The following is a 109760-nucleotide window of genomic DNA, read 5'->3' as shown; positions in this document are numbered from 1 at the left end:
TTAGGCCTTATTCACAATAGAAGACTGAATGAAACTGTCTGTTCAATGATTCTGGATACGACGGGAGTAAGAAAGTTGTACATTGTGCCAAAGCTTGTCAAAAGTTAAAAAGCATAACCTTAACCAATTTGGAAAAGGCTTGTCCGTGTATCTGGTTGATTTATTGGAGGAGGAATCCTGCTACTTTTGGTCATGACACACAGCTTTGTACAGTTATTTGTGTTTTACTATTAACTCACTATAAAATTTGCTTTAGATATTGTCCATTCTATAGTTTAAGGAGAAAGGCCTTTAACTGTCATGACATTGCCATCACTATCTGTAGTATTTTGTAGCATGAAGTATTTATCTTGTTGTTTTTATGCCTAATATGACTTCAAATAGTGTCTAGCTCGGGGGCTGACTATGCAATTCATGGGTTTGCTCTACAGTTACATCCATAAGAATCGGGATATTGACACAATTCTCAACTTTTTGGCTCCATACACAACCACAATGGATTTCAAATGAAATAAGGATGTGCTTTAACTGCAGCTCTAATTTGAGTCAGGTGCTGGAATTACAACACTTTGTATATGCGCTGTATATGTGGACCAAAAGTAATGGGACAAATTAAACAATCACAGATCAAACTTTCACTTTTTGGCACTTGGTTGCAAATCGGTTGCAGTCAATTACAGCCTGAAGTCTGGAACGCATAGACGTCACCAGTGTCAATCCTGGTGATGCTCTGCCAGGCCTTGGCATTCACGCAGCAATGAACACATTCCCGTTTGTACGCGGCAAAAACATCACCATGAGCGATGGTTGGTTGCTCGCTGTGATGACTTGTTCTTGGTAAACATTTGAAACTTTCAAAGCATCTCGTCAATTCTGCTTGCCAAGTAAAAAGTGAAAGGAGGGAATGGCACGAGCGACTTATGACACCAAAAGAATTCTACTAAATCCATAAAAAAAAGAAAGTCACAGACCATCACAAATGAAACATTTGTGTAAAATAATGAACGTGAGAGACAGTCTGTCTTTCATTGGCAGTGTTCAGTTCATTTTGTTATTGTCTGTTGTTAATGCCCAGTCAGCAGCAAATGAGAGGTAAAATGCCAGCGTTGCATTATCATCAGCTTCATTCTTTGATTACTCTTCATCAAGGAGAGACTTTTGAAGGCAGATATTTAAACTACAACCACAGAAATATTTATGTCTTGGTTATAAATGAAAAGAACTTGCAGTCCTTGCTAAGGCATTCTTTCATGGTTATCTGTAACAGCAGGCCTGGAGAGATCCTAGATAAGGATTGAGCTGGATCAGCGCTAAATCATCTACAGTCTCCTGCAGCATGCTGAGCAAATTGTTGTTGGTACTGTTACAACATCTAGGGATCAGACGGTGTGTGGTTCAGCTAATCTGCAGTGAAATCAACCCACCTCCAGGGCCAGCCCCGACTCGCCTCCTGTCCTACAAACGGGCCTATCATCTTAAGATCTGTGACTGGATAAAGCCACCGTAATTACACAGAACTGATGCAACATGTAATTTCTCAACGGTCGTGTTCACGTTTTTGTCTGGAATATTAAATTGTAACCAATACATCTTGTTCTTAGTGTGCTGTTGAAGTTGTTTCACCTGAAATTACACCACTGTGATGTTCCGTTTTTTTGCCCTATAAACAACAGAGCTTTACTTTGTAACTGTAAACCAGTGTTCAGACACAAGGATGCCAACCACACAGGGCCCTGCAGTGGGAGGTTTTTCAAGGCTAATATCAACACACCGTAGATGCAGTCAGCAAAGAACCGGCCGTTGCCATTTTAGCCAGACATTACAGAGGACAAAACCACTGTCTTGATAACAGAAACTTAAGTTTCTTTTGGGTTCTGCTTGCCAAGTAAAAATGGGAAGGACAAGCAACATAATTCTATTAAACCCATAATATTTTCTTAATCCGCTCTCATGTTCTATAACCACTTGTCCTCTAGATTGTCACAAGGCGTCTGGAGCTTATCCCCTGAGATTGGGGAAGAGGCAGAATACACACTCAGTGCGTTTACATGCAGAGCTTAATTGAGCTATGCTCAAAATTCGACTTTCTCACTACAGTCCTTGTCCCAGTTTACATGCAGCGCAAGAAAATCGAATAACTGTTCTCCTCCTCCACACTAGGTGGCGATACGTGTCTTTTCAGCGGGAAAATACCACGTTAATACGGCCCGATTTCCGGGTTGACCTATTACGTGATATAATAAACAAGAGTCGTTCATGTAGCAGACCGCTATTACAAACAACAACCAGACGGACAATACTACATTTTTTAATCTTGTACGTAATGTTCGCGCTACTTCTGGTGCAGGTAAGATCTGCGCCAAACCTCAGACGGCTCCGTTTCTCTTCTTCTTCTGCGATCAGCTTTCTTGGACGTTTTTGTTCCAGGGTCACACGCCAGCACAGTGGTTGTGGAGCATGCGCACACGCATTATCCGATGAAAACTCCGATTCCAATCGCATTATCTGGGTGTCTCAATTGGATAATGAGAACTCGATTTTAATCGGAGTAACGTGTTTACATGCACTTAAGGCAATAATTTGTTTTTTTCACGTGCATGTAAATGCAGCGACTGAACCTCCATGGACCTCCCCTGTTGAAGACCTATGCTTTAGAGGGAGGGAGCCGGAGCACCAGAGAGAAAGGCCCCAGCATTAGCATCAGCCATTTGATGGCTCTGGGGCTGGTGGCGGCTGCAGAGATAAGAATGTTGAACATGTGAATTGATAACATCCTCCTTTTTTAAACCGGCAATATGCTAAATGCAAATTAACTTCAGCAGACAGGCAACTTCAAGCCACTGCAGACTAATTGTCGCGAGTAGCTCTGTGCAAAGTTTCAGATCTGTTTTTGCCCTCTGTGCCACGCCAGACCGATTTAACGCTGCTTTACTCTGTTTTCCTTCCCTGAACATTTCTGACCTCAAACCTGGGCCACACACACACACATCTGGCATCATTCTAAGTATAGTTTGGTTTATCCTGGTAGATGGACTGAAATAGACCTGACTGACCAGTTTAACCATCCTCTCGGTTTTCCTCCTCATCAGTCCACATCAGAGCTGACGGCTGACATATATGAGCGCTGAGGGTCGCTGTGTTTTACAACCATGTTTTTCTTGAGTGCACGTTTCTAATGAGAGGGGCAAAAAAGAGGGCACGAAAGGATGGAAAATAACCTGAATGCAGAGCGTGGCTAGAGGTCAGCCAGATTTGATTTCACCTTTGCTGCAGAGCCGAGTGTGGGTGAGAAAAGGATCACGGTTGAAGATGTCCTCCGGGCGTGTTCAAACAGATGTAAAAAATTGCTCTAATGTAAAATAATTATTTGCCTTTAACATGTTTTTTTACTCCCTTTATTATGTGACTTAAATTACCTGTTTAGAAATTCTGAAAAGGACTCCTCCCTCATCAAACAATTCAGGATCAGAGTTTAACTAATGGGTACAAGACTCTTCTGAAGTCTATTTTGAGTGTTTGTGTAATGCAGGCTTTAGGTTTTTCACATCAGACCTGTGTGAGCTGCCTAAACCAACAAAGAGCAATTGTGATGTTCCAAAACATTCCTGCAACGTTCCACATTGTGGTGTCCAACTCTTCATGTGCATCATTGTGGAGTCCAAAAATATTTTGGTGACCATAAGGCATGTTAACCATTTATTAAGCAACTGAGGGCATGTTATCACATAATTAGTCATTTATATGCTTACACACAAGGGCTGATCCTCATTTAAATATCGCAGCCCTATGTTAAAAGAAAATACTTTTTAATCTCTCCTCTTGTAGCTTTTGACACACAAAAAAATATTAAAACAAAAACAGGAAAGAAACTATTCTCTGCAAACGGGGTCACTTTTGGATTCACTTCTACAGCTTAGAATCAGGAGAAGCCAGTATCGAAATATGAAGTAAATGTGTCAAAATGTGATGGCAAACAATAGCAGCAGTCGCTCCAACCTTGCTCCTTTTATCCTTTAGGATGCAAAAAAGACAGAGAAGTGGATTAGCAGCCACATGAAAATGGATTTCAACTTAAAACCTTTCAAGAAAGCTCACTTTCCTCTCGTATTTACTCATGCACACTGAGCAGTGCATCAAATATGAACTCAGATTTGACACCAAAGAAAGGAAAGAAAAGACGTTCACACAGTTGACTTATCTCAAAACCATTATCACTCATATGCTGACAAAAACGATCTATTAACAACTTAAGACAACAACTCAAATCATTATTATATAGAGTATTTATTTAAAAGCATTTAAATGTTGATCTTAATTTGTGACCCGGTGGTTATTTCATAGAGTATGAGGATTATTGCTACCTCAGAAGGTTTTTCATTGATAGGAGCTACTTCCTGTTTCATTAAAGTTAAAGTTTCTATCTCGCAAAACGCCCTCAGTGGCGGTGAGTCCAAACAAATGAGCTGAATATATTTACATCCTCGTAAAAATGGACAAAGTCACTTCTTCACTGCTTTTATTGGAGCTCTGCTTTCAACCTTGTTCAACAGCGCCACCTGCAGATCAGGTCACGCGAGTACAGGTGCTGGGAAAAGCCATCTCCGTGGCAACCCCAGTGGCCAGATTCTCAGCTCTTCCTTCAAAATGCCAGCGTTGCATTATCATCAGCTTCATTCTTTGATTACTCTTCATCAAGGAGAGAAATCGTTTAGGTTTTAACCATTGATTCAAGTAAAATTTAAATCAGTGTTTCACAGAAACCCACATTCACCGAATAAAACAAAGCAAAAAACTCAAACATCTAAGACAAAATGATGCAGGAAGAGGAGAGAGTCCGTCTTCACTGGTGCTTGGTAAGTTCATCTCAGACTACCGAGGCTGCTCAGTATGGTTTCTTCTGCTCAGGACACACACACATAAAAAACACAAAGAGATTCAGATACAAATAATATTAGTTTACACTGACAGTGAAGGTTAAAACAAAGTAAATTAGTCTTTCATGCCACCTTACCTGCACTGACTTATTCCTTGCTGTAAAGAAAATAAAACAGAATCAGTCCGTTTAGTATTAACACCTCATGAAAACCCATGTCATCATATTTGTCTCCTTGGGCGGTTGAATTTTTTTTTGACCTTATATTGAATTTGGAGACAGATTTAACATGCTGGTTTGGATGATGGACTCTAGACTCACCTGAGTGCAGCTGGCGTAGCATCACACACAGGACGGCCAACAGTGTGACTATAATTAGGCCAACACTGAGGGTGAACACCCAGCTGACTGGCTCTGAACAGACAACACAGAGATTAGATGTGTACCTCTGCTGCCACTGTGTGGTAGCTCACAGTACTACTGTGCAGTCCTCTCCCTCACCTTCAACACTCAGGATGAAGCTCTTTTTGATGGGCACTCTCAGGGACTGATGGGAAACGATGCATGTAAACTGTCTCCCAGAGTCCCTGAGTGCGGCCTGGAGGTAGAAGAAAGCCGCCACAGAGTAGGTCCTGTCCTGGTTGTGCTTGTGACTGGACAGCAGAACATTCTGGAGCACTTTGGGAAGCGGAGCGCCGACCCTCTGGCCTGATGCCGCAGGGTCCTGCTCGTGCCAAACTATCTCCACATCCAGAGGGAAGTAGTTCTCTGCCTCACAAACAACTTTCTGCTCCTCTCCTTCCAGCAGTGAGAGAGTGGGTCCCACGTTCAGGGAGACACGGGGGGGCTCTAGAGAGAGGAGGGGGAAGAAATCCGTTTTTTGGTAAAAGTCGGGAAACGTACCGTTTTTGATATGTCCACAAGATCCCACGCCACTGTTATTATGATAATTATGATGTGAATTGTACTTTAAACTGGTTAAATTTATTTCTTACTTGTATTTAAATTAATATTCTGTTCAACTTTCATTTCACAAAATGCCTGGGCACTGTTTTTGGACATGTTTTCCATCCTTAAAGCACCAGCACCTTTTCAATGTACTGGTTTCGCACCGTTATCAGATAAAACCTTAATGTTACCCATCCCTATTAATGAACAGGAGAGAAAAGCACATGTGTTAATGTAAAAAGAGGGCCTCCAAAGATTATACACTGCACATATCGCAACATAATCAGCCTGTAGTTCAAAAAAAACATGGGAATCACAGTCAGAAGTTCTCAGCAGCTCGGTCCAACATGCATTAGCTTCCGTTAAATTAACAATCCACAGCTTCTCATGGTCACAAACACTGATTGTTTATATTCATTCTGAGCTTTCAGAACTTTCTTTAAGCTTTAAGAGGGGGAGTTCAGTTCTCGTTCAAATCATGGTTATAGCACTTATTTCAATATATTTAGTCAACGCAGCCCATTTAAGAATCTCACTTTAAAACCATTTCTTATGTCCTCACTGATTTTCTACATTCCTGCCCTGATGTTGTGTGCACTCTCAGCTAGCTTCATCAGGGACTGTTACTTATTAGTTTAACAGCTGGAAAACTAACAGTAGAACAAACAGGTAAGAGAAAATGTGCAGAAGTGCTGAAACAACATGATTTGATTTGATAAACATTTCAACTACCAATAATTGTACACAGTAACAGCCAAGAGGTGTAGTTTTTAAGTAAGAACTGAGAGAAATGAAAGATAAAGTATGAAGCCACATCAAGGTATAAATGTAATGGACATTTAACAGTCAAATAGAGTGGGAGTTCCCCTCAGGGGTAATTTATTTCTTAGCTGTAACTGAACAACAGCCACTGACTGCTAATAAAAGTAGTATTTTTTAAAGACAATGTACATGTGCGTACTGCTCACAACTACAAATTCAATCATTTGAAACATCTGAAACAGTAGTTTCCTAGTAGCTGTTTCATAAAGTATGAGGATTATTGCTTATTTCATTGTTTAATTATACCTCTGTGGGTTTTGCATTGATAGAAGATACTTCCTCTTTCATTAAAGTTTCTTCTTTCTTCTTCTTAAAGTTCCTTTCTGGAGTTTCTTCGTAAATAAGTGTTCTGGTTAAAGTTTCCATCGCAAAAGCCATCGGTGGCGGTGCGTCCAAACAAATGAGCTGAATGTATTTACATCCTCATAAATATAAAAATGGACAAGGTCACTTCTTCACTGCTTTTATTGGAGCATCTGAAACAGTGAAAAAGATGAGACTAAAGAGAAGACGAAAAGAAGAAGAAGGCCTGAAATAAGTTCATGTATGAGGCAGAAATTTGAGATTTTGTCCAAGTTTAAGCACCGAAAGACGGTGAAAAATCAGCTAAAAGGAAACTGGTGTCAGTTAACAGGCATAAAATGAAAGTCGAGTGTTGGCTGAGCTAAAAGCACTGAAAGGAGATGACCTGTCAGTTGTAGTGTTTTCACGCATAGTTTGACTAAATGATGAACAAAAAAACTTGACTCAAGTTCCACTTTATTTAAGGAAGCTTTTTTAACTCCATTCACTTGTGCAAACCTTGAGACGTAGTTAGCTTCTGAAAAGGTCCTAAGTGGATCTTGAATTATGTGAGATTTTTTGGTCTAAATAAAATTAACTAAAACTCATAATATCAGGCATCAGGATCTATTGATACAAGTGTCCTTGCCACGACCCACATCCGCTTACAGTGTTTGCTCACCTTCGATGTGCAGATTTATGTCCAGACTCGCGAACAGCGGATTCACCGCCAAGGAGCAGATGTAGGTCCCTTCGCTGTTCATCTTGGTGAAGGAGAGGGTATAGGAGGCGTCCCCGCTAGCCAGGGCCTTCATTCCAACACCTGCCCCCTGGGTCTGCCCTGAGCGGCTGTTATGGCCGAAGAGTTTCACCCTCTCTCCGCGGTGCTGCCAGTGCCACTCCAGCGTCATGTTTGGCCCCTTGTGGTCAAGGGCAAACTGACAGTAGAGCCTTTTTTGGGACCCCAAGGTGGCTTTCACTAATGGAGTCTGTGTTTTCATCACCATGGCAACTACGGAGACAGATGTGAGAAAGGCAGGTTTCACGCAGAGTAACATTTGGTTCAAACTTTTATAATACAAGAGAAGAAGTACATCAGCTATACATATAATGTAGATTTGAGTTTACCTGTAGTGACAAGGACCTCTCTGTCAGCAATAGCTGTCCAGCTGCGGTAGTCCTGCTGTCCGGGTGGAGGTTGGTCCGATGGCTGTCTTAGGAAACTGGTGATGGTGAAAAGGCCTTTGCTGTGTTTGAGGGAGCAACTGTACCAGCGGTTGTACTCCTGGGCGGCCGCCTGGACGGGCCAGCGGACATGGATGCCCTCTGTACTGAACCTACGCAGCTCACACTCCAACTGATCCGCCTCCTCCTCGTCCACATACCGGCGCAGGTCCAACTTAGAGCCTACACCGGGATCAAACACAACAGAGGTACACAATCGTGTTCAGCCTTCTACTCGTGGAGGCTGCAGTGCAGCTACTCACCAGTGATAAGGAAAGTGATGGCCTGTGGATTCACAGGAGCGTCTCCTTTTTGCCCAAACTGCAGCATAGCCTCTCTGTGGATGAGTTGAGTCTCGGTGTGTCCATCGTTATTCACAAACACATGTTCATCAATGAACTGACAGGGCAGCCAAGGAATCTGCTGGACACACCATACACCTGAATGACAAACACACACGAATCAGTTATGTAGCACAGCATAGCATGACATGGTACAGTATAGTATAGTATACAATAGTATAATACAGTATAGTATAGTACCACAGACCAGTACAGTATAGCATATTATAGTATAGTTTAGTTTAGTTAGTATAGTATAACAACCATAGTATAGTATGGTGGAGGCGTCATTACATTCATGCAGTTGTCTTGTAAGTTGACTCAAAACATCTTAAAACCGCTCCAAAGACGACTCAGTGTGGTACCGAGCTCGAGATTAAAACTTACCAGCAAAAAGATACAAGTAAATGAGTATCTTCAAGTTCAAACCCATCGTTATTCATTGGAAATCTCCAGTTGATTATCGTTGCTCGACCAGCACACCAAGTTCGTTGCACACTTTCGCTTTCATTTTCTAGAAAAAAATAGCTGGGTTTACGTGTTGCTCGCATCACGTGACGAGCGACGTCACAACAATCTGACAAAATAATTCAGCAATGTTTAAAATGGGTGGTCATAATAATCGGTCTTAATATTTTAGCATTGATGGGATACGATGTCTGTGTCAAATAAATACAATCCATACCATCATGAATATATGTGTAAGTGTACGGAGGTTAGTGTCCTGTTGACACACACATTCAACGCATTAAATTCGTGAATAATTTTCTTTACTTCAGTTCGAAAAATATATGTACAAACCCGGGGACTGTGTCTGTGACAGACTCTTTCGATTTCTGTCGGCTGTCCCGCAGCATTTATCCTGCAGCATGTGTCCTGAGGTGGCGCTGTGGGGACACGTGGACACATGACATCAGCCGCTCTTTATCTTTATCCGGCGACACGTTAACGCGGAAGCGCTATTTACGAACCTGTGTTGACATGCGACTGAAAACTTGAGATACTTGAAAGGCTTTCAGATATTGACGGACCGGTATTAGGAGTGCAGTGGACTAAATAAATGCAACCATACCCTGTGGTACATGTTACTACCCAACTAACCCGTATTTAGCTGCATTCAGCAGCTATGACGCTCAAGATGAACAAAGGTAATGCCAACATGTTTCACACTCTTTACTGCAGCATTTCGTTATATGAACGTGTGTTTAATTTAAAGTCGTTTTTGTTTAAATTGTCGTATTTATCAGTTGTCTTCAGTGGTTTGCTCCTGTGAATTTGGGTCAAAAAAATGTTTTCCCCCCAGATGATTATGGAAAGATTAATGTGGTAAAAGTGCTGCTCTTGTAGCAGATGTGTTACTAATATTTACTTGGATTCAGTCTTTTTTCGCTAGTGTACCGAGTATCTTTGGGTTTGTCTAATAAAACGTGGATATGTAAATACCACCATTTTCTCAAAGAAAACATAAGTGTTCTTCCTATTATTATTTCTATTTCTACACACATACAAGCTATTAATACTGATTGTAAAATATAATAACGTGTAAACTAATTGTTACAGAAAATAAGTGTTGACTCCTTTATCTTTACTGTCTCATATGTAGTAGCTCAAACATTTTAGATTTAGACACCACTTTCCTAATTTGTTAAGAAAAATAATTGAAAATAAATGGTAAAAGCCTTCATCATCAAAAAGGTCCTTTAAAAAAAGAACAAATATGAACATAAAATATTCCACTATCACAAATGGTCTCATATACTGAGTGTGTTTATCAAGGGACTGTGCAGTGGTCTTATGGAGTTTCTGTTCCTCCTCCCAGAGGGCAGGAGGCCAAAGAGGTGGTGGCTGTGGTGGAAAAGAGTCTTTCACTGTGTTTTTTTGTCTTGAGAGGATGGAGTGAGGGCACATGTGCCGATGTGAATATATTAAATGTTCTTTCCTTGTTTGATGTCATGTGTTAACAGATTCAGCCGTTCTTCAGGGTGCTTTCCTGCATGCTGATAAGCTGTGCTCCCCTTCGTCCCTGAGCTCGATTGAGAAAGCCGACTGGAGCCGAGTGGAACGCGTGCTCCTGGAAGCTATCAGAGAAATCTGCGGACAGGGGGATGTCGACGGTCGTCCCAACCGAACAGCTTTGAGCTGGAAAAAGAAGATAGTTTGTGTCATGTGGCTGAAGCTGTTGTGCAAAGAGGCTGAAGAGGATGTTGAGGTAGCATGGAGGGAGAACCCTTTCTTCTCCCTCCAGAACAGCCTCCCTGAGATGAACCGAGTCGTCCTGCTGGAGCTGGTTAAGTCAACAGCAGCCGCAGACGTATATACCAGTTTTCTCCTGTCTCTTCCTCGGCCTCAAATCTGCACAGAGCTGGAAAGTCTGACGGAGCACGTGAGGAGCAATCCCACGAAGGAAGACGATATTCGACTTTTTCTGGAGGTGTGGTGGGAACTGTGGAAGGGCAGAGATCAACAGGATGTGGGAGGAGAGGAAAGCATGGAGATGATGTTTGCCACGCAGTTTGCTCGTCTCACCTCTGACTCTTCCAGTTTGTCTCCTCAAGCTGCCAAGAGGTTAAAACTAGATGCAGCAGCTGTTCCAGGAGCAGTGCCAAACACTGATGTTCTGCACATTCTCCTTCATGCGCTTAAGGACATTAAAGACCATGTATCCTCAACAGACCTGTGCTTCCAGGCCCTGTCCATTTCTCTCGATGCTCTTTACACGTCCTTCCTAATAGACCAAGAGATTGTACTTCCACCCGAAGAGAAGGTGCACATTTTGTCTAAAGTTGTCAGCACCAAAGTAAAGAACAATGAAATGCTGGGCCCTGAACTCGTTCGTCAGGCTCTGAGAGACTTGCATGCTTCACACACACCATCTAAATTTGAGCCCAGCAGGATGACGCTGTGTGAAGTCTTGGAGATTATAACAGAAGTCACTCAGTTCTGGCAAAACAAAGGCCTCCTGAAAGTGCATGACGGCTCTAATCCTAGCTACTCTGCGTTCAGACTAGAGCAGAGTGTCCGGAGAGTCCTGACAGCCTTGGACGACAGAGAACCGCCCGAAGCTGTGACTGCAATGGAGGACGGAGATACTGAGAAGAATACACTCAGAGGTTTGCTGAAGTCGCTGGTGTTCACAGCCGTGGAGAGCAGCCCTGAGGTGAATGCAAAAATCACCACCACCATCATCAGCCACCGCCTGGAAGACTTTGAGAACTTTGCAGTGTTGTTTGCCAGCGAGACGTTCCTGGCAGCTTGTGACGAGCAGTGGTTGGACTGCCTGGAAAAGAACCAAGTGGCCTTCCGGCAGAACGATGCTCTCATCAGCCTCTCCTCCACCCTCATGAGCAAACTCCACAGTGGGAGCTTAAATGTGAACCAGTGCAGGAAACTGATGAAAGTGACTGCAGACATTTTCTCTGCGCTTTCATTAGAAGACAAGAACAAAGCGTTGGCCACCATGCTGACATTATCCAGCAGGGGGTTCTTTGGATGCTCCGTTCCCTCAGCCACGTCTGATGGGTTTGAACAGGAGCTCAACATGGCCTTCAACTGCATCATCCAAGGGGGAGCGTCAGCAGTGGCGTCGCAGGGCAATCTGAAAACGGCCGTGTCTTTAGTAGCCAGAGTGGCCTTTCAGAACCCAGAGGCCGCTTTGAGGTCCTGCTGCCATTCGGCTATTTTCAACAAAGGAGCTTTCTCTCTTATGGCTAAGATCCTGCAGCAGCTGCCTGGACTCAAAGGTCAGAGAGGACAAAAAGATGAAGCTCAATGCAGTGAAGAGGAAGACGAGGGAAGGGACGTTGTGAGTGGTAGCAGTCTGCTCTGTAGCTGTCTACAGGAATTGACCAAGACTAAATCGCTGTCAGCCAATGAAAAAGAGCAGTTAGTCAAGTTTCTGGGTCTGCTGATGACGCCGGTCGCAACAGCTGAGGAAGAAGAAAAGCAGCCAAGCTTCCTTCCCCCCCAGGAGGTTGTGACAACCTTCGTCCTGCCTCACCTCTCTGCTCCAGGTAACACGTCAACGCTTTAACACAGCATCAGTTTACTCAGTTAAATACAGTAATCTGACAGTTTATAAGGAAGCATGCTTAAGGTGAGATAGGAAAACTCCCGGTATCATACACTAGGATATTACACATTATTTAGACTGATATGAAGCTGAGTAAATAAGATATAATCATCTTGTGTCATGCATCTGATGTTTCATAAGGTGGCACAGCTTTAAAACTAGACGTGAACATTTTACCTCTTCATGAAGATGGTCAGTAAAGGGGCTGCACTGTGCGTCTGCTCTGATAAATCCTGATTTTATATGCAGCAGCGCTGACAAGCAAAAGCCAACTACTTGTAGCTTATTTCAGTTATCTACATTCAAGATAGAGCAGCTGTGATCTTTCTGTCTTTCTTCTGTCTCACCGTCTGTCCCTGTGTTTTCCCCCAGGTCACTGCTCTGTTGATGCAGAACTGAGTCTGCAGCTTCTGCATAATGCTTTGTCTGTGGACGTCCAGGAAGCCGCCCGTTCTCCTCACTGGGTGTTGGACTGCTCCCCCTTTCCCCTCCTCTACGTCCTGGCCCAGCTACACGACCAGGCTCTCAGGTTTGTTTAAGGAGTGTTCTTGTAGCGTTTAGTTTATTGTCTAATAATGTCATAATACCGGTGAACTGTGGCACAGAATTTGATTGCAGCATAAATTCCTCTGATTTGTTCTAGATGTTGGGAGCAGCCACCAGAGAGCGCTGTCCACCGCTGGTCCATGGACACCAAGGAGCTGCTGGTGTCGGTGCTGACCACACTGGGGCAAGTGGTGGGGGCAGAGGTCGCGGCGGCCCCCAGCAGCTGGTCCAGAGCTCTGTTCTGGCTGTACAACAAGGTGGAAGAGCTGGACTGGACAGTTCGGTTCCACCTGAAGCCTGTGTGGGGGCAGCACTTCAAAAACGAGGTGCCATCATCTCTGCTGGCTGTGTGTGATTTGCCTGAACAGGTAGGAGCTCCTGTGGAGTCCACTTCATGTTTTAAATCAACCAGGTGATCTCTAGCAAAAAGACTTTCTTCATCTGACACAAAATAAAAATAAAAATGTGCTCACTTCCTTCTAATGGGTATGTTTAGATTTAACCTGTGGCTTTTCGATATAAATACACTGAATGGAATGAAGTTCGTTGCTGATTCACAACAACACGTCTTTCTGCACTTCATGAGTGGCCAAACCTCAGTGGATCAACCAGTCGGTTTCCTATGAGGAACTACTCACAGCTATAGGCGTGATTTATATGTGGTGACACAAAAGAAAAGCCTGTTCCTTCACAAATAAAAACGCTGTGTGCCTCTTTACGCAGAGCTACCTGTGTTTAGACCCTGACAGACAGACAGTTCATCCAGTCACCTGTTATCTATTAATACCCTTTTCCAAACAGTTTCCTAGAGCGGCCTCTCAGATGGTCGTGTGTAACAAACCACCTGGTGTGTCAGGTTGGGAAAGTTGTGGCGTGGTGTTAAAAAAATAAAACAAAAAATAAAAAAAAACTCGTTCAACAACTAATTAAAATTTAAACATATTATCTGTGAATTACACTGAAATTGTTTATTGCTTGTAACAATTTCATGTCATAAAATTCACTATTTGACCATAAAGTAAAGCCATAAAGGGGGCGTCATGTTGTTCTTCACTCCTTATCTTTTGCTTTTTTGCCACTTTACTATGTAATAAAAACCTTATAGGATATATTAGAGTTTTGAAAAATCTCAATACTTTGCATATGAGCCTTGGTCATTTGTTTACACCACATAAACTATAAATTCACTTACAGCTACTGGTATGACGTTCTCAGCTGTAGAGCTGTAAATGCTTGGCTAGTTGACAGAATAATAATTGGTAACCATTAGTAACCATTTTGATTAGTGATGAATCATTGTAGTTGTTTTCACAAGCAAAGCTATCTCCTGGTTTTGGATTCTTAAATAAGAAGCAGCATCTTCTTCTCTTATTTCTAAAAGTGAATTTCATTTAATCAAGACAATGTATTTGGCAGATTGTGTTTGTGATACTCAGTCATTCAGGTCCTAGTATATCTAAAATAAAGATGAAACGAAGACAGCTGGACTTATTGAGTGTCACCGCTCATCCAAGTAGCTTTATCAGATCTAAACTGTTGGTGGGTTGAGGTCTTTATTGGAGAGCATCTGTGTGTGGTAGCCACCTGAAGCTCACATGGTTAATAGGACAGATTGATTCATATCAAACCAGTGATCCATGTCTCTCTGTGTGTCTCCTCTGTAGGAGTGGTCCGGATTGGACCTGGCTCCGTATGGCCAGGGCACGGGTCTTTTAGCCTGGATGGAGTGCTGCTCTATATCCGACTCCCTGCAGTCCACCATGCTGTCTTGTCTCTCCCTGGACCAGAAGAAGCCCGACCACGTCAACATGTTCAGCAAAGGTCTGCTGGTGGCTCTGACTCAGACTCTGCCCTGGTGCTCTGTCTCCCAGTGGACCAGGCTGCTGAGAGCTCTCAGGGAGCTGATCGTCTCCGGCCGCCTCCACGTCCCCTTCTCTTTGGAGTACGTGGACTATCTCCCTCTCCTGGACCTCAGGAGGTTTTCATGTGAGCTCCGTCTGTCTGTCCTGCTGCTTCGTGTCCTTCAGCTGCTCTGCGGGTCCAGCTGCTCTCACTGGCTGTCAGTAGACGGCTGGGCCCACGTCGGCAGGTTATACGCCCACGCCGTGAGGGACGTGATGAACTCTGTGAGAGCCAAGCTGCCTCTTCCTTCATCTGCTGCTTCAACTGTCTCTGCTTTGACGTCAACTAAAACACCAGCGTCCAGAGACCCTCTGAATGAAGCAGGAGACTCTCAGAAATCAAAGGAGTCACCAGTGGAGGAGGCGGAGGAGGTGGGGGTGGCGGCTCCCAGCCAGGAGGTTCTGTTTGTTCTCAGCCAGCTCTTCTGCCACGTTCAACACGTCCAGGTAGGAATTATGGTTGACAAGAAGGTGTCAGTTTACACTTTACATACTGGCAACAGGGCTTACTATTCTAAACGAATGCACTTATTATGTTATTCTTTATAACCAACGCCACCACCAAGTAGATAAAAACTGAAGAATGACTGATTGACATGTTTCATGCCAGTAATTTCTTTTTTCTTCGTCCCAGGTGATGATGCCAGGAGGCCAGTGCGAGGCTCTGTTCCTGGCCAGTCTGGAGATCCTCAGCCACTACGAGGCCATCATGGCCGCCTTCCCGGACAGCTGCAGCCCGCTGGAGAGCGACAACACCCGCCACTTCTTCTCCACCATCACGGACAACCTAGACAGCGAGGAGATGAAGTCGGTGCTGCAGCAGAAGATCGCACAGCTCGTGTCGTCAGCAGCTTGACAAACAACGCGCTTGGATCGTTTTTCACCGGAGATGCAGAAAAGTACATTTGATCAAATGTGGCCAAATTACACTAACAGCGTCTGTACGACGTCGTTCCAGAGTGGTGGGTTATGGATCTGAGTGAATAAACATCCAGTATTTCACTGCAAATGTCTTGTGCTGACTCTGTAATATTCGTTTCCAGTAACTGGTTGCAGAGGCTGAGAGTTGTGTTTGGGGCAATGCACACAATGCCACTTAACCCTTCAGAATTTTTTAGATTTTCCATAAAAATGTTTTCAGTCCCTTGTTTTCAGTATCAGTTGTGCCCGCCCTTGTGCAGCAACAACAGCAACTGAATGTTTCCAGTAACTGCTGATGTGTTGTCTACAACGGCTTGGAGAAACACATCCTGACTGTGGATCCCAAACACTTTAGTAATGGTTTTGTAAACTATTCTTCCAGCCTGATGAGCAACAACTCTGTTTTATTAGTGTGATTGTCTCATCTTTGTCTCCTCTCAGGGCTGATGTTTTATTTATTAGCTGCGAATCCATTACTTTTTTGCAAAATAAAAGCGACATTTTTAAAAATTCAATAAAGTACAATTTCATTTGTTTCCACTGAAAATGTTTTGCAAAATGAGCTGTAACTTGTAAAGTCTTGCATCGCGAAACTTCACTTTGAGGAAGATGAACTTCTAATTAACTGGTCACATGAGCCCCTGCATCACCTCTGGTGGAGAAATGTGTGGAGAAGTGTTTCCATTGCACTTTTGCGACAAACTTTTATATAAATACGTCTCAAAGACCACCTCACGAGAGCGCAAAAATGTTTTTGTGATGAGAGAGAGTTTTGTGAGTTATTTTTTTCAAAATGTAGGTGTTTACATTACCAGTTTTTTTATTGGGATATTTAGGTTTTGCGTATTTTTAGGGGTAATGGAAATATAGTGTAAGTGTAATACGGAAATGTAGAAAAATCTGAAAACTTAGAAGCAGAACTGACCATTAGAAATCACTAATTATACATGGTTTATAAATTTTATTCATCAAAAACAGTGTAACAAGAACATTCACAGCAAATCGTGTACCATAGTTAAAGCTGACACTTTAAAATATTCACACTAAAACTCAAACAGTCATTTCCTAATTTATGGCTTAAAGACAAATGTAATAAAGTGTTCATTTGTGGCTTTTAAGTATTTTACGAAAGCCAATAGTGTTTAAAAAAAAAAAAAAAAGAATGACTGATATTTGGGGAAACATTGGAAAGACCGCAATTTAAAAAAAATAAAATAAAAAATACCACTTTTTCCTCAAAGACCTTTTTCCTATATTGTTAAAATATTAAAGCTGTATTCTTAAAATCTAATCAAAATCATCTTGTTAGAGTTTTGCCTTCCTTGACTTCTGTCTCGTGTAGAGTCTGATGGCTTTCTTCAGCAGCAGGACGAACCAGTAGATCTGTGGGGCCATGATGGCCATGTTGCCCACATTGCAGTGCAGTGGCAGATGAAAGGGCACTTTGTGCAGAGGAATCCCGAACTGCTGGCCGTACTTCCAGTACATGAAGGGGAAGACCAGGATCCGGCAGACGAAGAAGCTCAGGAGCACAATGATGCCGTTGATGCTGTGCAGCCTGGAGTTTTCAAGGCCCAGCTGGACATTGGGGGCGAGTGATGGGTAGAAACACAGGAGACAGAATATAAACAAGATGCAACTGGAACAATCTGGCTAAATGTGTGTTCTGAATAAGCTGGGGAGTATTACAGTGGTCATAGAGTTTGCGTAAAACATCATTAGTTCAACAGAATCTCTTTGTTTTGCTGTATTTACCAAAGGAAACTACATTTAGGTCACTGATTAAAAATCTGTGTGAATTTTTGTCCCAGACACAAAGCCACGCAAAGCTGGACTAATCTCTATTATTTCCTCTGACCTTCAAACAGTAGTTCTGTACAAACTTCAGTCATCCTCTGATGACAGATTACACCACTTTCTACATCAGGTCCCAGCTTTTTAATTACTACAGTTTATGTTGTATTCTGGCTCAAACCTGACACATGGATGTTTTAGTATGGAGTACGTATGTAGTGTGTCTGTTTTGATGTAATAATAGCTCTTCAGTTCTCTAAATTGACTTATTCCACTTATATTAATGAAATGTGGTGCAAGACAAACAGTAGTTTTGGTGATCTAAACCGATGAAATAGTTTTTGTGAATTACCTGGATGAGAATCTTTCCTATGGATACAAAAGGAGTGCTGAACTCCGTGTTGAGCATGCAGCCAACGAAGAAATCCCCCAGTCCTCTTCTTAAGAACTGGAAATCAGGCAAATCAGTCAGCTCATTAGTAGCAGTCCGACTTTACCACCTGTGTCAACGCACTGTGATGGTGGCAGCGACTCGTCTTTGGTCTCACCAGAATGACGGGCATGAAAACGAGAAGCAGGGCCGTATGATGGAGCACCAGCAGCCAGTCCTTGACGAGGAACGCCCTCATAGTGTGAAGAGAGTGGCCGCCGAGGGCCGTGGAACAACCTTTGACCCTCTGATTGTGGTAGTGGCTCAGGTACATGGCAAAGAGGTCGTAGGCCATGTAGGAAGCTCCAAAGCAGATGAACCTGTCGACCAGCCAGTGACTGTGTACGGGCACACGAGGCATACTCAGTGATTAACAAGCCGACACACTGACCTATATTGTCTCTGGCTGTGCCACAAAAGCTCCAGAAACACACGGTGTTAGGTCATTCACTTATCTTTATGGTGTTATTGTAAGTTCACAGCAAAAACTGATGCTAGACAATGATAAAAGAATAAAATCCCACCGGTCTGTCATGACATTCTCGCAGGATGTCACCACTGTGACTCCGGTCGCAGTAGCCAAAGATGCATGGATGCTGGAGACGAGCCTGGACAAACAAGGAAGTCAGGAAAGTGGACAATAAGACCAGTGAGTAGTGCGTAATTCCACCAAGCTCCGTTGAAATATGTGTTCATATGTGCTCGCCTTGCTTATCCAGACAATTAACAAAAGGGAAACACTAATTTTACTATTATTCTATCTATCTATTGCGAGTAATTTGATGTTTTCGGCCCACACAGTATACACGAATGACGAACAGATTTAGTATAAACCATGCATATAAATAAATATATAAGATATAGCTCCATATTTTGACTTATAGAAGATTTAAAATAAATATTAGCTCATTGCAATGGTGCCGAAATTTCCAGGCAGTTCCATAAATGAATAAAACGTCATATTCACGTCTCGAGAGCGCGTTCAAACAGGAAGACAAACAAGAACGCGTTAAACTGCCTCGTGCGTGAATGGGGCTCGGTGCAGTGGGCGAGGAGCTGACCTCTCACTGACAGAAACCACGTCGGCCTCAGTCCACTGCTTGAAGGCCATTCTCAGCATTTTCCTGAAGCTGCAGAAGAGCCCAGGAAACACCACGGCCCCACAAACCAGTCCGGTAAGCATCGTGTCCGCGGAGCTGTTCCTCCTCCTGTAGCTTCTACACCGCCTCCAGCACCGAGTAAAACATGCATAAAATCAATACCGCCGCATTACAAACACACCCGGCGACAAAGAACGACGTGGGTATTAATAACTCGTTAGCATGACCTGCCGTACTCGGACGTACGCGTTGAACTTCCCTGATAAGTTTTCGTTAGAAGGTTGTGATTGGCTCCAAGAGAACCAATAGAAATCCTTGACCTGAAAGGACCTTTCATTATTTCATGGAAGCAGTCAACACAGGCCTTTCTAAATAAAGTCCACATTGGGCTTAGAGCGCCTTTATGGTCATGTATAGAATTACTGAGCAGCATTAAGTGTACGCACATGTTTCATAGACTGTAACTTGCACTTTAAAGCTGCACTTTATGCACATTATTACAATGTTCTATTTTTTTTTTTATTATTATTATTCATGAGTGTTATTTAAATATATGTGTATTTATGTGTAAGACGGAAGTCTGCAAAATCTGGTTATGTTCTCATAATGGCAATAAAGATCTTTAAACAAACAAATGAATAATACATGACCCAACCCTGTTTTTGTTTCATAACCCGAGTTTAATCTTTAATAGCTTTTATACTTTGCGTAACGTGTCATCCATTGTTTACCTGTATTCATACAATAAAACCATTAAACCTGAATCTTTATTGTCATTATACACACGCAAAACTGTGTGTAATCCCATTCACTGCAAAGGAGGCAAATGAACTCACTTAACATCTCCCTATGTAAAAATACTTTTTATTTGTTACATAATAATTTGTATTAAGTACGTACAATTATACTGCAGGTTCTATAAATACTTTATATTTATAATTTAGTTTGAAGCAATAATATTGAACAATAATATGGAATAATGACAACAGTTGTAAAATGGTATCCACAAACCAAAATATTTAAGAAAGAAGCGAATGGTCTTAATTTAAACATGCAGAGATGTGAGGATAGATCGGTTCAGTGTAAGACAAAAATCTCTTGAAAATATGGACTGCCATATAAGAGAATTTAGGAATAATTTTCTATACAAATACTATATAAGACTTCAGTGTACAGATTTTATAACAAGAACACAGGATCACCAGGTCACGCGTTTTTACTGCCCCCTAGTGGCACAACTCTGGACTGAAACGCTAATTATGGCTAAGAAGAAGAAGAAGAAGGGTTAGGGCAACATTCTCTGCTTCATGGCTGATTCAGAGCAGTCATGGTCAAGTTGATTCATGTAAAACTTACAATTGCTCCACCAACTCCAGCAGCTCATTCACTTGAGTCCTGTCTTCTTTATATGAATCAAACACATGATATTGGTTGTTGCATCTGTTGAGCACCCACTGCAGGGGCTCTCCCTTTTCCAAGATGTGCTCCTCAACTGTCTGTCCTCTCAAAACATCTCCATAGGTAAACAGCACCACAGTGCTTCTCCAGACCTCCTCCCCTAAAAGGCTGAGGTACTTCTCCACAGCTTTCCTGTCCTTCTCCCCGAATGAGTCCACGGGTAGAACCAGCAGGAACGTCACTTTGCTTTTTGCAGGGCAGAGAGAAGGGCTCAGACTCATCTCCTCCTTGACCTGCTTGGGGTCGGCCAGACTGTACATGCTCCAACCCGGGGTGTCCACCACCGTCACAGACCACCGTGATACCTGCCCGTGTCCTGCAGAGCACCTAGTGGTCTTAAGGTCAGTCGCAAACTCTTCTCTGTCCAGGATCATGTTGCCAGCTGAGCTCTTCCCTGACTTTCTCCTTCCCAGGAGGACGAGGCTAAGAGGCCTTTTCAAACCAGCTGAGCTCACAACGAAACCTGCCATTACACATATTTTGTAACATTTTACACGGCTTATACTTATTTTATCTTTGTTATTGATTTGCTGATTGTTAGCACAAGTGAAACCAAGACCTACCTGCGGGCGCGTACTGACGTCTTGAGCTCATCTGCTTTCTTGGTCCTGGTCTCCCGTCATGCATCTCTGTCATTTCTATCTTCTCTTGCTGTATCGGCCTGCCCCCCTGAATTCTCGCGCTCACATCTCGTCTGAGCTGGGTGTGTGAACTGCACTGGAGTGAATTGGGATGCTTTGTAATCCCCATGATCATCAGGATCTTCAAAAGGAGCTCTGTTTCCTGAGCACCGGGCTGGTTGTTGACGACATAGTACCTGTTCCTGCATCGCTCCAGCAGCCATTGGACAATCAGACCCTGTCGCCTTATATACTCCTGGATGTTCAGGCCTCCTACAGCACAAGCAAACTTAACTGAATGAGTTGAACAGCAGAGGATGAACAGTTTTAGCAACAGATACGTTGTTTACGTCAAACAAACACTCAGAAGACGTGGATATCCAGATGGGGCTTGGACTCGGGAGAATTTTCATAAAATGCTGTATTCTTGTATACGTCTAACTTAGTAGAGAAGACAGATGGTTTGAAAGAGGAGTAAAGGAAGCCATCTACCATATGTCAAACTGGAAAATACTAATCTGAACAGAGGAGGCGGAAAATTTACAAGAGAGTCTTAACATCAGTTCCCAGGAAGTTTCACCTCCATTCACACATTGAGATCATCTGGCAATTAATGTGTTGTCAGAGTACTACTGACTGGAGAAAGAGGTCACGTTTCTACACATACAGGTAAGTATTTGGTCAGTAACAAACCCTAGTCATGTGCGTTTCTCATGAGCAACACCGACAGATGTTCCTATTTAACCCCCTCCAACTCCCTACCAGTCTTTTAGATGAAGAACCTGCTTGGATGAAACAGCTTCAATTGCTCCTGTTACAGCTTTCGATAGACCATGACCTTAAGGCCTAAACATAAATTACAGCTGGGCCTGGAGGGTATTTGGCTTGTTGTGCACTGAGAAATTAAAATATGTTTTTGATCTGGTGAAGTTCATTCTGTCAAGTCATTAAAAAATAACTTGCAGGACAGTTGGAAGGATGTACAGGCAGGACCACTAGATCTGATTAAAACGTAATCACAGAATGACATACATTTGTGTTTTTTGGTGAACGATCTGAGCAAGCATCATCGCTAACCACAGAGGTTATGCCCACTCACTATCATGAGAGAATGATGTGTTTTTTCAACATATATTTACGCAAAACATTTACAGCATGTGAACACACTACCAATCACAAATTAACAGGCCGATGCTGACTTTGTATAATTGTCCTAGGTTGATGTAAGGAATGTGTCAGTTCACAGTTTTTTGTGTATAAGGATGAATAACATGTGAGCATTTATCCTTATTTTGTCCAGTTGCCCTTATTCAATGCCTCACCATGACCTGGATGGCTGAGAACCTTCACAGACATCCTTATTTGAGCTTATCCAACCACACCTAACAAAAACTCTTTAGCTGCTAATTGCTCCGCCACAGTTGTCATCTAGTTGTTAGCAGAGCCTGACTGTGGTTTGAGGCAAGGCGTGTGATATACTTTGGGTCCATCGAATCATTTTTGCTGAAAATAAAAAGCAGGAGGAACCACTACTGATGAGTCAGTATGTGAACCAAAGCAGTAAGCTGCAGGCTGTCACGTTCTGTGGTGACTTCTTTGTGGCTTGAGCCTGTCAGAGTCCTAGTGGCTTGGCGGCCACTAGGGGGCCGCCAAGAGCAATTAGCAAAGATTTGTTTGAATGTCTTGGTAATGGAATGTTTATCAAAGAGATTTCTGTAGCCATTAATAGCAAATTAGCTAGCCAGATAAAAACTAGAGAAATATATTTATTAAATGGTGAAGTAATACAGCGGTGGATTCACCGCTGTATTACATGTAATTACCCAGTACATTCAGTCTCTGTACCACTTCACTCTTTACTTAGCACTTGTTTGTTTGTCAACTTTTTGGTTAGCTACTTAAACCTGATGGAATATGTAAATATGTTTTGTATCTTAACATATTTACTTTTATATAGTTTGTCTTGTCTATTGTATATATTTTTTATTTTTTTGTATTTTTCACTGTTCCTTGCTGCTGTAACACCTTAATTTCCTGACAAGGATCAGTGATATTTTATCATCTGATCTTTACCTAAGTGGTCTCCGCGGGTGAACAGGACCATGGCTTGATGCCAGATGGGGGTTTGAAACAGCTGTAGCTGGGCCTCCATAGCCCTCCACTCCTCCTCTCCGAAGGGGTTAGGGATGGGCAGCACCAGTAGGATGACAGGAGGCACCTGGTGGCAGAGAGTCAGCCCTCTGAGGAACTCCTTGGACACGTCTGGTGTGGGGAAGTTGGACGACCACCCTGGGGTGTCCACCACGGCCACCTGTTGGATAGAATTCAGCCGCAGTGACCAAAGACGAACTTTAGTTCAAGCGAATAAATCTTCTGTAATCTTAGAAATGTAATTCATATTTGCCTGTATTCCCAGGTTTTTGCTGCTCTTCTTGCTGCTTCGAGAAGTGTTTTGGTTAAATGCCCTTCTGCCGAGGATGATGTTTCCCACTGAGCTCTTCCCACTTTTTTTCTCACCAACTAGCAGCACAACCACTTCAGACAACAACGGGCCTGGACGTGACAATCATTCATTATCTGTCACACTCAAACACAACCGTCCACAGTATTTGTCATTTGTTTCAAATAACTCACCATATGAAGTGGCCATTTTAATTAGCAGCCAGTATGAGGGTTAAATCTTTCAGCAAGCTCCTCGTTGCCGTTGCTTCGTCTGTGTTTTGTTCCTTCTGTTGCTGGTGTTGTGTTGATGTACGTTCACCAGGGCTGTGCCAGCAGGCAGCATTAGATACAAAGTTCACAGCAGAGAATTTCCAGAGAAGCGGCTAGGGTCAATAAAGTGTGTCCCAACCCACAACAGAGGAAAATAAAGTTAGAATGAGGAAACATAACTCAGCTTTAGCTCCATGTGGTTTGTTGATTGTGTTTGAATAGTTTTTTAATTAATCAATCAATCGATTTATTTATAAAGCACATTTAAAAACAACCCTCACTCAGCAGGGTAGGTAAAGCGTTTTTTTCCACAAACCGGTTCGATCCCCGGAATGTGTGATATGTCGAAGTGTTCTTGAGCAAGTTGCTCCCAGTGCAACTGGCACTGGTGTGTGAATGTGTGTGTGCTTGTGTGAGCGAATGGGTTGCGTCTCTGACTGTAAATCAGAATCAGAATTCAGAATCAGAATTACTTTATCAATCCCAGGGGATAATTACTTTTTGTTACAGCAGCTCCAACCAAAAGTGTAACAGTATTCAGAACAAAGAGCAGTTAGAATAAGTAAGAGACAATAATACTGACAACTAATAAGTAGGAGAATGTAAAAAAAAATATAGGAAATATATATATATATCACAATATGTACACGTATAATTGAAGTGAAACCAGTGTTCCTCAGAGATGAGGTGAACATGAATTATTGCACATTAATGAATTATTGCACATAAAATAAATAATATGGGTTCTACACCCTCAGAGTGAGGAGTTATACAGGCTAATGGCCACCGGCAGGAAGGATTTCCTGTGACGCTCTGTGGTGCATCGTGGTGTGATCAGTCTGGTGCTGAAAGAACTCCTGTGTCTGGGCAGCACGTCATGGACTGGGTTCAACTCATTGTCCAGGATGGCTTTCACCTTGTGAAGCGTTCTCCTGTCTGACACCACTGTCAGAGGATCCAGCTTCACTCCCACAACGTCACTGGCCTTGCGACTGGCCACCACAGACTCATAGAACATCCTGAGCATAGTCCTGCAGATGTTAAAGGACCTCAACTGCCTCAGAAAATAGAGGCGACTCTGGCCCTTCCTGTACAGGGCATCTGTGTTCTTTCGCCAGTCCAGTCTGTTATCAATGTGAACCCCCAGATACTTATAATCCTCCACAATGTCCACATTGACATTGTGAACAGGTCTCCGTGCAGTGGTTGAAGCCTGTGGTGTAAAAAGTGGTGTGTGGTGTAAAGCACATCCTTAGAAAAACGTTATATAAAAGCAAGACCATTTACCTTTTACCATATCCTGTAGGTCCCTCTTTTTCTCTAGAACATATAAAACTGCATTTAATCTGTTTTTATTAATGTATGTTTTATATACTTTTTTAAATAATGCACTGTTGTGACTTGTAAGCACAAAAACATATATATTTTTGCTGTGATAGTGTCATTCTTAATTGTGATATGGGACATGATAATGAAAATTATGTAATGCATATCATGTTAATATAAGTACATGAAATCATATATGACATACAAATTAAATTACAATAAGTTTAATAAGTGCATACAAAATAAGTCCCTCCCTGACCCCCATGGACCCCAAGGTGTAATATTTGGCCCCTCTGGCACCGCTGTCAGCATCCCCGAAATTGTTACATACTCAGGCATTCTTGGGCTTTACAGCAGGGATATGCCTGAATACTCCTGTTAACGCCCGAATATCTGAGAAGTGTGTGGGCTGTATCCAGGCCTGAATACAGGCCTTTTCATGCAGTGCCCAGCATCCATAAGGACCCAACGTCCAAGCCTACTTCCTTTGCTCCAGTTCTCATGCTCATGTGGCCAATGAATGTGCCTTCAGTAGTGGACAGGACTCAACATGACTGACCTTCAGCTGTGCACGGTCAGATGAAACAAACCTAGATGTAGTGTTCTGGTGTCTTTCTATCAGAACTAACTTTTTCAGCCATTTCCTTTACAGTAGCTTGTCTCTTGGATCACACCACACAGACGAGCCAATGCTCCCCACCTCCATCACTGAGCCTTAGTCCTTCATGACCATGTCACCGGTTTACCACCACTTTTGATAGAGACTGACCACTGCAGACCAGGAACACCCCTCCAGAGCAGCAGTGTTGGATGCAGTCACCGAGTAGGCGAAAGTCGCTCAAATCTGCCACCAATTCATTGAATATCAAAATCCTTTTCATTTAGTATTTATTTATTGGGTATTTCTTTCATATTTCCCCTCGAACTAGCCCTATATTTGTAGTGTAGTCCTGGAAGATTTCTGAGAAGATTTTTTACAAAGGTTCAAAATACAGAAGAATTACTGGTGGTGCTGCATAACTGACATATCATAAGTGTGTGCTGTTTCCTGATGTGTTGCATTGACACTAAGTCTTATCAATTACCTTAGCAGTTTCATCCCTGCTAAGATGAAGTTCATAGTCCTCCACTTCCCTTTCATATCTACACATCATGTGCTACCTCATGCAGTGGCACCAATACATCAGGATAGACGGTCGTCCCTGAACATCGCTTTAATTCATGGTGAGTTCACGTTTCACTGCATGGATGATTGATCCGGGTCCCACATGTAATATTTTTATCTGACCGGATAAGTCCTGGGGCATGTTAAATGAGGGACTCCCCCTGCTTGTCAGCCCGCACACAGCTTTTCATGGACCATTTTATGGCCTAAGATCACACTATGAGGCCGTAATGGTCCGACCGGAGAAATAGGCCAGGCACGGATAATAGAGCGGCAGGAAGTAGGCCACACAAGAGACCACACTTTGTAACTGTGTGTGTGTCTGCACCATTAATCTGGTGACAGAGCTGGCTGAGATGAATTATAACTGATTTTACTGAGAGCTTCATAACAAAACACTTGGCAGGTGGATGGTACTCACAAATAGAATTGGACTTCCTACTAGTAGTTACTGTGCAGTCACTGGCTTTGAAAAGCACTGACAATATTTCCTATAATTATCATTTTAGTCTGAAATTATATCGTTTGTAATTTAAAAAAACACCCTTCATATTTTTACCTGTGTTCTGTGCAAGTTTCCCGTTAAGATGCAAATACATTGTGAGAAAATGTCCTTATAAATCTATACGTACTTAAGAACATCTTTGTAGATTTGGGGAACGGCAGAATTACTCAATGGCATATAAATAAGATTATTTACAGCGGTGTGAGATGTTACATTTATCAGTAGGTGATAAAATATAATATATAATATGCAACTTGCAATAATGTGACTGCAGGACATTTTCTTATAATGGAGTATTTACTGTATGTGGTGTTTCTAAAGCTCTAATTAGACAAGTCTACTGACAAAGTATTCCCTACCTGTCCACTAGTCACCGCTCTAGTTACACCCACCACACCTGTTAGTCAGAGAATCTTACACCACAGAGCAAACTCTCCTTCATAAAGACGACAACAAAAAAAGACAAAGATGCAAAGTAAAACCATTGTTTGTTGACTTTTATTCATATATATATATTTATATATATATATATTTATATACTCATGTGTTTGACTGCCACTGTTAAAAAGTGTGACTCATCACATTATCACCTGTAAGCATAAATAATAACTTTTTTTTCTCTCTTGAAACCTGGTAAATAAACCAACTGAAAACAGTTATGGGTCATTTTCAGCACCATTGAATAGTACATTCTCTATATTGCATCAGGATATAAAAATAGACAGATATAATGTTTTTTTTTTCTTCTTTAAAACATTCTTTCTGTGTTGTTCAATGGCATGAAACAAGAGAGGAAGAAAAGACCCCATCCTGACGATGAGGATTGTTACTGTTATTTTTGTCTATATTATTAATCCTTAGCAGATCCGCACTGGACTGTCCATTCATCCATTCACAGCACTTTTAAAACATCAGTAGCAGCCACACGTGGGAGAAACAAATTAAATAAAACACAAGTTAGAGGGTCGTCCTCTGAAACATGTAACGCTCACAGTGCCACCGGCCCTCCCAACCACTTTTAGAGAGAGTTAGAGAGAGAGTGAGGAGGATGCTAGCAGAGACGTAGGTAGGAGTGTGTAGTGCAGTGGAAGGGGAAGCCTTGAAAACCAAGCGGGCCGGTGGCTGCAAGCTCCTCGTAACCGTGACCAATCCTGTTACAGTCGCACTCTAAGCACAGTTTGTCCACAGTCAAGTCGAAGTGGTGACAATGCTCACGGTGCTTCGCTAATAACCCCCTGTCCCGAGAAGAAAAACAAAAAGAAATCTCAACATGACTTCAAAGCAGAAGAAAAAAAAAAAAAAAAAAAAAAATAGAATTGCAACAAGTCAGTTTTAATGGTTTTGAGGCAAACGAGAAAAAGCGAAGGCGCAGTCAGGGTGAGAGTTCGGTTTGCAGTGCATAGAGAGGGACTTCTGAGATGGAGACGGATTCACCTGGTTGGTCGGTCAGATCGGATTTATTGCCCTGTGTCAGCCTCACGCACTCACACACACACACACACACACACACACACACACATACAGACAGACACACACAGAGCACACAAACACACTAAACACACACCACCACCCAGAATGAGAAAGACACGGGAGCACAGATAGAGAGAGAAAGCAGGGCTGGTTGATCAGGTTCCCATGGTTTCCAGAGTGTTCCTCTTCTTCAGCTGGGGTGTGTGTGTGTGTGTGTGTCTTCACGTGTGTGTGTGTGTGTGTGTTTTCAGTGTGATAATGTCCAAACAGAAGTCCAAAATAGGCCAACAGCAGCCTCATTTTCCATCCGTCCGTCCGTCCTCTGCCTGTCCGTCAGTCAGAGAGGTGCTGTGGCCGTCTGTCCTCCAGGAGGCTTCACATCCGTGAGGAGGAAGCCAGCTCGTAGAACAAGACGTAGGCGTCACTGCTGCGCACTTGGCTGGAGGACATTGGCGTTACTCTGAAAAAGAAAGTGAAAGGGGCGAGTTAGACTTTAACCCTCATGTCCAGTGTGTCACCGTTCCTTTAAAATTCTGGATGTCTGAGCTTTGGACCCATAAACAGGTTGGTACGGTTTAATTTTCACCAGCTGAACTTCATGATATCTTCACTAATACATCTGCAGCATCTGCACCAGTCGTTTTGCTACTTTTGACAGAGTCACGTACGACATGCTGGACAGATAGTACGTATTGAGAGGAATTTATGGATGACAGACACTAGAGATACTCATGTTGTGTTTCTGGTTATGAAGATTAGATACATCAGGCAGAATACAATCTAAATACATTCAGACAATTTTAATTATCACGATCAATTCCAATGTCTCAACAGCGTCTCAGACTACGTGAGACATGAATTAATCATAAAATTATGAATATTTGCATTCCTACATAAGTTTATATGGCTGTGTGCTTCTAATGAATGGGTTGATGTGTCACGCAAAAAAAAAAGCATTATATACGTTCATATTTTAATGTGAGGCACATTGAAACTCCACACTGACGACTGATTGCTATTATTAGAACTCAATGAATCTCTCCAGTGAATACGCATTCATGGCAAATAACACAGAACAACGCGCGACATGTGTGCAGTCATGTGGAAGGAGCTGCGCTCCGTATGGTAATGGCCTGTATTCCTGCTGCAGCGGCATTCAACAATAGAGAGTGATTGAGGAAAAGCACGAGGCCGGTGACGCTCAGTGTGAGAACCAGAGGCAGCGTGGTGCGTTATGAATGACTTAGAAGTAAAAGCCTAGGAGAGTGACTCTTTTTTTCTTATCTATGCATGTGGAAAGAGCTGCAACTACTGATGTGGACAGGTGACTGATGACAGGACTGTATCTCCTATATGTGACTAATATGAACGTAATAAAGGGCTGTAAAAATGAAGGGTCTATGAGATATTGTAACTGTACTGAACTGCAGTGGTTTAATGGGTACATATGGGTTTGTGTACATATGCAATATGTGCTCCAATTTTTGTCATGATGTCCACTACACTGTTCAAACCTACCTGGAGTCATTAAATGTGTACCATTCTCCCGAGTTGGGATTGCGACAGTAGGCTGTGTAGTGACCACCCATGGTGGTGCCTGAGTGGTTGGACACTGCATACAGGTTGTACACTGCATTTACTGCAACGACACAGAAACAAAACATAAGGGTCATGCTACAGTATAATATTTTGGGAGATGGATTCATTCACTGGACTGCAGAAAAAAAAACTAAATCACTGGTCAAGAATTTGAATTGAGAAAAAATAAATGTTTTCAGGAGCCAAACCGTTTGAAAAATCCCAATTCATCAAACATGTTAGACTTTCCTTCATTACAAAGTTAGCCTGTGTCTTAGGATCAGTGCTTACTGCTGTTTTCAGAGGCAAACTCCCGCAGGTCAAGGTCCTTCATGGGGAAGTTAACAAAGGTGGACAGCTTGCTGGTTCTTCGTGCCTCAGAGAAGCGCTTTAGGTCTGGGGAGGAACGTGAGTCAAGGAACAATTGCTCTTTATACAGTTTCTGTCTATCTGTCTATCTGTCTTTCTTTCTGTGACTCCCTTGTGCACCAATAACACCAGCTTAACGTCTCTGATAACATTTTCTTTTTGACGTTCACTGGTATAATTCAGACTTCAGTGGTCCATCAGTGATGGTGAGCCATCCTGGCCCAGCTGCAGCAAAACAGGCCCAAACAAGGACAGTAGCACCTCCATGATTTATGGACCAGATGAGGGTCTGATGCTGGAATGCAGTGTTGTTTAGTCTCCACGCACGATGACGCCTCTTATTTAAACCAAGTAATTCGACTTTGGTCTCAACGGCCCACAAAACATTTTCCTAATAGTCTTCTGGCATGTCTGCTGATAGTTTAACTGCAGAAAGAAATACATTTTCTTTTTGAAGAGCAATGGCTTTGTCACATTAGCCCCAGTGCTCTCAGACTTTTATGAGTCTTTATTTAGGAGAAATCTTGACCACTGCCCTGGAGGGAAGCAGTCGTCTTAAATCTCCTTTGAACACAATCTGTCTGACTGTGGATTGGTGGATTCCAAACTCTTACGAGATGGTTTTGTAATCTTTTCCAGGATGATGAGCAGCAACAACTCCTTTTCTGATGTCTGCAGAAATCTTCTTCTTCGTCTGTGCCATCATACACTTTCAACATGTGTTGTGAATTTTTTTTTTTTGTCACAAAACGGGGCACAGAACAACACCTGAGCCTCCGTACACTGATTGGAAACACTTCTGAACAGATGGACTCTAATTTAGTCTTGAAATTGTAATCCTCAAGGTCCACTCACATCACACAAATACATCATACTGACTAATTTTCCTGGCTAATTAAATACCAGAACATATTTCGGTTTCATTAGTTTGATTTGGGTTCTCTTAGTCTAGTGTCAGGACCTGTGTGAAAATCTGCTGATGTTTTGAGTCATTTTTATGCAGAAATGTTGAAAATACTCTTAAGCATCGCTCTATATGAGACAGCTGTGCCCAATTATTTCTCAAAATGTCTTCACTCACAGTCTTTAACCACTGAGGACTCGAAACACTTCACAGATTTGGCAAATAATTACAGTTGGCCAGTTCTCACAAATGTCTGAACATTTGTAGTTGGCGGAGCTCATTATAACTGATTATACTCTAGTTTCTAATACATGACAGGTTCCTGAAGGTCTGTCAGAGAATTGCGAATAACCTGCATGAAATAGAACTTTTACCATACGGTGTAAAATAATGCAAATGCTGTAATTCAACTACCCCACCACTGCACATGTCTAACTCGGTACGTCAGTATCAGAGCCTGATGTCCTGAGGAAAGGATACGCAGCACTAGGATCTTGGGGAACTTCTGTATTGTGAACTTCTTGGTGCATCTCCTCCTGGCTTTACACCTGTAGCACGTCTGTGGAGAAGAAATACAGAGTTAGCTCACTGACTGTTTGCAAGCAGCTTCTTTAATCGCAGCAAGGTGACCTACATCTACGGAAATTATTGCATATAACCGTACTGCGCAACTGTATTTGCTCAAAATTGAGTTCCAACTTGATACCTGACTTGTACCTGTTGTAATCTGTGAGCTGTAGCTCCTTTATCGCACATTCTTGAGTCAGACAATCTAGGCCAAGTCTTAGCTAGCTCCCAAGACAGATTGTGTCAGCCATAGGTAAAAGCAGCTGAATAATCCTAATAAACTAACCATTTGGTTTTCCAGTGTGTCCGTCCATGTAATGAAATAATTTCTGTACTTCATTACATTCAGCTGTAAATTATTGCAGTATGTTTATGAGTTCAAGATACTATAAATGACAACAGACGAGAACACAGAAACACTTGATTTCTATATGTGTGGATTTGTAAATACAACTAAATAATGAGTGATTTTCTATAACAGTGCAGTTAAATTGGACCAGACAGCAGAGAGAACAGTTGTCGGGACACACTGCAGAGGCCGAGAGCAGAATCTGCACTTAAGATAATGTGTGTAAAGATTGTATTACAACCTTTCTGTTACAATTTGCTTCATGGTTTTTAAGCAGAGCAGCGAGCTCCTCCATAATTTAACTAGTTTTAAAACATACAAGCTAGGGCGTAAGTTTTCAACAGAGGGTCTGTGGGGGGTCTGCAGAGTTACTGCAGGAGTGTTGCTAAACCTTTGACTCATTAGACATTTTTTGTATATATTTTTTAATTTTCCCCCACAAACTTAAATGTCTTTAAACACATATGAACATGAATCCACCATATTTTAGTAAAGGATAAATGGAGGCAGAAGATGTTACCACCACCCCACTGTTTCACATGTTGTAAATAACAAAATGAATATTTGAACCCTGTGTATTACTTGAATAGCTTAATAGTGAATGCAAAATGATAATAATAATATATTTATAAATAGCACTGAGCACGGCTATGGCCGTGTCACAACTGGAAAAACAAATCATCTGAAAACTGCTCAACAATATTAAACTGAATTTCTAAAGAAAATAATACTGTATGTACAACATACTAATCGTGTTTGCTATTACTTGATGTCAAGATGATTTTACCAAACAACAGGAGAGTAACTGACTCCATGACTTTCCTACTCTACAGTCAGACCTTGTGGTGGACACCTACCGGCTTCTCATCCCCGTCAAGTACGTCTTCTTTGGTGAAGAGCCTCATGCAGTCCATCAGACTCACCTCACCATAGCCCTTCTGAGCACAAACATAGATGCATTCACATTAGCACACACCCAAGCAACCACACAACACACATACACAAATAGCAAAGCACAAATAGAGACAGGAAAGAGAACAAAGAGCTCAGATTAGGAGCTGAGGACAGAGGAAGGTAGCGGCAGAGATTCCAACTCCGCTCATCAAGAGACTGTAAAAGACCAGCGTAAACAAAGTCACCTCTGCACCGCTGATTGTACTGAGCTTTTGTCTGGATGTGTGTGGGTGTGTTCTCTAACCTTGGCGATAGGTAGGGAGAGATCCCAGAACGGGTCGAAGACAGTGGAGCAGAAACCACAGTGGCTGCAGGTGAGAGAACTCTTCAGCTGCCCCACAAACAGGTCTGGAAGAGCAGATGACGTCAAACAAACGTGAACAATGTTAACGAAAGGTTTGTAATCTATTTTTGTTGTATTCAAAAACTTTTCAACACCTAAGAGCACATTTTGGCATCTTCTACTCACCGACTATCTTACTGTCTTCTCTCTCCAGGTATTTACTCCACATCTTCTTCCCTTTCTCCTCGTCTCTGAACATGGATTACAGGCGAGAAATTAGAGGCTTTATTTATTAACCCTTCCATCATAAAATCATTAAAAAAAAAACAGTATAACTTTGAAATGTAAGAGTTGCCTCTTGTTATGAAGTAGCTATGCAGTAGCTTTGATAAAGAGGTTGAAAATAACAGTTGTGGTACAGTAAACAGGGTGAAAATGTAACAAATAATAGACCTGGCCTATTTTATTCTGAACATCTAGGTGACATAATACGGTGCCGGGGGATTAAAACGAGACTTTAAAAACATGTCCACCTTTTAAAGTTGAAAACAGATGTGTGTTTGCTCTATTTTTTTTTTTTTAATATTTAGGCAAGATGCACCTGTTATGAGGGTGACACTGAAATGTGCAGAGATTAACTGTGACCCCTTAAACACGCCGTGGTTAGATAACTGATAATTATACCAAAGAAGAACTGGAGCATTAAGCTCGTCTGGGCCCCAGAGAGGCAACAACTCAACATGGGACGGGAAACTATTGCACGCATCCTTAAATTAAAGACTAAAGATGAAGCCTTAGAGATGCATGTTATCTTCTTCTGGTTCTTGTTTACATAACATAAAGTTTATTATCTTTACAAAGATTCTACAATGCACCCAGTGTTCTTCACTGCTAGACTACTGTGTGTCTAATTGTGCTGTCTAATTACTCACGGGAGGTGGTCGAAGTCTTCTACAGTGCCTCTCGGCCTGACAGTGACCCTGTTGACCTCATTGTGCAGGCCGTCCAAGAGGAAACGCAAGAACTCCTGAGCATCCTGTTGGCTGCGAGACACAAAAACAGTCACAAATCGAGATCTCCAGGCTTGTGTTCGTGGGTTTTGCAGATGAAAACAAAGCTGAAACATGCAAAATAGTGTAACTTACTTGTATCCCACAAATCTGGGAGCATATCTCTGGATCTGAGTTTTGAACTCAGAGGGACTGACCGCCTCGCTGCTGGACGATGTCCACATGGTCTGTATCAGCTTGGCAAATTCTGACCACAAACAAACACGCAAGTCACTCACAAGTTGGGCCACAGAGTGCACTTGTTACAAAGGTAACAATATCTGCAGGTTGATGGTGAAATAAAGGTGAATCTCGTTTCCTATCTTGAGTAAATTTATGGACATTTTCATGCAAACTTAAACACTTTTAAAAACACTCTGCATCCTGAGGGCCCCTCCTCACATTCATAAATAGTACATGTTCCTATTCACACATGTTCTAGGAGATGCAAACTGAATCCACAGGTAAAGAGGGAATGAGGCCATTACGTATGGATATCTGTGTGAGGACTGTCTGTTTTGGACTCTAGGGGGCCTGTGCGGCGCGCTCCTCACCTTCCATGAGGGCTGTGTTGGTGCGGCTGTTGTTGTTAAGGTCTCTGCGGTGCGAGTTGTGCAGGCAGTAGTCTCGCAGGCTGTGTGTGTTGCTGAGACACTGCAGGATACTGTTCATGAAACACTGCAAGGAGAAACAGCACAAAACAGCTTGATTCCCTTACAGATTAAACAAATATTCTTTGTTAACTGATTAATAAAGGCTCCACTGATAAAAATCCAGTTTAGACAGTAACATATTATGAAATAATTCAACATCTTGAGTTACACAATTATTTGCTGACTTGCCACGACTAAAGGGTGAGAAGATTAATAACCATGAGATCTGTACGCTAAATGTAAATCTACAGCCAGGAACCTGTTAGCTTAGCTTAGCATTTAAAGATAATCAGCTGGGAGCTATCTACTCTCTACAGCTCCCCTGATTGACAGGCTGTACCCTGACTGTGTAGGAATAACAGGTTGTGGTTTTTACAGGAGGTTATTTCTTGGCTGAGCGCAGCAACTTTCACAAATCTCTGCTGGTTGCCTGGCAACCTCGCAGCGAGGACAAGACTCCAAGAAATGACTGCAAGCTAAGATAACCGGCAATTTCACGTTTAGTGCACAGATGTGAGCGTGATTTACATTCACACCGTTCTCAATGAGAAAGCAAATACATGTGACAGGGCAACAGACGACACCACAGTCAATGGAGGAGCATCGCACACGTGGGGGAATGACAGCGCTGTCTGTGTATAAACCGCTCACATCACATGTCCACATGAGACACGTGCAGTTTGGTAAGATCAAACCAGTCAGAGAGGGAGAGCGAGTGAGTCTTCCATGGTCCATAGTTCAGGGCTCTGTGATTAGGTTACTGTGTGTACACACACACACACACACACTTGTTGTTTATTTCGGAAGCCTGTTGCCTGGCAGACACCGAGCTGGACCACTACTCTTGTATGGTCAGATACCAACAAACTGCTCTCAGGGTAACACTAACTGAGACCACTGCAGGACTTTTGGCTCCAGACGGATGTAATGAAACACATGGCTGTTGCACTTACAGTGTTTCCTAAGTTCTTCAGTCCCACCAGGCCCTGGGCACTCTTTGAATTCTGAAAGACAAAAGAAAACACACAACATTTAGATATCTTACAATTTTCTCACCAGGCTGACGACGGATGGTTTACGTATTTAAAGCCACACAAGAATGTAGAAGTGCTCATCTTGCCATTACACACTCTACAACCCATCGCTAATAGTGAACAGGCTTAAAATACCAAGAAGTCATGAACTCGGTGACCATCTGTTTGCTTTCATCTGTTTATCTTGTCCCTGCGTTTGATTTTTCAGATGAAATGCTCAGCTACTGTTTGCAGTGTTTTGCTGTTAAGTGATTAGAAAATGTTTGACCTTATAAACTAGTGTTGTGCTAAAGTGAAATACACAAAAGCCCATATAGAAACTCTGGTGAATACTTCTTCATTTTTAAGCATTGTTTCTTTCGTTTACTTCACTTCTACTCAAGTTATGGATTTCCTACATTTCCTAAAAAGCCACCAGAGAACCAGTGGGAGATACTTGAGGTGTTCACACCTTTAACATACATAACATAATATAACATTTCATATAAGTAATTGTATTTATGATGAACTACACAAACAATAATCTCCTTTTCACTGAAACCACTGGGTAGAAAACTGTTTTACCGCTAAACACATTTCCATCAGTGTGTATTCAGCTTCCTCTAAATATCTCAGAGCTGTAATGTTTGTGTTGATTCGTTTCAGACTGATTTTAGTGATATCCTCAGGAAGCAAAACAATCAGACATGTGACAAAAGTGTGACCTCTCTACAATGTGTGGCTCAGTGATAGATATGAGGTTTTTCCTGGTGAGCATTATCTTTAGAGAGGAGAATGTTTTTGTAATTTTGTAGTCACTTTTGTAATCACTCCCTGAGGGCAGAGACCTGATCAACAACAGCAGCTAACAAGGAACCACTGTAACGCAAGGATTTCAAGTTACACTCGAGCATTTGTGTCACAAATCCTCAAAGGGAGAAACATTTCGACTCAGAGGAAGCCAACAGGTGTCAAATACATACTGTCCAATTATGATTTCAGCATATTAAAATGCTGTGAAATGCCGTGGAGAATATATGCCATCACAGCAGTGGTTGAATTCTGTTACATAAGTTGAGTGGTTATATAATTGAGTGGCTAGAGGAAGAACTAACAAAGAATACGGGGGTGGCTAAGGAATGCACTAGTGCCCTTGACTAAGAAGCAGAAGCAACAGACAGCTATGGTTTAGAAAACACCAGCTATGCCAGATTGAATTCATTTTTCACAACATTTCATCAGCCAGTGTCACGTCACCAGTTATATCATGTTGGCCACATTTACCATGCGTTAGCTGTTTATTGTGCTATTACATCTCTGGAATTAGACGGAGCCTTCTTTCAGTCCTTTCAGCACAAAATACAATAGCTGTTTTGTAAATCAGCAAGTACAGTGTAACTTCAACGATCATTAACTAACTTGAGGTGCACACACTAGTCAACTAGTGACCGATCAGAAACGCTATTATATATTAGCTTGGTTTTTCTCGGTAGCCAGGAGCTCTTCACGGCTGGCAGCCTAACACCGGTCACCTGATCTCAGTGGCAGCTGAAATCCATCCTACCCACGTGCTTCCTGTTCCCGTCACCTGTGGAGAAGCCGGAGCACACTCACTGCGAGCGCTAAGTATTAGGGTGACTGTGAAAATGGGCCAAATCCCCGGTGAGGCCACGCAAAAAAGCATTTAACCGCTTACTGACACAAGCAGAACAACTGAGTTATTACGGTGTGGCTGGGAATACAACAGAACTATGAAGTAAGATGATGCAGATCTCATCTATGATATGTGCTTAGTGAGTCAGGTGGTGATCAGTCCCCAGGCCCTGGATGAGAAATAACCAGCGTAGATGAAGCAGTGATGAGTGACCACAGTCTACACACTTAATGAAATTGCTAACTCAAGGATTTTTCCAGGTGATGAGCAGGTATCAGGTTTGTCATCATTTCTACCGGAGCAGAGTGTTTTTTTAACGGTGGGACCAACACAGTTTGTCACTGATACAACACGTGCTCTGCAACAGCAGCCGTCTCACTCCTGCTGTAATGATTGTTACATTACCCACTGATGTGTTGATTATTGTCTGAGTAACTGACTGAGATGGAAATCAAAAATGTCTTTACAGTTTCCCAGAGCAGATGGTTTGAAATTGCTTGTCTGGCCAATACCCAAAGCCATTCAATTTACAGTGGTATACAATACAGGACAGTTGCCAGATCCACAATCTGCAAATGTAGAGCATTTTTGCTCCACTTTAATCTGCATTATTTATTTATTGTTATTTAAAGCTGTATTTATGATTTTGCGATGGTGATTCATGGCCGCATTAATGCATTTGTAATTGGCCCTTTAAAACATTAGCTTTTGCATTAGCTGGCTTTTTTGTGCGACTATTGCAGAAAACAAGCAGTAACCAAGAGTGAGAAAAGGTCTCTCATTAAGTGGTGAATTGTGTTAGCTTCCAGATGGCTGTTTACACAACCAGCAGACACATTAGAGCAACATTATTAAGTCCAGTATTCACTCTCCACTGCTTTTAACGCCGTCTCCATCAGCTCCCGAGGAACCTCTGGGTCGGTAACTATTCAATGTTCCCTAGTTAGTAGCTAACTACGGCGTGAAAACATGCTTAGTGGAAGCACTGATGCAAAACAAACCTTCATATTTGAAGCCCAGAAAACAAAAGCAACAAGTGAAATATGTTAAAAGCTTCGTGGAACAAAAGTCACCTTCTATGTACCTGACATCAAAAGCATTTGTTCATTTATTAATAAAGGAATCATTGCAGTGCAGCTGAGGACACTGAACGTGAACAGAAATCTATATGAGCCTTCCTGTTGTGAGCTCTGATCTTCTGGAGGTTCACATGACGCCTGCAGCTTATCTCGTTATGAGTACTGGTACAGGAAGAGCTTTTTACTATTATATAAATAACCTCTGCCATCTGTCTTTTATTCAGCAGTAATACGGAGTCGGTGCAGCATGCGGAGGGCAAATATCTCCAGTTTAATTAACTATGGCTTATCTAAATCCTCCTTTCTGTAAATTCCCCTGCAGTGAATAGAGCACTTCATTAACCACGGTCATATAGCATACACACAAACACACGCACTTCCTGTTGTGAGTCCATCGCTCGCTAAATGATTCATCTGTAACCGTACGCTCAACAAATCCTCTCAAGTCTCACATTTTATTTCATAAGACGCATACGTGCGCACGCAGCCTCTCCCCAGCACCACTGGAATGTGTACGTCTGCCTTCGCTGCTCTCTGCTGAGTAATGGCCACGTCCAGTCCCAAAAATAGAAGCTTTGCATTTAATAACAACTGCCTGTCCACTCGCAATTGGCTGATCCCGTGGCCAGCCTGCCGCACGTCACCGCGGTGAAACAACGCCCCGGCCCTGTCTCCGTGGCAACGCTATTCTTACTTTTTTTGCGGGATGGAGAGCTAGAGGACATTGTGACATCACAGTGACAGGGCTCAGCGTGGAGGGTGTGTGTGTGTGTGTGTGACTCAGTGAGAGTTTAGAGTGACTCAGAGCAGATGTGACTTTCACACAGAAAGTTTGTGTATTTTGAAATTCTAAAATATTTAATATATTTCTTTGTTATTAATAGAACGATATATATAAATCCTGACATAAATAATTACGTCAACAATAAGAAGATGACATGTGATTGACTGAACATTAAAACGTGTTATTGTTGTATTTTTTATATATATTATATTTATATTTAATAGTGACCGAAGTAGAGTGGCTATCTAAAGGCTGCATTTACTGCATCATGGGAGAATAAAGCCGTTCCCTAAAAGCCAAACTAATGACATTATTTTGGGAGTTAGCAGCTCCTTAGGGCAGCGTAAAGCAGCTTTTATTGCAGCTTTAAAATTGCTGATGAAAATCTCCCACTGGAAGGATTATTCCCTGTGATACATAACGATAATACTTACATATCAACAAGCACGAAATATAGCATATTTTACTGATGAAACTCTGGTGAAAGAAACTCTTCTATTTAATCCTGCTACCTCCAATTTGACTCGCTGTAAAAAATACAACTTCATTCCAACTCATTAAGACTTCATTTCTTAAGCAGTGTTTCAGAGCGGATACTGTGAAGTATGTCAGTGACAATCCAGGAATCACTGACTCAAGCTGTGATCCCAGCCTGTAGTCCAACCACTATGACAGCTGATTCCCTTATGCTAATTCTGCTGTAATTCTTCTCAATAAGCAGTTCAAAACTGTTCAGAGTGTGTATGTGGGATTAAAATCATACACAGAGGTGTATCATCCCAGAAACGTAACTGCTGGATGATGAGTTGATTCAAAAATAATTAAAACCTATTTTCTCATTACAACAGTTTGTTACTAGTGGTCGGGATGTGAAGGCAACATTTTCTTACAAAGTTGGGCTTCAGCTGTTGGATTACGTGCAGCTCTTCACATCAGTTCATGTGGAGAATAACACATTTTGCAAATATTTTAAAATAAAATAATCATTTTCACATTTCTGAAGTTGGTCCTTGTACTTTGTAGCCACGTTAAGCTACACTAACCAGGATTTAACCCTGGCTGGTGTATTTTTCAGTAAAGCCCATCTATTAATTGATGGCTTCAAGACTTCATGTGAAGAAGGGCCGTGTTTCATTGATGATAGATTAATATTTTTAAGGGGAATCAATCAAAACCAACAACTGGTATGTGTGCTGCTGTACTAACTTATTTTTTCACAAAATGGAATATTGTCAGATACATTTAACACCATAGACAAATATCAAAGGTAGATGATGATTTAAACACGGTAATTTTTGTGAACAGTGAACTCCACTTATGCTTCGTCTTATACTGCTATTGTGTAGATCTCGCAGCCTCACATGTTCCTTGGACACACTCTCACCATTTGTCTTGCTTATTTACTCTCACACTATGCACATTAAATACATAAGTCACACTTTAGAGCCACTCATTTCAGATTTACTGCATCCATCTTGTTTATTTCCCACTATCGTAAGATGGTACATACTGTACCTTTCTATAAATAAATCAGCTCATCTGTTGGCAGTAAATCAAAGCAAAGCAGTGAGGTGTGATCAAACAATCAATGTGTGCTCGGAGAGGGAGAATGACAATGAGCTGATGTATAAATAACAGTGGAGAGGACATAAATGACATCAGCCGTCACAGGAAGCATTAAACGTCCACTCTTGCGGTACATACCGTATACAAAAAGGAGCCCAGGGGGATATATTGGTATAAATGCTCTATTCATAAATGTCAGAGGCAGCGTGGGCAGCTAGCGAACTACTTTTTAAACCCCACTCCTCTGAGGCTAAAAAGCACCAAGAACAGAGAGACTGCATTAAAAAGCCTTCCGCCTGGTTGGTTGAACAGCTCCCTAAACCTGGGAATAAGAGACAGAGGAAATGTCCTTTTGGCATGTGTCCAGCTTGGTGGAGGTAAAAATCTGTCCCTCCAATGTGCTCAGTTCAGATGTGGGAGTACACGCATGAGGGAGGAGTGTGTGGTGTTATAGCAGTGGATATAGGTCAATGCAAGGTGAGGAGGCTGGAAGGAATGAATAATCCCTGATTCTGGCTCCGCTTTCCAGTGTGACATCACAAGAAAAGAGAGGACGACGACAACAAAAGGGGAGATTAAAATCTGCATTTGTCCTTTTTATAAATGCTCATCTCGCCACCTCATGAACTCTGTCCCGAGGCAGGGAGATTAAACTCTCCAGCACGCATGCTGTGTTTACATCAAGCATAATCTGAGGAATCCAGTGTTCCAAATGCCTGACATGCTTTGATTTAGTGTCAGACATCAGCTGATGTTTATCAAAGAGACGGCAAAAATGACGGACATGAGGCTACGTCCTTGTCATAATGCATTTATAGTTAAAGACAGTCAAAGACCATGTTAGTGTGTTAATGACACTGTGACTAAACCCATTATTCTACTTCGACCAATAGACTTCATGACTGCATCGTGTTGCTGGTTTATTAAGTGAATAATGTCAATAATGAATCGTGACCTAAAGAGAGGGTCAAAGTCATTATTCATCAGTGTCTTTAACAAGTGATCATGTGAAGGACTGGTTGTTTATTATCTTTCCTGTAGGGTGGAAATGAAGCATTAAAGGTGCCTTGTGGAGTTCTTGACCACTAGTTGCGCTATAGAGCAATGATTTTATGAATGACTGTTTCCACAACTGTAACAAGCAAAGACACTTAGCCATGTGGCAGCAAAAGAAGGGAACAAGTACACAAACTAGCAAAAGCAAACATGGACAATGAACAATAAAAGTTTTGCTTATTTGCGAGGACACTCTAAAGGCGACATTTGATGTTCACGACTTAACGAGAAACATTTCAGCTTTGAGCAGATGTCAATGAACAATTCTAAGGCACTGTCGCACAATGCAGCAAACTACAATGACTGATAAAATGTAACTGCATTGTGATTTTTGAGATGTACTCCTTGCTGTAAGACAATGGACCATTTATGGAAAATCCACCTCAGTCAACCTCCTCAATAATCTAAAACTTGTGGAGGTTAGAAAAGGTGCCAGAAAAATACAAGCACTGAGCGGGAGTGATACATCTAATGAATCCCAAGGGGGGAGTTTATTCCAGACTTTAATTGAGGGCATCATCTGATGATCAGTCTCTGTTTAGTCTGCAATTAAGTTTAAATGATTGAACGGTTATTAAGAAAAGACAAACGGTGAAGCTGTTGCTAATTAACTAAACCAAACTGAACTAAAAAGGACGGGGGCAATTTAAACAGGACAGCAACGCTGCTAGCAACTGTTTTTATTGTCTCACGCTAAAAATGATCATATCTCCTAATTTACATCATACATTTTCCAGAATAAGTTTTGAGAGTCCTGAGGTTATAGACATAAAAACACAATGTGTGCACATAAGGAGCCCTAAATCAAAATCAGTAAGGAAGATGAATTATCTAATTTGAAAATGTGCAGTTACTTTATTACATGCCTTCAAAACCAAACCAATAATGAGTGTCATCCTCAGCCCTCCCTCCCTCCCTCGGCTGTGTCTCTAGGGGCTGTAAACTAAACTTCACACTACCAGCAGCAGGATGCCTGGGTCCACCTGGCAGTACAGAATGCCAGCTACTGATTGGCTGGCAAAGCAGCGTGAGCGAGAGCAGCAGAACAGTCTGTTCTGACCTGTCTCTGTGTTTGGCAAACCATCATAAACAACCTCTCTCTCACTCTGTATGAGTAACCTCCTCTGCCACCGTCCAGTTTCTCCCATGTAAGCGAGAGTGACACATTCACTCACTCACAAGTGTGCGTGTGTGTCTCACTGTTGGCACTTGATAGGGACAGAGACTATTTATTTCTCCCTTCTGAAAAGCACAGAGGGATGAAATCAGTCATCGGCGCTGGTTGAGTCAGTGTCCGTGTCTCTCGCACTTCAACACAAACTTACATGCAAACAAGCAGGCAGCGAGATCCTCTTACTGAGAAGTATGGTCTTACTGAGAAACACAAATAAATATAGCCTATGATGCTCGGGGCTCGCCTCTTGGTTTCACTGGGGTAAAGATAAAGAGAAGACCTTTTTCACTCATCTTCACCAGCTGGGGTTATCTTCAACACAACATTGCTCAGATAACAGCTAGAGAGCATGTGCCCGTAAAGCACTGGGTTTTTATGTAACAGCTCTGTTCATCTTCACACATCTCCCCAGGCATAAACTTCCCTACCAAGTGAAAAAAAAAAAAAAAAAAAAAACCTTTGTGGTAACAGAGTTAGCTCCTAGACAACAGGGTTGTGTTTACATCGTACTGAATCCCAGACCCCCAGGCCAGGCTTTGTCCAAGCACAACACAGTGGAGGATCACACCACAAGCTCTGATAAGTGAGCTGAATATCAAATCAAATACTCATGTGCAACAAAGTGTCAATATCCTGCTCGTATGAAATATCAATAACAGAAATACTCCCAATGAAGTACAGTGAGTGATTTTTATCGTTTTGATTTCTTCACACAAGCAAAAGTGAAAAATCATCAGACAAAGCACCAATCAAGACTTTTGTTGGTTGTTGGTTTGTTGCTGGAGTCCCTCCATGATTTATTTGAGTAATAGAGTGGATCACATTTAATAGCAAATAATCAATTTAATTATTTATTAATTTTTAAATAGTTATTTAATTATTTTTTTTTATTGGTGCATTTTGGATTTATAAGTGATTTAAAAATATAAAATTATTTTCAAGATTACTGTAGATTCATTTTTCTGCTTAAAAACAAACTTGATTATTTTCTAATGTTCTGGAGCTACTGAAAAAGACGAGTTAGAAAGCTGCAGCAGAAAGCTACCTTTAACCTTACAGCTGGCAGTGATGGTCACGCTGTGAGCCTGCTGTGAACAAACGTGTGTGATCACAGATAACAACACACACAGTCCATTGTGCACTCGTGCAAACACACAAAAATGTGTTTGAATTGCATAAGTGCACATTTCTTAAAAACATTCTTAGAGCTTTTCCCGCTCATGTGAGCTAATTTTACAAATAAAGACAAATAAATTTGATTTGACTATACACACACAGTAAGAGAAAGACAAGGGAACCTGTCCTTGTCATCATGCATGTGGTCTACGGGGGGGAGGAGCAGAGAGGAAGGAGAAGGACAGGACAGGAGGAGCAGGTGGATGGTGACAACAAAACAGACGAGTGTGCCAAGCTGCCAGGCCTGGCCAGCACTAAAGTGTATTCTAATGTGATTTCAAATTACATAACAGAAGCTGGCACACAGCAGCTCCACACCACGCTGTAGCCCAGGAACATACACACATACAGTATACAAACAAACACACACACACACACACACACACACACACACACTTGACAGCAGCAGCAAGGCTGAAAAACTTAAAGTCATTCCTCATCTCATATCAGGGGAAGTACAGCTGATAAGCAGGTTTTTAAATCTCGCTCTCTTAACAGTTTGTGTGTAACTGTCCATCTATCTGACGATAACGTCTGCTTTAGCAAAGGATCATATTAGAATCAAGTGTCACTTCATCATTTGCGCTGACCGTATCAGTACTCTTTGTTGGTGTCAGTCATTTGTGATTTGGTTCATTGATTTTGTTCATGTCTGTCATTACAGTGTAGGAGGGACTCCACAAAACCTACAGTAATGTCTGTCCCACGTTTCTTTTTTTAAATCAAAATTAGAGGAGGATTTTGAATGACAAAAATAAAATGCAGTGAAATCGTTTGCAGTTAAAGGTAAGGTCACATCATCTCTACATGCTTAACAGCTGAACTGCCTGTCAGTGGGTTTCTGTACATGATGTACTTAGACCTACGTTTATCCGCTGCCATATGGAAGAAGCCTGGGGCAACATGAAGATATCTTAGAGCATGCAGAAAGGCCTGTCGGGGTGGCTTACTTCTGTATTTATGTCCATTCTATGCCTATGGTATAGGAGGAGTATAGTAACAGCAGCTGTAGTGTATGAGGGGGATTAAACGCTGGTTATATAACCAGTGACCTGCCAGTGTGGGCCTACTGATCCTGGCACAGCGGAGTACAGCGGCTTAAGAGAGCGGCTTACCTCTGCAAATGGCTCACTTCAATGTTAAACTGACTTCATGTTTTAAAGACACACAGCACTGCCTGTGAAATACACATCTGTGCCCCATTTTCATAACAAAGCCACACATTTGTGCAAGGTATCTTCACTCTCCTGTAGCTCCTTACATGATTTAAACTGATACAAATGATAACCTTGTAAAAAAAAATTAAAAAAGAAATATACATATTAAAAATGTAAAATACTTAGATTTGAATAAACCGGGTTCATATTTTATTTGTACTGTGCCTTTACACTGCCAGTGGTATTTTGATGACACAACACGGTAGATACCACGATGTCTGAGTAAGTGCTGTTTATATTATATAAGCCTCATCTCACACTATGGCTCATACTAAACTGGCGAGGTTACTACTCGGATAATAAATTATTACACATGACTAAATACTGTCAGATTTTTTGAATGGAGTTTGCTATGATGCGCTCGTCGGATCTAACAGAACACAGAAGCACCGTCTCTATCTTACCTTGGCTTGATTTATGAGAAGCCCTACGAAAGTTGACACCAGCACCGATCCAGACATGCTGCCTTTTCTCCGCATCTCCTGCTTCAGAAAGGGGAAAGCTGCGGCCGGTGGCTCCTCGGGCACCGTCACCGTGTAGGACTGTCGCATGCTCGGCATGCTGGCGGAGGGATGAAGCCGATGACGGGTCGGACTAATTCAGACGAGTGAGCGCTCCGTGCTCTTTGGCGATAGAGTCGCTTTCTCTCGCTGGAAGGCCAGTTAATCGTTTCACTCAGCGCCTGCTCTCATTCATTCATTCATATGACGGCACCGACATCACAAATCACGCCGAATGTAAGACCTGTGGCTTTCCCTTTAAATTACTCTACATGCGGTGTGAGAAACGGTACAGCACAGACACGCCGGGTAAAATACTTCCAAACGGTAAAGGATCAATTTGCTTCTGTATCTACGCAGGTGTAAGAAACGCGCGCATCCATTCAACGAGGAGGTCTGTAAATGGCAATAAATGCATATTGCCTTTCTATTCCGTTTTACCGGACTGGAGCTCCGCCCCCTTTGGCTCGGGTAAAAGTCAGCCTACAACAAACGTCAGAGACCCCCTCCAGCCGTGCCGTCTACGTCACAGACCATCCTTCTGCACGAAGCTAGAAGAATCTGAAGGACTAATGCTGAGCTCCAAGGAGACTGATCATCTTCAGCGTGATCATGACACGAGAGTAACCTACACAAGCTGTGACTGAGTTAGATGCCACGTAAGAGCGCGGAATCGGCCACAGCAAACATGTGGGAAAGACTGAGTATAGTCTAAATGTGATAATAGGGGCTTTCAAGCTACAGTGTGAACCACTGGTTCTAAAATTAGGTCCCGCAGCCCTAAAAGGGGGCTAGTGACTCAACAGCAGCACAAAGAATTGTTAAGAGTTTAGAAGGAGATATATTCAGTCTGTCAGGATGAGAGGATGAGGAATAACAACACAACAAAACACCAGTCACAAGCCTTGGGAAACAACCAAATACAGCATATTACGGATGAAGTACACTGATCAGTCATAACATTATGACCATCTTCCTAATATTGTGTACGTCTCCTCTGTGCCTCCACAACAGTTGCATCCTGTCAGTTGTTTTAATATTATGGCTAAACAGCGTATTTATGATTATATATGTTCAAATGATGGGCAAAAAATACATTGTTGCTACTTTGGGACCAGTGACAAAAAAGTAGCCGCTGTTCTAGACTCTAGAAAAATCATATCTTCCTCAATACCATAAACATGTTTAATTCATAGGAGGTAGCTTGGACACCCGACCGACACAATTTAATGAATGTAAAAAGGACTAAGCTAATTTGTCTGTGGTTGAAAGTCACAGAATGCAGGGAAAATGGGGTCGTACAGTGGCAGCATGGAGGCGGGTGACTCCAGGACGCTGGCACTCACTGTTACGCCTTCTTGAGGTGTCGTGGGCCTAACTTAACGAAATATCAGATAGGTAGCAGGTGTCTTCTTGTTGGTTTCTAGCTGTCACTGTTAGACTGCTGGTCAATTTTTCTGTTGAACTGGGCTTCTAAATATAGATTATAACATCTTATCCTGTGTAATAATGATACATTGTTTTGACGTCAAACAACCAAACATTGGTGTAGTTAGGAAATACTGGGCGTAGTGCTATGACATTCTTTATGACTGACTGTCTGACACGGGGGATTTCAACAATTTTTAGAGTCGGCTTCATGTGAACTCCAGATGATACCCGGAGAATGAGGCCTGGACGGCCTTTCACACACAAACGCACACACACCAGATAAGGAGAGTGTCAGTTATTGGTAATAATTCCTTTGATGGGGTGTCGACTAGACAGAGTGTGCAGAAGGAGGACACATCTGTATAATGACTGTTTTTGCTTTACTATAGTATATTGTACTTTGACATTTTTGCAATTTGCCACATTAAAGTGGAACACAATATATATGGGAAAGCAGAAATGAGTATGAACAAGCTATACTCCATGCAATGCTGTCAACATCATCAGACCCTCAACTGAACATTACACTGACTTTGTGACTACGTACCGGGGGAAACTGACAAGATAAATACTGTCTAATGTTCAGTCTGACTGATTTGGTTATTTGTGTTATCTCATACGTCTCCTCCAGGTAATGTCAGGAAAATGCAAGGGTTGCAGAGGATGTGTGAATGGGGATTTAAAGAAGTTCCCCAACAAATGTAGTTAATTAGTAACAAACATAACAGAATGTGCAGTGACTTGCCTCCCACTTACGGGGAGTACAATAGAGAGTAACCAGAAAAACGAATGTGTGGAAATAAAACATGTGGTCTGCTATCGGCCACGTCTTTTCATCAAAGCCAGTTGCTTCATTTACTTTAAATTCTTAGCAACGGACCATGTCAATATGCCATACATTTTTGTGCTTGAGAAAAGGGCCTGGGTTCGAGCGCCGGTGGGCTGTTGCTGAACTAATGTGTACGGTGAAAGTAGTGCAGCATGTCCCCAGGAACTATCTCATGACCCAGGCTCAAGTCTGTGTACATAACAAATAACCAAGGAGCACATTCCACCAGCCAGCTAAACATGTGAGCGTATGTCTCAACGTCTAATTCCTTGAGGTGGAAAAGGGGGCAAAGGTAGAGCGTTTGTATTTTGATATTCTGCCAGAAATGTAAAAAGTGAAGCAGTCCAGTATAAAAATGGAACAAAAGCTGTCTCTGAGCAATGTTATCTAGGGGAAGTCAGAGTACAATTACCTTGGGACTGCTGTACTATTCCCTGAGCTGGCAATCTCTTCACTCAAGTGTTTAAATTTAACCACGGTACAACATATTCCTTTGGAAGACAATCAACACTATTCCTTGTCGTTGATGGGCCATTATTCTACATAGTACATACCAGCCTTTGAGTTGCTAGCACTCATGCTAAATGCTGACATTGCCTTGTTTGGGGTATGAGGGAGGGTTTAGGTAAGAATGTGAAAGTCCCAGAACAAAATGAAACGTTTGGTGTTCCAGGACAGAATGAATTCTTCTGTACAGTCACAAGGGAACTGGAGAGAAAATAAAGGCAGAGGTTTGTTACAAAACAGCTACAAAGTAATGTTCCTAACTGATTATTTTTGTCAATTAGACTAGATGCTGGTCGACACATATTTTTCCATTTTAAATAGTTAGCATTAAGGTCTACATCCTTTCAGATTTTCAGTATGTTAACGGATAGCAAAGAATGTCTGAGTTACATTGATGTAAAAAAAACAAGTTGATGAGAGTCATACTCAGGTAAACTAAAACCTACAATTTGTGTTAGCAATCTAGACACAAATGTACAAACAGATGTACAGATGTGTTTTTTGTTTAAGACACACTGAATGAAAAAAATGTTTATTGCGTCAGTGTGTTCAGATTTGAACTGCGTCATTACTAAGTCATGGTTTAGAGGTAAATTATTCATTGGAAATTCTGATGTTCAGGAGCTTTGACTACTCTGTTTGCCTCTGTTGTTTGTGTGGCCGAGCCTACTGAAACTTTCATGTTTATGAGCTCAAAATCAGAAAAACAGACGGCAAATTCCAATTAACTTCAAACTGCACTGACTGCATAAAAAGGTGGACGAATCATGGGAAGGAGGTCAAGTGTGAGTGAAGCTATGCCTGTCAGGTCGTCAGACACCCACTACCACCACCTGCTTGTCACCTGTAGTGGCCTCTGACCGTGGACAACTTTAAACCTTGATAAAAACTGAATAATATTAATAGCCTCTATGAGGACAGAGTCACAAGTGAGTGCAGATTTCTGCTATTTGATAGGAAATCTTGCATCCAAGGAAATAGTGGTGGCTTGGGAAACAGATAATGAGATCTACCTGGGACAGTTGACTAGAACCAACACTGCTCGCTATATAAACAGAATATTAAACACTTACTTATAATCTGAAAGTTTAAATAATAATAGCGACCTTGACGCGGGGATCTATAACAGTATTACCACAGTACTATACCAATGAACAGCAGCTTTACTGAAGAGTTCAAATATCTGTCTTGAAAGATGCTAGACATACCCCACAAATCAAGCATACCCACAATAACAGTTTATAAAACCGAGCCACTGAAACATTTTTTTTTTTTTTTTTATCAAAAATAAGCTTCTCTGACCAAGGGGAGTCAGACAGAAAACAAAAATATTGTTGACTCAACAAAAAGTCTAGACACAAAGCATGAAAAGCTCTACTTGGAGTAAAACCACCCAATTTCCACCCGGGCCTTGTTATGGCTGTTTGTCTGCAGGAGCCGAGGAGGAGATGTACACGTGGAAGGCTGTTGAAAGGCTCATTGTTTTTTCTAAGCTGGTCCTAGAGGTGAGGTAACAATGAGTAAACTTCCTGAAAAAAATAAAAAGCTTTAGCGGTCAGACGACCAGACGAGTTGTTAACATGCCGACAGTTATAGTCAGATTATAGAAAGCACTTTGTTTAGTATTTAGAGTAAATAGTGAGAATAGAGTGAAACCTTTGTGTTGCTAACAATAACACTTTACAAAGAAGTCCCTGATCACACAGCTATAGGTAAAATGTGTTTTCAGATCTCTGACAAGCAAACTTGACTAACCTGAGGGTTTGTTTCCAGCTCGTTGCCATTACTTTCGCATCCCAAACAACAGACGCAACATCTAGTCTTAGCAGAGGTCTGCATTGTACTTGACCCAGTTTATGACATGGCTGCCTTTAAAAGCTCGTGTATAAAAGCTGACTGAAAAATTCTAAGATAAAGATGAGAAACAAGTGATAAACAACATCATCCAACAGAAATGCCTATATCATGTTCTTTTCCTGAAAACAGGAAAAACAAGGATCGATGACCATCACCTCCTCCAGCTTGCCTTACTCACAAACATGGCACAATATGTGCAGGACCATGAGGCGCCAGCTGCTATTTGTGTGTGGCAAGCTTCTGAGAAACTATCAGGATTGGGTTTACCTTGCCTTGCCAACACTATTTCAAGAGACCTTTCAACGCTGGTATACCTGAGCTTAGACATTCGTATTACAGCAACGATGGAAGTGCATGTTATTTAGCAGTTCTGTTGTGGTTGTAGGAACGCCACCACCGGACACTGGGAAACGGGAAAGCCAGAACAGAAGAATAATAGTCTTGGGAAGAGTATGTGTAGGGAAAATAAAAAAGGCTGTCTAACAAATACACACATGTGCTTGATGAAACTGTGATGGTCTCATGCCGCAAGCAACAAAAGCTACAACACAGCCTGGAGTAAAATATTACACAGTATAATATTACATTATTGACAAGTAAACGTTAAAGTGTTCCTCAAGAGTTAGTTGACATCAGTTCATCTGTTTAAAACAGTTGCAACAAACGCATCAGATTGGCTGACACATCATTGGAGTGTTGGGAAAGAGTCTGAGGTGGCTCATCTATGATATGCAGCGCGACATGCATACATTAGACATCCATTTGACACCTCACATCACCGGCTTCACCAAGATTAGAACATTTAGAACATTTTGGAAAAAAAAAAACAAAAAAAAAACAGGAAACAAGTGGAGGCAACTATAATCAATCTGGAGTGGAGGGTTTACACCAAACAAGACCGGTGACGTGGGTTGAGCAGTCGGACTGGTCAATTATCTGTAGGAGAGACACTGTGCTTGTGACTTGTCTGTGTATAATCAACGATTATTTCACCAGGACAACAGTGCAAAGAGTTCAGTGCGTTAGGACGGAATCGAACCACCAACCTTTCGGTTATTGGACGAGCTACTGCCGCCCCCAGTTCTCAGCCTCTTACCTTCCTCATCCCTCTCTTTTGTTCTCTTCTACGTCTACCTTTCATTAAAGTAACCAAATGGACAAAGAGCCAAAACTTCCTGAGATATCCCCCTACCCATATGCATTCCACCCCTCTCATCCCTTCCCTTCAACCCTTTTTATCTAATACCTTGACCCTTCTCATAATAATAACATAAACTTCCTTATGTCAAGTTCATCACATCTGTAACTGCATGCATCAGGTACTGGAAATCTATCATTTAATCATACTCGTATCATATGCGGCACGTATGCTTTCTCCAGGTGCTAAGTATAAATTAAACCCAGAACCTTCTAGCTGTGAGGAGACAATGATAACACACCACACTTCACCATCCTAACCACACACCCCTCCACTCTGTTGACAAAGCATGGCTGACATGATATAACATGATGTAAGCTCAGGAATTGCTCACAGCTAATGTGATGCTTACCAGTCATGACATCATGTATGACCAATGTCCACCCACCCAAACTGTGTCAGACAGTGGGCCCACCCAACATACAACAGGACACAGTACACGCCGACCGATGTGCGCTCCAAAACACGTGCACTTTGACTTGTGCCAGGAAAGAGAGTGTAAGGGGACTAACTAATCATTATTTAATCCATACAGCCGACAACTATTCCGACATGTATACATGCTTTTCTTTTTTTTCAATGAAATGACTGAAATAACTCGTGTATAGTTATTTTCACTGAAAGCAGTTAGAGACTGATTAACACCTGAAACAGGGAAAACAAAAAGCCTCGGTCATTTCACTGACTTTAATTTTCTTTCATGCTACAGTTAAAGACTAACATTAAATTTACCAATCCAGTAATTGTAACTTTTGGCCACAGTAGTTGTTGTTGAGCAAAATGTACCAAAACAAAACAATCTCAAACTCACTGTGTGTCAGACAAGAGTATTGCACGTGCACATTTCTAACAGCACGCACAGATGTCAGCAGCTTTTTGGTTCCTTTGGCTCATTAGCGGGACAGATAGCTGAGTGGTTATAGCCCTGCACTTCACAGTCCAACACATGATAGATAGGTGTTGATTACTTAGTTTACTTAGATTACAAGTTTAGGCTTGCAAGGTCCAGGGTTATAAGATGATGACAATAATTGGTTGTTGACATGTAGATATTGACATTGACTGACATTGCGCTTCAGATATAAGCTACGTAATACATTATCTATTTTTTATTTATTATTATTATTTTTAGCTATTTTGTTTCACTGTAGTTCATAAAATTGGATTAAGAACTGTCCAATGCATTATTAAAAACTGGTAAGATAGTGAGGAACCTTCATCTTCAAGACAGAAATGTGGTCAGAAAAAAATCCTGATTGATCATAAACCTTTGGTGAAATCAAATCAAAGAAAGACAACAGTGGAACTCGGGTCTAGGTTCAGTAAGATTATGAACAAAGAATGAATTCAGCTGACTATCTGAATATACTGAATGACCAGGTTATTCCATGGATTTTTTCTTCCCTGATGACACGGGCATATTCCAAGATTACAATGCTAGGATTCATGAGGATCAAATTGTGAAAGAGTAGTAGACAGGGAGCATGAAACATCACTTTCACACATGGATTGGCCACCACAGAGTCCAGACCTTAACCCCATCATGAATCTTTGGGATGTGCTGGAGAAGGCTTTGTGTAGTGTCCAGACTCTACCATCATCAATACAAGATCTTGGTGAAAAATGAATGCAACACTTGATGGAAATAAATCTTGTGAAGTAGAAGCTTATCAAAACAATGCCACAGCGAATGTGTGCTGTAATCAGAGCTAAAGGCGGTCCAAAGAAATATTAGAGTGTGTGACCGTTTTCTGTTTCGGTGGCGACTTGTTTTGGACAGGCAAATCTACACAAAACTTACTGGTCTTCAGGGGCCATGCACCCACAGTAAACCCGCACATGTAATTTGGCTGATCACACCTCCTCTCAGGACTGTGTGGGTGTGTGAAGACATTGTGATTAGTACACAGTGTTCAGTGACCTCACATAAGTACAGCATCACCCACATTCAACCTGAGTAGATGCCTAATTGGGCCGAATTAGTGAAAAGAACCCCGGGGATATGCAGGTCCTATTAGAGGCTAGACAGAGTGAGCACCACACTAAACAAAACTAAACAAAACATATACACGCAAGAGTTGGAAACGGGCAATATTATACTGAATATTCATCACAAAATGCCTCAAATGTTTCTGTTGAGGCTTTTGTAGAGATCACTTAATCAGAAGATCACAAACTATACAACTTACAAAATTTTAAGAGAAAAGTCTCAGACTGGACCAGCTGGCAAATATTATTCAGATGGTGATGGAAGCTTGAAAGAAGATGTCAAGAAGAAAGAAAAATGTCAAGACAACTAAGGACAAAGGTAATTTTATGGTTTGTTTAAGTTTTAAAGTGGTTACAAAATGTTATGATGCCCCATTACATTGTTAATTAACTAAAGGTAGTAGGCAACTTTGTTTAATAAAAAGATGATGGGTAACATAATTCACAATGAACTATGCTACATATATGTTTGATACTATATTAAACTACTATTACTGTAGATTAAAACATGGGTATCAACTGTTACAACTACCTGAAATACACTGAAAACCATTTTAAAGCAAAGATTCACCCTAAATCTCTTTCCCACACCTCCTCCTTCCCATAATCCACTCTGCTCCTGTCCTTCACTGCCTCCCCTCCCCTCTCATCTTCTCATGTAAGAGCTTATCAGGATTAATCCGAGGGAGGGGAACTGGGTCAGTTGTGCTTTCTGACCTGCATAGAGAGACATTAACACTGAACACACTGATGAAGTTAGTGGCCTGCAGACCCAGCTCATCATAACCCAGCAGCTCTTTTACAGAGGTGTAAGATGGCTAATGGCAGGGTTAGAAGGGGTCAGATATCCACGCTAAGAGCTCATTTGTCACACGACCATGGGACTACTTACATTGTTGGACTAATAGCCTCTGGTCTGTATATGATTGTTATTACGTTAGGAGAGAATCAGATGTAATGTTGTTGTTTTTTTTTCTAAATGGCTCAAACAGTCTGCAACATATAACAGAAGAGAGTGTAACATATCTGGTATATCACTATAAACCAGTACATCAAGTGCATTGAAATAAATTTGAGCAATAGTGCCCCCCTTTGGTAGAAAAACACAAAATAAAAACAAATCTATTGTGAGACTACCATGTGTGGATGCAGCGAACTGAAACTAGCGTGGCTCTGTGGTGATGACTGCAGTTTGGATCGCATTCAGCCTTACTCAGCTCCTGGCTATTGATCTTCTGTGGAGGAACAATTCCCTAATAAGAGCAGAAAAACAACTGTCTTACCGTGGAGTCTCTGGTGGGGGAGTCAGACAGCCCATTGCTTCTTGGCTCCCATGTAGAAGAGCTGAATGCTCTGCTGCTGCTGCTGCTGCTGCTGTTAAAGGCCTCCTGGGTGGAGCTCCGTGAGAGGGCCTCCTGAGTAGAGCTCCGAGACAGGCCTGAGTAGCCTGAGCGGGAGCTGGTGCCGTAGGAGTCAGCCACATCGCTGGTCCGATTGCGGTAGCTCCGCAGGGCACTGGTGGAGGATGACGGGGTGGAGGAAGAGGAGGAGGAGGCGTTGTTGAGGCCCAGAGAGGCAAGGTCCCTGCTCAAGTCACTCTGGGATACTGATTTTCGTCGGTTGAGCGAGATGCTCGAGGCCACCGGTGAAGAGGAGAGGTAGCTGGAGTGGGCCGAGGGCGAAGAGTAGGAACTGTAGCCGTTATAGGCTGACCCCCCGCTCAGTCCTGACGTTCCGTAGCTCTTGATTGGGGCTCTGCTGAGGCTCTCACTCCGGCGGCTGCTGCTGAGGCTGCTTCCGAGTATGTCAGTGCGCGGGATGGTTCGTCCCCGGTCACGGTCGGGGTCTGAGGAGGTGCTGTAGTTGCGGCTGCGGACGACGGGGCTGCTCAGATAGCTGGAGGAGGAGTAACCTGAGGAAGAGGTGGAGGAGGACGTCGGGGACTTGTATGAGGACAGTCTGTCCCGCTCGCTGTAGGAGCTAAGGCCCGGGGTCAGGGAGGAGCTGTAGGAGCTGTAGTGGCTGGTGTAGGAGGGGCCGGCGTAGCGCTTGGCCGTGGAGGAGACGCGAGACATGCTGCTGCTGTTGCTGCTGGTTTCTCAGCCACAGAGAGGGAAAGTCTCTGGAAGACTGCATCGACTGCAGACACAGCAAAGAGACACAAGCTCGGCATTAGTCCATCAGCAACAATCAAATCAATACTAACACTACAGCAACAACATAGGCAGCAGTTAGGCCATCATTTATGCCTGCTTCACCTAACTTTAGTCTTGTTATTAAGACACAAAAAACAATCCAAGATTGTGCGTCACTGACTTCTAATAATATAATAACAGGAAAATTTAAAATCTATACCACAGGCTTAGTGTGTAACGCATCACCTTATACCAAACATTGATCCACACTGTAGTTCATTGACCTGCCACTGAGATGATTACGTCTACATTTGTGATATTTTAATTCTATTTACTACAAATTCTATTTACTACAAATGACATTTCCTTTCCATTACCAACCCCCATTTTCAAAGCACGATATGATGTTTTCAGTTTGTATTTCTGACAGGCATCCATTCAGTATATCCCTCATTAAAGTTTATATTATCTGTGTGTATTACATAAGGCAGTAGTAGTGTGTAAGAACAAGCTGATGTAAAACATTTTAAACTCCATTAGTGTACAAAATAATGGAACAATTGAACAGTGACCGTGTGTAGATTTATGACCATTTCTGAATATCCACACTTCCACGTGGTTTGGTGTCCTTCACTCATTTTGTGCATTTTACCAAAGTTGTTTTTTTTTACTCACCCTAACTCTGGGCAAAAAGCACCTTTGTAAATTTCTTTCCTATTACACCATGAATTCGACTGCAGAAATCAATGCTAAACAAACGTGATTTATTTGAATTAGTAGATCTGACTCTCTTTAGGGAACAACATGGTATCTTCTTTAATATAAATATGAAATTCTTTATTGCATATATTTTAATTACAACAGCCTCTTCCCCGAAACTATTTAGGGTGATAAACGGATGGAACAGAGTTTGCAGACCTAATCTCCAGTGATCTCAAAGTCTAGAGGTTATGACTAAGGAGTCATCTACCTGGGAGAAAATGGAGCTAAAGTGGTATCTTAATAGAGTGAGAGATAACATAAAGAAAAACTAATTTAAAAATCTGTAAAATAAATAAATAAATGTGCGTGTTCTGTGGGTATATGAAGGACCTCACTCGGAATTCCTTGTGACCAGTTCATTGTACACTGTACTGTACTTTTATTGCATCCAATAAAAGCTGTTTGTGGAAGCCTCCCTTATAATAAGAGACACCGCATATTTGAAAAACTTCTAGTGAGTAAAAAACCTACTTTGAAAAAAAATCTACTTTGTTGTCAGTAATGTGTGGAGGCACCACAGGAGACTGTACTATTTCCAGTACTGTTCACTCTTTACACCTCTGACTTCCGACACAACTCTGGGTTCTGCCACCTGCAGAAGCTCTCTAATGACTCTTCAGTGGTGGGGTGTAGTAGGACACTGGTCATGGACTAGCATCGTGGTCCCAGGCAAACTACCTACTCCTGAATGTGGACAAGTCCAAGGAGCTGAAACCAGTGGACCGCTACAAGTACCTGGGTGTCTACATGAGCAACAGGCTGGACTGGAGGGACAACAGTGATGCTGTTTACAAGAGCTTTACAAGAGCTTCCTGTCTACTTTCTCAGGAAGCTCAGATCTGTGCAGTGAGTTGCTAGAGTCCTTCTATCAGTCTGTTGTAGTGACTCCCCTGTACTTTGCAGTGGTTTGTTAGGGGAGTCATCAGCAGGTTCAACAAATTAATCGGAAAGACTGGACATGTGATTGGTAGGGAGTTGGAGACGTTTGTCTCAGTGAGGGACAGGAGGACACTGGATAAACTGCTCTCGATTATGAAAAAAACAGTGCAATTCCCTTTTGTAATTAAACTTTTATGTGCTCTCATTTATTCCACGTTTATTCATCTTATATAAGGGTACCGTGTGCGTCTGTCTGGGACCCAGTGGCGTCCTTATATTATTATGCTTCTGTAGGCTTTTACAGTGAACGGCTGGCTCACCACTAGCAAGCTTGCTGATGCACTTTTTAGGGGTGACCTAATGCTTACGGAAGGCACTGCATCCCCAACTTGGCTTTAAATCACACCGACTAGGAAAACACTCTTCTGGCCCAGCAACGTCCTTTACAACATCTCTCTCTATGTCTGTCTGTCTGTCTGTCTGTCTGTCTGTTTGTGTGCGTCTCCCTGGGATATAATGGAACAACTCTGCTGTTTACTGTAGGCAAAGCCATTCAGCACAGTGTGTTCTTGTAGTGGCCCAAGCAGAGAGAGGACCTTGTTCACATGCGCAGCAGCATCTGAATAAATAAAAGTATCTGGTGTTGCTGATCCGTGTTAAGTTCGGTGAGGGAGGCTCCTGTTTCTTTAATCCGCCTCTCTGCTGTCTTCTCTCTATCCCTCTCTCTTACTGCTTCCCATCTTCTCTCACCCTCCTCCTCTGCATCCTTGCCTCCCCTCCAAGTGCACCTACTTCTCCTGAGTGTAATTTCCCTTCCTTCTGGGTCTCTATCGCTTTCTCCCTCTGCTGCTGCTCTCTCTATCGTTCTGTGACCACAGGTTTATCAATAATTCAGCACATGGATTTGGAATAGGCAGGCAGGCAGGCAGAGTACAGGAGACAGGTTATCACACACTGCTGGCTGAAATACACAGGCCAAGCATTTTGCCAGCAAGAACAGCGTTACCTAGGCCGACTTTAAGACAACTAGCTAGGCTTTGTAGATGCAGTGGTATTGTGGTGTAGTGTAGTTTGGTAGTGTAACACAGATGGCATCAGTACAACACTGACATCACCAAATAGTTCTGTGACCAGGATGAAGTCAGGGTCTGGATTTACTCTCCACCAGCTCCTTTGTCAGTTACTGGAGCCAGATAATAACTAAGTTGGGACAATGTGGCAGGAAGCTTGGCCTCAACTGAGGTGGAACAAACCAGTGACAACCACCACAAGACAAATAGTCCCAATACACTATTAGGGCATGTTCAGTCCTGGCAATAACATCCGTCCTGGGCAACTGGATCACAAGCGGTCAGCTTTAAATACAGTCGAGCACATACTGTGTGTTGAGGTTGTTTGACTGATGTGATCTCAGACCGCATTTGGAGTTTTTTGGTTACTATTATTATTATTATTATTATTATTATTATTAATAGGAAAAAAATAATAAAGGAAAAAAACACCATGATGTAGTTTAATTAGTGATGAGAGCCTTCATGGTTCTGGTACAGAGGTGGGTAGAGATCCATTAGGGAAGATGGCTGTTATAATATTCTACTGTCAAGTACAGCATCAATCAAGAGTAATATCATTCTGTATGTTGCCAGGAAAATACCATTTAACAGTTAATAACTGCTCTTGGCAAATACAACCTACAAATTATTTCAGAAAAGTAATAATTTTAATTTTCCAGCACACATTAGTAGTAACTAGTAGCAACTAGCACAAACAGACTTTTCATGTACTTTGATTTGTACAAAACTCATATGTTATTGCAAATTCCACAAGGTTGCAGTAGGTTGCAGTGGGTAGGTTTGTCACATCCTCATCAACACAGCAGCCCACATTTCCACTATGTGACTCCACACAGTGATGTCATAAAACGTGAGTGAAATTACAGTGACAATCCTGGATGATGTGTCGTACCAATTAGCTGTTTACTTTGAGTAAGACATGAGAAAGACACACGGTATAAATACAGTACATAATTAAAGCAGTGGTTGTTAAGTTAATGGTGAAACAATGTCAATCATGATACTAATCTAAACTTTCACACAAGTGTAGCCTGGGTGTCTTTTGATTCCTGACTGCACCATCTCAACCTTAAATTGAACCTTCCGCTGCTGCCCAATGTATGTATCTCTCTGCGTTCTTACTGTTGTGTCACATTTAAAGACAAAGCGCAACTGAGTAAAACAAGCTTGAGCTAGCCTGGTGGGCGAGCTGCTAAAAGTGAAGTGCAAACAGCAAGTCATACCCGTGGGAGTAACACCACAAAACATAGACACATTGCATTGATAAGATGGTATATAGCAAACTATGGATTTAACTTCTTAGAGGAGATGTCGCCACGGAAACAACAACACACACGCACGCGCGCACACACACACACACGCACACACACAGGCACGAGCATGTGCCACAAACACAAACACACTCTGGCTACTCTGCATTATCTGCCTCCCCTGAGGCTGTGCTAACCAGTAGTTACCACAGCTACCATGGCAACAAGCTGCATTTGTTTGCATGCTACAAACACATAACGGACTTAAAAGTAGCAACAGGGCATATTCCTCAGCCAATTTATACTTACTATCAGAACTATCAGACTGGTGGCTGGACGTAATGGTCTAAATTCCTATCCTTCCTTTAGAGAACCAAGGGAATGAGAAGTCTCTGCCTAAAAAGTTTCAGTGCAACTGGGACATAACAGAGCAGGATAAGATCTAATCAAATATTAGAGGTCAGAGAAAAGCAACACTGCACCACAGTGAGAGATGGTTCGTCTGCCAAGATTCAACTAAAGCTGTATTAAGAAAACTGTCGACAGAGTGGCAGAAGTGACTGCATGAGAGCGGTGCAAGAGAAGATTTTAGAAGCTGACTGCTGGCATCCTGTTGGCAAAGGGCTGAAGAGATAAGGTTTCACTTGCGGGGCAGGTTTCAGAAAACCAAGCTAAAAACTTTTTAGGAACCTCACTTTCACATGGTGGAATTTTAATTAATTAAAGAGCAATTCAAAGGCCAGAAAGCACTAGCAGCTGGGTCACATTAACTTCCTTACACATACACACACATTCCCTGTACGTTCACAACAAAAAAATAAACAATTGGTGCTAACATAGCTCATTCAAGTTTTTGTATGTATTGTATTTCTGTTCATGAAATAAAGAGGAGTGATCTGAGTGATTAAGGGCACATACTACATGGCTACCAACTCCTTGAGCTGTACAGGTTAACAAGACCTCTTTTGCATGATATTCCCAACGCTGTATTTCCTCAAATTTCCTGATGGTTTCTACTGTCTATACACGGCAAAATAAAACAAATATGTACAAAAAAGCATTGTAAAAATGACAATATGGAAATGGTTGTGCCTACTGACCCCAGACCAGTATCGCCCAGCTCAATAGAACACTTTAGCATCTTTCAGCTCATTGAGTTTTTCTATTTTCTGTTCCCTCACTCTGTTCGTCTTCGCTCTAATGCTACTAAATACTGGACTGCCACTATAGAACCACTTAATTAATACTGCGCATGTCACCCTTGTCTCACCAGAACTGTGATATGTCGGCACATTGATGACAGGACGTTAACGATGGATCTTTTGAACTCTAAGGTTTATGCCATCACATCCAGCAGATGCTCATTCAGACTGGGATCTGCCGACACTTTAGGCTCTTTGTCATGTTCCCGAGAAGTTTTTGCAGTGTGGCCATGATGTATTTTAATGCTGGGGGAGGCCGTAGGACATGAATGCCAGGTAAGGTTTTCTATTTGAATATTTCATAGTAATGGGATATTTTCTTTCATAATTCTCTGGTAAAATTCTGAATGCACTGGTCCATCAACGATGACATGACGTCCTGGCCAAGATTCAGCAAAAACAAAGTCATTACCACCTCCATGTTTCACAGACAGGATGAAGTTCTGTTGTTTAGTCTTATTTGAGCCTCTTATTTAAACCAAATAATTCTACTTTGTTCACATGATGTTTGGAAAACTGAAATGTTCTTTTTGGAGAGCAGTTTGTTCATCCATAATACTATACACACCACAGTAGTTCAGTGTTCTCCTAAAGGTGGATTCATGAACATGAACATTAGTCAGTGTTAGAGAGGACTTCAGTTGCTTTAGAAGATACTCTCGGTTCCTTTGAGATCTCTCAGCGAATTCCGTCTCTTTCTTTTGGAGGCAGAATAGCCGTCCTCCTCCTGGCCTATTAGAGAGCAAAGCCAGTCTCGAGTGCATTAGGAGAGTGTGTGTGATGACGCAGGATGCAGAGGCCGTCGTACCCTCAGAGGTGACACTGTATGAATGTAACATCAGCGCAGACACTCTGTGGTGAGTTGGACTGAGAGCGTGTGTGTGTGTAGAGAGACGATGTACTACACTAAATGATTTGCTCAGTCTTGGCTGAGTCAGTGTAGTTCTGAGGCGAGTGCTGCGATTTCATGTAAAAGTCCATTTCAGTGCTGCGTCACACACACCTAGATCGATGAACATTAACAGAAAAACATTTAGGCAAATGACGGTGCAACAAGTAGCTTAATGGTTTACTTTGTTATAGCACCAATTGAGGATTTTAATGCATTTACGTTCACCTGAAACCAAACTGTTTCACATTAAGTTGGGTCATTAGCCTGGATTATATTCTCTCACCATTTCCCATATGATCAATTAAACAGTGCTTGCGTTTGTTCATTTTTACCATATCTATGAAATGTTATTACCTAAAGCTGCTGCAAACTATGCATTATTCATCAACCCCTAATTCAATTGGCTAGAGGTGTGGCTTGGCTTCTTAATGAATAATGCAAATTTACTTCGGTTGTATCTTTGCATAATGGCTGAAGTTGGAGAAAGACGATCATATAAAGCAGTTGGACCAAATCAACCAGCACTTGGTGATAAGTAGAAAAGATTGTGTCCATAAATGAATTTCAGTCATCTCTGCCATAAACCTTTCCAGACTGGAAGGTGGTGTAATGACCATTTAAGTCTATAAGTATAGTATATAAGTATATAAGTTATATACTTATATAGGAATGATCCCAACGATATCCTAAAGCTTATCTTCCAGCACATTCGTTTATTCAACAATATAACACTATTCATTAACAGGTAACAGGTGTATTGTAGTGAACAGTGAGTGGGTTTGTAAAAGTCTATCACAGAGACCAGTTACTTTATGCTGATGGAAATGCAGAAAAATGTAATGTTGATAAATGTGAAACCAAAACAATAAGCTGAAACAGATTAAAAAATACTCCATGAAAAAAGTCCCTAACAAAACAAGCATTCCTTTTCAACTTCATTTCCACCTACTAAATTTCCACCTAATAGGAAAAATGTGCCAACTCATATCAGATCAGCTGTGTTCAGACCTGGCATTAATATATGTCTCTATATGTGTCTTGAACAACTGCTTGAGATCCAGTCACTATAGATAAAGGAATAGAAATAGAAAATTGTAACAGCTTGTCTCCAGATAATAGAACAAGACCTCCTGCTGCGTCAGAACCACGGACAGCGCTGTACTTGACATGGGAATGTCACAGGCAGCTAAGTTTCTTTAGTCAGTTAACAGCTACAAGTACTTTTGTCTTTTCTGGTGATCAGTCATAGTAGCTGTGTTTTTTTGTTTTTGTTTTTTGCAAATGAATAGGACAAAATTCCACTCATGCAATGTAGTCTCGGTGCATGTCTGCTAACACTACTAAAGGAATGTGATAACAAGTGACCCAGACCACCTTCAAATGAGGTCTCGCCTGTCTGGGCTTCCTTGTAACACCTAAACAAACCATCTGACATTTAGTTGTCAGTGTCACAGGCATCTAAATGTAGGCAAATCACCACAAATCAAGACATACCATATAGCAGACGTATTGCAGATGTAGTGTTGTTCTCACTGGGAACTAAGTAAGAAATCAACATGGACACCAGGGGATCTCTACGCCACTGGGTTTGGCTTGGTCTTACTGGCTGCCATATATATACCCTGAAATGTGAGCAGATAAGAGACTGCTGATGTCTGTGAAGGCCACAGTGACGCCTCTGCCCTCCCCCTTCGCCTGCTACAACTAGTTGCCAGGCATGTTAAAACTAGGCTTTACTACTTCTCTATTCCGGCAAAGTTGAATCATCCCCAAGCTATTCTAACCACCCATTAAATGCCATTCAAACACGTTTGTTTACCACCAGTCGAATCTAGCATGTGGCAGCGCAGTGCAAGAGTTATAAGAAATTAAATGAAGATAAAATGAAGAAGAGGAATGCACAGTGTTGGCGCAAGATTACACAGAGGGAGTACCAAATAAAGCCACACAATTAAAGTGGTAACTAAAACATCTGCTTCATAAAAATGCTCTGGAAGAAGAGCTTTAATTAACTGTGCTACTGCTAACCCCTCCAGTGGGGCCTTAAAAGGCTCTGGAGCACTGTCATATTACATTTCCCATCCTTGAACATACTTTTTGAAACTCTCAAAAGATCAGGTCAACTCTCCAAAACACAGCATTCAAAGGTTATAACTGAAGAGCAAAGACTGAGATTGAGTTTTCAGTATCTTCTGGTAACCCTCATTAAAATTCTCCACAACACAAGCAAAGATCTACAATAAGGAAACCTGGAGAGGAACAGCCAATTAACATTTATCACTACCACCATCTGTTGGTGACTCACACAAGAGGCTGTAAACACAGCCATGACCTCAGAGAGGGCTGGATCTGTAGGATCTAGTGATCCAGTGATGCTCCAGCCTCTGCAGCTGACTGGCATCATGCTTTATTCATTGAGCTAATCATTTGGTCAGTTGGACAAGATTATTATTTCACCTCTGCCAGTCCAGTGAGTGCTGGGAGATGAATCAGATAAACAGAAATGGAGTTAAATGAAGTAGTGACTAAAGCCTTAATTCAAACGTGGAGCATGATGAACATCACTGACAAAGAGCCAAACATCAGCACGGATACAGCTTCTCTGGGCGTCACTGTCAATTACTTAAAAAATTCCCTCCTCTTGTACCATTTCTATTTATTTATTTATTTCCATTCTAATTTCTGCAGACATGGGGAAAAACAGAAATGATCCTAAACAGAAATCTATTAGATAGGCTCAGACAAAAGGTTGGAGACCCTGGAACAAAATTTGACATATGTGTACAAGAACCTTTCAACCACACATGCCAGTGTCATCATTAAAATACATTTCATTTTCCATCAGAGAGCAAGTTGATCACTTAAACCATAAAATGTTCAGATTTATTTGAGTAGCATTTAGGTATCTCACAATTAAAAGTTGATCTGGACCATTTTTATAATTGTTAGCATAGCCCCCCTCCTTTCATGGCAATATCTCAATGAGGTAGACACATGTGCACAACTTAACTGTGACAAACACCCAAATACTATAACGATTGCTGTGATTATGATAGAATAAATACTAAGTATGACGTGTTACTGTTGGAACTGGCAGTGTTATCTGGTGGGCAAGCTTTGGACACTGTCTCTAAATGAACTTTCTTGTTTGTGTATTGGTCAATATAAACACATATATTGGCAAGAACCTTACACTGGCTGATTTAGTGTCCTGGATGATTCCTCTGCCTGACTGTACTTGATGTTGTATCAGTGAATACACTATTACTTAAACTTAATTTGTTAAATAAAAATAATGAAGTTAAAGCAGAACTTTGAGCTTTGTGTACAATCACTTAAATTGGTCCATTTTATCCCCAGTACACAAGCCAAAATAACAATATCATCTCTTCAGCTTAGATCTATGGAAAAAGTCATCTGTGCTTTCATCACATTAACACTTTATTCACTGATATAAACAACACTTCTGTACCTAAATTTCAGATGCCGCTGAACTCCACAGCAAAGCTTTTAATAAGAACTGAACAAAGACACATGCATCTTCCAGGCTTTAGCTTTTCTTCAACTTGGTCAAGTGTTTCTGTATTTAAATGCCTTGTTGTGCCCTCTGACATCTCATCAGAGCACGGACGTACAGCTCTCCCAAGAGCAACAATAATTGCCTTTCTGACTTTGTCTTAGTAACCTTTCTTTATACCTTCCTAAAAAAATCGTAAATTCCAAATTCACTACATAAATTATCATCTTTCGTTTTGATGAAATATGAATATCCTGTTAGTGTCATAGTGTAAATGTTATAGCTGTATTACTGTAAAGTGAGAAGGAACTGACGTGCGGCATCAACTTTCTGGTTTAGTTATTCCTGTGAGTCACTGAGAAAGCTGATGATACATATCACGTCACTTATTTTTCAGGACTTTTCTTAACTTTCTTTGAGGAAAGGAATGACCAATTCTGCCGTGATGCATCTGAGCCATGCAGTTAGTGGCGTAACTCTCCGACATGACTGACAAGCACTCAGGGATACTTAAGAGTTCGCTCTGACAGCTGGGACAGCATTTGTGTGTGTAAAAGTATGTGTGTGTGTGTGTGTGTGTGTGTGTGAAGTGTGAACTACCTGCTGTATTTGTAGCAGTGTGTCAGTCGCTGTAGACTGTGATCGCTCTAGGGCAGCTCATCCTACTGTTGCTACCCCACAGTGTACAGACACTCACGGGCTCGGTGACGCTGATCGCTCCTGTGGAAACACACAGACAAGTTGCATGTCATACCATTCAACACAAAAGGCGGCACAATTAAACAGCAGCATCATTAAAAAAAATAAATAAATAAACAGACAGACAGACTTTCTGTTGACTGATGAAATTTGTGAAATGACGGACAAATACATATGTCAAACACAGCTACTCTGTACAAAAGTCTCCACCCGAGAACAGCAAATGCAGCATGAGAGAAACATAATGCGGAAATCAGCATACTGCATCTGTTTCAGGTCGTCTCTCATTCAACGTGCCGTGGAACATGCAGGCCAAATGCCAACACGATTCCAGATTTCACATCCAAGCATTAAATATTAATGACGCATCCTTCAGGACGGATTATCAAATCCTGAAATGTTGCTCAGTTATAAAGCTCAGGTAAAGAGAATCTTTGATTCCATCTTATAAAACTTCACTAGTTCACTTGTTTCAAAGTTAAACGTTTCACCACCACAACCAGATAGCACTGTAAGGTACATATTTTCGTTATCAAATGGCATATGCCCTAAGCCAGGAAAGGTGATCTCAGTTCTTTCACTCATGCTAGAAAAATCCAGAACTTTCTGAAATGTTATCCTCGGTCCTGGTCTCTTTGTGAAGATCGATGCTACAGCTGAGCAAACAGTCCACACCTTTGCATTCAGTTCATAAACAGGTACCTACAAGAAGAAAAGGGAGGAAGAGTGGCGGTTTAGCTGGTGGTTGAGAGGCTCACCCTTGTTGTTCTGAGCGGCCCGGCCAACAGGCAGAAAGCGGAGGGGTGCTACTGGGACGCCGTGGCCCCAGAACGCAAGAGGATAGTTTGAGCGCTGCGATCCAGAATGCCACAGATCAAGTTACAGAGCCGGTAAATATAGCAGACGCCTATGACCTCTACGGGTCACTCAACACTCACTGGCATTCCAGTTTGCTCTTAAAGGACTAGCACTGGAGCTTTTTATAAGCCAAGCTGGGTAAGCATCAAACCCACCGGGGTGCTGTAGCCAGCAGATTGGCTGCTTTCACAGAAATTAAAGTCTGAAGTGAGGGACTGAAGATTTAGTGGATGATTCATCCACAAGCATGTCTGAGTTTCTCCATAATAGGGCGACTGTACAGCAAGTGGTATGGAAAATGTACACACACCAAACTGTCTTTCAAAGTCATTTGCTGGCTCCTTCAAAGGTGAAATTTATGACCTCTTTGATTATAACTGCACAGAACGCACCTCAGCTCAGTGTGCCTATATCTGCTACACGTGATGTCCATTTAATCTAAAGTCAAGATTCCTCTACACTGTCTCATTAACTTTTTATTTTATTTTATTTTTTTTGTTTTTCACACGCAGCCGCGACAGCGGGGAGCGAAAAACACGTCAGCACCAAATGGCCAAATGAAGTCGAGTATTTTCTAGCACAGGAACACAGTTGACGTATGTGTGCAAGACAATGGAAAAAGACAGACGTAGCTCTGTGGCGGACGGTGTCTCTGTGAGGGGTATAGCGTTACATGACGCTCAGAGGAGATGGGACGACAGGACACTGGTACCGGAGCTCCGTGCCCTGCGGTGTGGCTGACCGTGTGCGCGTGTGCGAGATCCGATACTAATATCAGAACATTTTTGAAACACTTGCTCATAAGGAGTGGAAATAACGTGAATCCACGCGTGATTAGATCACCAGTCAGAGCCCGGGAGCGTTGCTTGGTAATGGAAGCGGTCAGTGAAGGGGGCGGTGAGGAGGCAGAAACAGCAGAAACTTACCCTCCCTCCCTCCCTCCCTCCCTCGAGCCCACTGGACTAAAAGGAGGCATAAAGTTAATACAGCGCATGTTAACAACAATGTCTAACATTTCCCCCGCTGTGTGACCTCAGTGAACGCCCCGCATCGGTTAGTTAACGAGCCATCCGGCTAAGCTAAATCAAGTAAATAGTATCGTCGTAGTCAAGACAGCAGTGGTTTGTCACAGTCACAGACCACTACGGTGTAAGCAAATTGTAGGGCAGCTTAAAGACGACGAACTGTGCACATTTCACGGGTAAATACGACAGCACCTTCACATTTGCAAGGGCACCATTATCCCAGGCTTAGCCGCGTCCGACAAAATAACAAAGACTTAATTCGACGCTATCCGAACTTCTAGAGTTGGTTCGGTTGCTATTCTTTGCCGCAGCACACACTCCACTTATACTGAATTTTTTATTTTTTTTTTTGCAGTCAAATTTCAAGCCGAATGTTCCAGTGTTTTCCTGTGACTTCTAAAATGTGCTGAGTGGTTTTCCTTAAGCTATGTTATTCCTCCCCATCAAGGAGGCAGCTTAACACTGGCAGAGTTTGATGGGATTTTGGTCTGTGCTCCAGTGTCCACACCAAAGAGCAGCACCTATCAGGACTATGGTGGTGGTGCCGCATTCACTCACCCCACAGTTGGAGATCACCCCGATCCAAACGAGCAGCGAAACGCCCCCCAAAATAAGTCCCTTCCTGGCCGGTCTGCGCTGCTTTTTAGACCATTACTTGAAGCGCCGAGAAAGATGAACAGCAATATCGAGTGGCAGATATATGCTGTCAGGGGCTTTAATCGAGACTACGCTGGTATTCAGCCATATCTTCTGTCTGTCCCCTTGCAGTTGTAGAGTTTCGGCAACCAAGTAACGGTTCTTTTCGCTTTAATGGTGACGTCAGTCCGGCATCGGAGCTCATTTCTGATTGGTCCATGCTTTCCTCTGGACGTCACCGGCCATAGCAGCGGACCGCCTCCTACACCGTCGTCATGGTGACGAACGTAAACAGAAGAGATTTCTTTCATTGAACAAATGAGACGTTCAAACGTGTGGGAGAACAGGCCACATTTTTTTATCACTTCACTTTTCACCAAAGTTTTGGGGTTCTGGCTCACCAGAAATGCAATTTAAGTTTATCATTGCAAAATACAACCAAAAAATACTAGTGTGCGCATATTAATTAGAAACATAAAGTCTAAAGCAAAAGCCTAAACAAGAAGTTCAATTATCACAAATCAAGGTTTACTCTGACATTTACTGTAACCAGAACTTTGACCAAATATGACATTGAGATTATTGAGATATGGTATAGTACAAATACGAATTCACTTTTAATGTATATTTCTCAGTTTTGGTAATATTGACAACATATACATTTTTAAAGCGCATCTATTTTTTTTTTGTATTTATTCAATTTTTTGTTTGCTTTTTGTTGCTGCAGCAACACTGCAAAAGAAGCCATTTAAAGAAGTAAACTTTTTTATATCGTTTGTCATATTAGTGTAACTCAATCGTTCGTTCAGCATGACAGTTAATTCCCCTACACTGCTCCATTGAAAAATAAATAGTTTTTTACTTAGGCTATATTGTCAGTTATTAATTATGTCCATTAAAGAAAATTTCCTAACAGGCAGTTCCTGTAGTATTCCTGTAGTTATTTCTGTTAAATATGAGTTGTAACACTTAAGTAGTCATTCCTACTGGAGTAACGGCGTCTGCATCAAAGAGAATGAGTCACTCTTACTGCAGTATAATAACCATCTGTACCATAATACACATCTGAACATTGTTCCAAAGATGCTGCTGTGAATGAAGCAAAGTATCACACACCCAGGAGGGAGACTGCCATTTATTACCTTTCTGTGACACATCTTTCTCTGCATTTCAAGAAAGATGACTCATTCAAGTCCATTTAACTTCACATAGGTTCCTACAAAAAAAAAGTGATTTGCTTTAAATGCCACAGATTATAAACAGTCCTGTGTTACTGTATACACTGTATATTTGGATGATCTGACTAGCTTAAATACTGGTGTAAAAGACTGAGCAGGGATAAAACCTGGACTTGCAGCCCATTTAATCCAACCCAAATCTATTACACTATAATCAAAGACAAACATAGCCTTCTGAGACCCGTGTGAGCTGTGGTGCACTGCTTTTAGAGGCAGATGATGACTCAGGCGGTGTATTTACTGATATATCCAGAGTAGCAAGTATCTATTTCGTCTTCACAGGTTTCCATTCAAACAGGACGTGTTGTTCTAAAGCTGCCAGATGTCTAGCATGACGTGTTGAGCATTTAACAAAGCGAAGGAAATTGTGAGCTTTTCAGTGCATGGATTATCACCATTTCAGCAGGCAAGTTCTAATTTAACAGAATGACGTTGAACGCAGGCATAACATTTAGAGAATTTATCCAACATCTTTTTTTTTTTTTTTTCAGTTTCTTATTATAATATGAACAGACTACATTTATTCAGAGGAGCTGGAGTTAATGGGTTACACTTGATTTAACGGCAGGAGGTGTTCAAATAGCAATTTTCAATATTGGACTCCCTTACATTTCAACCTATCAAGTAATACACGCCTGCACTTGTCTGTGCTCTATGTGTGCAGCTGCCAGAAACAGCATATTATCTAAGCTTGCCAGAAAGACTTAAAAGAAGGGATAACTACTAGCTCGACTCTGTCCTGAAGCAATAAAATCTACTGTCCACTACGGCGTATAAACATTACTTTGTGATTTTAAGGGGGGGTTCTGATACAGGCTGATTTGGAGAATTACTGGAGGGAGAACATACTGGACAGCAGGCTGCAAACTGTCATATTCCTACGCACAGATTTACTAAATAAGTGATTAAGTGAACCCTAAACCTGCTAAACGGGCTTCTTATGTTGTCTTTGGACTGAGCCAGGCTACCTGTGGGGCGTTAATACTTAACATCCTCTGGCTGTAGACTTATATTAGGCATAAAGACAGAGTGATACTTTTATCTTATTCTCGGCAAGAAGGCAGATGAGTGTAATTCCCAAAACACTGAAGTACTTCTTTATATATCATATTCATCTCCGGGTTACATGTGAAAACAGCAAATCCATAAATTAACAGCAAATGAGAGTCACTTCTTACTCAAACAATCACATATCCCTTGGTTGTACTGCATTCTGGTCGATTGAGACTACTGCTGGTGGAGTTATTGTGTTTCTGTCAAAGGATGTCTCCCGAGAAAAGCGTTGAGTGATGAATAAAAGGTGACTCGAGAAAGTCTGAGTAATGCAAGAACGGACTGACTGAACAAAATGTACAGTGCATTGTCAATCAATATTAAAGGGTGTTAAGGTGGAATTTTTCCCTTTAAGGCCCAGAAATGCTTTAGCAGCTTCTGAGCATAAAGGACGGGGACATTTGTTACTTTTCTTTTAGAGTGACACCCTAAATTAAAGTCAACAAATAAAATTATAGATTTGATGTTAGACAGGATGCAGAATTCACACTAAATACCACATTATTCAAAAAAAAAAAAGTCAAAATCAGTCCAACAATACATTTACATAACTTCTTTGATGTAAAACACACTTCCATCATTTTGCCCACGGTTACGTAAATCTAAGCAGGCATGGCGACCACTTTCCCTTGAAAACACAAAGTCATTTCATAAATGACATGCACACATTTAAGTAACCCACCCAGCACACAATCACATACTATATGCTCTCGCTCCAAGCAAAACCTCACATTGATCAGCGCAGACACTGGAGCGAAACACTTCAGTCCAGACTCGGATGTTGACGCCAGCGCTGCACTGTGCTGGTCTCTATGGCTGTGGTTCATGCTACAATAACATTTATTCAGCACTACTGTACTGGGGGAAAGGTTTGCTTCATACTTACTCTATATCTATGTCTTATTCAAGTATTGCAGTAGTGTTATAAAATCAACCCTGGTATACTGTAGTTAGGAGGGAAAAGTTGTGGCATGTACATACTTAAAAACAGTCCAAAGCAAAAGCTGAGCCCTGTGGATGAACCGGAGCTACAGCCCAGACAGACATTAGTTTCCAGACAGTCACTATATTTAAATATTTAATTTTGTGGCTAGATGTTCCAGCTGTTTCCATAGCACTATGTCAGGAATCCTCTACTCTGCTAAGCCGCTTGCTATAGGAAAAATCGATAGCACCGAACAGCTAACATCTATTCTCCTTTTTTATACACGACGGAGGCTTTATATTAAAATCAATGCACGCTGTACATAGTCCGCATTCTGATGATAATACTAACATAGTGAGCTATCTTTGGTGAGAGTATTTCTGTGCAGGATAGACTAAAATGTACAATAGGCTAACTTGTGGCAGGTGAAACACTGACATTAGGGAATGTTTCACTGTATAATAATATATATATGTGTGTGCAGTTCAAAGGTGCAAATAAATGCACGTAAATGAGATCAATTCAAGGATAATACGTACATATATATATATATATATATATATATATATATATATAAAGAAACTTCAAAGACAGCACGTTAATTAAGCACTTGAAGGTGCATAAGAAGAGGCCTCAAGTAAATAAAGAAATGACGCAACTTATGTAAGGGATCAGTACGTAGGATTTAGTGGAATCTAGCAGTGAGTCTTCAGATAGAAAGCAAATTAATATTAGGGTGGGGCTATGTTCTCTGCAGTCAGATTGTCCTGCTGTCACCCTGTGAGACTCAGCTTCGAATGTCAACAACACATAAAAAATACAATCGGTAATGCTGTTGCTGTAATATGGTTTTCAAGAAAGGCAGGGCTGACATTCACCTGTGGCGTGTAGATTGTAGCTGCTTGGAAAGATCTGCAATCGGCCCAATCTGAACGGGCACCGCGCCAGACATTTGGATGCCGGTCATCTGGTCACAGTGTGCACAAACACGCCAAGACATCTTGAACCAAACATCTTCTCTTGACATCGGCAAGGGCATTAGCTATTGTTGATCACTCTGAAAGGCCAACTGATACCCTCCCCTTATTCATCCCTCTCCAAATAAAAAAAAAAAAAACACACACACACATGCTGGCCAAAAAAATACAGAGGGCCTTTAAAAACATTAAAGGGCCTCTGAACCCTGCGTCTTTAAGAATATCAATACCAGAAATATTATATTCCACTTCTGCAAAGGATTCTGCTAAATCCTGCACACTGGTTCTTTATGAAAAGCAAAAAATAAATCATTGGGATCTATAATCAGATACAAAAAAAATAAAAAATATGTGCCACAGGAGGTCATCAAACTTTATGACTCCTCCTGCCGAGTGTTGGTCAACCTTAAAACTCTCAACATACTCAACTAACTCTGCTATAACTTAATGTAACCACTCTCTTATAATTGTAAATACTTTGTGCAAGATTTTGTTTTTATGCATCTTACATCTTTTATTTCTTTGTATATTTTTATACTGTTATTTTATTCTATTTGTATCACTTTATGGGAGCAACTGCAACCAAAACTGTGGCCAAAGCCAAGTTGCCCTTTGCTCTCTCCTCTCAGCTATCAACTGTCAAACAAAGGCATAAAAGGTCACAATTAAAATAGCATTAAACCGACCATTATAATCGAAACTATGCAGTTTGAGTATAATCAGTAATATTTCAAGTGTAGACTGTGCACATGCTGCCTCATACCACTGGTGTGCAGCTGCAGAGACACAATGAGGCCTGAAGGGGGCAGCACATAGCATTACAAGCGTTACACAAGAGCCGCTTTGTGACAACCTGTGTTGGCATGTGTGAGCAATTACATGTGCAAACAGTAGAAACACAGTGACATCAAATCTTCTTGATAAAGGAAAACATCAAACTATGTAAACTTTAAGGTGTATTTACGTTGTGAGACGCCATAAACATGTGATCATTCCACCGCTGAAGGCATTTTTTTATAAAGTAGTGATTGCTTTTACGTTTCCCAAAACCTGCTTCATCTATTTCCTCTATATCTATAATCCCGTACCACTCTAAACCGCTTTATTTACTGCCTTCACTTGGGCGTTTGATCTAGTAGACAGCAGTAATCACATGTTCCTTTTGGAATCTCACTTTAACACAATTGCGGCGGGCAACCCTGGTCCAGAGTAAAGGTAGTGTGATGTGGAAAGTTGACAATTTGTGTCAAGTTATAAATAAGGAATATTTGCATATTCATACATTTGGGATTTTGGAGAAGGACAGTAGCTGATGTAATTCCAAGAATCCTTTTGTGGAAATCCCATTCCCCTAAACGTGAAAGCCATAAACATGCCCCTAAGCATCTAAAGTCATCCTTATCTTTCATTTTCACAATGATTTTTGAATATAGCTATAGCTCTGGAAACAATATTGTGTAATTTTTACTTCTTGTGAATACTATACAACATCCTCAAACTTTGGCAATTAGCCACAAAAATATGCGAGAACTCAACCTGACAACAGCAACCGAGGCCAACGCAAAATACAAGTTTCATCATCAACCCTGCATGTGACAGTGCGTTAGGCAGGACTTCTCGTCTAACAGCTACTGTTCTTCCTGATATTGTCCCTAAGGTAAAAGTGCAGATGAGAGCAGCAGTCCCTCTCCACTCAGCAACTCTGCCTAACTATTGCCCGGAGCAGCTTTAGCGACAAGTGGGCAAGTGAGTGGTGTTGGATTCTTGCCTATGCAGGTGCCACGGTGCTAAGAGATGGAGCTGGAGCGAAGCTTTGCTGGTACAGCAGCGCCTTACCCTCTGTTAGAGCTGCTAGCTTCAGCTAGCTGCTCTCTCAGCCTATTCTTCTCCAGTATCTGTCCACTAACTCCAGTGGTCTCCCTCAGATGAAGCTGAAATAAACAAAGACATAATTCTCTCCTGACTGGCTCCATTTTCCAGCCAGGACCTCCAAGTAGCTCAATGCAGTCCACTGTACCGTCTCATAGATGCTTTCATACTTTCTCACTTGATTCCCTGTCCGTTCCAAAAAGTGGGCCGTCGCTGTTATTCCATAAGTGTTTTCCAATTAATTTCGCAATTTCAGTTAACCAATAAACAAATATCCAGTACATCAATTCACTCCCATCAAACAGCCGGACACTAGCTGTTCACTTGATCTTGGGCACCACCAGAATTTCGTCACCATCTTGGATGCTGTAGGAGTGGAGAGCCCGGGTGTTGTACTTCATCTCCTCTGGACCGAAGGCGCTGCACTTGTCGATGTAGTAGAGCCTCATGCTGTGGGTGGACAGCTGGACCACCGTGGTCAGCTGCTTCTTCAGCTCAGCTACAGTCTGATCCAAACGGATCCTCAGCTGACACAAAGACAAACAGTTTCTAGGTTTTAGTTCCTATGCACAGTACGTCAGTGAATACGTTGCATTCATTCATTCAGGAGACGCTGCAACTAGTGGATTACAAAAATGTCTCTACACCTATGTGAATGTTTGTGAAGTCAAAGTTAATATTAATAATAATAATACATTTTTTAAAAAAATGACAGCCTAAACTTAAAATTAGTGTGACACACTTCAAAATCAAACACTTCTACTGACCACTGAAATAATAATAACAAAACTTAAGGACACTTTGTTTTCATGACAGTCTGTTTAGGTAAGAATGCATCAGGGTGACACCTCTTGATTTGGTACCACAGTATTTTTCCACTCATTTTTGTGAAAATTGATTGTGATGGCATCTCCTGTGTACACTCTTCTGGTCACAGACTGTCTATACAATTCAGTTCTGACTACTGGTAGGTTCCTTCCCAAACACTAGTCTCACTGTATATTGGTGAAGCTGCTCTTTTGTTGATTTAGGAATGTGCTTCGGGTATTACTGGAGGAAAGAAGAAAATTCTTCTCCTTTCCAACTACCCAGCAGACACCAGAAGGTTCTGTTTAAACTCCAATATTGTATATGCTCATTTTTTTTTTTTACATTACATGAGAACAGTTACGTTAGATGAGAATGCTCAACTCACCTGTTCAACTTTCTCCTCACAGTGAACCTCCACTTGGGCGCTGCAGCGAGGTCGAAGGTCAATCTTAGCAAGCGGCTCCAGCTTTCCATACTTGGTTACCAGGGAGTGGTATCTGGGGACGAAAAGTCAGTTTTAACAGCACACACACACACACACACAAACACCAGCTTTCATTTAACTGGAGGTAGATATGATCAGGGAGGTGTACCTATAAGGCAGCTCCTCCTCAGGGTAGTCTGAGTGGTAACGGATGAAGAACCGCTCCGCATCTTCTCTCTCACTATCAGTCACAACGCTGCCGTTTAGCATTGATATCGAGGGAAGCCTGAGCAGAAATTATGCGAATTTGAAAACGCACCCCGTTGTGAACTGTTCAAAATCAAACTGAGATCAATGTCAAACTCTCACCGATGGCGATGACGGGACTTACTGTGCTATCATGAGGCTGCGGCGCTCCACGTTGGTGTAGGTCTGCAGTAATGGAATGCCCTGCAGTCTCACCTCCTCCAACTTAGGAAAGAAGTTCAGCTTCTCAATGTCTTCCCATTGGTTGAGACCTGACAGCACACACAGGCAGGCCAGGTTTCAAACCGGTAAACTGACATCTCATCAAAGTCTGTTTGCAGATGTTCGGTAGCATGACTGTACATGTGTTCTGCAATGTGTATTTCAGGTAATGCAAAGACCAGAAGACAAAAACAAAGTAATGAAGGACAATTGTCTCTAGCTCTGCTGCACCCTTTTGATCTTTCTTTTATAGTGTGACTGCAATGCATGAGTGTGATGCTGAATTGTTGGTTTTCTCACAGGCTGTATACAGGTTGCATGCTATGGCTTTACTACAGTGGACTATGCTGAGCAACTACACCCATCGGCCACAACATTCAAACCAGAGACCGGAGAAATAAATAATATTGACCATCTTGTGATATTTCAATGTCCTGCTGGGAAACGTTTGGACCTGGCATTAGTGTGGATGCTTCTTGTACCACCCACCTAGACCAGACCAGGCACACCCACCCCAGCCTCTTTTTTTTTTTTTTTTTTAAAAACATGAACTACCAATTATAATAAGTATGGTGAAACAAACAAATATATTTTTGTTTCTGTTGAATTCTGAATAAGAAACAACAACGTGAATCCTAAATTAGAAGACTTGCCGCCACATTATATCTTGTGTCGAGACTCTAACTTCTAAAAACACCGGAAACTGCACTCTGAAATTATCTCAGTCTGTGGGAAAGAATTCTAATTATCTTAAGAACAATTAGAAATACAGAAAGACTCATAGAAAAAAAAAGAGCTTTCAAAAGAGGGCCTCGGGTGTAGGAGACGTGACGAACAGAAGCACTAAGCTGGATTTGATCACGTCTTGAGATATTGTTTTGGTCCCCTCTACTCACAAAAGAACTCTAAAAATACCTTCACCACACACCCGCAAATAGAATCGACTTGTGAGATAAAAGGTGATGTGGAGAGGAATGCGTTGTAATACAGAGCTTTAAAGATATAGTGTCATGTTTTCTGGTGCTAATTTTATCTACTGTTATCCTGACTCTGGACAGTCTCCAGAGTTCCAGTACAGCGTGCCACAAACCAGCAGAGATGCAGCATTTCTTCCTGAAATTAAACAGTCATGGAGCATTAAAATAAAAAAACAAACAAACAAAAAAAAAACATAATTTGAGTACTTTAACGTGTTGATCTTCAGTGAAGACAAGCACATACACACAACGGTGACGCTGACCTGAGTTGTGCAGGTTGATGCTGCGGAGGTTAGGGAAGAGCCGTTGTAGAATATCCTTGCTGTCCTGAATGGAGGCCAAGTTGTTGTTGGCCATGACCAGAGTGTCCAGACTGGGGAACATGGAGCCGAACTTGCGGATTTCAGCCCAGTCTTGTAGGTTATTGTCGGTGATGTGAAGCAGGCGCAGAGTGGGACAGGCTACACTGGAGGCACTCACACTACTGTACTCATTAAGGCACAGGAACAACTCCTCCAGCCTGCAGAACAATACAGGAGAGGGGCAGGGGATAAATGGTCAGCTCCGGGACTCATTGGTTCCTTCTTACAAAACAGTATTATCACTTTGCCAAACAGCAAAACAACCCTAACACCTACTTTTTTATATTACGTAAAATAAACGACTGCATAACTATTTATCTCATTTTAAAGTGACTGATCTAATTCAGTGGAGGTCCAGCCATATGACGATTGTAGTGTCACAGTTAGTGAAAGTGAAATGACCTGAGTGCAGTGACTGTGACTGGCAGCACTACAAAGACACATGTGTCTCTAAGGTTCAGACACTGGTAAATCAGTATTTCTGGCTGCATTTACACAATGAAGACAATGAACACACCAAACAACTCAGAGAAAAGGCTATTGAAAAAGCTGAGTCTGAAGGAGTTAAAGCTTCAACAGATGAGATGGAAAAGCGTCTGGATGCAAAAATCGTTACTCTCCAATAAAATTTATGTGAGAGTGGTATAGAGAAATTATGTGTCAACTGAGAACAAGAATTGAGCTATTTTGGGCATCAGGCTAGTTGTTTGGTGGACCGCAAATGCTGTATATCGAACCAAACACACCATCCCCACTGGGAAGCATGGTGGTAACAGCATCATGTAGCAGGGTCCCTGGAGGGCCTGTAAAGGCAAAGCTGAATGCAGGAAAATAAACGGAAATCCTGGAAAGCAAACGTTCCTACAGCCTGCAGGAGAAATATGACCCAGGAGAAGATTTATTTTTCAGCAAGACGATGACCCGAAGCATCGGAGAAATCTACACAGACGTGCTTGAAAGACAACACGATGTTCTGGAGAGGCTAAGTCAATTCAAGATGCATTTCAGTTTAAGGTACAAGAGTGTGTGTCTGTTGCTTGCCTTATAATTCTCAATTTCTATTCTTCCAAGCTTTACCTATTATTTATTTATTGCTTGGTTCTATTTATCTTTCTACAGCTGCAGCAATAAAGGTCTTTATTAAATAAGTATCAGATATCTATGTTGAGTCTCAGTGCTCAGAATATTAGAATTTATGTGCAGTTTCTGCATGGTCCGTGAATCCTGCTGGGTAAAAGGTTGTTTCCATTATTGCTGGAAAGACACGTAATATACAAATGTGAATTTTATAAAAATGTCAATTCTCAGAAAAGAAATTGTGTTCCAATAAACTGGTGATATGGCAGAAAGCTTAAAGACCTTGAGACAATAACAAACCTAAAAGTACGGTTCCATGACAAGATACAAATAAGAGAATATGCTTTTGTACGTTACTGAGAATTTTCGTAAGCTGAAGCTTTATGGTCAGAGGTGTGCTGAGGTATTTAATTATGTGTCAGTGTTAGCGCCAGCCAATCCCTTATTCACTTCAAAGTGAGATAGCCAATGGAAGTATTGTCCGCTCGTAATTAAAGTAATCTTATCTCAACAGAACGATCTGGTGTAACAGTCCTTCTTACTCAGGTGTCTCCCGAGTGAGCAGCTGCAGGGTGTCCCAGGACACTTGAGTGTTGTTGAGGACAAGGCGTCGGACCCGGGAGAAGGCTTCAGCACACCTCGGCTCGAGGGTCAGTCCTGCCAGAGGGTTGGAGCTCAGGTTGAGAAACTCCAGATTGGGGATGTTGGACACAATTTTGCTGATCTGAAAAATGAGATAACAATAATAATAATGTGTTTTGCAGTTTTGCAGACAGAAAAAAAACACAGATTCTGTGGATTAAAACATGAGAACAACTTTCACTTTGTGGCCACAGATCTTCACTGGTCAGATCACTCATTAGAATTTGCATGGCATCATGCAAAGGTTTCCATTAGCCTGGAAGCCCAACCGACTTCCCTGCCTACACATCTTCTTTTTTTTTTCTGCGGTGGTAAGTCGGTCTGGAATTGCTCCGTTGGGAATTCAGTTGTTTGGGCAGTGTTTATGTGGTGATGGAGAGAAAAGTAACACTGACGTAGTCATCCACGTCATCTGAGCACCGTGGAGTTGAGTTTGTCTCAAACTAAATGGTTGGTTGGAGAACTATCCAGCTGCAAGCAGAAGCAGTTTTCCCCAGTATCTGTTTAAACCCACCCCATTATCAAATCTCATACTGTATCTAAATGTGCTACCAGACTCATATTCTGATAAGACTATGCCAGGCTAGGCTTTCATGCTCTGTTTGGCACATTACTATGATAAGACTGGTGATAGCCTCGTTTACTTATTGTCTGCTGTGTACTGCTAAAGATAAACATGTTTTAACATATCACAATAGTTAATTTCACTTAAAAACAATTAACACATCTGTTGTTCAAGTGTGCGTATTCATGTTAGTAAAAGGAACATTGTGGCTTGCTCATGTGTTTTAATTTTCATCTTGTCATTGGATTTGTTGAACCTAAGAAAACAACAGAATTCCATAAAACCCAGAGACAACACCTCATGCCAGTCCTTCAGCTTGTTGTGAGACAGGTCCAGCTCCATGACATGGGCACAGAAGGCAGCAATCCCGGCCTGGTCCCCTGCCCTGCGGATCCCACAGCCGTTCAACACCAGCACACTGGGCAGGTTCAGACGGTCTAAAAGGACGGAAGGAGAGGTTGGAATCAAGGATTAACAGGCATGTTCCCATGAAGCCCTCGAGTAGTGAGAACTGTCCAAGTCAAAAATTCACCAGTTATACACTTAGACTTCCAGAGAGCCCTACTGCTATGCAGCCTCCCCCAGACCTTGCTGATTTAGAGAGGACAAAATGCTCAGTATGCAAGTCCAGATGGCACACATGAGCCAGTCACAATCACAACTGCCCTCTCTGCTAACTAAAGAGCTAAATATAAACAGCCTTGACTCATTCTACTGAGGCTGTGCTGAGTCAAATCTGCCTGATAATTTAACAAAGCCAGTTATAATTCCTCTCCAGCTCACCTTTCAAAGGGGATCCTTGGGGAATTGCAACAGGCACCACCACCACCCCCATACCAGGCCCTCTACGGTACGGGAAGTTCTCTGGGCTGTACTTTTCACTGATCACCTCCACAAAGGTACGCCCGTCCCCGTCCTCTGGTGGATCCATGGCTCCTTCCCGCTGAGCAGCCTCCCCTTCAACTGGCCCCAAAAACATGCGGTCATTATGTGCGTGTTGTCAGCGTCCACATGCTGCGGTGATTAGGTCTTTGCTGTAATCACCACAGCATGTGGACGCTTCCAAACGCATTCGCTTTACACACTGATCAGGCATAACATTATGACCACCTTCCTAATATTGTGTAGGTCTCTCTTGAGCCTCCAAAACAGTTGTGACTCATCAGAGAATGGACGTGGCCCTTCTGAGGGTGTCCTGTGGGGTCTGGTAACACAACACTGTTAGTGGTCGTCTTTGGGTCCCATGGGTTGAGGGCAGGGGCCGCTGTGGATCAGGCTTGTTGCAGTACATCCCACAGATACTTGATCAGTTTGGGATCTAGTGAATCTGGAGCCAGATCAACACCTTGTGCTGTTTTCATGTTTTATTAACATCCACGTTAATGTTTCACAGCAAAGCATTGTATTGTCACAAGACGGTCAGTGCTATTTACTGTCTCCTGGTCATAATGTCGTGGCTGATCGGTGTACATATTTTCTACATTTCTGCATGAAAATGACTCAAAACATTTGTGAGATTTTAACACAACTAATGAAAGCAGACAAAGAGAACCCGATCAAACAAATGAAGACTAGAATATTTGTGTATTTTTATTATTTTGTATTTTGTGATGTGGAAAGCACGTTACAACAATCTCAATCTCTATCTAGACAAACAATTTACCAGTCATCAAAAATAACTATTTGAACCAATTCACTGGCTTATTAAATGTTTTTCTCCTGACAGATTAATACTGTTGAGCCTTTTCCATTACATTACAGCAACAAAGTTGCCATGCAGCACCAATGCAATGATAAGCCACTAACATGACAGTTTGTTTCAGAAATCTGTGTGTAGGTTTACATTCATTGCCGTTGATGAACACGGAGGGGTGTGCTGAGAGGAACAGAATGACTGCATGTCTAAATTTCAGACACACAACAGCTCACAACAGTTCTTCTTGACAACACAAAGCTGCCCAGTCGCATGAACGTCAACATATCACCTCAGAATGAGGAAAGGACACAGCCCAGCTCTGTCCCATTCAAATAGTCCAGAATTTACCCATGGAAGAGAAACAAAAACCTGCTCAAATTGTAAAAATTAAACACTATGACTTTGTTACCACTTAAGTTTCTACACTGAAAATGATGAGCTTCAGCTTTAAAACGTCTGGTGGGCAGAGATTGGCAGAGGAACCTGCTGCAGGGAGGCATGAATTATGTAGTGCTTTTCGCTGAAATAAAAAAATAAAAGGCTCTTGTTACAATATCTAATTTGACAAAAGTGGGCTGCAGTTCATAGTGGTAATGTATAAAGGCTATTTGTTACTCTTGAGCTCATAAATCATTTGCTATGACGCCATAATGTCATTTCCAGACAGATGGCAAATAAAGCACACATCAGACATGTGTGTGAGTCCTGCAGACGTCCATTTTAAAATGGTTAAAATGGACGCAGAGAGCTTCTCACCTGAAGAGACCTTGACTTGACCACTGTCACTGCTCACTGACTCCCTCGTTTTCCGTACTGATGGCCTGTCAACGAAACAGGAACTGGTGTCAGACGACATTCACTCAAACTAACTAGCTGCTGCTGAGACGCGATGCCTATACTTTTACACAACACTAAACAGTTTAGCAATAAATAATCGGTATGGTCTTACTCCAGAGCGGCTGGTGGGGTTGACAGATGTCTCCGGAAAATCGCTGGTCCCCCTTTGGTCAGCCTTGCTCTGCACAGACCAGAAAAGGGAGCACTTGGAGCGCGTTCACCACATGACTCTAGAGAACAAATAAGGGCAAAGATCAGTTTCTGCCTTGTAATTAACGTGGCAATAAAACAGGAGCAAACGAGCACAGAAGGACATTTGGATTTCTAGCCAGCCAGAAACTGTTTCTACATAAGACAAATATTTCAAAATATTTATTGTAAATCCAGATCCATTCTGTTGAGAGCAGAGCCCCAACACCGAACTCCGTTAAAGAATCTGATAATTTTTAAGTGTGTCACTTCTCGTGTGTCAGTGAAACATGATGTTTAAGGCACAAGCACACACACACACACACACACACACATCTTTCAGAAAATGGAAAACTGATTTGGTCGAAATGACAGCATTTATAGGTGGTTTACCCGCGAATACCAAGTGTTAGTTTCGCTCGCTATTAATGTAAGTTGATATTTTATTGCAATAATGGCAACAATGTCGAAAGAGACTCTTTGATTTCTGCAGATTTGATGTACTCTTGGTGATTCGTAAAAACAAATCCTGAGTGTAACATCATGGAGCGCTTGGAAAAGCAGAACATAGAAAACGATATATATATATATATATATATATATATATAGATTTGTTTTGTAATTTGGCTCGCTCAGTTTCATTTCACACGCGTTGCCAAACACCCTTGCAAAATCTCTTAAGTTAATTCCTCTTTGCTCACTGACGAATGTACTCACGGGCGCATATCGCAGTTTTTGAAGCACGTGTCGACGTGAGTTAAACACTGAATTCGGCGAGGACCATTTTGACAAAGCGTAAGTTATAAGGCCAACATTTCAACTTCTATACGTGCCCTCTAACCGGCAGCGCGGCATCAATTTGGTGAAAAGGGCTGTTGACAACAACAGGAAGACCGATTGTAAAAGTTGATTATTAGCTGTTAAATGAGCTAATTTTGCTTTGATGTTTACGCCGATCTAATCTATACAACGTGGTGAAATCAAAAACGTGTTTAATTAGCGTTGGTACATTATTAATAAGCCAAAAGGGCACGTGCGCGTCAAAATTGACAGAATTGTTAATGGAGTTCGGCGTTTTCACCAAAAAGTAAAGCTAATTCGGTACACACAATAACAACACGGGTTTAAATTATAACACCGGCTACAAGAACGAGCATTTAACCGATGAATGTCTTAAACAGATTGCCTGTTGTTGACGGCCGCTGATGAGCAGAGTGTCCAGTCCAGACTCAGTATCAGAGTATGACCCCCAGCAGCAGCTCGATGGAGCCGGACATGGATTATGCCAACGCCAGAAATAAGCTTCAAATAATAAATAGCTGATGACAACACATTCACAGAACGTGTCAGGAACTGGTGAAATAGCAGGTCGTCGGTCCACATACCTTTAATGTCTACTTTGAATTCCCCTTGTTGATGAAAACAAACCAGCAGTCATTTTGCTCTCCCCTGCATCCCGGAAGTGACGTCCCTCGATGTCTTAAAATGATTTTTCTTTAGTTGGTTAATTACTTCCTTTTGGGTAGATATTTAAATAACATCACATGCAGTTTTTTTCTGTATTTACTTCTCGGGATAGCAGCATAATTGAAAGAAAATATAATTCTTAAACAAAAAGGTCTCCAGATTAACAGGCATATGATGTCATTAAATGCTGCTGATGGTGGTCATAATTTGTGGTGTATTGTTTCACGTGTAGTTTCCCTGATGCTCTGCAGATGTTGTTTAGTATGACAGAGCTTTTTCAAGGTCGGCACTTTATTTTAAAGCCACGGCAGGAAAAGGTCATGTGTAATTAATAACATTAGTCATAGGTGTGTTCATGATGGTTGAGGTTAAGCACCCTGGTGTTGAGCACTAGATGTGACACATAAAAGAAAAAGACACCGCTTTTACAGCATGTTTTAAAGCAATACAATTCTTTCAGATTGTGACTTCTTTCTTTAATTCACAACATTATAAATGACTGCTTTCCGTTCACAGTGCTAGATTCATGCATTCAGATATGCAAATGATGACAAGTGGACGGTGGTTGGCTACATTTTCTTCACTTTGCAGTGACAAAGTCACTTTGCTTGTGTGATGTTTCAACCACTTTTAACTGCTTTTACCTCTACTGACATTTATTAATGTATTAATTTCAACGTCTATCAGATGCATGCCCCTTTCGCTCTTTATGTATTTCATCTTTAATTATGTGTTACTTTTTGTTATCTGTTATTTCTTCACTGTTAGCTATTCACCAGTTCATTTGATGCATTTACTTAATTTTTTTTGAACATATTCTGCATTACTTTGAGTCAAACTGTATATTGCAACCATTTGTTTCAATTTGTCATCTGTCTTCTGTAGTTTTCCCTCACCATCTTCACCATCAAGTAAAAAGCTGCAAGTTTGATTGCACCTGTTGCACATGTTAATTGCAAAAGACACAATCCGCATTGTGCTGCACATAATTAAGTCAGTGCATAATTGATATATTTTTCAAATTAAGATAATTAGGAAACAACTGTTCCAACTAAATCAATATGTCTGTTGTGAAAATGGTTGGTTTTATTTAAATAATGTGACGTTAAACCGATCACTATATGAGATGTTTTATGAATATCTCAAACTACGTTATTATTTATAAATTACTGTCTTTGACAACTTCCTTTTAGCAGCTGCTATACCTAAATAATAGGTACTTTATTCATCATACTGGGCTATTATCTTAATTTGCTAGGAACATAATGTGTGATGTACAGTACCTTTTGATTTATAGAGCAAGTGAGCAGGGGTAAAAATGTCAAAATAGCACCAGAATAGCACAGAAACAAATACCTCACTGACACATAATCCTGGAATAATACCTGATGTGATGTAATGAATTGTGAACTGAAATGATTTTTGAGAGAAGTGAAGAGAAAAAAGAGAATTAACAGAGTACATAGAAATACAAAGACCTCTTCTAGCTTCTCTCAGCTCCATCACTCTGCGCGTCAGAGCCCTCTAGTGCTTGAGTGTTATACTGAATGGAGATCTTTTTTTTTCCCTGTTATTTAGATTTACTTGTTATCTGTTTCTGTTCAGTCAATAGCACTTTTACTGAGCAATTGGCCATGACTTGGTTGGTTTTTCTATCTGTAGAATGAGCTGGACATTAGTCAGTCATATATGGCATCTGCGGACCTATTAATGTTCACTGGCGAGTCGGGAGGGAATATTAGGGAGTTTTATGTCAGGTTTTCTTTACCTCCCAAATCTAATTTTTAAGGACTGTCGAGTCCAGTTTGAGTGACATTTCTGGATGGTGTCCACTTAAGAAAATTTTTTATACTGGGGCATTCAGGAAAATGATCCAGATAAAGGTTCTAATATTAAACACCAACTCCAACATATCAGGGCCACAGAGTTAATTCAAACATTTATCCTCTCATAGACAGATTTATGGTCTTATTTGTGTACAGATGTACAGCATGGTTAGGGTATCCTGTTCTACCCGTAGGTCATGTCTAGTAACGTAAAATATATATATATAAAATACACTAAAAGGAAAAATCGAAAGAATCTGATGATTTCATGAAAAGACTTTTGTGCATCTATGTCCAGGAGGAAACTGCTTGGTAAGCATTTTAAGAACAAAAACTACAGCATAATATGACAATAAAAGATGAGTATCTGTTCCATTTACACCCACTTATCCAAGGTCAGGTCACCAGTTCCCTGGCCTAGGAAAAAAAATGTAGAAATATAACATTGCCAGCTTCATGTGGAGCTGTCTGACCTCCCCCATGTCTTCATTAGATCTGCCAGATACCCATTCTCTTTACGGTGTTCGACATCTTTGAAAAATGAAAGGTGCCTCTTTGAAGAAGCTGTAAGAACTTGGTCAGTCCAGTTTCCAGCTAGCTTTCCAGTCAGCAAATTAGTACAAATAACTGCGCTAACCTGCATCAATATGTACAAGGCCATTCACAGACTGTCAGTATGCAACTGAAACTGCAGATTGCTCTGCAGATTGCAGATCTAACTACCTGTCTCTCAGCAAACATGTGCCATCTCACATGTTCTAAGTACCATATGATAATAGTAAGGCAAAGTTATAGTCTCACTAAACCTCTGATTTATATTCCCCCAACATAATAATGGATATCTGGGTTTATAGTAGTTACTCTGTGTCTGCAGGATCAAAAAACAAAAAAAACAAAACAAAAAACAAAACAAATGAATGCCTCCAAGAGTGACTCGGATTTATTGGTCATTTAGGAAGACACATGACCTAATTATCTGAATGACATGTAGCTTGTGGCTCCATTTTTCCGTGATCAAGAAACATGTTGGTAACATCTCTGCCTTGGCAATAATTGTGTGTTTACAGTTTTTCCAAATAGCCTTGGGTTGTGGACATTCAGCAATAGAGGTTTAATTCAAGTTGTATTACAGCCACATCGATCAAATCAGCATTCAAGCTGCAAAAAAAAAAAAAAAAAGAAAAGAAAAGAAAGAAAGAAAAAGAAAACATCAGTTAACAGTCTTGTAGCTTTACTTTTCTTTACTTCCTGGTAAACACAGACAGGTGACAAACCAGGTAAAAACCAAAATAAATAAGGAGAGGCCTTAAATAGATTTGAAAGAGGCTCAGTTTGATTTTTCTTCGGTGCTATATGAAAATACAGATGATTAACACTTCCTGATCTGAATAGTGGGCTTGTGGTACATGAATTTGATGTTTTGTTTATTTGGTGACACATATCTTATCAGCAGTAGCTGGTTGAAGCTGGTTTCTCCTTTAATTTTTCCTTGAATTTAAGTTTTTTCATTAGAAAAATATCAAGAAATTCTGAAATGTATAAATGTATAATAATATTCTAACATATGTACCTGTGGCAGTGGGAACATACACACTGTTCCTGCAGAACAGTGGTAAGTGTAATCTGTCTCAGCTTGATAACCTGTAAGGAAAAAGGAAAAAAGTCGAATTTACAGAAGCAAAACTGAACAAACAAATTTGTTCCGTGATGTTGTGGAGCATGCACACACAAATCTGAACCTATGTGGTTTTCAAGTCACTAAAAATCGTGTCTGAGTAGGAGATCTGAGTTATCGATTTTACTTGGCTGGTAGTAGTCGTAAATCTTGACCACTGCTGCCTTCAGGTTCTCCACTGGAACCTCCTGTATGAGATCTAAGATGTGGATGACGGGCACGTCCTTGTTTAACTGAACACAACACAAAATTAGATCACACCATCAGTAAAAGAATTCAATAAAAACCCTCATCTAGCGTTTCACACTGTGGATTCTTCTCACCTCTTGGAAGTAAACCAGGATATGATCTTCCTTTTCTTCAACACGATCCACCAGCTGGGCAGTTTTGAGCTGTGAGGACGACATTCAGTTAGGTCATTGAACAACAATAAATATAAACTATGTACTTTTTATTCAAGTGGAAGTCCCTGTAATTAACTTACTCTCTTCAGAGACTTCGGGTCTGGAACGAACCCAGAGAGCATTTTGATGTCCAGGATCACCATGTTTGTACTGCTCTCCTTTCCAGTATACCTGTACACAGAGAATTGTCTAGCTGAGTCTTTGGCTACCGTAGTTAGTAGTAGGAATTAGAAATGTCTTACTACCTTGACAGGTGGAAGGGAGGGCAGACAAAAAAAATGTAAAAATATATATATATTGTTCATGTTACTGCATCCAATTTGCACTTCTTTAATTTAATCTATGGGTTTTGCACTAAATTCCACAATGACAGAGAGAGCTCAGTGCAGTGCGAGTTAGGACAACACGCTCACACACACACACAGGACAACAAATTAAGACATCTTCATCCTTTGGAAGCTGTGTCTACCTACAGTGTGCTCATCTGTCTTGGCCATCCTATAATCCATATTTGAAGGCTGATGAAGTATCACTTACAGGGACTTGAGTTTCAGAGTGAGTTTGGGTCTTTTGGCTGTGCTGGTGCAGACGGCCTCTGACCTCACTTCTACTCTGAGAGTGGTGACATCAGCAGGAGTTGGGATGTTGTAGTCGAGTGAAATCTGAGAAACAGTTATGTACAGAGTGTATTAATATCAATTTGAAATTTGCAGACATGGAGAAGCTGCCGGAAATGTATTAATCTGGCTGATGAACATCTGGTCATTATGTGGTTTTTAGACATCCTGCCAGAGGACTGCAGTTGAAAATGAACCTATTGGCTAACACTGGCACATTTACAGAAATGTTAATTAATGTGCACTGTCCTTTTCAAATAAATAAATGAAATACTAAAGTGGACAAATCCTACTACCAAATGGACCAATCTGGGACGTGCATGTCAGCTATGGCTCTGGAGTCTGAGTACGGTCTGGGCCGTCACCGTAGCTACGGTGTCAAATTGACGCAGAAGTCTAAGCCGCCCATTAGTTTGAACTGTGCATAACTTTTATTATGTGGTCCACGTTGAAGAGAACAAAACAGAAAACAACCACATTAGGGATGTCATGACACCAGCTACACTAGTTAAGGAGAAGATGCAAAGATAACAGTTAAAGTGAACTACACCCGGGAACAAAAGCATCTGAGGAATGTATCGTATATCTGATGAAGAGGCACTTAAATGCAGATGTTTGCAACTGGAATTACAAAGACAAGGTAGTTCCGGTAAGATACAGAACACACAGTATATAGTTAGGCCAGGGAGTAAACAGTAGAGGCAGTGTCATGGTGGGGGGGGGGTTATACAAAAAATCTGTGATTCTGTGATGTTTGAAGATATTTTCTCAATGCATCTACATAAATATTCAGCAGTGAAGCAGTGAACCGTTTAAACTAATCAGGTGTATGCTGTTTAATGTTCAAATACTGGATCATGAAACATGGTGATGAGGTTCGTCGTGTCAGAAACTGGCAATTCATTCCCCTCAGTGAGGAGTCACAGACACCATTGCATGGTCATTAAACCGGATGAAAGATATAAATAATAAGACTTTCATGTTGCATATCACATGTATTTAATGTGACTGTAACCAGGAGGAGACCTGGATCATTGCCACTAGTGTGTAAAATACAGAGTCAGTAAACAGAATGAATGTCCTGGTGTTGACAGAAGCAAATTAAGTTTAATTAAATTTCATGAATAATTTCATTACGTGGCAGTAAAAAGGTCATTCATCTTGAGGACACAAATTAATGTTTGGTTTACTGCATCACAGAGGCTGACATTCTGTACCTGTGTGTTCACTGACCTGTACTGTAGCACATGCAGTGCCCTTCACCTCCACGCTATAATTTCCTCTCACGTCCCGCAGTGTCTTCTCCCGGTAGAGCAGTTTGTTGTTCGGATTCACATCAAATGTCAGCTGGTCACTGGGGCCCTGCACTGTCACTGTGCTTGAACCCCCAGGACTGAACACCAGGGTGGAGTAGAGAGCCAGAGCCTGAAGAGCCACCACTGTGTCCTACAACACACATTTGGAAAATCATTTGAAGAATTGTTCAGTGTCTTGCTCAGTATGTGGTTTGGGATCAAACCCTCTGGTATGTGTAACCAACTCCACGTAGTCACACCTGAGCCACAGCCGCTAACACATCAAATTATTAAACCATGGACTGTATAAAAAGTGGACGCCATAACAGCTCCTCAAAAGCCGGTACTGGCTGGTACTCCTCCATGTTAGTGGATAGAAATGGGGCCAAACTAAAACACTGAAGTACGAGGGTGGTTTCTGTCATTTTAGGTATTTTATATAAACCCACTGTATATTCAAGAAGTCCCATGTCCCATCGTGTAGGCCATCGTGGCCAGTGGAAGAAAGTGGAGAAGCATCGTAATCAACAGTTGAAGCCGAGAGTGTTTTTTGTCATTGTCATTTTTCATTTTTATATTGCATTTTTTCCAAAGAAGCAGTAATGCAAAATCAGTAGACACACTCCTGCCCTAACTTTTTTTGAAAATTGTTACTTGCCTCAAATTAAAAATGAGCAGTATGATTCATATGATTGAATATGATTCAATTCATATTGACATTTGGCCTTTGTACTATTTAATTATTATTTCATTAATTAATAAAAAATAAAAGTTGAAATTATTTGATTTCTGCAGCTGTTGGCCCGGAGATGTGAAAGTAGGATTCCCACAGTAATGTGTGGGAAATGGGCATTTACACTGTTGTAGTTTGGAAAGAGTTGGAAAGATGATAAAATGAAATTGCTAAATTTAAGTTTTGGTATCAAGTCTAAGACTCAGGACTAAAGACTAGTGTCTGTGACAAAATACAGTAACGTCATCTTCAGTGTTCTTCTAGAATGATGTATGTTATGCTACAAGGTGCAGTTTGTGCAGTTTTTGAATCTCTGCAGTACCTGTGTGGAGGAGAAGCCTCCGTAATAGTTCTGCTGCCCCACCAGCCACCTGACAATGCTGGAGGTGTATCCCAAGTCTTCAGCTGTGGGGGAGGCACTCAGTTTGGCCATCAGCACATAGGAGCTGATCTCAACAGAAAGGGAGGCTGAAGTTTCTGCTGCTGTCTGGGACCAGTAGAGGAAACCTCCTAGAAATGGAAACAGTGAACGTTACACTCACAGTAACAAAGGCTCAATGATTTCCCTCGGGAGAAGGAATCACCTTGTTTTACTGCAACCTTATCTAAACACTGCAGAAGTAAACCACGCGTCTGGATGTCTCCTGCCAGGGTGAAGGCGTACGCCATCAGAGCTGTAGTGTAGGTGTTGTTGAGGTAAGGGATGGACTGCCTGAGGCACGATAGGCTCTTTCTCATCACAGGATGCTTTAACAGATTAAAAAGAAAAGGCTCAATCTATAAATACTATGAGGCTACATCACTATATTCTCATTATTATAGTTATTTTAGGGCAGAACCACCTTCTAATTGATGTTTGAAAAAATCCATTATAATAAACTGTCTTTTGCAAAATGGAAATGATATTATTGACATAAACGTTTCTTCCAGTCACCAAGTGTCTTCATTATCTGTAACAAGTCCCTGTAAAGAATGAGTACACTACATTTCAATACACTACATTTCAGCTATAGATCTGTGAACATTCAAACATGATAAACAGGACATTAAAAATGTGACAGAAAAAAAATGTGGTTGAAGTGGATGAAATTCCTTCTCATTTTAGTTCATATTAATGGTTCTAAATTGATAGACAGTTTTATGTACGAAGCAAACCTGTAGCTCTCTGAACTATTGAACTATAATCAGTGATAGAAACTAAAGGCATGCATGTATTTTATTTTCATCATGTGTTACCACATACTCACACAAATTTTATATGTTTACTGGAATTCACGGACATAGTTACAACACAAAGAAATTCAGAAAATGTGCATTTATTATATATATAATTTGGGTGTTGCACTCATTTTATTTCATTTTTCTTCAAATGTATTTGTAACTGAAAATATATATTCTCTGCCGGTGTGTACAAGGGGGTGTACTCAGATTTTCTGCTACCCTTATTATTATTCAATTTTTGGGAAATGTAACATACATCAGTCACACCTGTGTGTGACATTGCTCTCTACACACTACATGTTAGAAGCACACTTATATTCATAAAGCTGAATACACAATACACAGGAGGACACTCAAACAACCAGCGTTAACAGTTGGCCCATTGCTACAAACCAGGAGTTCATGAGGCTATGAATTTTGTGGTATTCATAACATTGTAAGTTGACATTTTCTTAGTTTTATTTTATAATATGTCACAGGGAAAAGGTTTGTTTTACTTTTTTGCTCCCTACATTGTTACTCGCTCATTAGCTTGCTAAACAGTTGCCTAGCACCGTTGTTCTTGTTCTTGTGATGTTACCACTTTAAAACTGCCGATGTGTGACCACGAGTTTACAAGTTTTATTTGAAGGCAGCATTTGTTAAATGAGCGGCGTGAGATATTTGCACTGAGAGGCATCTACTCACATTTGCATACATATTCATCTCCAAGAAGGCCACAGTGATGTACGTAGTAAGAGTCACTTCATTAGACACACCACCCTGTAGAGAGAGTCTTTATCGTCACTGGATCTCCACTCGGCCTCTCTTCCACAATATAAACACTCACAATATCAGCAAATACAGAAACATGTAGCATGTCGTAGGGATGTAACGATTCTTCCACTACATCGATGAATCGATTTATTTTCCTACGATCCAACTGCTGTGCTCGGCAAGTTGGTTGTCCGAACGACATACATCGATTTAATATCGATTTAAAAGGTAATCAGTCGATTGTATCGATACTAGGAAGTGACGCATTGGATTAAGCACGTCAGAGGATCCGCTTAGAGTATTTACTTGAGAAACACTGTAAAACTGGACAAACAAAATTTACAAATTAGTTATATATACCAAAAACGATACATACATATACAAATATGCGTTAGCTTCCGGCTAACATCAATGGCAAAATTAATGTATATGCTAATGCTAACTTTCGCCTTCACGTCTCCTTGCCTCTCACCTCGTCCCATCAGTGACATTTTTAAACAACCAGTGTGTCCCAGCCAGGTCAAACACTTTTTGGGCTCCCCTGGACACATTTGGTGAATTGTCTTGTGTTCATGTGATGCTTTACTCAAAGCTCTTTACAGTCACAGTGACACATCTACCCATTCCTTCATGAGCACACACATTCACACACCAATGCCGAGGCACTGATGTAATGCAATGTTCAGCGCCTTGCTCAAAGACACTTCAGCATGTATTTATTGTTGTGAGTATTTGCGCGTGTTTTCAAACTGAAGTAGATGTTTTCTCATCTTGCTTGTGTCTATTTGTGTGTATTTCCTTGGGTTTCAGTGCGTTGAGCTGTTTCGTTTACTGTTCATTTGTGGTTCTGGTTAAAATGATTTCTCTGGTAATTATGCCGTGTGTGCAGCACTACTTAGCAAATGTTTGAATGTTAATATGTCAGATAGAGCCAGTGAACATGGTAAATGTCAAAACAGTTAACAGCACATATTAGAAAGCTGACATTAGCATCTTGCTTGCAGTAACGCTGTGACTAATTACGACCTCACAGGTCAAGGTAGATGCAGTCATTGCCTCTAGTTCCCATTTTAGGGTGAGAGCAGAGCGTCTTTATTTTTAACAGAGTTTAGAAATCTCACCAACTTGCGCAAACATGCACTTTGATTATAATGAACATGACTGAATAATTCTCTCACCAGGTGTTTCCTGGCCCAGATGAAAATGTGCTGTAACTGCCATCAGTGTGCTTGTAGTTCAGTTGTCTCTGGTAGCCTACAAAACAAGAGAAACATACTTAGCTTTTGGTGTTTTATGCTTTATACTTGTAATGTGGCATTATATTAACAGTGAAAATATGTACTGTATATATTTGAAACAATTGAATTTTTTTTGACAAGAAATTCTGAACTATTCTACAGCATCTGGACTTGAAAGGCTATAACTGGGGGAAACTATACAGACCTTTTGGACAGAGCAGCCAGTTGTACGTCTATGTGATTTAATTTCCCTCAGCCTGAGGGTAATGATGGAGATAATATTTGTAAAGAGTTACAGCGTCCACTTCTATCTTTTTTTTTTTTTTTTTTTTTTTTAAAAAAAGCCTAAAAAAGGAACCTACCTTCACTATGAGAGACTTTGTGACCACATCGACGCGACCTCTCTCTGGTACACTGATAATCTCGTTGTCACATGACACGTGGGATGCCACTGCCTCAGCAGTCACAGTCACATTCACCAACCCTAACAAAAAAACAAATGAAAAAAGAATGAAATCACAGCTATGACAATGACTGACTCCTGACTTCCATAACCATGTTTTCTGATCTTTGGAAACTGCACTTATATTGTAAGTCAACATAAAACCTCAGAGTGGAAAATCGTTCCAGTTAAAAGAACACAGACAAATACAGAATCACAGCTATGAAAGAACCATGAAAAAGTGTTGAAGTTATTTTAATGACAAATTTTCTGCTCAAGCGTCACAGGTAGCTCAGCACATAGGACAGGTATATTTCATCTAAACAAACTCTTGGCAAATGAAAACAGACGTATCACCTAACAGCAAATTATTAATTTAGTGTAAACTTAAAACAGGAGATGTTGGACCGCTAACTGTGATGTTCTCAGAGACAAAACATCAACATGAGAAACGTTACATTTTAGGAAGAAGCAAATATTTGAGGGTTAACAAGACTGGATTGGCATGAATAACTGTATATCATCGGCATAGAAATAGACCAAAAATAAGATCTACACATGGTAATGGTAATGGTACGTAATACGTATAGATATGAGGGGAGGTCCTTGGATGGAGCATTGAGTGGCTAGATTTAGTATAAAAATGAAATTGAAATTTCTTAATTTAAGTCATGCTGAGGAAGAGGGTACGCAATATGACCTATTGGGTAATGTAGTAAACCTTTTACTTGATAGTACCACCAAGGATAAAATCTTTGTCTTTACCTAAGGCTGAAGGGATCATGGTCCAGCTGAGAGTCTTACGCTCATTGCCACACAAACAGGATGTGTACAGGTCACCAGACAAAGGGGTGAGGGTGTAATCCGATAAAGGTGCAGGAGTCACAGTGATCTGTTTAAGTCAGAGCACAAGATACTTCACAAAAAGTTCAACAACTTTTATGTCATGCCGTCTATTTCTGTGTGTCCTCTCTTCATCTCTTTTGCCATTCCCCCTGTCGTCAGGGTTGCCAGATACAGTTGATGGGTTTTCAGCCCAAAAAGCTGTTCAAAAACCTCTAATCATTGTTTAATACTTTGCTTACATTTGGGGAAAAAACAACATAGTTGAAATCAAATCAACGACTGCAGCAGTCGTCCAACACAACTACACCCATGTAGCTACTAAAAAGCCATCTGATGGCTTACCTCATCCTTACCGTGATGCAGCTGGTCAGGTAGTTGAAGACAGTTGCCTTCAGTTCAAACTGTTCTCCACGGACAATGGAGTAGGGCAGGGAGAGCTCAAGGAAGAAGGGCTGGAAGACAGTGAGCTTTTTCCGAGGAGCCAAACCAAAACCCTGAGGGGACAAACAGAAAGCCTCTGTCTCCCAGGTGGTGATGGTGTCTGGGACAGTGAAAGGCACATCCTTTCTTCCAGACTCTCTGGATCAGAAGACACAGTTGACAGGCAAGCATACAGGATGACGAAAGGTCTAACTTTTTTTTAAAGAAAAGTTCTGCCAATTAAACCAATTTTGTTTTTTTCAACAACTCCTGAGGAAAATATCTGTCTATATGGTCAAGTACTCCTAATGGTTGACTCACTGTTGATGCATTGATTCACTATCCCCTTTTCGTGGCCCAAAGAGGTATCCCTCATGTATACATAACCAGTAAACTATTGGAAAAATTGTTTACAGTACAATTAGAATGAAACAAGCATTTAGAAAGTATTTCATACTGATCATCACGTTTAGCTATGATCCTTTTTTTTTTTTACAGTAACTGTAACAGACGCTCACCCAACATCCACCAGGTCCCATATCCACGTCTCAGGGAAGAAAGTGAAAACTGTCTGAACTGGTGGAGCCTCCCCAAGTTCTTGCGGTGCAGACAATCCAATTCCAGAACCTCCAAGTGCTCCATCATTGCCTGTTAAAGGAACTGCTCCTACACCTCCAGCTCCATAGTGCAAAGTCAACACACAATATTTTATCACAGTCAAAATACCAAAATGACAAAGTGAACTAAATTATGCTTACAATATATAAATAGCTCACCATAGGGGCCATAGAGGTTTAACATGTATTGTTTGCCTCTATACTTGAGACATACAGGTGTTGAAATGATTAAATTAGTTGCCATCTTCAGTCCTCCAATCTGGATAATCCAAGAACACACAGACATCACTGTTAATTCCATCAACAAAAACTCCCGTCGTTCTTTCTATTTTATAATGATTTGGGAAACGGAGCAGACAAATTACCTGGAAAACTGTGGCAGCATCCAGTCTGCTGTATGCTGGAACATATCGCCTTGTCCTCACAGGCACACATGCTGGAGGATCTTGATCTTGAATTTGATGATGAACATGCACAATTTTTCTGAGAGACACCCATTCAAATACCTGGAGGGGAGTAATAGGGTCGAATTTTGAAATGTTTGTGGTTTATACAGTAAAGTATCTTAAGTGGGGAGTGTAAAATGTATATATATACATATATATAACCACGAGCAGCCAAAGAGTTGACTGCACTCATATTGCCTAATTCTTGGTGATAGTGGGAACATGTTTGATTCTCACTCTTACCTTGTCTGCAGTCAGTGCAGTCAGAGTTTTGCCGACCTCCTGAATGAAGACACTCTGATCAACAGTGCTTATGCCACACAGAGCATCTGGCTGAGCTGTCAGCTGCATGGTGATTTCCTCTCCTGGGACAGCTGGGTACAGAGTAAACTCCACTGACACCTGACATACAGAAAACTCGTCAACACAACACAGATACAATGTCAATATTATTTACTTCTCCTGTCAGTAGTTGTAATGTTATGCCTGATTGATGTACTTCTTACGTAGAGAAAAAAAAAATTGAATCAACCTATATATAGGGCTGCAATTCATGTGTCTACTTTGGATCTGACAAGTATTCTTCTTCTACTGACCTTATGACTGAAGCATTTCTCGGTGAGAAAATCATCCCTTTGGGCGATGACATTCTCACCGGGGAGGATGGCATAAGCCACAACCTGGACCTGTGGCGCCATCTCTGGAGACACTCTCAGCCTAAAGGGCACCTCACCTTGATTCACCGAAACCGTAAACCAAACCCATCAGCCTTTACATGCCATTAGATATCAATGAAGCAAATAGCAGGTGAGCGTTTTTGTGTTGAAGTTTCTTTTACAATATCTTGTTTAGTTAGTTAGTAACAATAATAATATAAGGTTGCGACTTTAAATGAGACAATGTTAAAACAGAACTATAAAATTGAATTATACATAACACTGATGCACTTAAAGCCCTCATTGTTGTCTACCTGTTTTCTGTTTCATCTCAACCTTTCTATGTCCTTGCATGACAATGGTGCCGCCAGATAAGACCTGCAGAAAACAGAGAGAAATGACACAGAGAATGAATAATATCACTGTGAAAGCTACTTTGTGGCTGATCGGTGTCTATCTACTGTATGTAGAAATAAACTTTTGCAAGTTGTATAATTATATGCGTATATTTGCATTTGGATTAAACATGTGGAAGAAATTTAGGTAATTCAGCAAAAAGAAAAAAAAAAAAGAAAAAAAAATTACCAGGTACTTTTACTTTCCCTTGTCATTTAACTACAACAATTTTCCACCATTCATTATTATACAGGATGAGATGTTACAATCCCTTGTGCCAAGATCCAAGACAAAAACACAAGTGAAAACCCAACGGGCAGGCCGGCAGTCAGGTCGAGATGAGATATGCTACTACATGTCAACCAACAGTTCTCTCTTGTACCAAGATTCGGGACAAGACACATTTGGAAGCCCAGTCCAACTGACAAAAAAAAAAAGACCAGCAGGCTAGCAGTCAGCTACCAACTAGCAACCAACAACAAGACACCAGCTAACTAGACTAGCCAACAGCAGTAGGCAGTATGTGGCATATCACTGGGGTTTTCAAGTGGGCACCCCCCTTCACCGATGTGTTGTTAAGTGTTAACGACAGCAGACACTACTTTTTCACTTACGAATAAAGTGATGACCCGTGAGCTGTCACCAGCGTCGAATGAGAAAGCAGCAAGTCCCTCTCTGTCGGTGGTGAGGTTCAGTAATAAATGTGGTGACCATGGTTCCCCCACGGTGATGTACACCATCATATTGGCAATGGGTGTATTATTGTGATGAACTGCTTTAACCTGTTGGAAACACATGGTTGTGCCACAGACAATCCACACGACTGCAGTAGTAGAGAGTGAAGAAGTGAAGACAACTTTTCAAACTTACTTTTCCTTCCACTTTTGATCCTTGGTGATAAATTGCAGGTACGTCGATAAAAGACAGCGTGCCGGCCTTGTAACTAGTCCTTATATTCTTGTTTTGTGAAAACAAAATGCCTGTAAGAAAGACGGTTACAAAAGCTGCTAAGAGCTCTGTCTGTTGTGTGTTGCCTCTGGACACGGGAATGAGAACAAAACAAGTTCTGAAGTCTCTTTCCCTCACTAAAGGTCTGGCTGATTGCACTGTCGCGCATCTGCACACAAGACACTTTAGCCAATTTATACCGGGACACTGCAGCTAAAATGTCTGTACATCTTATGTCTGTATATAAATGTCTGCATCTCATGTACATTGGACTGTACATGTTTTGTAATTTTTATTTCTACCTCATTTTAATTCTTATTTTTATTCTTATGTCTTGTTTTTTCTTATCTCGTAACTCTTGGACAAAATAATTCCCCTGTGGGGATCAATAAAGTGATCTTGAATCTTGAATACAGAACAGTATTATGGAATTTTTTTACTTCCACGTTAGCATCCAGCACAAAGATTATCACTCAGACCCTGTATGATCACATAGGTGTCATAATGTTGCAATGTTTGCAGCCGTGTAAGAAATTATGTAAATAAACACAGAAATTAACTCTACATACCTACTTTACTCCTTTACTGAAACTGTGATTTGATCTCAAATGCTCCTTCAATGCATCTTGAGTTTGTTCATACCTGTACTTAAATCTGGCCACTTGTGTTCCAATCGCCCAGGATGGATGTTATTACCAGGTCTGTATATGTACTGTATACTGTTAAAAATGTGATTTACATTTAAATATTTTCTTACATAGGCAAACACCTTGCTGTTTGACATGAATTTACAGACAACACAAAAGCACAGAAAAAACAGTAGTATTTAGTATCTCCAGTATAAAGTATGCACAAATTGTGTCTTACCTCAATTTCAATTATGCTGTACTGTGTGGGAAATAAAACAAAAAGTTAGATCTGGTAGGGAGAAATCAAAAATGGGTTTATATCCCACTTCTCCAAACTAAAACTATCTTTAATAAGTAAAGAACAGCCCTGGTGATGATTGTAAATTCACACAGCCACTTATGTAAAATAAACGTCTAGAAATCATTCTCCTTTGCTAATTTAACATATTTGCCTCCCATTGGTTTTTAATGTTATGGTCTCAATGTTTTCCTTAACAAGAGCCATTTGGATCCAATACATGTAGCAACTTCAGCAAAATGTTGGACATTTAACATAGTACAGTCAGGTTTATATAAAGAGGTCACGTTTGTACTATTGACCATGAGCTTCATCAAGATGTGGTCGCCTGGGGGCACAGACCATCCCACAGCATTACCGATACTGTTGTTTGTAAATGAGATCTAAAAGAAAACACAGTTTAAACACTCACCATGTGATTGACTGGTCTCAGGCTGGAGTCCAGTGAGATGACTCTGAAATGCACTGAGAAAAAAAAAAATGTGCATTAAAAATTTTACATCTCACCTAAAGCAGTGTTGCACTTTCAACTTTGGAAAAAGTTATTTATTCCAGCAGGAAGTGGACACAGAAAGCACACAAACTGCCCATAATATGAGATACAACATCTTAAATCTTGTCGAGGTTACTCGTTTGTCCAGGCAGGTAGATCGGCTTGTCTGTTTGGACGAATGTCACTGGATGAAAGACTTTGATCATGACTTTCCTGACTTTTGAGTGAAATGTCTCGCCTTGTACCTCCACCTCGAAATTCTGCACCTCTTCATTTTGCACTAAAGGAATCTGTTAAGAAATGAATTCACCACTTACAGAACATAACAAATGCTGTGTATGAAAGCTTTGGATCATATACAATAAAGTTACAATACATGCTTAAAAGATTCTCATTGGGTGGAAATGAACAAATTATTGAAAACTCATCTTGGGAGCTATTAATATTGTAAATGTCAATGTGTTAAGTGGAATAAAGGTATGTCTGTAGAGGGAACCTGAAACTGAATGCAGATATGAAACTCTGTGCTGGACGTCTTCTGGTAAAGTCTTCTGTTTTTTTCTTGGGACACCAAAGTGACAGTCATGACCAGAGTCTCGCTGGGCTGCAGGAGACAGAACTTGGTCTCAGTTCCAGCTTCAAGAACAGCAGGAATGGCCGCCATGTACTGCCTACGGACACAGACACGTTCATACATACAGTAGTAAGTATACCTCAAATTTATATTTAACAGAACAGGTAAACTTACGGCTCGGCCACCGTCCTTTCCACACACATCCAACTCAGGCAGGTAAACAGTGTCCATATCCTGATCTGCGTCCCAGAAATACCCGTGACTGCTGACTGATTTCAGTCTCACAATCACCCTTTATTCATAAAACCCTACCACAAATCAGTACTCGTTTCACCTATATCACAAAAAAAAAACACTCATATCATCATTAACATTTGAAGCATCTGTTAAGTCAATCATTTACAGGAAAAAAAACACAGTCCCAATACCACAACCATCCAAGACAGATAGCATGAGAGGCCATTCACAGCCATTCAGCCGTAATGTTTTCCATTTTCTAGAAAACGTATTTGTTTGGACTGTGCGCTCATCCTCAAACAACGATGCAACACAAAGTGCAACAACCAGCCATCTGTCTAATATTTGTTCATTGCTACTCAAGGTTAGGGACAGAAGACACTACTTTGATGCCAGCAACCTCACACAAGGGAAGGAGCATTATTTAGCATAGCTTATTGGCTGAGGAATTAAGGCCAACCACTTCTGCACGAATCAGAGGGCTCTCTTTTTAATTGCAAATAGCCTCTAATTTTTCACTTTGTGCACAGCTTACGTTTTGCACAAAAGTATAATCAACCCAAATCTGTTAACCAATCTTCTTAGTACCTTATGATTTTGTAAATGTTAACTTTGGCTAACTTTAATTTAGCTACCATGTGTGTAGCAGTGACAGCTGCAATCATCCTGGTTGACATGACAAAAACTTTTCTTAGTGACTTTTAGAAATAACAAAAAAAAAAAAAAAAGAAAGAAAGGAAAAGAAACTTTTTGTTTTCTTCTTCAGTTCCATAGCAGGCTGTTTTTAACGTAGTGAAATTACTGGCCACATGGACTCAAACCAAACGATGGATGTGTTTAGCAGCATAAAGCATGGACATGGTAGTTACTGGATGTAACGCCAGTACAATTGAATTTCAGGGCATGAGGTGGTTATAATTTAAATAATTATCACCTTATTGGTCTAATTGAATAACTTCAAAGTTGATTTTTATTAGCTTTGTTTCTCATAGTTGGACAAAAACACAAAGCAAAAAACTTTTTTAAAAAAATTTTTTTAGTAACATTGGTTTTGTTACATTTTACTGGTATCAGTGATGACTGCTCTTCAAGCTGTAAAAGAAAGAATCAAATGACGATTTTCAGTTTCCTGTAGTGAATAAAAAAATGTGAGGTGCTGTGCTTTATGTAAAAGGACTGAATGTTCTCTCAACAACAGCTGGCTTCAGGTTCTCTTCTGAAAGCTCTGGTAATAACACAAAAAAGGTACATAATCAACATAATCACACTGTAAAAAAAAAAAAAGTAATATAATGGAATTTTACAGTTTATTTTTACAGATTATTTCTGTATTTTAAAAATACAGAGGTTGGAGGAAGGACGAAGGCAGAAGTATCAAACTGAAGCTTAGTAGTATTAGCTTTATTTACCACCATGCCTCTGACTTTACTCGACAAAACCAATCCGCTAGCATGTCGTCAATTGAAATGTTAGCTAACTACGATGACAAAAGTGTGGCCGGCGTAGTCAGCCAGACCAACCACTTTTTATTTTAGACAAGAGACAAAGGAACAACATTTGTTTAGAGCTGCAACAATGAACAATAATCGATTATTAACCCTCTTCTACATTTTCACTAGTTTTTTGGCCATAACTTTTACTGCATGTCTTGAAATGGCATGACTTCTGGCTAGTATAGGAAGCTGGATTTTATGGAATGTGTCAAAATGTCAAAGTCTTCTTTCCACACAGACTGCTCCTACTCCTCCACTTGCAGGTGTCACTAATAAGCCATTTTAAGTGGATTTTATTCCAAGGAAGAGATAACAAATGTTTTATAAATGATACTGAGATTTGGTAATGGTTTATTTCAATCAGTTACTCTGTCTTAAAACTAATATTTTCATCTTCCTCTTCCTCTTCCTCTCGCCTCTCACAACTATAGGAGGAGCGACCTACTCTGCCTTTTTCAAGGTTTTTCAAATTTTCATTTTGGTGCAACACTAGTCAGTGGTCAACATGAAATTCAAAACAATACTGAAAAATATGGAAAGGATAAGCTAACGATAATCTTCTAGTTTATTGAGGGGAGATCTGCTAACAGAGTTTAGGACGACTTTTTCACAACCAATAGCATTTATTTTGATTTTGGCAAATTTCATGACTCATCATTTTCTCTCTGCAGATAAGTGGTGAGAGTTGATTTCATGGCATAAACTTGTGGTTAAGAACTCCACTCCTTTCCATGCTGAACTGTACAGTGAAGCAGTGCGCTCCGCAGTAGGAGAAACCTTAGTCAAAGAACCCAATGTTGAGCAGCTACCGAGATGCAGTGGAAAGCCACTCAGTACAAAAAGGGTCTTTCTGTGTTTAAACCAAGGTGAGGCACTTGAATTCAGACAGATTCAGCTCATGCTTGTGATGCAGGACCAGCATGTATACTTTATTGTTACACCTCATGATGTGTCCTATGTGCCAGCATTTGCATTTTATGAAGTGAAACAAGCATGGAATGTTGGAAACCTGAGCAGAAACTAGATTATTACCATTTGCATGTGTACAAGCTTTGTGGGACAAGAGTAATTTCACTTAAGCATAGCATTGTTGACTCAGAGTCATCTGGAGTTTGAAAGATTGGTAACACTTTCTATGAAGGTTGTATTTATAATGCCCTATGAATGCACTCATAATGTTTTATAAGGTGTCTATAAAGCATTATAATGGTCATTATTACATCTATACATATTCACAAGTCGTCATAACCAACTTCATGATGCATTATGACAACTGGTTATGAATGATTATAATTTTAATCTGAATAGTGCATTATAAATATGTCAATATCTGCCTAGTCACTTGTTAATGTTATGATGCATCATAACTACTTTGCTTTACTAAATGTGCATAGTGATGCATAATGAGTTTTGACTTCTACAATAATCCTTTATATCTGTAGCTATAAGTATATGTAATAAAGTTATAATAATGTATACATCTCTCTACAGCACACAGTTATAAACAGCTATGCAATATCATAAGTGCTATTTGTCAGCTCTAAGTAAAGTGACAAGAATATGACACTATTATTTACAGACATAAGTTACTATGAGTAATTAAAAGGTGCAATGAACTAAGTCCTGAGTCTGGCCTCTTTACCCCATATGCACAGTGTTAATATCATAGGTGTTATTTGTCAGCTTTAGGTAAATTAGTGCAAATGAGGTGTTGTGGATATAAGACTATTATAAACAAATATGAGGCACAATGAATTGAGAGCCTGGACAGTAAAGACAAAAGGAATGCATTTAGTTCACTTTATTTTCATTTAAACCAACACACATAATCAGAATGATTATCAATGCTCTGAGCACATTACACAAACACATGAAACACGTGAAACAGGCCACAAATGTGGTACGGCGTGGTCCTAGAGATGTGGCTCTTAAAAGTGCCTTTGGGTTGGTGAGGTGATTCAGGGTCAGGGGTCAGGAGATGGTTTGACAGCAACTACAAGAACAGAGGCAAATCTTTAGTGCTCTAGCTGGGTTTGTTTTTTTTTATGCAGAAGGGTTTGATTGAAAACACATAAACAGATCACGTTTTGTTGTTTAAAGCAGCCTAATGAGACAATATGTTACCGCATATCGTGCAGGCACCGCAGATTACCCGTAGGTGACTTAAGCTAGCTACACGAAAGTTACAAGACACGGCTAGTTTTAATTCACAAATTAGATCGTTTTCATATTCTTGCGTTTAATGATTGAAACCATTCAAAACCATTGCATTAATATATAAACGATGTGCTTCATGTAAGCAAAGTAAGACATTAGCTCACAAAACACTAGCAGGACAGAGAGACAACCTACCTGTCCTGGAGAGGACTCAGCGGAGAAAGGAAAGAAAAGCCCCTTTACGACTAGTACATACAGTCAATGCTTTACGACAGTGGGAGGAGCTGGGGACGGAGGTGGGTGGGTGGGGTCAGAGGTCAGGGGTCATGGACTAAAGAATGACATTTCTACAATAATAATAATATAAATAAAAACGATATTAAAATAATATCTGATGGCATTCAATAAACGCGGACATAGGGCATTATAAATACAACCTTCATAGAAAGTGTTACCAAAATCTGACAGTAACAGTATTTTTCATCCTTTCTAGTCCTCCTAGTCATGGATGCAGAGAGTCCGCTTCTGTCTTTCATCAAATCGGTGCCTAAACTGAGAGACCCTGAGCCTTTGCTGGAGCATCTGCAATGTTTAGGAGGTGAGGACCTGAGCTACCTGCAGGAGAGTGACCTCCTTCCTGTCCTGAGACCAGTTGAAGCCAAACCGTCTGTCACTGCTCAAAAAGACAAGTATGTGTTTCAGTTTGTACAGAATAAACTTTCACATTAAAAAAATGTGCATAGTCAAAATCTACTTATTAGGTCCACCTGTACTAATCAATGCAGTCCAATACAGCAGTTCTACTATGAATTATACTTCAAAGAATCTTCTCTACATTTTTGTTGATGTTTTGAAAAAGGTGATGACTACACACTGCACCTTGTTCATCACTGATTTCATAGTGGGTTTTAGTGGTGGTGTACTGCATTATATTGAGAAAGGAACAGTTTAAAATATATCAATGGCTACTGAGGATATAATTATGTTAATAATTATAATATACCCACATTGAGCTATGTGATGTCTATGTTTAAATATTACTACTATCTGTCCTTTAATAAGGCCAACAACATGTCTTGGACAGTCCTCCAAGCAGCCAGAGTAACCAACAGTTGAGCAGAGCCAGTACCAGTACAAGTCCAGTAACACAGTCTGATGAGATGCCCCTCTCTGGTGAGTACATGCATCTGTTGCACACAATTACTCTTTTGGGTTAGATGGGCTGAAAAATAACACAATCTACCTGTAACTTACTGTAATATAGTACAATCAGCAGCAGTGAATTGACAGTGTGCTTAGAAATCAGTATCGTCAGTTAGGTCTATCTTCTCTAGATTCTGATTCGGTAGCAAATGACACACAACTAATGATGGGATGGGATTATGGGATGAACACAGGATACTTTATCACAATGTACAGAATAAAATGACTTTTGCATCCAGCAGTAGCAATAGTTCCCCCAACAACAATATGTTGTTCATTTAGTTCCCATGTATAGTCAGTCTGGAGTGTATTTTCTTTGTAGTGTGTTATGTTGAGATCTTGCAAGCTTGTCTGTCCCAAAGCAACGGTGTCATCTATAGTGGGACTCGTGTGACTGCTGTGGTGTTGGAAAAGGCTGTATCTTCTTGCACTTTCATCCTGGTCCTGCCTCTTGAACTGTTATTAGCTGTTATTATTTAATAACTGCTAATGTTTTATGTCTTCTCTTCAGGTGGTTATCTGCCACTGATGTCAGGTACACCAGCTCCACCCCCACCACAGAGCCCTCCTTCTGTATCAGTTGGTCCAGTGGCGAGGTGTCCTCCTCCTTAGTGCTGCCTCTTAAGCACACCACAGAGTAGGAGAGATCACGACAATGATAGTCTGGTAGAACACGTCTAGTAGCTTCCAGCAGATATTAAACAACCATAGCCTCCTGAGGAAATAGACATAACCTCCCCATTGACGGTGACAGGCTGCAGGTGGGGCCTGGACCTCTGGAAATCCACTACCACTCCATTTCCTTGGGTTTAGCTGTATTGAGCCGAAGGTGGTTGTTGTTCATCAGATTCTTGTACTCAACCTGACATACTAAGGTCTCTCAGTGAGATAGTCCACTGTCCAGGAAGTGAGTTGTGAGTGCACTCCCATCTCTCTTAGCTTGTCTCTCAGTAACAGGGGCTAGACAAGAAAAGTCAAAAAACATGACCCAGTGGAGTCTCAGGGATGTCAGGGCGACCAAACTATAGTTGTTCATTTCCCTTGGTTGTAGCTTCTTAGGGATAGGGATGATGCATGCCGTCTCCCACTGCAGGGGACACTCCTAAGGTGTAGGCTCAGGTTAAGTACAAGCTCAAGGGGCTCCCGGGGCTCAGAAGCACAGGCTTCCTGGGTAATCGTTGGTATGCTCCATCTGGGATGGCTGCTTTGCTGGGATGAAGCCTCCTTAGTTGTCTGCTCACCTGAGCCGAAGTGATGGTGATGATGTGAGGAGTGGCTACAACATTCACTTGTCTGCAGCAGTGACTGTGGAAGGACACAGAGTGTCTGGGTCCACGTTAGGATTCCAGAATGAATCATGACTGAATGCATGATTTTCAGAGTCAGCATAGTAAACAACTGCTGATTCAGACTCCTGCCCCTGCTCCAACCACACACACTTACTCATTATTCAGACCCCTCTAGTGGATTTCCAGGTATAAGCAGTGTAGTGTGTAAAGATGACCACAATTAAAATCCCATTTTGGGTCTAGAAACATACATCTTTAAAATCATATCAGAGTGTTAGTAAATGCTGTTATTTTTCCAAATCAGTGGGACACATACGTGATACAGTGAACAGGTTCTGCAACAGTGCCCTTTATCCAGCATTGGATGTTTTATTTGCTTGTTCAAACAGTCTTTCACCTCATTACTACGGCAGACATAGACAATTTCCAAGCTCCTGTGCAGAGATAATTTCCTCAAACACAACTTTTGGAATAAGAAATAAATAAAGTACATAAGCGTTTTCTCCTAGTTTGGGACACCCCATTTTATCTTGGGCACTTGAAATAAGTGGGCGCGCCAGTCAGGGACTTCATCCACATGTTCAGTCAGGTGGAATGTAACTCCTCCCATATGACTCTACAAAAAAAAAAAAAAAAAAAAAAAAAAATCAGGTAGGCATTTCCATCATCAGTTTCTGTCTTTCATCAAGTCCATCAAGAGTATCACAGGGTTGGTTGACACTGAACCCCTGACACTGAAGATCATTTCAGACATTTATGCCAAAAGAGGGAGATGTGCAGGGTTGTAGGTGTATGTTGTTCCGGATGTCGTGGAAGCTATCTCAAAACTATGATCTTTTTTCCCGCAGTAATGACAGCCAACCAAACCCTTTAGTTCTACCTCAGTGACCTTGAACCTGGAATCATCATTTAAGAGAAGTAGGTGCATAATCCTCCTGCAGTCTAGGCCCACAGCAGCATATCTAATGGATGCTTAAGCCCAGCCAAGGTTTAATTACACCAGTTTTAAAAGAGTGGGGCACATATCATGTTAACAAAGATAAGTTTATCTGATTTAACATGGAGGTATTAATTAATGGAAAAACCTCCTTAAAGAAATTTAGTCAGGATGGGGTCTATAAGACAAGCCAATGAATTACTGAAGTTAGCTCAGGAATATCAGCCAGTTTCACAGTGGATATGATCTTCTTTTGGTGACGTGATGAGTTGCTTTTGCTGAATGCATTTTATAGTTTTTTTCCTCAGCCAACATTGTTCCATAAGGTTTGTTGGAGTGTGGGCTTGTGTTTCTCTATTGTTTAGCAATGCTAAAGCATACGTTTTTTATCCTACAAATCTGGATATTTCGACTACTTGTGGCTTCCGACCCAGCTCCACAGCTGAGACAAATGAACACTCATAGGAAGCAACTAGTTCCCACCAGAAAAAGCTACTGCTCCTTTATTATGGTTGTTGGTATTTTTACAGCCTCCTCAACCATTTTTTGTTTGTCAATCTGGCCAGTTTTGAAAGGACATGTTGTTCTTGATTCATTATTACACAGGATAAGAAGTTACAATCCCTTGTGCCAAGATCTGAGGCAAAACACATTTAGAGGCCCAGTCCAAGTGAAAAACCGACCAGCAGGCTAGCAGTCAGCTACCAACTAGCATCCACCAAACCATGTGACTTTCAACCGAGAGGTTAGCTTAGCCCTACTACTAACCACTAAAACCAGATAGCCTTACCTTTAGCCTTAGTCCCCAGTTAGCTTGTTTCCTCCTTACCCACAGCCACTCACTTGCTGGCTCTGATACCAGGGACATGTTGTTTACTGCGACCCTCTGTTCTCTCCCGTGAATGTCCAGCTTGCACAGAAGAGCAATGGCAATGGCAGCCCACCTCCACTAGCCGCACACAGGTGCTCCACCCTCGTTGCTCAGCTTCTGCTGCCATCTCTGCATATCTAGCTCTCTTTCACTCATTAGCCTCCTCAACTCTGTCTTCCCACGGGACAGTAAGCTCAATAAAATACACTACCTTTCCGTACTGACGACCACAACAGCAGGTCCGGCCGCAGCTGGATGCTAACTTTTTGCACTGGGATAATCAGCTGCCTGTTTAA

General features: G+C 41.1%; 6 protein-coding genes, 1 long non-coding RNA gene and 1 pseudogene across 10 annotated transcripts; 2 read left to right on the top strand and 6 right to left on the bottom strand.

Annotated features, from left to right (window-relative positions):
- Positions 1 to 3683: 3683 nt before the first annotated feature.
- On the bottom strand, positions 3684 to 9004 carry LOC125013421 (tapasin-like). Its single transcript, XM_047594083.1, has 8 exons — positions 8878 to 9004; positions 8413 to 8589; positions 8054 to 8332; positions 7608 to 7937; positions 5375 to 5722; positions 5195 to 5287; positions 5012 to 5031; positions 3684 to 4897 (listed from the first exon to the last, which is right to left on the bottom strand). Exons 1-8 carry the CDS (start codon positions 8921 to 8923, stop codon positions 4883 to 4885), a joined length of 1308 nt encoding a protein of 435 aa, XP_047450039.1. The 5' UTR covers positions 8924 to 9004; the 3' UTR covers positions 3684 to 4882.
- A 404-nt stretch (positions 9005 to 9408) lies between these two features.
- Positions 9409 to 16446, top strand: gemin4 (gem (nuclear organelle) associated protein 4). Its single transcript, XM_047594082.1, has 6 exons — positions 9409 to 9638; positions 10455 to 12500; positions 12932 to 13088; positions 13203 to 13473; positions 14770 to 15453; positions 15641 to 16446. The coding sequence occupies exons 1-6, from the start codon at positions 9617 to 9619 to the stop codon at positions 15860 to 15862; spliced, it is 3402 nt and encodes a 1133-aa protein (XP_047450038.1). The 5' UTR covers positions 9409 to 9616; the 3' UTR covers positions 15863 to 16446.
- A 633-nt stretch (positions 16447 to 17079) lies between these two features.
- LOC125013422 (TLC domain-containing protein 3A-like) lies at positions 17080 to 19527 on the bottom strand. The gene is made up of 5 exons (XM_047594084.1): positions 19213 to 19527; positions 18676 to 18759; positions 18270 to 18489; positions 18074 to 18169; positions 17080 to 17505 (listed from the first exon to the last, which is right to left on the bottom strand). The coding sequence occupies exons 1-5, from the start codon at positions 19332 to 19334 to the stop codon at positions 17233 to 17235; spliced, it is 795 nt and encodes a 264-aa protein (XP_047450040.1). The 5' UTR covers positions 19335 to 19527; the 3' UTR covers positions 17080 to 17232.
- Positions 19528 to 20165: 638 nt separating this feature from the next.
- Positions 20166 to 24144, bottom strand: LOC125013699 (GTPase IMAP family member 8-like). Its single transcript, XM_047594573.1, has 5 exons — positions 23964 to 24144; positions 23734 to 23882; positions 23403 to 23640; positions 21273 to 21602; positions 20166 to 21172 (listed from the first exon to the last, which is right to left on the bottom strand). The coding sequence occupies exons 1-5, from the start codon at positions 23977 to 23979 to the stop codon at positions 20604 to 20606; spliced, it is 1302 nt and encodes a 433-aa protein (XP_047450529.1). The 5' UTR covers positions 23980 to 24144; the 3' UTR covers positions 20166 to 20603.
- A 3364-nt stretch (positions 24145 to 27508) lies between these two features.
- Positions 27509 to 69331, bottom strand: usp2a (ubiquitin specific peptidase 2a). 4 transcript variants are annotated; one of them, XM_047593934.1, is made up of 14 exons: positions 69094 to 69331; positions 66554 to 66673; positions 55527 to 56382; positions 36167 to 36217; positions 35115 to 35238; positions 34657 to 34768; positions 34444 to 34554; positions 33698 to 33762; positions 33473 to 33576; positions 33132 to 33212; positions 31839 to 31917; positions 30377 to 30481; positions 30026 to 30146; positions 27509 to 28967 (listed from the first exon to the last, which is right to left on the bottom strand). In XM_047593934.1, the coding sequence occupies exons 3-14, from the start codon at positions 56316 to 56318 to the stop codon at positions 28883 to 28885; spliced, it is 1830 nt and encodes a 609-aa protein (XP_047449890.1). In that variant the 5' UTR covers positions 56319 to 56382; positions 66554 to 66673; positions 69094 to 69331; the 3' UTR covers positions 27509 to 28882. The 4 variants fall into 4 exon arrangements, with proteins under 4 accessions (XP_047449890.1, XP_047449888.1, XP_047449892.1 ...); XM_047593932.1 differs by lacking the exon at positions 69094 to 69331 and adding an exon at positions 67411 to 67524; XM_047593936.1 differs by lacking the exon at positions 69094 to 69331 and adding an exon at positions 67411 to 67524 and having other exon boundaries at positions 33132 to 33209.
- A 959-nt stretch (positions 69332 to 70290) lies between these two features.
- Positions 70291 to 85671, bottom strand: LOC125013892 (tubulin-specific chaperone cofactor E-like protein). The gene is made up of 11 exons (XM_047594823.1): positions 84666 to 85671; positions 83204 to 83321; positions 83011 to 83075; positions 81342 to 81521; positions 80856 to 80995; positions 79894 to 80075; positions 78176 to 78432; positions 76859 to 76985; positions 76637 to 76753; positions 76429 to 76540; positions 70291 to 75760 (listed from the first exon to the last, which is right to left on the bottom strand). Exons 4-11 carry the CDS (start codon positions 81487 to 81489, stop codon positions 75554 to 75556), a joined length of 1290 nt encoding a protein of 429 aa, XP_047450779.1. The 5' UTR covers positions 81490 to 81521; positions 83011 to 83075; positions 83204 to 83321; positions 84666 to 85671; the 3' UTR covers positions 70291 to 75553.
- Positions 83332 to 85683, top strand: LOC125013893. The gene is made up of 2 exons (XR_007113409.1): positions 83332 to 84075; positions 84462 to 85683. It is a non-coding gene; the product is annotated as an uncharacterized LOC125013893 (long non-coding RNA).
- Positions 85684 to 87474: 1791 nt separating this feature from the next.
- Positions 87475 to 102179, bottom strand: LOC125013861 (annotated as a pseudogene).
- Between the last annotated feature and the right edge of the window lie 7581 nt (positions 102180 to 109760).

Source organism: Mugil cephalus, chromosome 9 (genome assembly GCF_022458985.1).
Source record: "Mugil cephalus isolate CIBA_MC_2020 chromosome 9, CIBA_Mcephalus_1.1, whole genome shotgun sequence".
NCBI classification, from domain to species: domain Eukaryota; kingdom Metazoa; phylum Chordata; class Actinopteri; order Mugiliformes; family Mugilidae; genus Mugil; species Mugil cephalus.
The sequence above is the reverse complement of the archived record's forward strand: the minus strand, read 5'-3'. Positions and strand labels throughout refer to the sequence as shown.

What these genes read in the sequence shown, in the direction of transcription:
- usp2a (XM_047593934.1), bottom strand. Translation starts at nt 56,318, where the DNA reads ATGTCTCGCGTCTCCTCCACGGCCAAGCGCTACGCCGGCCCCTCCTAC. An exon ending in TCTCCCTACCTATCGCCAAG is followed by an intron (nt 33,213 to 33,472) that starts GTTAGAGAACAC and finishes GTTTGTGCTCAG; the next exon opens with AAGGGCTATGGTGAGGTGAG. An exon ending in TACACATTTAATGACTCCAG is followed by an intron (nt 28,968 to 30,025) that starts GTAGGTTTGAAC and finishes TTTCTTTTTCAG; the next exon opens with AGTAACGCCAATGTCCTCCA.
- LOC125013421 (XM_047594083.1), bottom strand. Translation starts at nt 8,923, where the DNA reads ATGGGTTTGAACTTGAAGATACTCATTTACTTGTATCTTTTTGCTG. An exon ending in CATCACTTTCCTTATCACTG is followed by an intron (nt 8,333 to 8,412) that starts GTGAGTAGCTGC and finishes ATCCCGGTGTAG; the next exon opens with GCTCTAAGTTGGACCTGCGC. An exon ending in GCTACGCCAGCTGCACTCAG is followed by an intron (nt 5,032 to 5,194) that starts GTGAGTCTAGAG and finishes TTTTCTTTACAG; the next exon opens with CAAGGAATAAGTCAGTGCAG.
- LOC125013892 (XM_047594823.1), bottom strand. Translation starts at nt 81,489, where the DNA reads ATGGATCCACCAGAGGACGGGGACGGGCGTACCTTTGTGGAGGTGATC. An exon ending in CCAAGGATCCCCTTTGAAAG is followed by an intron (nt 80,996 to 81,341) that starts GTGAGCTGGAGA and finishes CCGTCCTTTTAG; the next exon opens with ACCGTCTGAACCTGCCCAGT. An exon ending in CATCAACCTGCACAACTCAG is followed by an intron (nt 76,986 to 78,175) that starts GTCAGCGTCACC and finishes GTGTGCTGTCAG; the next exon opens with GTCTCAACCAATGGGAAGAC.
- LOC125013422 (XM_047594084.1), bottom strand. Translation starts at nt 19,334, where the DNA reads ATGCTTACCGGACTGGTTTGTGGGGCCGTGGTGTTTCCTGGGCTCTTC. An exon ending in GTGGTTTCTGTCAGTGAGAG is followed by an intron (nt 18,760 to 19,212) that starts GTCAGCTCCTCG and finishes TTGTTTGTCCAG; the next exon opens with GCTCGTCTCCAGCATCCATG. An exon ending in TTTTCATGCCCGTCATTCTG is followed by an intron (nt 18,170 to 18,269) that starts GTGAGACCAAAG and finishes CCTGATTTCCAG; the next exon opens with TTCTTAAGAAGAGGACTGGG.
- LOC125013699 (XM_047594573.1), bottom strand. An exon ending in GCAAAAACCTGGGAATACAG is followed by an intron (nt 23,641 to 23,733) that starts GCAAATATGAAT and finishes TCTATCCAACAG; the next exon opens with GTGGCCGTGGTGGACACCCC. An exon ending in CACCCGCGGAGACCACTTAG is followed by an intron (nt 21,603 to 23,402) that starts GTAAAGATCAGA and finishes CTTGTGCTGTAG; the next exon opens with GAGGCCTGAACATCCAGGAG.
- gemin4 (XM_047594082.1), top strand. Translation starts at nt 9,617, where the DNA reads ATGACGCTCAAGATGAACAAAG. An exon ending in CTACACGACCAGGCTCTCAG is followed by an intron (nt 13,089 to 13,202) that starts GTTTGTTTAAGG and finishes GATTTGTTCTAG; the next exon opens with ATGTTGGGAGCAGCCACCAG. An exon ending in GCCACGTTCAACACGTCCAG is followed by an intron (nt 15,454 to 15,640) that starts GTAGGAATTATG and finishes TCTTCGTCCCAG; the next exon opens with GTGATGATGCCAGGAGGCCA.